At 46.6% G+C, this 130,058-nt stretch overlaps 1 protein-coding gene and 2 non-coding genes across 3 annotated transcripts; 2 read left to right on the top strand and 1 right to left on the bottom strand.

The window, feature by feature from the left end:
* Nucleotides 1–11,661: 11,661 nt before the first annotated feature.
* On the top strand, nt 11,662–80,859 carry LOC140721352 (NACHT, LRR and PYD domains-containing protein 3-like). The gene is made up of 14 exons (XM_073036192.1): nt 11,662–12,015; nt 24,792–24,960; nt 29,585–29,681; nt 32,382–32,741; nt 33,317–33,483; nt 41,523–41,694; nt 41,802–41,867; nt 47,930–49,667; nt 62,952–63,038; nt 67,554–67,724; nt 71,111–71,281; nt 74,430–74,488; nt 74,879–74,979; nt 80,506–80,859. Exons 2-14 carry the CDS (start codon nt 24,847–24,849, stop codon nt 80,857–80,859), a joined length of 3,657 nt encoding a protein of 1,218 aa, XP_072892293.1. The 5' UTR covers nt 11,662–12,015; nt 24,792–24,846.
* Nucleotides 80,860–83,363: 2,504 nt separating this feature from the next.
* On the bottom strand, nt 83,364–83,452 carry trnar-ucg (transfer RNA arginine (anticodon UCG)). Its single transcript is given in 2 exon segments — nt 83,364–83,399; nt 83,416–83,452. It is a non-coding gene; the product is annotated as a tRNA-Arg (tRNA).
* Nucleotides 83,453–85,727: 2,275 nt separating this feature from the next.
* On the top strand, nt 85,728–85,809 carry trnas-gcu (transfer RNA serine (anticodon GCU)). Its single transcript has one exon. It is a non-coding gene; the product is annotated as a tRNA-Ser (tRNA).
* Nucleotides 85,810–130,058: the final 44,249 nt, after the last annotated feature.

Here is a 130,058-nt window from a genome sequence, read left to right as displayed (position 1 = left end):
TAAATTTTAAAAATATTGACTGAGACAGCCATACTGCACAAAGTGCTTGATGGGATAGAGTTTGTCAAATGTGTTCAGTAAAGACCACTTGATCAGTACATTGAGAATGCAGCGAGAGAGCATGGGATACTATATCTCCTATCAGGGAATGAGACAGGGTAGCATCTACTGATCAGAATGCTACCAGATTCAACGGAAATATGGAACAGGGTATCTTTACTCCATGGGTTGAGATTCAAATTCAGAGAAAGGAAATCAGAAAGGTTATCAGAAATGGCCTGGCAAGTGTGGAATGGGATAGGCTGCTTACCAGCAAAGTTGTATGAGTAAACGGGAGGCATTCGCAAGTTAAGTTTTTAGAGCATAAATTACGTATGTGCCTGTCAGAGCAAAAGGCAAGGATAACTGGTTGAGGGAACCTTGTTTGTGAGAGATGTTGAGGCTCTGGTTAAGAGATAAAAGGAGTTCCATAGTAGTTATGGGCAGGTGGGGACAAATGAGGTACTTATTGAGCATAGGAAATGCGAGAGAACACTTCGGAAATCAGGACTGTTAAAGGAATGCATGAGATGAAGGCCAATGTTTACAGATTTCACAGATAAGAGCAAAAGGATTGCAAGGGATAACATTGGTCCTCTGGAAGATCACACAGTAATACCTGTGTGGAATCAAAAGAGATGAAGGGGTTCTGAAATGGATTTTCTGCGTCTGTATTTACTCAAGAGACACGTACAGAATATGTATAAGTAAAGAAGTCCTGGATGCTATATAGATTAGAGAAGGGGAGGTGGTTTCTGTCTTCAAACACATTAGGGAGGATAAATCCCCAGAACCTGCCAAGGTCCTTCCTCGGTCTGTGTGGAGGCAAGTGTAGAAATGTGCCAGGAATTTATAGGCAGGTAAGCCTGATATCAGTAGTAGGAAAATTAGTGGAAGCTATTCTAAGGACTGGATATATGAATATTTTGATAGACATTAAGGATAGGCAGCATGGCGTCGTGCGTGGTTGGTCATGTCTCAACAACCTTATAGATGGACGTCAGCCAGTTAGAACAGCGAGGAGAGTTTAAAAGCATAAGGTTTACAGAGCGGGCGACGGAGTAGAAGGAGACAAAGTAGGAAGGCTTTGGCTCAACGGGTCTCAGGTGATAACGGGTCAATGCGAGGTAGGTTGCCTGTGTAGAATTAGAGACAGGAAGTATGTGTGTGAGGCCGCTGGTCTGTGCTGGCTGTCAGAGGTGAGAAGTCCTGGGCAGTCCCAGCCTCCCGGCCAGCCACATCTGCACTAGGTGCGTCGAGCTGCAGCTCCTTAGGGACCGCGTTAGAGAAATGGAGATGCAGCTCGATGACCTTCATCTGGTCAAGGAGAGTGAGGAGCGATAGGCAGATAGTTACAGCGGGGCCTAGGGAAATAGACAATTGGGTAAGAGTCAGGAGTATGAAGGGCAAGAGTCAGAGACTAGACAGTACCCCAATGGCTGACCCTATTAACAATAAGAACACCTGTTTGAGTACTATTGAGGCAACAGTCTACCTGGGGGAAGCAACAGTGGCAGTGCCTCTGGCACAGAGTCTGGCCCTGTGGTGCAAAAGAGTAAGGCAAGGAAGAGGATGGCAGCAATGACAGAGGACTTTATAGATAAGGAGTCAGACAGGCTATTCCGTGGATGCAGGAAAGAAACACGGATGGTCGTTTGCCTGCCAGGAGCCAGGGTCTGGGATGTTTCTGATCGCATGCACGATATCCTGCAGTGGGAAGGAGAACAGCCAGAGGTTGCGGTACGATATAGGTAGGACAAGGGAGGAAGTCCTGAAAACATATTACAGGGAATTAGGAAGAAAGTTGAGAAGCAGGACCTCAAAGGCAGTAATGTAACAGTTAGTACAGGAATAGAGAGAGGTGGAGGATAAATGCCTGGCTGAGGGATTGGTGCAGGGGGCAGGGATTCAGATTTCTGGATCATCGGGACCTCTTTTGGGGCAGGTGTGACCTGTACAAAAAGGACGGGTTGCACTTGAATCTTGGGGGACCAATATCCTGGCGGGGAGGTTTGCTAAGGCTATTGGGGAGAGTTTAAATAGAATGGCTGAGGGTGGGAACCGAACTAAAGAGACTGAGGAAGAGGCGGCTTGTTCATGAATAGAGAAAGCTAGGAGACAGTGTATGGGGGAGGATAGGCAGGTGATAGAGAAGGGACGCACTCAGACCGAAGGTTTGAGATGTGTCTATTTTAACGCAATGAGTGTTGTGAGCAAAGCGGATGTGATTAGAGCGTTGATCAGTAATTGGAGGTATGATGTGGAGGCCATTACAGAGAATTGAATGGCTCAGGGACAGGAATGGTTACTTTTTCAGATGCTTCAGAAAGGACAGGGAGAGAGTCAAAAGAGGTGGGGGCGTGGCACTGTTGATCAGAGATATTGTCACGGCTGCAGAAAATGTGGACGCAATGGAGGGATTGTCTACGGACTCTCTGATGGTGGAGCTTAGGAACAGGAAGGAGTCAATAACTTTACTGGGTGTTTTGTATAGGCTGCCCAATAGTAACAGGAATATCGAGAAGCAGACAGGGAAAAAGATCCTGGAAAGGTGTAATAATAACAGAGTTGTCGTGATAGGAGATTTTAATTTCCCAGATATCAATTGGCATCTCCCTAGAGCAAGGGGTTTAGATGGGATCGAGTTTGTTAGGTGTGTTCAGGAAGGTTTCTTGACACAATATGTAGATAAGTCTACGTGAGGAGAGGCTGTACTTGATCTGATATTTGGAAATGAATCTGGTCAAGTGTCAGATATCTCAGTGGCAGGGCATTGTGGAGATAGTTATCACAATTCTATCTCCTTTGCCATAGCATTGGTGAGGGATAGTAACGGACAAGTTAGGAAAGCGTTTAATTGGAGTAAGGGAAAATCTGAGGCCATCAGGCAGGTACTTGGAAGCTTAAATTGGGAACAGATGTTCTCGCGGAAATGTACAGCAGAAATGTGGCAAATGTTCAGGGGATATTTGCGTGGAGTTCTGCATGGGTAAGTTCCAGTGAGACAGGGAAAGGATGGTCGGGTACAGGAACCGTGGTACACAAAGTCTGTTGTAAATCCAGTCAAGAAGAAAAGAAGAGCTTACGAAACGTTCAAAAAAACTAGGTAATGATAGAGATCTACAAGATAAGACTAGCAGGAAGTAGCTTGAGAAAGAAATTAGGAGAGCCAGAAGGGGCCTTGAGAAGGCCTTGGCGGAGAGGATTGAGGAGAACCCCAAGGCTTTCTACAAATATGTGAAGAGCAAGAGGATAAGAAGAGAGATAATAGGACCAATCAAGTATGACAGTGAGAAAGTGTGTATGGAACTGGAGGAGAAAGCAAAGGTACTTAATGAATACTTTGCTTCAGTATTCACTACGGAGAAGGATCTTGACGATTGTAAGGCTGACTTGCAGCAGGCTGAAAAGCTTGAGCATATAGATATTAAGAAAGAGGACTTGCTGGAGCTTTTGGAAAGCATCAAGTTGGATACGACATCGGGACCGAATGAAATGTACCCCAGGCTACTGTGGGAGGCGAGGGAGGAGTTTGCGGAGTCTCTGGCCATGACTTTTGCATCATCAATGGGGATAGGAGAATTTCCAGACTACTGAAGGGTTGCGAGTGTTGTTCCCCTTTTCAAGAAAGGTAGTGGAGGTAGCCCAGGAAATTATAGACCACTGAGGCTTACGTCAGTGGTTGGTAACTTGATGGAAAAGATCCTGGGAGGCAGGATTTATGAACATTTGGAGATGTATATTATTTTTAGAAATAGTCAGCATGGCTTTGTCAAAGGCAGGTCGTGCCTGACGAACCGGATTGATTTTTTGGAGGATGTGACCAAACAAATTGATGAAGGTAGAGCAGTAGAAGTAGTGTATATGGAGTTTAGAAAGGCATTTGGTAAGCTACCCCATGTAAGGCTTATTGAGTAAGTAAGGAGGCATGGGATCCAAGGGGACATTTGTTTGTGGTTCAAGTATTAGATTGCCCACAGAAGGCAAAGAGTGGTTGTAGCTGGGTCATATTCTGCGTGGAAGTCGTTGACCAGTGTCGTGCCTCAGGAATCTTTCTGGAAACTCCACTCTTCGTGATTTTTATAAATTAACTTGATGAGGAAGTGGAGGGATGGGTTAGTAAATTTGCTGATGACACAAAGGTTGGAGGTGTTGTGGATAGCATGGAGGGCTGACAGAGGTTACAGCGGAACATTGATAGAATGCAAAACTGGACTGAAAATGACAGATGGAGTTCAACCCAGTTTAGTGAGGTGGTTTATTTTGGTAGGTCAAATAGGATGGCAGAATATATTATTAATGATAAGACTCTTGGCAGTGTGGAGGATCAGAGGGACTTTGGGGCACGAGTCGATAGGACACTCGAAGCAGCTGCGCAGGTTGACTCTGTGATTAAGAAGGCGTACGGTGCATTGGCCTTCATCAATTGTGGGATTGAGTTTAAGTGCCGAGAGGTAATGTTGCAGCTATATAGGACCCTAGTCAGACCCTACTTGGAGTACTGTACTCAGTTCTGGTCACCTCACTTCAGGAAGAATGTGGAATCCATGGACAGGGTGTAGAGGAGATTTACAAGGATGTTGACTAGTTTGGAGCGCATTCATTATGAGAATAGGTTGAGTGAACTCTGCATTTTCTACTTGTACCAACGATGAGAGGTGGCCTGATAAGTTTGTTCAAGATGAGGAGAGGCATTGGTCGTGTGAATAGTCTGAGTCTTTTTCCAAGGGTTGAAGTAGCTAACATGAGAGGTCCCAGTTTTAAAGTGCTTGGAAGTAGGTACAGAGAATATGTCAGGGGTACGTGTTTTACGTAGAGAGAGGTGAGTGCATGGATTGGGCTGCCGACGACAATGGTGGAGGTGGATACAATAGGTTAGTTTAGGAGACTCCTAGATAGGTATATAGAACTAGAAAAATAGAGGGCTATGCTTAACCCCAGGTAAATTCTAAGGTAATGACATGTTCGGCACAGCGCAGTGGGCTGTACAGCCTGTATTGGGCTGTAGGTCTTCTATGCTTCTATGACGTTACCGGGAAAGTTGATGAAGACAAGACAGTGGATATAGTCTGCATTGAGTTTAACATGGTATTTGCCAAGGTCCCACGTGGGAGGTTCGTGAAGAAGTTTCAGTCGCTCGGGATCAATAAACTGTATAAGACACTGGTTTGGTGGGAGAAGCTGCGATGTGGTAGCAGATGGTCACCTCTCTGACTGGAGGCCTGTGAACAATGGAGTGCTTCAGGGTTCAGTGCTGGATCGGTTGTTCTTTGTCAACAATCTGGATGATAATGCGGTTAACTGGATCAGCAAATTTGCAGATATCGCCAAGATTGGGGGTGTACTGGACAGCGAGGAAGGTCATCATGATTTGAACGAGCTGTAAAAATGGGCTAAAAACGTCATACCCAATTTAACGCAGATAAATGCTAGGTGTTACAGTTCGGCAGGACCAGCCAGGATGGGACTTAAGCAGTGATTGATCGGGCATTGAGGAGTTTGGGAGAACGAACGCATTTGGGGTTACAGGTACATAATGCATTGAAATTAGCGTGACTGTTAGATAGAGTCGTACAGGAAACATTTTCCGACATTGGCATTCATAAATCTATGTATTGAGTTGAGGAGATGGAATGTTATATTGAAATTTTATAGGACATTGGTGAGGCGGACTTTGGAGTACAGTGTGCAGATTTGTTCACCTACCTGCATCAAAGATGTGAGTAAGGTTGTAGGAGTACTGAGTGATTTTACAAGGAAATTGCTGGGTCAGGAAGACCAGAGTTATAAGGACAGATTGAACAAATTGGAAGACTGAGAGATTTGACCCAGATATACAAAGTTATGGGGGGTATGGGCAGGGTAAGTGCAAGCATGTTTTTTTTTCACTGAAGGTGAGTGGGACTGCAACCAGAGGTTATGGGTGAAGGGTGAAAGATCAAAAGTTTGAGGAACGTGAGCGGAAACTTCTTCGCTCAGAGGGTCGTGGAATGAGAGGCCAGCAAAAGTAGTGCATGAGAACACGGTGTCACTGTTTAACTGATCGATTGGACGTTAGGGGTATGGTGGGCTCTGTCGCGGGGATTAATCAGTTGGATGGTCGATGTATGGTGGATATGTCCCCGGTGTAGGTAGATGAGATTAAACATTTGGATCATCGGGGTATGGTGGTATATGACCCCGGCGAAGGTCGATGGGATTAATTATTTGAACGATAGGAGCATACTGGGTAATGCCCCAGTGCAGGTCGATGGGATTAATTATTTGGATGGTAGGGGTATGGTGGCCTATGGCCCCAGTGCAGGTCGATGGGACTAATTATTTGAATGGTAGAGGCATAGTGGGCTATGACCCCGGTGCAGGTTGATGCATTAATCATTTGGATGGTAGGGGTGTGGTGGGCGATGTTCCCGGTCAGGCTGATGAGATTAGGCAGTTTAAGTTCCTCGGCCGAAGGACCTGTTTCTGTGCTGTACTTTTCTTTGACTCTATGTCTCCTTGATCTCCGATCCAGACAGCGATTGATTAAATAATGATCCAAAATAAATATCAGAAGTTGAATTATTCACACGTTTATTCCCCAAGAATATGCCAAAGGTGTAGATAAATTTAAAGTCGTTTCACTCTGACCCTACCCCAATGCCCCGTTCTCTTCCTCCTGCCGATCTTTCATAACCATGGAAACACACAAGGTTCTGGAGGAACTCAGAAGGTCGGGCAGCATCTATGGAACTGAATCATTAATCGATGTTTCAGGCCCTGACAGCTCAGTGGAATTGGAAATGAAGGGGGAAAAGATCAGATCATTGATTTGGAAGATGCGGGTTGTTGTTCTGTTTGACTCTGAGCTCAGGGTCTGTGTGTAAACAGCTGCCTGTCCGGGCGCATTCCTCAGAACAGGGAGCGGCCCTTCTGCTGAAATCAGATTTAATCGGTTTGACAATTCGCAGCTTGTCCGTACGCATTCCTCAGAACAGGGAGAGGCCTTTCTGCTGAAATCAGATCTAATCAGTTTGACAATTCGCTCTCCTTCCGGTGTGAACAAAGTCACTTTAATATTGCATTTAACCATTTCAGCTGCAGGGTAGAGTGATAGAATCCTTAACATGATTTAAAGAAAATTACCTTGGGTCTCGAAACTGCAACGCTGCCCTGTTTGCTGCAAGTTCCCAGGATCTTGTGTTTACCTCAGACACGTATCCTCTGCAGTTGGGTTAAAAATAATCTTCAAAGGTCTTTTAAATAAATCAGTCCCTGGCATTCCCAATTGTGACTTTCCTTAATATGAAGAACATTACCTCAGAACTGCAACCTGCAGCGCTCCCAGTTACAGATTCCTCGAATCGTTTAAATGCTGGTGAGGTGAGGGTGAGGGGCAGGAGCAGAGTGAGGGGTGAACAGGATCAACAGGAAGCTGAAGATGAAGATGAGTGTAAGGGGAGGCAGCAGAGAGAGATAAACAAAGAGGGTATGGGTTAGAGAGAAAGGGATAGGGTGAGGGATATAGAGCCTGAGAGGGGAGAGATAAAGGGAAAGAAATGGAGTGGGACGGTTGGTGAGTGGTTGAGTGAGAGGGGTAGAGAGGTTTGGAGATTGAAAGGAAGGGGAGAGAGGAGGAGATAGCGGGGATGGATGTGTGAGCTGAAGGGAGAGTGTGAGGGATAGGAGTAGAGATGGAGTGACGTTGTGTGAGTGAGGGAGAGGGGCTGAGGATTGTGGGATGAGAGAGGGAGTTGAGGGAGGACTATTGAGTATGTGAGGGTGTCGTTGTATTGGTAACGGACAGGGCAGTGAGCATGAGGGCTGAGTGATGGGGAGGCGAGGAGAGAGGGATGAGTAAAATGGGTGACAAGGGTGTGCGGTGTGGACTATGCAGTGAGGATGAAGGGTGACTGGGATTGGCAGCGAGGAAAAATGGGTGAGTGAGAATGCCGTCAATGAGAGGGGGTAAGGGAGGGCTTTGAGGCAGGAATGAAGGTGTGTGGTGCAGAGAGCAGGGTGAGTACGAGCGGGAGGTGAGAAAGGAGGGGTGAGGGTGAATGGTGGTGAGTTGGGAGGGAAGAGGGAGAGGAATACAGAAGAGACCAGAGTGAAAGAGACATGGATGAGTGAGGGAGGCACTGAGCCTGGTCAGAATTATTAGACAAACTATTTATTCATTCACTGAGGCAAGGATGTTAGTCATGGTTTATCACAAGTCACTGAACAGATGCACAGTGAGGTTACGGTTCCCTGTCTCGCGATTCCACACGGGGAGTTCTGCCGCAGACTGATCCCCGTCTCCAACTCAGAGCGGGAGTTTTACCATGCATGGATCCCAATCTCCACAACCCACATAGGGAGTATTACCGGTCACTATTCCCAGTCTCTGTATCTCATCAATCACCATATCCCATACCGGGAGTTTTACCGTGCATGATTCCCAATCACCATATCCAACACCGGGCCTTCTGCTCTGCACGGTTCCCAGTCTCCGTGTCGATCTGTTAACTTGCCAAGCCTCATTGACATGCTCTCCATCCCCTACCATCTGTTCACTTATCCAAATTTCTCAAACAGATATTGTTAGGACCGCAGACAAAGGCAAAGATTGCAGGCTAACCATGATGCGACTAATGTTCTGAGCTGCATATGTTTCAATGTACGAAGTATTGAAGGAAAGGCAGATGTGCTCAGGACATGGATCAGCACGTGGAATTATGACGTTCGTAGCCATTCGTGAGACTTGGTTGCAGGACGGGCGGGAATGACTGCTCTGGGTTTCCATTGTTTTAAATGCGACAGTCCATGTGGAATTAAATGGCGTAGGGGTGGCCCAGGAGGGCTAGTACTCCTGGAAAATGTCCCGGCAGTGCTCAGTCAGGAAAGACTGGAGAACTCGTCTAGTGAGGCTTTATGGGCAGAACTGAGGTATCAGAAAAATACGACCACGTTAATGGGGCTGTATTACAGATCACCAACAGTCTGTGGGATTTAGTGCAGCAGATTTGCTGAGAGATTGCAGACGGTTGTAGAAACATAATTTGTGATGGTAGGTGATTTTATCTTTTCTCATATGGACTGGGACGTCCAAACTGTAAAATGACTCGATGTAATAATGGACCCTATACAGATTAGAGAGGAGGAGTTATTTGCTGTCTCAAAGCACATTAGGGACAATGACTCTCCAGGACCTGACAAGGTTCTCCCTTGGATGGTGTGGAGGCAAGTGCAGAACTTGCAGGGCCCGAGCAGAGATCTTTAAATCATCCATAGCGACACGTGAGGTAGCGGAGGATTGGAAGATAGCTAATGTTGTTCCACTGCTTCAGAAAACCTCCAAAAATAAACCAGCAAATGAGAGGCTAGGAATCCTAATATAAGTAGTGGGAAAGTTATTGGAAGCTATTCTAAGGGACCAGATATATGACTATTTGGATAGACTTTGACTGATTCGGGATGACCAGCATGGCGTTGTGCGTGATAGGTTGTGTCTCAGCACTCTTATAAAAGACAAGACAGTGGATGTTGCCTACGTGGACTTTAACAAGGCATTTGCCAAGGTTCCACTTCGGAGCTAAGTCAAAAAGTTTCAGTTGCTCGACATTCAAAATAAGGCAGTAATTTGAATCAGACATTGGTTTGGTGGGAGAATCTGGAATGTGGTAGTACATGGTTACCTGACTGGAGACTGGAGGCCTGTGAAAGATGGAGTGCTGCAGCGATCAGTGCCGGCTCGGCTGTTCCTTGTAAACAATCTGGATGATAATGGGGTTAACTGCATCAGCAAATTTGAAGATAACGCCAAGTTTGGGAGTGCAGGGATCAGCATGTATGGAACTGAATAGTGTCGGTGCTTCAAGCAGAGACGCAACGGTGAAATTGGAAATGAAGGGGTAGAGGACAGATTATGGATTGAGTTGAAGGTTCTGGTTGTTGTTCTGTGAGACTCGGTGCTCAGCGTCTGTGTGTGAGCAGCTCCCTGTTCGCGCACATTCCGCAGAGCAGGGAGCGGCCCTTCTCCAGAAAACAAATCCAACCGGTTCTGAAAAAACACTCACATGCAGGCGCAAAGAAAGTCGCTTCAGTATTGTACTTAACCCTTTCTGCTGCAGGGAAGAGCGAGATAATCTCTAGCATGATTTAAAGAAAATTACCCAGGGTCTGGAACGCGCAGCATTGCCAGTTGCAGCTGTTGCCCTGTTGGCGTGAAAATAGGCTGCATGGATCTTCCAAATAAATCGGTCCATGAGACCTCCCCCGGCAAAACATCTGGCCATTTAGATAGATAGATAGATAGACAGATAGATACTTTATTCATCCCCATGGGGAAATTCAACATTTTTTTCCAATGTCCCATACACTTGTTGTAGCAAAAACTCATTACATACAATACTTAACTCAGTAATAATATGATATGCATCTAAATCACTAACTCAAAAAGCATTAATAATAGCTTTAAAAAAAGTTCTTAAGTCCTGGCAGTTGAATTGTAAAGCCTAATGGCATTGGGGAGTATTGACCTCTTCATCCTGTCTGAGGAGCATTGCATCGACAGTAACCTGTCGCTGAAACTGCTTCTCTGTCTCTGGATGGTGCTATGTAGAGGATGTTCAGGGTTTTCCATAATTGACCGTAGCCTACTCAGCGCCCTTCGCTCAGCTACCGATGATAAACTCTCCAGTACTTTGCCCACGACAGAGCCCGCCTTCCTTATCAGCTTATTAAGACGTGAGGCGTCCTTCTTCTTAATGCTTCCTCCCCAACACGCCACCACAAAGAAGAGGGCGCTCTCAACAACTGACCTATAGAACATCATCAGCATCTCACTGCAGACATTGAATGACGCCAACCTTCTAAGGAAGTACAGTCGACTCTGTGCCTTCCTGCACAAGGCATCTGTGTTGGCAGTCCAGTCTAGCTTCTCGTCCAACTGTACTCCCAGATACTTGTAGGTCTTAACCTGCTCCACACATTCTCCATTAATGATCACTGGCTCCATATGAGGCCTAGATCTCCTAAAGTCCACCACCATCTCCTTGGTCTTGGTGACATTGAGACGCAGGTAGTTTGAGTTGCACCATATCACAAAGTCCTGTATCAGTTTCCTATACTCCTCCTCCTGTCCATTCCTGACACACCCCACTATGGCCGTGTCATCAGCGAACTTCTGCACATGACAGGACATGGAATGGCTGGAAACAAATTCCACAAGTATTTCCGGCGGGGTGTGAATCAACAATCACTGCTTGCGAAAAGAAATCCGCTGTTAACCGTGGGCGAGGGGGTTCTTGTGACAACAGTTGTCCGGATGGAAATGCAATAAACTCTCAGTGATAGAGTTAATAAATGAATGTTAATAAATTCCCCTGAATCGAGAGGCCCTGAGAAAATCTTTGATCAGATTTATTACAGTTCATTGTGAATATATATAGTCGAAGGTGTTGGATTAATTTCAGCAGAAAGGCGGCTCCCTGAAAGACGTTTGAGCTGAAATTGTACCTACGCCGGGCAGTCCTGTTTCCACACAGGGGGCGGAGCTCAGATCCTCACAGAACCCGGACTGGATCAAATCCGCAGCCTGGGACTCGCTGAGTTAAACAGAGAAACTCCGCCTCACTGGTTGTGATGAAAGAAAAAGGAGAGATCCACACGGAAATCCGGACAGAAAGGTTAACGCAGCCTGTTTGTTTTCCTCTTTAGGGTTGCTAGAGTGATCCCACTCCGGCCTCCTCCCGCTGTCAGACCCGTCCTGAGCCGGTGAGAGTTAGTGTGACCGGGACTGCGGCAGTCCCGCTCTACCCCGGCTCACCCGGCCCTGTCCATCTGTAATGAGCGACGGACACATCACAGCCGAGTGGCCTCGGGAGCAGCAGCTCAGACTCAGCTCTCCGTACAGGGTGAGCACACCGGTGCAGGACCATTGGCGATCACCCGGGAAGTCAGACTGTGATTCCCTGGGACCACACTGAACGCCGTCCGGTTACAACATCAGAGGTAAGTGTTGTCTATGATTCTACACAACTATTCAGCGTTTACACCGAGAATCGGGGTTGTTCGGGATCGGGAGTGAATTTAGTGGGAGAAGGGAGTCCTGACATGTTCATGTTAACGAGTCAATTACTATCCAAATGGATCAAGAGAAACGTGAGTGCGAGCAGAAGAAATCTTTCACCCCGGTAGTGACATGTGAAATACCCCACGGGGCAGTGACTCGTCACCGATCTCTCTCAAACAAGAGGAAAATGCAAATGCTGGATATCCGAGCAACACACACAAAATGCTGGAGGAACTCTACAGATCAGGCAGCATCTATGGAAAAGAGTACAGTCGACATTCGAGATCCCAGTAATGTTCTTTACATTGTGCCTTTGGTTCTATTGCTCTTCCCTGTAGAAGAAGGGGTTAAATGCAATATTAAACTTTCTTCACGCTTGAATGACGGTGTTTTGTCGAACCGGTTTGGATTTGATTTCAGCGGAACGGCCGCTGCCTGTTCTGAGGAATGTGACGGACAGGCAGATGCTTGCTCGCAGACCCTGAGCACCGACTCTCACAGAACAACAAGCCGCACCTTCCAAATCAGTCAATCATCTGCCCGCTTCCCCTTTCCAGTCCAGTCCTGATGAAGGGACTCGGTCCACAGCATCGACTGCTTACACCCATCAGTAAATGCTGGCTAACCTGCTGAGTTCTCCCAGCACTCTTGTGTGTTGCCATGGTTACGTGTGGGGTTGTGGGCGGGATTATTTGTAAGAAACGGTACACAGTATTTATACTCTCAGAAAATCTTGTGGAATTGACTTAAGAATAATTCAGCTTCGGATATTTATTTCGGATCTTTATTTCCAAACAACAAGTTGTCTCTGCATTGAATCAGCGATCAAGGAGATACTTGTTTTTTGAGCCACTTCTGGCGGCTTTGCTTTTTCTGTTCCCAGTGTTAGAATTTTTTGAGGTTGTGACTAAACACATTTATGAAGGAAGAGCTGTAGATGTAGTGTATATGCATTTCTGCAAGGCATTTGATAAGGTACACCATGCAAGGGTTATTGAGAAAGTAAGGAGGCAGGGGATACAATGGGACATTGCTTTGTGGATCCAGAACTGGCTTTCCCACAGACGGCAAAGAGTGATTGTAGCCGGGTCATATTCTGCATGGAGGCCGGTGACCAGCGGTGTGTTTCAGGGATCTGTTCTGGGACCCTTACTCTTCGTGATTTTTATAATTGACCTGAACGAGGAAGTAGAGGAATGGGTTATTAAGTTTGCTGATGACACAAATGTTGGCGGTGTTATGAATACTGTGGAGGTCTGTCAGAGGTTGCAGCGGGACAGTGATAGGATGCAGAACTGGGCTGAAAAGTGGCAGATGGAGTTCAATCCAGATAAGCGTGAAGTAGTTCATTTTGGTAGGTCTAATATGATGGCAGAATATAGTATTAATGGTATGATTTTTGGCCCTGTGGAGGATCAGAGGGATCTTGGGGTCCGAGTCCATAGGACGCTCAAAGCTGCTGCGCAGGTTGACTCTGTGGTTAAGAAGGCATTTGGTGTGTATTGGCCTTCATCAATCGTGGAAATGAATTTACGAGCCAAGAAGTAATGTTGCAGCTATATAGGACCCTGTGCTCAGTTCTGGTCTCCTCACTACAGGAAGGATGTGAAAACCATAGAAAGGGTGAAGAGGAGATTTTCAAGGACGTTGCCTGGATTGGGGAGCATAACTTATCAAAACAGGTTGAGTGAACTCTGCCTTTTCTCCTTGGAGCGATAGAGGATGAGAGTTGACCTGATAGAGTTATATTCAATGGTGAGATGCAGTGATCATGCGGATAGTCAGAGGATTTTTCTCAGGGCTGAAATGGCTGCCACAGGAGGGTACATGTTTAAGGTGCTTAGGAGTAGGTAAGAAGAGATGTCAGGGGTAAGTTTTTTTTTACACAGAGAGTGATGAGTGGTGTAATGGGCTGCCGGCAACGGTGGTGGAGGTGGATAAGATAGGCTCTTTTAAGAGACATTTAGATAGGTACATGGAGCTTAGAAAAATCAAGGGTTATGGGTAACCCTAGTAATTTCTAAGGTAGGGTAAATGTTCGGCAAAACTTTGTGGGCCGAACAAAGTATTGTGCTGCAGGTTTTCTATGTTCCATGTTTTTCAATGTTACTTGTTCGCACGATTGACATTTTACAGGTTAAGTAAAGTTTAAGAACTGCTCTAGAACAATGGCACCTGTTTCATAGCAAGGATGCGGGATCTGTGCAGCAAACACCTGTTCCGTTTTCATAATTTCTAATTTCAGACGGATACATCTATTGTTCATGTGTTGATTGAGGGTGTTTTGAACTCCTCTCCTCAATGGCCAGTGGAAGCAAAGCCTTTGATTCTGTTGAAGGCCGAGATTCTTGATAAACAGTGGGTTACAGGGATGGAGATGGGCGAATACGGAATGTAATTTTAGATCAGATCATCTGTGCTTTCATTATCTGCAGCATCAGTTTTGAGGGATGTGTGGTCCAGTTATGCGTACGGTATTGGTATGTCGACTGGAAAAACTCTGAACATTCAAATAATGTAAGCTGGTATAATGACTGCATTCGAAGAGAGATATAATTTTATTTATATGGTGAGCTGAAAACAAGCATTAAATTGATGAACGATTTACCTCCAACTTTGTGCTTTAAGTATGTGCCCCAGCTATGTCAGGGGATTCAATTTATGACCAACTCGGTGAGTTGGACAACACGGTGTTGGACCAACAGGCAAGCTCCCAATTCCATGTTAATCCTCCTGCAGACTCCATGTGTCTTTCCACGACCCCAACACAGACCCCACAGTAGGATTAGAGGTTGGGGGACCTCGGATGGACATGACTGGCCATAGATCCCCACGGACACACCATTTGCCGGTAGCCGGACGGACAATGGAGAGGGTTCAGCTGTCCGGTCCTTTCTCTGTGACACTCCCGATCTCCACATCAACTCCATCTGTCTGTCTCTGGGAGAATTTTAACAATTAATAAACATAATTCCTCTCAGCGATCAGCTGTCTGAGTGATTCCCTGACTCTGAGAGGAAGGGGTATCTATGGTCCTCATTGTCAGGGTGTTGAGTTTACCAGGAGACAAAGACTGCAGGGACGAGAGGTTTTCTGGTGACTAATACACTGTGTGTGGACCCCGCTGGCAATTCTGGTTTACATTTGTAGAACAGATGTTTTTCCAAATACTGAACAGCGAAATACTGCACTGATTAATCTACTCGAAATCGGATCAGCCGAGATAGTTCTCCCAAATCAGTCGGAACTTTGTGACCAAACTCGAGACAAATAACACGCTGCCCACTCCAACAACGGCACAGCTGGATGAATCCCAGGATTGATTGAAAAAAGAATAAATGGCCATCCAGGTGTTTTAAAAAACAAGTCTCTCCCACACCAAGATCTGACGACACGAGTGTGGTACTTTACGTCACACACGTAGAAACATAGAAAGCCTACAGCACAATACAGGCCATTTGGCCCACAAAGCTCTGCAGAATATGTCCTTACCTTAGAGCTACCTAGGGTTGCCCATGGCCCTCTATTTTTCTGAGCTCCATGTACCTATCCAGGAATCTCTTAAGTAATCCTATCGTATCCGCCTCCACCACTGTCGTCGGAAACCCATTCCACGCACTCACCACTCTCTGCGTAAAAAAACTTACCCCTGACATCTTCTCTGTACTGACTTCCAAGCACCTTAAAACTATGCCCTCTCGTTGTAGCCATTTCAGGCCTGGGGGGAAAAAAAGCCTCTGACTGTCCACACGATCAATGCCTCTCATCATCTTATATGGCTCTATCAGGTCACCTCTCATCCTCCATCTCTCCAAGGAGAAAAGGCCGAGTTCACTCAACCGCACTGCCTGGCTGGCTTTGAGACGTGTTAACGGCTGAGGTAACAATCACGTCATTCCACCCCCACCGTCACTATCAACAGAGTATTTACAAACTACGTTATTTTCATTGATGCGAAGAGATGTCAATCACTGGTTACACCCAACTGCAGAGGCGGACCAGCCGTGAGGGTGGTACCACCTGGGAGACGGGTCTCCCGCTTCCGTTCTGAACTCCCTGTCAAAGTGGAACAAACTTCAAACTAAATGACCCCCTTTTTTATTTATCTCCATTTCCCTCTGAGGGAAGTTGGGGGCGTTTGTGAACCGTCTTCTGCAGCCAGTGTCTGATGTATGTTTGAGAAGCAGGAGGAGACCGCTTGTCCATCGGCTTGCTGCCGGACCCCGGAGTGGGAGAGATCCCGCCTGAAGAAGTAGGTTCAGTGATCTATTCTGATCATTCTGATCTTCCAGTGATACAGTTTTATCCGTTGCAATCCTTTTGCTCGGATCCTGTTTGTGGAATCCTCAATAATTCTCTTCACCTTGTCTATCAGAGGAACTTCATGCCTTCTTTTAGCCGCCCGGATTTCTTTTCTTGCATTTACTACACTCCATAAGAATCTCATTTGATCCAACTTGCCATTCTCTGCCATGCACCTCCTTTCTTCCTTTAACCGGCGCCTCAATAATTCTTGCATATCAAGGTTCCTATGCTTGTTATCCTTACCTTTCATTCTGCCAGGCACTTGCAAGCTGGTAGTCTCAAAATTCCGTTTTTGAAGGCATCACACCTTGCAAGTACACTTTTGCCACAAAGCAGCAGCCTGTCTCAATCCACACTTGCCAGATCCATTCTGACACCATCAAAATTGTGCTTTCTCCAATTCAGAATCCCAACCCACGGGTCAGGCCGAACCTTCTGTATATTTAGGTGCATATTACTGGCATCGTGGTCACTGGATGCAAAGTGTTGCTATGCACAAATTTCTGTCCCCTGCCCTGCCTTATTCCTTCATAGCAGATTCAGTATTGCAAGCTTACTGTTGGGACTTCTGCGTACTGATGAAGGAAAAGTACTTTGACACACTTGACAAACTCTATCCCACCTGGTCCATTTACAATATGAGATTCCCAGTCATTATGTGGAAAGTTAAAATCACCAAGTGTAACAACCTTAAGCTTCTTGCAGCAATATACGATCTTACAAATGTGTTCCTCTAAATCCCCGGGACTGTCGGGTTGTCTTTTGTATCGCCCCATTACCGTGGCCATAACTTACTTATTTCTCATTTCCACACAGAATGGCTCATTAGTCGGGTTCTACAATTTGTCCTGACGGAGCACTGCCGTGACATTTTCTCTGACTGGTAACGCCACCCCTTCATTAATCCTCCCCCCTCTGAAACGCCTTAAATAATTTGATCTCGAAATAGCTGTGCTGGGTGTGGAGTGTTTGAGCTGAAATTCGCCCCGCAGCGGACAGCCGCGTTGACAAAGAGGGTGGAGCCTCAACCTGTCTGGATCAAATCACAGCCTGGGATTGGCTGGCTAAACCGGAGAAGCTCCGCCCAGCGAGTTGGAAAAGTGCGATCGACACGGAAATCCAGACAGAAACTTCTTGCGACCGTGAGGGAGCGTTCACACAGCCTCTGTAATTCTGTCTGTTTTTGCTGTATTTGTCCTAGTCCCCTCTCCTCCCGCTGACAGACCTGTACTAGGCTGGTGAGGAGGTGAGGGATCAGAACTGCGGACGGCTTCATTTACCCCGGATCATCCGGACCTGCCTATCTGTAACGAGCGACTAACGCATTCTAACCGAATCGCCCCGGGAGCAGCAGCACCGACTGAATTCTCGGTGCATGATCGGCTATCCAGGACCGCGCTAAACTCTGTCCGGTATCAACATCAGAGGTAAATGTTGTCTCCGATTTTGCAGATCAGTGAGCGTTTACAGCGGGGCTCGGCTATTGTTCGGACTGTGAGCGAACAAGGGGAGAAGGGAGTTCTGACAAGTTCAATGAACTAGTTATTGACCAAATGCATTAAAAGAAACGACGTCGTCACCTTCAGTCATGCACATTTTCTATTGTACTGAGTCAGTGCAGATGAACCTTGCTCACGGATAATAATATCCAAAATGTCCCACAGGGTAGGGCCGGGTCCCTTCTCCGATTTCTTTCTCTCGCTCTCTCCTCCCCCCCCCCCCTCCACACACACACACACACACACACACACACACACACACACACACACACACACACACACACACACACACACACACACACACACACACACACACACACACACACACACACACACACACACAATAAAAACTCACCACTCAGAATAACAGACCGACCGTGAAATTTTACTGTTTTACTGTCCGGGACGTCGCAGTGGAGAATGCCACAGAGCAATTTATTTAATTAACTCACAAAATATGATATTAAAATTACAAATGATGGGAGTTTGGGGTAAAATTAAATGCTGTAATCTCACAACGTCTGGTAGCAATTGTAACAAGTAGTCATTCAGATTGCAGACACTGTGGGACTTCTTTTTTTCTCTACCATCTGGTGTTTGTTGCTTTATTTTCTGTAACAGAATTAAATACAATATTAAGGCAACTTGGTGCAGTTTAAGTGGAGTGTCGAACTGGTGTGTGTGGTTTCAGCAGAGAATCCGCGCTGCGGACAGGCAGCCGCTTGCACACAGAAACCCGCGCTGTGAGTCTCACAGAACAGCAACACCGGCCCCTCCCCCGCAGCTACTAACTGAAGTCCGTCTGATTGTCTGATATGAAATTGGAAGAGAACGACTTGAAAATATATCCTCATGGAGACTGAACATTCTTGGTGAATTAGGTGGGAATAATTCAGCTTCCGATATTTATTTCAAATCATTCTGTGTTTTGGATTCGTGATCAATAGCTCATTCGCTCCATTTTAACCCCCTTCTGTCAGCGATTGTATTTGTGATCCTGCAGTTTCCTGTCAGCGCCATTGAGATTTTCCACAGTTTATGTCAAGATTAAAAACAGATCTCTAACCAGGGTTTACGTTTTCAATGTAAGCGTTTGAAAAACCTGTTCGGACAACACGATTTCAATTTCCAATACTTGTCATTTCAGATGTTTGAGACTGTGTTTGTTGTGGGTGTTTCGAAATGATCACGCTGACATCCTGTAGCAGCAAAGATTTTGATTCCTTTCAAGGCCACGGCAGACAGTAAAAAGGTGGTGTGACCGGTTACAGAAAGAGGCAGGCGGCAGGCGGGATTGCGGAGCGAAAACCATGATTTTATCGCACGGGGTAGAAGGCTGGATGGGATGAGTGGCCGATTTATGTGTGGTATAGTTACAGTAAAGCTATGACTCCAGAGTTATTGTAAAACAATTTAAAAAGTACGGACTATCACTCATCCAAATTACCTGTCTCTGAACCAAAAACAAACATTGCAGTAATTAAATCAACCAGAGTGCTAACAGACCTTATAAGCAACAATGGACCCAGCACCGATCCCCGAGGAACCCCACTAATCACTGGTCTCCGGTCAGAGGACCAAAACATTTTCTACCGCTTACTGGCTTCTCCCAGGAAGCCGATGCCGAAGCTATGTTACCATCGCTTCCTTAACGTTAAGCCACTGAAGCTTCTTGACTAACCTCCGATGTGGGAATCTGCCGAATGACCTGGTATTTTTTTCTAAATTATACTAATTATTTTTTATTCGGTGAATTACCTCTTCCTTTTCCCCCCGGAACAGGAAGTGTCACGTTGTTCCAGTCTGATCATTTATGAACAACATTTTTGATTATTCGCTCATAGTTGCACTCAGACCCCATTCTCTGGTTTACAGTGTGTTTACAGAATTCACGTTTATATACCCTACTACTGCAGCCCTTTCGCCACGAGAATTTTGATATAAAGGTAGAAATGATGCAAAGTGGGTGTTATTGTAAATCAATGTTAGCAGGGAAATGATGCTACGAAAGGAGTGAACACCAGAGAGTCTGCAAGAGATGTTTGAGATTTGGAACAGTTCTCTAACCGGGTGTTACAATTGCAAAGCAAGCGTGCGAAGAACTGTTCAGGCAACATGATTTCCCTTTTATCAGTACTTGCCGTTTCCGATAAATGTTCGTTGTTCTCTCTTTGAGAGTGTGTTTATTCTGGGTGTTTCAGAGCTGATCTCCTGAAAGTCCTGTAGAAGCAAAGACTTTGTTTCTGTTCAAAGGCTCGATACACAGCAAACAGTGGGGGGGGGGGGGGGGGGGGAGTGTGACCACTTACAGAAAGCAACCGGCGGCATTGCGGAACGAAAGCCATGAGTTCACTACTTGGGGCAGAAGGCTCGGTGGGGTAGTGGCCAATTTACTCCTGCTATGTTTACAAGAAATGCTCTGACTACAGACTGATTGTAAACCAATTTAATGAGGTCGACCAAGCCTCAATAGTTTTCTTTACTATTCAAAAAGGGGAAAATAACTGTTTCGAGGATGATTGCACTGGCGTGGATGTTATGTAGCCTCTTCCCTGATGGACTGATGTGAGTGGGACAAACAGTCCCTGACCAGGGTGTGTGGGACCTTTAATGATATTATGGTACTTTTCCACCATTTTTCTGTGAATATGTGCTTGATGGCAGGTCGGACTTGCTTGGGAGTTTGGATTTGCAATCGTGTGAGCAGAGTGGACAGAAATGGTCTCAGCACAAGGCTGAGGGTCACAGAGGTTGACGACGATGGGAAGACAGAACCAGCTGTGCACCCTGACTGTCTGTCGTCTGTTGGTTAGAAAGTCCACCACCCAGTTGCACAGTGGTGGCTTTGGACGGAGGCATGGGAATTTGTTCACCAAGGTTTGTGGGACAACAGCGTCGAATGCCGAAATGAAATCCAGAAACAACATTTTGACCTAATTGTCTTTTTTTAGGCATGTCAGGCCAAGGAGAATGAGAGACGCAATGCCATCTGCCACTTAGCGATTCAGTCGGTAAGCATACTGGTGAGTGACCAGTGAACAAGGATTGGAATTTTTGATTTGTGCCACTATCAGCCGTTCAAAGCACTTAATGCTGATTGGCGACAACTCCACTGGGCAGTAGGTCACTTTGTTCCGAATATGTAGGGTTCCTTGGTACAGGGATAATGGTGGTTGATTTGAAGCACGTGGGAACAGCAGCCTGGATGAGTGAAGTGTTGACGATAGCTGTGAAGACATCAATGTGCACATGTACACTCTTTCTGCGAGCTCAGCCTGGACGCTTTCTGGCCAGAGTCCTCATTAACTTTGCTGTTACCGACATTGGATGCGCAGCTGTGAGGGTAGTGGCTTTCCTGGCTGGCTTGTGTTTGGAATGCCAGGGAGGGGGGCATCATTGGTACAGTCAAGCCTTACGTAGTCTATAAACCCTTGATGCCCAGCCACATACACCAGTGTTCGTTTCCCAGGTTTAGTGAGTCCGAACCGAAGGGCACAGATACAGTAGCGCAGAGAGATCAAATAGACCTGCGAGTTAATCTCAATTCATACGAAGGATGAATAACTCTGATGGGCAGAAGGGTGCAGAGTGGCCCCTCCCCCCCCCCCCCCTTTTGGAGAATCGCAAATCACTACTATTTCGATGCTGCTACCGAGGAAGTAAGAGAGACAAAAGGAAATCTGCCAGGGCAGTTGTTATTGATAACAGCTCATGAAAGAGAATGAGAGCGAGAGAGAGACAGCTAAGAGACACAGCTAAGGAGGAACGTCTCCTACTGACAAAAGAGGAGATTTAATGCTATTGTCTTTTGGAGAAGGATTGGTTACTTGGTACTGTTCTGTTCATTGAAGTCCCTCAGGGAACAGCCAGAGTGGGCTGGTTTGATGGGTTACGTCATTCAAACCTGATTGACACCTGAGACCCCGTGAGTGGGGATAAAAGTGAGGTCAGGGGTAACATCCCTCAGACGCACCAGGAGAAACGCTAGTGAGCATCAGAAACCCACGAGACAGGGTGGGACATCGGAGACCGAACGAAGGGTCGGTAAATTTTAACTCAGTGTTTTATAGCAAGGCCGGTGGGGGCTTGCGTAAGTGTCCACCCTTGCCTGGGTGACGAGTCCACCACGGAAGAACGGTCTAGCTAAAGGACGGAGGGGTCACATTTGAATGGCCACAACAATGACACATTGACGGATCGAAATCATAAAGGAAGGTTGGTAATGACCATAGCTGTTACTGTTTGAGCACTCTCTTTCTCTCGTCTCTCTCTCTCTCTCTCTCTCTCCAAGTGCAACACATCGACCGACAACTACCGCAGTCTGCATGAACAGAACTGAACTTTATATTTCCATCTGACAATTCATTATCCCCTAGACAACGATAGTGCTTGTTTTAGTATTGATTACTATTATATCCACACTTTTAGGTTTAGTATTGCTAACATATATTATCTGTATATTTGCATTGATATTGTTTTGTATATTTTTACTATTAAACACTGTTGAAAATAGTACCACCAGACACCAACGGACACTTCTATCTTTGCTGGTAAGACACCCAGTTACGGGGTTCATAACAAAATACACAGAGGCAGTGAGTACGTGGAGTGAGCTGTTCAGTGTTTGCATCGTTGGTTATCTACCGCGGGTTCAGTATCCTCACCATGTTTGGAAATACACACTCACCATCGCCTGTCTGTGAGCAGCTGTTTATTAAAAAAAAACACTGGATGCTGGAGACCTGAAATCAAATCAAAAAAATGTTCAAAGCCATTTTGATACAGGGTGTTGGACCTGAAAAATCATTTTTCCACAGATGATCTTTATCTGTTGAATATTCATTTCGTTTTTAGCTTTTTAGTACATTGCTTTGGAAGGGGTTAAGTCTCTTGGGAAGCGCAGTTGAGTGGAACTGGGAAATTTGGTTGAAAACTATCAGGTTGAATCTGTGTTGATGCCACCCAATGTGGAAAATGGGAAAGATGTGCTAAACTCTTGGTGTGGGCTGTGACCCAGTGAGGTTGGGTCCCGGGATAGATGCCACTATTTTTTTAACCAGATAAAATTAATTCGGGGATCAAGTTTCCCGGGTTTATGAAATGATCTGTTAGTATTTCTGTTCTGTGCTCAGATATTTGACTCTATAGTTCCTTTGGAAGAAAAGCAGGGAATTGAATTTCCATTCTGTCCCTCACAGGGTGAGCCTGTGATTAAACATGTTGTTTTGTGATTGCACCAGTAGAAATAGACCAGGGTTTCAGAATTCAATTCACATTTGGAAATTCCCCCTCACTCTCACCTGTCTATCTGCCAGTGGGAGTCAAAGTGAAACTCAAGATGCTGGAGATAGAACAGAACATGGAACAGTACATCACAGGAACCGTTCCTTCGGCCACAATGGTGTGCTAAACCAGCTAAAAAAGATATCAAGCCCCCCCCCAAAAAAAAACTAAACTGTCCGACTTACACAATATCCATATCCTCTCGATCTTCCTCACACCCATGTGCCTATCTAAATGTGTCTTCAAAGACTCCGATGTATTGTCTTCCACCACCATAACAGGCAGCTCATTCCATGCATTCACCACTCCCTCCCTGAGTAAAACATCTTACCCTCACATTCCCTTTGCATCTATTCCCTCACACCTTCAATGCATGTCCTCTGGTATTGGACATGTCTAACCAGCGAAGAGATACTCCCTGTCTACTCTATCAATGTCTTTCATAATCTTACAAACCTCTAACAGATTTCTCTTCAGTCTCCACCGCTCCAAGAAGAACAACCCAAGATTTCCAGTAAAAATTGGGTAATATTTGAATCCATTCTGACGAAAGGTTAGGAAACCGAATTGTTAACTTGGTCCTCTCCCCACGGAAATTCCTTACCTGCTGAGCATTTCTAGTGATTCCAGTTTCTCTTTATTACATTCACTCTGGAACATGTTAAATTTTCTGCGAATGGAGCAGTGCAGCTACACTCGTTTTGTGATTGTAGAACAGTAAAGAAATCAGAGCTTTTCCCTATAAATTATCCTGGTACCAGTTGTCTGTCCTTTTAATCTTGGACATGTGTTCAGTACAATTGTTGATAACAAGGTTCACAAAGTAAGTCGGAGAATGATGAGTATGCATGTGGAGCATGTGATAGCCCTCAGCCTGAGTTCGGTAGAGTTCAAAGGGATGGTGGTTGTGGGGGGTGGGGTGTGGGAGTGATTATTTACACCAACTAAATAACAACAAGCCTGGATACGTGGGAATGGAGAGGGTGTCTTAATTAGACGGAGTGTCTGGGATCTGAGAGTGCAGCCTCAGAATAAAGAAGCTTCACTTTAAAACTGAGACGAGAGAAATTACTTTAGCCAAATGTTGGTTGATCTGTGGAATTTGATGCCACAGTGGATGATAGAGGCTATTGTTGGGTATATTCATGTTCTGGATTGTGAGGTTGAGTGTTATAGCAGGGAAGCAAGAATACAGTGTTGGAAATAAAATCCTCCACAATTGATTATGGAGCAGACTAGAATGACCGAATCACCTAATTCTACTCCTATGTATTATGACTTGTATCTTATACCATGACTGAGCTCCGGTATGTGTATCCCATCACAAACAAGAGAGAATCTTCAGATGCTGCGAAGCAACACATACAAAATGCTGGAGGAATTCATCAGGCCAGGCAGCATCTATGGAAGAGAGTCGAGTCGACGTACAGATGCTGCCTGTTCTGATGAGTTCCTCCAGCATTTTTTATGTGTTCCTTTGTATCCCATGTCAGGTTTTGTAAAGTGTGAGGGACAGTTCCAGATTTCTTCACTCGGATCATTATTTATGCGTTCAAGATTTAAATTTCAGTTGAATGCTTAGTTCTCCTTTGTGTTGTTAACGTGCTTCATCATCTCTCTGGTTAAAGATAGACCTACAGTGAGAGATTTACTGGAAGAAAAGCCCACAAATGGAAGCAAACCATGACTGAGGACAAGGGAACAGCAACAAGTGAACCAGCCCGAGGACTGAGAGCATCAACTGGAGAGAACCATTCTGACTCAGAGTTTCCATTGATTCAGTCAGGAGAAAGTTTGGTGAGTCTCATTTACTCTAACACTGGTCCTTCAGACATTACATATCTGTAACAAGGAAGATAGGAAATAGCTGGAGCGGGACTGAATAAATGTAGAAGTGCCAGTTAAGTCAGTTGCAATCACTCCAGATTTGCTAATTGCTGTCAGCATCCCAGCTCTATGAAGCCACACACATTCCCTCACATAACTTGCTCATTTCAAACTCTTATCGGTTCTGCTGTTTCGTTGCTTGGCTGTGTTAGGTTGCGATCATCTCAAAATGCATTGAGAATTTTCTCCAGTACATTATCCTGGTATCAATTGTCCTGTTTTTTCCCCCCGGAAATGCATTCAGTACAGTTGTTGATAACAAGGTTCAGAGAATAGTCTGAGGAATGATAAGCATTATGCATGCGGAGCATTTGATGGCCCTGGGCCTGTGTTCAGTGGAGTTCAAATGGTGGGCGGGTTAGGACGGGGGTGATTATTTACACCGACTGAATGACAAGAAGTTTGGTTGTAGTGGAAATGGAGAGGGTGTCTTGATTAGACGGGGAGTCTGGGATCTGAGAGTGCCGCTTCAGAATAAAGAAGCTTCACTTTAAAACTGAGACGAGAGCAATTACTTTAGCCAAATGTTGGTTGATCTGTGGAATTTGGTGGAGGCTGTCGTTGGGTATATTCATGTTCTGGATTGCTAAATAGGTTGCGTGCTATAGCAGGGAAGCAAGAATACGGTGTTGGAAAAAAATCCTCCATGATTGATTTAGGAGCAGACTAGAATGACCGAATCACCTAATTCTACTCCTATGCATTATGATTTGTATCTTATACCATGACTGACTGATGACTTCTTTGTGTCCCATCACAAACAAGAGAAAATCTTCAGATGCTGCCAAGCAACACACACAAAATGCTGGAGGAATTCAGCAGGCCAGGCAGCATCTATGGAAGAGAGTAGAGTCGACATACAGATGCGGTCTGGCCTGATGAGTTCCTCCAGCAATTTTGTGTGTGTTTCTTTGTATCCCATGTCAGGCTTTGGAAAGTGTGAGGGGCAGTTACAGATTTCTTCACTCGCATCATTATATATGAGTTGAAGTTCCAATAAGTTTAATTCTTTGTTCTGCTTTGTATGAGTAACATGCTTCATTATCTCTCTGGTTAAAGAAAGACCTGACCTGTGAGATTTATTGGAAGAAAAGCCCACGACAGGAAGAAAATCACAACTGAAGATGAGTGAACAGCAACAATGAACCAGCCCGAAGACGAAGAGCAGCAAATCGAGATAACCCATCTGACTTGGCATCTCCATTGATTCAGTCAGGAGAACGTTTGGTGAGTCTTATTTACCCAAACACTGGTCCTTTAGACATTACATTTCTGTATCAAGGAAGGTAGGAAATAGCTGGACTGGGACTGAATAAGCCTCGGATTACCAGTATGCATCTGTCAGACCCATTTGCACTCACTGCAGATTTGCTAATTACTCTGGGAAGCCACGCACATTCTCTCATATTGTTTACTCATTTCAAACTCTTATCAGTTCTGCTGTTTCCTTGCTTGGCTGTGTTACGTCACAATAATCTCAAAATGCGTTGAGAATTTCCTCCCTTTATAAGAGGGCGCAGTTTTTTCCTGCTCTAGTGATTGCAGAAATGTGGAATTACCGTGAACTACAGCAACGTATCATTGACTCCTCTGTCTATTGCAATCTGCAACAATATACTTGCCCTCGAGTATATTGTCACACAAGCCTCCACAAACCCTCTTGAAGCCAAATGTCCAACACCACATTTCAGTCTTAACTAGCAAATGCCAACCAATAATTTACATTTGTATACCCTGTCGCCATCGATTACTTTTCTACTAATAAATTGTCAGAACCTACGAATCTGTGATTAAGCATATTTAGGATTTATAATGAAGTTATGTTACCATTTGGCCCTGTACCAAAGGCATGGGTTATATCTGTACTTGAGATGAATAGATGTCCCTGCAGCCAGGACTGCTGGAGCTGCCAGGGTTAGTTTAAACTCAGTCGTTGCGGGATGGGAACCAGAATGTTTGGTCAGATAATAGAAGAGTTGATATAAAGGTAGATGCGAAGTTCACAGAGACTGTGGAAGGATCGGTTGTGGACAGGGCATCATGTAGTCAGTCGGAAATGTCTTTAATTCAATACAATATGTATTAAGAATACGAGTAACTTAGAACATGGATGGTACATGTTATCACCATTACACAGACCAGACTGTTACAAGGGCAGGATTAGTGTTTGATGCTCCAAGTTTTAGTTGTTTCATAATACATATGGGGGGGGGGGGGGGTGAAAGGCGGAGAATTGTCTTTACTAATTAGGAATCATATGATAGTTACATAAACAGAGAACATCAATGTGGGTGGAAATCAGAAAAGGGAAGGGGGCTATCATTCTGGAAGTATTCTATAGGCCTCCCCCAAAGCCACTAGGATAATGAGAGCAGATAACTTGGCAGTTTTGGGAAAGGTGCAAAAACAACAAGGTTATTATCATTATTAATCTCAACTTTCCTGATGTTGATCCCACCTCCTTGTTCCAAAATGTGTCAATGGGGCAGAATGCATTGTGCTTCCAGGAAGGATTCTGACGTAGTATGTGGATGGGCTAACTGGAGGATTTGCCATACTGTATCTAGTATGAGGCAATGATGCTGGTCAGGTGACAGATGTCACGATGGGTGATCTTTTTGAGATAGAGACCATAACACCCCAACTTTTATCAATGTCATGGACAAGGATAGTAGCAGACGATACGAGGCAGTATTTAATCAGTGGATAGATAGTTACAATGGTATTCGAAGCATCTTGGGGGTGTAAATTGGGAAAACATTCTCAAAGGGAAATGCAAGATGGAACTGAGAAGTTTGTTTCAGGAACACTTGAATGTGGTTCAGGGTAGATTTGTTCCACACACAGTGAAAGAATGTTGATATAAACGAACCGTGGTTCACAAGGGATGAGAACATTTAATCAAGAGGGAAAAGGAAGCATTATTTAGGTACAGTAAGCAACATTCAAGCGAGGCTCTAGAGAATTATATGGTATCCTGGAAGGAACTTAAGAAGCGACTTAGAAGTCAAAGGGAACTTGAGAAGTCCTTGGGAAGTAGGATAAAGGAAAGCCCAAGGCGTTCTTCATGTGGGTGAAGAAGTGGAGGAGGAATAGCTTGAGGGTCGGATACTCAGGAGCAAAGATGGAAACATGCCTGGACGATGCAGTGATAGGTGAGCTGCTTAATGAATGCTTTGATTCAGAGTTACCAATGAGATGGACAGTGATTGTGATGATAGCATAATATTGCCATTCTGCTAAGAAAGTGATGTTGTTCAATCTACCAATAAACACCATGTTACTACAGAAAGTGAGGGGTGATTACAGGGCATTGACAATGAACATTGCATCCTCTCTGGCCACAGGGATAGTAACACATGATTGGAGGCTGTCAAATGTTGTTATGTAATTCAATAAACCCAATGGGTTTAAATCCTGGGGATGATAGACCAGTGAGTGTTACATCAGGGGTGGGCAAACCCTTGGAGTGGTTACTGAGGGATAAGAAATTTGAGCATCTGGAGAAGCATAATCTTACTACGGGTTGCCATTTTGGCTTTTTGATGGTGAGTGGAGAAAATGGAAGGGCAGGTGCGGGACATAATTTTCCACAGTATGGACCAGTCACACAACAGAATATCTACTAACATTTGTATCGACAGAGACTGAACAGGAATCACTACGGCATGGTGCATGGAAAGTTGTGTTCAACAATACTTTTTAAGGTTTTTCAAGATGATTATCAATGAGGGTGGGGGAGTGGATGTTGTACATTGAACTCCAGTAAAGCCTTTGGCAAGGTGCCTCATGACAGCTTGGTCTGGAAGATACGGTGCCATGCGGTACAGAGAGAGAAAGTTAGATGAATTCAAAAATTGCCTTAAAGGTAGCAAGCAAAGAGTGATGGTTGAAGGTTTCTCCTGAGAGCGAAGGCGGGTAACTAGTGGTGTACCACAAAGCTACAAGTAACATTTGATATTTGTTAGTTGATAGCAATGAAGTGAATGCAGGTGCACAAGGCTTGACTGGTCAGTTCATGGGCGACGCAAAATTAGTAGATGGTACTCACGGTGAAGACTTTCGTAGCTTATAGCGGATCTAAATGGGCAGAGGAGTGGTATATAGATTGCAAAACCAACACGAGCAGCAACGGTTTCATGCAGAGTTTAGTGATGATGTGGAGGGAGCAGCCAGAGGAAGTGGGTGAGGCAGGCACGATTGTATAATTCCAGAAGCAGTTGGGATGTGAATATGGAATGAAGAGGCCAGGAGGGAAATGGGCTCAACACAGGAAATTAGCACCATCTAAGTGTACACTGTGGTCAGCATAGTCTTGATGGGCTGAAGGGTCTGTATCTGTGCTCTGTTGCTCTGTGACTCTATCAGTAGGATGCGTCAGGTATCACCAGACCGACATGCAGACATGGTGTGGGAGTTGATGTTTGTTCCCTAAGCACACTGCTGCTCTGATACAGAGGCTGACAGTACTGTCACATTTGCAAAGTAAACCAATTCTCTCTGACTCACTATCTGCTTGTTTTGTGTAATTCAGAGCATCACCATCAGGTGGGGCTGTCCTGCATCACGACCAAAGTGTAAACAAGACAACGACAATCAACAATCGTCAGTCAGAATCAGAATGGCTACAGGTATGATCACTGGGATCTTTATAATTATACTTAAGCCCTGTTGATTAAGAAATTTACACAGGCACTAACAGGGCAGAGAAAAGTTTCATCAAGCAGTGTCACTGATCCCACTGGTAAAGCGGCTTTGTGTAGTCGGTCAATCAAACAGTTCTAGTTCAGGGACCTGACACCGGTAATGGTCGAATGACTCCGCTCACCAGGCAAAGCTTCACCTGAGTGAAAGGAGCCGGAGACCCTGAATCAGCAGGTTGAGAGTGAAACATTAACAGGAATGTGACAGCGGTGTTGTTTGTTATGTAAAAGTCCAGGTTCAGGGTTTGTTGCACATCAGGGCTGGTTTAGAGGTGAAAGACATCTCCAACTTTCATTTATAAAATTCAGACGCAGGTGATTGGAGCATTTCCGGGATTTCAGGAATTGTGTGATAATACAACATTTCACGTTTTGGCAGGGCAGCTATCAACTCCCCCCTCGCTGCGCAGAGTAGATGAGGGGAATTTTCCGAACTCTGTTTTCTGTAGCCGAGCCGAGAACATTGCCAGCCTTGGAAATGGCTGAGGATCAGGAGACACTTCATTTTAGATAGACTTGTGGTCTGCTTCGGTGCATCACTGTCTGGTATGGAGGGGCTACTGCACAGGACCGAAAGAAGTTGCAGAATGTTGTAAATCTAGTCAGGTCCATCTTGGGTACTCGCCTACAAATTTCCCAAGACATCTTTAGGAAACGGGGTCTCAGAAAGTTAGCGTCCATTATTAAGGACCTCCAGCACCCAGGGCATGCCCTTTTCTGACTGTTATCACCAGAAAGCAGGTACAAAAGCCTGAAGGTACACAACTCAGCGATTCAGGAGCAGCTCCTTCCCCTCTGCCATCCAATTCCTAAATGGACATCCAATCTTTGGACGCTACCTTACTTTATTTTTAATATACATTCTTTATGATTTTGCATGTTTTTTAAAATCTATTCAATATACGTAATTAGTTTACTTATTTGTTTATTATATTTTATTTTATCCATTATTATTTGTTACCTGCTAGATTATGTGTTGCATTGAACTGCTGTTAAGTTAACAAATTTCACGTCACATGCCGGTGATAATAAACCTGTTTCTGTTTTTCATCCCCCAATCCATGTCCGGTCTGTGGCCAAATGGTGAACGTGATTTCTCAATATTTCCCTCTTGAGATGATCTGCTACCTGAATTTAAATACCCAGTATCTCTGATGGGAGACCAGGTATAACCAATGACCAACTGTCTCTGTCTCCTGTAGGCACTGTGATTGTGCTCAACTCTGTGATTCCAGGTGGAATGAAAGAGAGATTACAGCCTGGAAACGGGTCCTTCGGCCCAACTAATTCATACTGTTCTAATTGTCTCTGAGCTTGCCCGATTTCCCAGCAGCTTTTCCCAAATTTCCCTTGCAAACTTCTTCTATTCTTTTTCCTGCCCACATCTTCTCAACTTTCTAATTTTATTTGTGTTACAGCCTCCTCTGGCTGCACGTAATTTATACTCATCACCCGCTCCGTGGAAAAAAACATGCTTCTTCAGTCCCTTTTGTACGAATGAACGCATGAAAGAATGAATGAAATTGTATTTCGGTCAGTACAAACATAACAGAAAACATCATTTTCAACGATGATTTGATAAGACAAAATTAAATAATAATAAAAAAACAAGAACATGTAGATATTCTTTAAAACTGACCAAAAGGGTGTCAGCTGAAGCTACAGCTTATTATGCCTTCCCCTCTTACTTATACAGAAAACATATTTGGCGTCAATCATCACATCAAAAATGTCATAATCTTTTAACAAAAATTCAGTTCCGAGTATCATTTATTTACATCACTGCCATTCATTTTAAATCATGCATTTTTATATTTGTTCATTAAATGTGTAAGGTTACCATTCAAGCTCCCATGATCCAGGGCAAACTGTCCCAGCGAAACCATTTAACACAAAAACCAAACAGCCCCATCCAGTAACGTACTTGTCAATCTCCCCGACACTTTTTCCATCTGAATCAGATCCATCCTATAGATTAGCAACTGCAAAAGCGAGACTTTAAGTTTAGCTGCTAGAAATGCACGCAAGACTCTCCCCTTGCCAATGACTTGTACAGTTGTTACCTGACAATCATCATCCAAGAGATGGGATGGGACCCTGGGACCAGGCATCATGGGCTTCAAGGTTATGGTCATTCTGTAACCCAGGGGACTGGACATTGTTCGTATCAAGGCAATGGACAGTCTGTGACCCAGGGGACAAGACAGTGTGTGACAAAGCAAACAAAGAACGTGTGATCTAGAGGATCGGACCATCAGTAATCCGGTGGCCTGTCTGTGAGTGACACAGGTGACTGGACAGTTTGTGATCCAGGGAGATTTATGTCTGTGGAGAGATAACCCCATTGATAATTCCCGCTCTCACCTGATGCCGTTCCATTAATAACCGCTGGTTATCAGTGTGTTCAACTAATGCGTAGTCGGTTATCAGTATTACTGTGTCTATCCAGTTCTTTTCTGAGAGTGGCTTATTGGGATGATCTCCTAGCAGGAAGTGTGGTTCACATTCAGCAGCACAGTCCCACTCCAAATCTGGTCAGCCGGAGTCTCAGCTCCATTGCAGACACCCATTGTGAATCTTTGTTCGAGTATAAATCACTCTAAACCTGCTATTCATCATTTACTTCAGGTGGGAAATTAAATCGGGCACGGAAAGTACTCAAGCGGTTTTTACCAGGCAAATCACTAAAGGAAGATGATCGGGACACGGGGAGCAGGGTGCCAAAGCAGGGTCAGATTGAGAGCAATGTCCCAATGGAATGTGGTCCGGCCGCAGCGGAAGTGAAGCAAATTCAGCCCAGAGGCAGTGACGTCAGAGACACCGATCAGGACCCTGGAACCAGCACAAGTGAGGCGGCTGCCTGTCAGCCCAGAGACAGTGACGTCAGAGACACCGATCAGGACCTTGGAACCAGCACAAGTGAGGCGACTGCCTGTCAGCTTGGAAGCTCATTGAACATGGAATTATCAACTCCCCCACAAGGAGCAGGTGAGTGAAATGTGAGGGTGATGTGTTCACAGAATGAGGTAGGAAGGCGGGTAAATGTATTTCTTTCTTGGAGGGTTGGTCAGAGAGGGGAAATGTGTGGGTGTGGTGCATGAGGTGTAGTGGGCACCCGTTACCCCACTACAGGAAATGTATTCCCTGCTCTGATGATGTCCAGGATGTGTATCGCAGGAAATGCAGCTATCCAGATAAGAGAGTATTTCCAGGATATGAGTTATGGGAAATGTATTCGCCAAGATGCAGAGAATATCTCTGGGAAGTGACTATCATTGACAGTCCCAACATTTATTGCTCATCTTAAACTGAAATTGGTGAGTGGGTGGGACGGTGGGAGAGATAGGTTTCTAGTGAATGTGGTTCTTCTGGTAATGACTGGCCCAGCGCATTGATGGGTCTGTTTTAAGGACAATGTTGGAGATTAGGGCAAAATATGTGTTTCCAGCTGAAAGCAGGTGAACACTGAGGTTCAAGACATGACTGGTTTGTTGAGTTGGGTGAGAGCGGTGGAGACAAGCGATATTTGAGTCTGTGACTACATTCTCTTTTTATATTCGCAGAGCCAGAGTTTACAATCTCTGACCTCCTGGCAGAGGGGGGCGAGTATCAACTGTACCAACTGACAAAGTTCTACAAGGACAGACTCAAACAAGCGATTGAAGAAAAGGTTGAAAGACTCGGTTGGATGTTGACAAAGGAGGGTCATTTCAGTCGAGAAGAAAATGAGGTGAGTGAGTGCAAATGAGGGGGGCGTTGAGACGGGACCCAAATGTTGACACTGAAGTACTAGGAACAGGGTGGGACAAAGCTAAGGGACTGGACATGGCGTTCCTGCAACTCGTGGGGTTGCTGGCCATCGTGGTGATCTTCGAGTTCGTGGAGATCCGGAGGCTTGGGGTTCTTGGAGGCTTGGGTAGAACGAGGCTACAGTCCTGGGTTCTTGGGAATCTTGGAGACTTGGGTTTCTGATGTCCATGGAGACTTGGAGACCTTGGGTACTTGGGTTCCTGGAGTTCATGGAGACAGACAGACAGACAGACATACTTTATTGATCCCGATGGAAATTGTGGTCCTGGAGGAATTGGAGTGTTTGGAGTCTTGGGTAGCTCCAGGCTAGAGCCTTGGGTTCTCTGGAGACTTGGAGTGCTTGGAGGCTTCCGTACTTGGGCTCCTGGAGTTCTTGGAGACTTGGGTTTCCTGGAGGACGGGGTGCTTGGCGGCTTGGGTTGCTCAACGCTAAAGTCCTGGGTTCTTGGAGCTAGCCTCCTGGGCAGGCCGCGGGACTCCTGAGCAGGACACGGGACACAACCCGACGGAGACAAGGAACGGGAAGGTACAGAACGGGCCAGAGTCTTGGCTTCTTGGAGCTAGCCTCCTGTGCGGGCCACGGGACTCCTGAGCAGGACGAGGGACACAACCCGACGGAGACAAGAAACATGAAGGTACAGAACGGGCCAGGGACTTGTGTTCTTGGAGCTAGCCTCCTGTGCGGGCCACGGGACTCCTGACTTACCTGACGGATGCAAGGGAAAGGAAGGAAGCTTGGTCTGAGGTGGTTTCAAGACTCGAGGTGGCCGGTAAACTCAGCGGGCTACAGAACAGTCAAATCCATAACTCACTGAAAGAACTCGCCTTCCACCAGTGGGTTACACCAAGCAGAGACTGACAGGACAACCCCCCAACTACCCTCAATCCCAGAGCCACTTTTATTCCCAGCCAACAAGATGAGCATCAGGTGCAAATGCTTGAGTCCAATCCGAAACGAGGGACAGTCAGAGGACCCGGAGTCCGGAGTCCGTGGACCGGAATGTGGATTTAGGACCGGACCATCACAGTGTGTGTGTCTAGTGTATTGTCACTGAACTGGTGCTATGAGAGGGAATAGTGATCAATATTAATCCCGGCACGTTCTAGGAGTTCGACATGGCAATGGAGACTTTGATCTCTGACTTGACTCCAGCAGATCTGGTTTCAGCTGTTAAGGTGGGGAGCACTGGGAACTACAGGTTCAGCGTCACCTTTTCCTCTCACACCTGCTGTATTTAGCAATGCGATATAAGAGCAGTGACTGCATATCTGGACTGTTGTACAGGCATTCAGTCCAAAACTAATTTTTTCATCTTATCAGGGCTGTCGGTCAATTCCTCTCAGGTCGTTAATTCAGGATGAATATTAAACTGTGAGATTGTAAATTGGGCCATCTGGGTTCACTGCTGTACTTGAGGGAGGGAAACCTGCTAACCACAGCTGGTCTGATCTCCACCTGAGCTCCCAAACAATAAGTGGCTGACTTGTCATAGTCATAGCAAAGTACAGCACAGAAACAGGCCTTTTGGTCCATCTATTCCATGCTGGGCTACTGAAACTGCCTATTCCCATTGACCTGCACCGGGCCATGGCGCTCTATACACTTATCATTCATGTATCTATCCAGACTTCTCTTAACCGCTTGTACCACTTGTGCTGCTAGCTCGTTCTACACTCTCACCACCCTCTGAGTGAAGGTGTTTCGGTAGGGAACGAAATAGGTCAAGTGATGGAGGTATGTGTTGGGGAGCACTTCGGGCTCAGTGATCAAAATGCCATTAGCTTCAATATAATTTGGAGAAGGATAGGACTGGACCCAGGGTAGAGATTTTTGATTGGAGAAAGGCTAATTTGAGGAGATGCAAAAGGATTTAGAAGGAGTGGATTTGGGACAATTTGTTTCATGGGAAGGATATCATAGAGAAATGGAAGTCATTTAAAGGTAAAATTCTGAGGGTACAGAATGTTTATGTTCCTGTTAGGTTGCAAGGAAAGGTTAAAACTGAGAGTGCCATGGTTTTTAAGGGATATTGGAAACTTGGTTAGAAAAAAGAGAGATATCTACAATAAATATAGGCAGCATGGAGTAAGTGAGGTGCTCGAGGAATATAAAGAATGTAAGAAGAATCTTAAGAAAGAAACTAGATTAGCTAAAAGAAGATACAAGGTTGCTTTAGCAAGTAAGGTGAACATAAATCCAAAGGGTTTCTACAGTTATATTAATAGCAAAAGGATAGTGAGGGATAAAATTGGTCCCTTAGAGAATCAGAGTGGACAGCTATGTGTGAAGCCGGAAGAGTTGGGGGAGATTTTGAACAACTTCTTTTCTTCGGTATTCACTAAGGAGAAGGATATTGAATTGTGTAAGTAAGGGAATCAAGCAGGGAAGTTATGGAAACTATGACTATTAAAAAGGAAGAAATACTGGATCTTTTAAAGAATATAAAAGTGGATAAATCTCCAGATCCAGACAGGATATTCCCTAGGACCTTGAGGGATCTTAGTGTAAAAATAGCAGGGGCTATGACAGAAATATTTCAAATGTCATTAGAAACGGGGATGGTGCTGGAGGATTGGCGTATTGCTCATGTGGTTCCATTATTTAAAAAGGGTTTTAAGAATAAACCTAGAAACTATCGGCCTGTTAGTTTGACGTCAATGGTGGGTAAATTAATGGAAAGTATTCTTAGAGATGGTATATATAATTACCTGGATAGACAGAGTCTGATTAGGAACAGTCAGCATGGATTTGTGCATGGAAAATCATGCTTGACAAATCTTATTGCATTTCCTGAAGAGGTTATGAGTAAAGTTGACAAGGGTAAAGCAGTGGATGTTGTCTATATGGACCTCAGTACGGCCTTTGACAAGGTTCCGCACGGAAGGTTAATTAGGAAGGTTCAATCGTTAGGTATTAATATTGAAGTAGTAAAATGGATTCAACAGTGGCTGGATGGGAGATGCCAGAGAGTAGTGGTGGGTAACTAAACACAAAGTATGCTGCAGATGCTGTGGTCAAATCAACAGTTTCGGTCCGGAACGTTGACTGTTCATTGCAGCGGATGCTGCCCGACCTGCCGAGTTCATCCAGCTTGTTTGTATGTGGTGGATAACTGTTTGTCAGGTTGGAGGCCGGTGACTAGTGGTGTGCCTCAGGGGTCTGTACGGGGTTCAGTGTTGTTTGTCATATACATTAATGATCTGGATGATGGGTTGGTAAGTTGGATTAATAGGTATGCAAATGATACTAAGGTAGGTGGCGTTGTGGATAATGAAGTAGGTTTTCAAAGCTTGCAGAGAGATTTAGGCCAGTTAGAACAGTGGGCTGAACGATGGCAGATGGAGTTTAATGCTGATGTGTGAGGTGCTACATTTTGGTAGGAATAATCCAAATAGGACATACATGGTAAATGGTAGGGCATTGAAGAATGCAGTATAAGGGAGTGATCTAGGAATAGTGGTGCATATTTCCCTGAAGGTGGGATCTCATATGGATAGGGTGGTAAAGAAAGCTTTTGGTATGCTGGCCTTTATATATCAGAGCACTGAGTATAGGTGTTGGAATGCAATGTTAAAATTATACAAGGCATTGGTAAGGCCAAATTTGGAGTATTGTGTACAGTTCTGGTCACCAAATTATAGGAAAGATGTCAACAAAATAGAGAGAGTACCGAGAAGATTTACTAGAATGTTACCTGGGTTTCAGCACCTAAGTTACAGGGAAAGGTTGAACAAGTTAAGTCTTTATTCTTTGGAGCGTAGAAGGTTGAGGGGGGACTTGATAGAGGTATTTAAAATTATGAGGGAGATAGATAGAGTTGACATGGATAGGCTTTTTTCATTGAGAGTAGGGGAGATTCAAACAAGAGGACATGAGTTGAGAGTTAGGGGGCAACAGTTTAAGGGTAACACAAGGGGGAATTTCTTTATTCAGAGAGTGGTAGCTGTGTGGAACGAGCTTCCAGTAGAAGTGGTAGAGTCAGGTTCGGTATTGTCATTTAAAGTAAAATTGGATCAGTATATGGACAGGAAAGGAATGGAGGGCTACGGACTGAGTGCGGGCCAGTGGGACTAGGTAAGAGTAAGCGTTCGGCACGGACTAGAAGGGCCGAAATGGCCTGTTTCCGTGCTGTAGTTGTTATAATGTTATATGGTTATATGCACATATCAGAATGGGAATGGGACATGGAATTGAAATGTGTGGCCACTGACAGGGTGTAGGTTTTTGCAAGGGGGGCGGGAAAGTAACTTCCGCCACCACCAACGGGTCCAACGTATAATTCTCCGTAACCTCTGCCACCTCCAATGGGATCCCACTACCAAGCACATCCTTCCTTCCCACCCCCTTCTGCTTTTCACAGAGATCACTCGCTACGCGACTCCCTTGTCCACTTGTCCCCCCCCCCCCCATCCTTTCCCACCGATCTCCCTCCTGGCACTTATCCTTGTAAGCGGAACAAGTGCTACACCTGCCCTTACACTTCCTCCCTCACCACCATTCAGGGCCCCAGACAGTCCTTCCAGATGAGGCGACACTTCACCTGTGAGTCAGCTGGTGTGGTAAACTGCGTCCGGTGCTCCCAGTGTGGCCTTTTATCTATTGGTGAGACCCGACGCAGACAGGGAGACCATTTTGCTGAACACCTATGCTCTGTCCGCCAGAGAAAGCAGGATCTCCCAGTGGCCACACATTTCAATTCCACGTCCCATTAACATTCTGATATGTCTATCCATGTCCTCTTCCATTGTCAAAATGAAGCCACACTCAGGTTGGAGGAACAACACCTTATATATCGGCTGTGGAGCCTCCAAACGGATGGCATAAACATTGACTTCTCTAACTTCCGTTAATGCCCCTCCTGCACTTTTTACCCCATCTCTGATATATTTATTTTTCTCCCCCTTCTTTTTTTTTAATCTCTTTCTGCCCATCACTCTGCCTGTTCTCCATCTTGATCTGGTGCTCCCCTCCCCTTTCTTTCTCCCTAGACCTCCCGTCCCATGACCCTTTCCCTTCTCCAGCTCTGTATCCCTTTTGCCTATCACCTTTCTGGCTCTCAGCTTCACCCCACCCCCTCCGGTCTTTTCCTATCATTTCACATTTTCACTCCCCCTCCTACTTTCAAATCTCTTACTATTTTTCCTTTCAGTTAGTTCGGACGAAGGGTCTCAGCCCAAAACGTCGACAGCGCTTCTCGTTATAGATGCTGCCTGGCCTGCTGCGTTCCACCAGCATTTTTTGTGTGTATTGTTACGTATCCCGTAACTGGATCACTTACCAGCAAAGATAGAGAGGTCCGCTGAAGTCTGATGGTACCATTTTCAAACGTTTTTATTTATAAAGGGTTAGAAACGTAAGGTTAATACAAACATTCAGATAGCATACGTCATCAATACTCAATCTAAAGCGCAGGGGTAGTACTACTCAATAAGAAATAAGCTCTATCGTTGTCTAGGGGTTAAACGATTGTCCGATCGAAATATAAAAGTCACGCCAGTTCATGGAGGCTTTTTGCCGCTTGAGGGACCGCTGGGTGTTCACGGGTTGGAGAGAGAAAATAAACTTGCCAGCCTTCTGGACTCAAAGCGTGAGATCGAGAACGGGAGTTCCTCGTTGTCAGTCCGAAATCCTTTTCGGGGTTATTAGCCACTCGATTCCCTAGCTAGGGAACCCAAATCACACGTGGCTTCCGAGCAGCTTCCCGTTATTACGAGAGGAATGAGCGATGGTCTCCGTCTGGTGCGTCGCTGGAGTACCGCCTCCAGCCATCTCCTTTTTATCATGACTGGCAGATTTGTAAATGTCAATCAAGGTAGGGTGATACCATCCCCACACCACATGGCCTGAGGGTGTCCATGTCCCTGATAGCTGGCACGTACTATAGAGTTGCAATTCACACAGGTGCCTCTAAGAACAATGGTCAACTCCGTGGCATTGTCTCTCATTTCCTGGGTCCAAGACCCGAATTAATAGCGATCTTGCGATTCTCTTGAAGGAGAGGGCTGGTCCCGCACCCTTCGGCCCCTCAGAGCTGTGGTACATTCATAACAGTATCTAACTTTGCTGCCACTTTGAAAGAATTATGGACCTGTATTCCAAGTTCACTTTGTTCTACCACAATCCTCAGTGCCCTACCGGTCACTGTCTAAGATTGACCCTGCTTCGTCCTTCCAAAGTGCAACACGTCACACTTGTCTGCATTAAATTGCATCGGTCATTTTTCAGCCCATTTCTCAGCTGGTTTAGACACCACTGCAAGCTTTGGTAGCCTTCCTCTCTCTCCACTACATGTCCCCACTCTTGGAGTCATCTACAAATTTGCTGATTCAATTGACCACATTTTCTCCAGGTCGTTGATATAGATGACAAACAACAACGGACCCAGCACCGATCCCTGTGGCACAGCACGAGTTACAAACTCCCAGTCAGAGATTCAACAGTATATAACCTCTCTGTCTTCTTTGAAAAATCCAATGTCAAATCCAATTTACCACTTTAACTTGCATGCTGAGCAACTGAACTTTCTTGCCCACCCTCCTGTGCTTTACCTTGTCAAATGCCGTGCATTCCTTCGACAACAGCCATTTCCTTCGATTCATCAACTTTCCCGTAACTCCCTGGAAAAACTTTAAAATTGGTTAGACATGAACTACCACTTGATGTCTTATGACCCCAAAAATCAATGGGTTGTCCGAAAAGAGCATATATATCAGACAAACCTTTTGGTGAGCTATTTTACATTAGCAGCTAACCTACTTCATATTTCGTATTTTCTCTACTTATGGCTTTTTAGTTGCTTTCGGCTGTTTAGTAAAAGCTTTCCTCCATATCTTTTTCTATATTCTGTGTCCTCTCTTTGCTTTTGTGCTGGCATTGACTTCCTCGTCAGCCACGGTTGATCATCCTCTCTCTGGTATAATGTTTCATCTTTGGGATTATCTACCTCTATCTGCGCCTTCCGAATCGCTCCCAGAATCCTCATCTATTCCTGCTTTGCTGTTGCCTCTGCTAGTGTCCTCTTCAAATTTATTTTCCCAGCTCCTTTCTCGTGTAATTCCTTTATTCCACTGTAATACGGATACATCTAACTTAAACCTTCTCCCTCTCAAACTGCAGTGTGGGTTCTGCTATTTTATGATCATTGCCTCTTACGGGTTTATTTAGCTGAAGCTCCCCAATCAAATCTGGTGCAATACACAACACCGAATCCAGATCCGCCTTTCCTAGAGTGGGTTCAACCATAGACTTTTCTCAAAAGCCATCTCATAGGCATTCTATAAATTCCCTCACTTGGGATTCAGCACTGACCTGATTTTCCAAAGCTACCTGCGTATTGAAATTCCCCATGACTATTTTAACACTGAGCTCTTTACATGCCTCTTCTCTCTCCCACTGGAATTTGCAGCCCACGCCCTGGTTACTGTTCCATCAGGATCATTTTTCCTAAGCAGTTTCTTAACATCTACATCGTCCATTCCGCTACCACCTCTTTATAAGAACATTTATCTTTCTATGAGAATGGAGTCAACCCAACCCTTTCACCTACCCGCCTATCCTTTCGATTAACTATTTATCCTTGGATGTTAGCACCCAAATATAATCATCTTTCAACGATGATTCAGTGATGCCTGCCATCCATTTTTGCTGTCTCGCTCTCCCCTCTCTTCGGTTCTTGTTGTCACATCTTTTTGATGTAATGTTGCACATTGATGGACAAGTAAGTTAATCACATTGAATATAATCTAGGGTATCTGAAAATCCTTATTCTTACACAATATTGATTTAGAATTTCCTTCAGTTACTGTTTCTCTGTTAATGACTGAACCCAGGGAGGATGAGGCAGCAGCCCAGTGACTGCATCTGTTCTGAAGCTACCGGGGCCATGAACAGATACTTTCCTGCACATTCTCCATGTCTGTCTGTCTGCTCCACAATAAATTCATTGTTTCCTTTTATAGAAAGTCACTGAACTGACAGAGAAGGGAAACCGGACAGAGAGTTCCAGACTCTTCCTCAGTTTGGTGAATGGCAAAGGCTCCCGGGCCCAGAGGGCAATGTGGGAATCCTTTGTGATGTGGAGGACTGAGTTACCGAAATTGGACAGAATACTGAGGGAAATACAGGATCTAGGTATGTTAAAACCACGCACTGAACACAAAGGAACATTGAAATAAACATTTTAGTTACATTGATTATTTTAGCTCTGTTTCCATGGATTTTGTTTTATATTTAAACAGGTCCTGATCCACAGGAATACATGAACATCAGCCAAGGGTTATCTGAGTTACCCACTCAATTGATAGGTGAGTGATGAAATGTACAGTTCAAATCACATCTCAAATGTTAATCTCTGACTTGGCAAAACCTCAGAATCAAAATTCGCCATTAATCATTCGCCGATCTCTGGATTCAGGTTACAATTCAGAGAATCTCTCCTTGCAGCCTGAATATTCGACATTGTATTTTTGTCTTAATCCAGCTGTTGGTACTGCTGAAGTCATCACTCCAGGTCCTCACACTCTGGGAATTCCCACACACCCCAGACAGGCTCCTGATACACTGTATGACCCAGTCCAGGTGTCTTTTCTATCTTCAGACCTTTCATATTCCAAGCCCCTTTTCCTTTGTAATAGCACTACACACACTTCTGTTTGCTGATATTCTTTACCTTTTGTAATTCTGCTAGTGACTTCCACAGAGTTTGTCTGGCATTTCCTTTTCGCCCGTTACTGCAACTACAACATCATTTTCCAGCGGTCATCTGGGAAAGAAAAAAAATACTTTAGATACTTTGAAATCCTTTCTTATATTATTGACCATATCCTTGCACTTCCTGCACATTCATGTATATCTAGCAGCATCTATAACATATTTGCCACTGACATGACCCGGACAGTAACTTCCATGCACCCACAACTCTGTGAAAAAACTTACCACAATTGCTGTAAATTTACACCATCTCACCTTAACCAAATGCCCTCTGGTATTAGACACCAGTCTTATGTAAAACAAATAACAATAGACAATAGGTGCAGAAGTAGACCATTCGGCCCTTCGAGTCTGCACCGCCATTCTGAGATCATGGCTGATCATCTACTATCAATACCCGGTTCCTGCCTTGTCCCCATGTCCCTTGATTCCCGTATCCATAAGATACCTATCTAGCTCCTTCCTGAAAGCATCCAGAGAATTGGCCTCCACTACCTTCCCAGGCAGTGCATTCCAGACTCCCACAACTCTCTGGGGGAAGAAGTTTTTCCTTAACTCTGTCCTAAATGACCTACCCCGTATTCTCAATCCATGCCCTCTGGTACTGGACTCTCCCAGCATCTGGAACATATTTCCTGCCTCTATCTTGTCCAATCCCTTAATAATCTTATATGATGCAATCAGATCCCTTCTCAATCCACTTAATTCCAGCGTGTACAAGCCCAGTCTCTCTGACCTCTCCGCGTAAGACAGTCCAGACATCCCAGGAATTAACCTTGTGAATCTATGCTGCACTTCCTCTATAGCCAGGATGTCCTTCCTTAACCCTGGAGAGCAAAACTGTACACAATACTCCAGGTGTGGTCTCACCAGGGCCCTGTACAAATGCAAAAGGATTTCCTTGCCCTTGTACTCAATTCCCTTTGTAATAAAGGCTAACATTCCATTAGCTTTCTTCACTGCCTGCTGCACTTGCTCATTCACCTTCAGTGACTGATGAACAAGTGCTCCTAGATCTCTTTGTATTTCTCCCTTACCCAACTCTACACCGTTCAAATTATAATCTGCCTTCCTGTTCTTACTCCCAAAGTGGATAACCTCACACTTATTCAAATTAAACGCCATCTGCCAAGTATCTGCCCACTCACCCAGCCTATCCAAGTCACCCTGAATTCTCCTAACATCCTCATCACATGTCACACTGCCACCCAGCTTAGTATCATCAGCAAACTTGCTGATGTTATTCTCAATGCCTTCATCTAAATTGTTGATGTAAATCGTAAACAGCTGTGGTCCCAATACCGAGCCCTGTGGTACCCCACAAGTCACCACCTGCCAAACAAACAAACTGCAAACTCTTATCTATCAAACTTGTACACCTCAGTCAGATCTCTATTCTAACTGCAGATTAAACAAACCAAGTTTATCAAACACCTCCTTGTAGTACATGTCACCGAATCCAGGCAACACCCTGATGAACCTGTTCTGCACCCTCTCCAATCCTTCCAAAAGCTGCAAATCAGAAGTGAATACAATACTCCAGATGCACCCTAAAACCATATGATCCAGGAGTAAAATTAAGCCAATCGGCTCAGTGAATTTGCTCCGCAAATCCTCACAACCCCATTATTCTGCCTTCTCCCAGTAAAAGCTAATGCTTTTCCAAATCAAGAACCTATCGACCGGCATTTTAAATATACCCAATGACTTGTCGTCTTCAGCTCTCTAAGACAATAATTTCACGGATTCACCACCCACCAGTGAAAGAAATTTCTCCCAGTTTGGGTCACCTCCAGCCAGGACAATTCACACAGTACTCAAACATGTTAATTTTCTGTATAAGGATTCCATGTGGGACCTTGTCAAACACCCGACTAATATCCAAGTAAAAGATCTCCATGTGTAACTTCATCCATCACCTTTGTCACCTCCTGGAAGAACTCCATCAAGTTGGCAAGACGCTAACCCCGCCCAAAGCCTTGCTGCTGAACCCCAAACCACCTCAAACAGGCTCTCTTTCATATTCCCAAGGGACAGAAGATATAAAAGGCTGAAGGTATGTACCACCAGCCTCAAGGACAGCTTTAATTCTGCATTTATAAGACTACTGAATGATTAACTTCTATGTTATTATTGGCTCTCAATAATAAGAAGACAATTTTATATATAAAATGTAACATCGAGCAGCTCGTAACTAATAACCACTCACTTAGATAACCACAATATACTTACAGAAGAACAGAAAGAATACACTCAGTGTATGAACAGATTTAAGGAGCAACTGATAATAGATTATGTATCTATCGAGCACTGGGGAGTGTAGAAATCTCTCAGTGTTATATTGACTATCAAAAACTATTTGATTCTGTCTCTCAGATGGTTAAGAGGTTTCAATATTATATAAGATGCATCCAATACTTGTGAAATTTCTACAACATCTAATGAAGTACAATAAATGCCCTATTAACAAGAACAACGGAACAACCACTGTTACCACAATAAATGGAGACATTTTCCAGAGTGACACACTAAGCCCACTATGGTTTTGTCTGGCGTTAAACCCACTCTTGAATTTCCTGAAACAGACAAAAATCAGGTATCAAATCAGAAAAAAAAACAAACGAATTATACCTTGACACAACTATGCAGGGATAATTGGAAATTATTTGCTCTTACATCAGTGGAGCTAAAACAGTTAATTCAAATAATGGAACTAATGTCCAAAGAAAGCATATACAGTATAGCTATGCATGTCTGTGTGAATCCGTAAATAAGTGTGCAGAAATATAAATATAAAAGAGATTAGTGAGTCACTATCGATGGGTTGTTTGTCCATTCAGAAACTACGGTAGATGGCAGAGGAGAAGTTTCTGAACTGTTGAATGTGTGCTTTACTCCGATCCTGTACAGTAGTCCCCATGAACCAGACGGTGATGCAGCCAGTTACAATACTCTCCAAGTTACACCTGTAGAAATATTCCAGTGATGTTGGAAACCCATGATGAAATATAGCCACTGTTGTAGTTTCTTTGTGGCTGCATCCATATATTGGGTCCAGGTTAGATACTCGGAGATATTGACAGCCAAGAATTTGAAATTGCCCACACTCTCCTCTTCAGATACCTCTGTGAGGATTGGTGTGTTGTGTTCCCTCATCTTACCCTTTCTGAAATCCACAATTAGCTCTAACGATATATTTTTATAAACGCAAGCAGGATTCCGCACTCCATCCAAGCATATGCAATTCTGATAAGGGATACACATCACTGAACGTAAATGAAAGCATAACCCATAAAAATGAAGAAACGATCATAATAGAAGAACGTTAACCTTGGAAGAGTGGAAGAGCCTGACTCCCCACGGAAGACATCCCCACGATCTGAGCGATGTCGACAAGGAAGCATTGAGTGCCTGGCTCAGAGTTGGAGACCTCTTCCCAGAAACAGAAGGGAGTATACAGGACCAGGTGGTTAACACATCTAGTTATCAATAATAAGGAATAAAGACCAACAGGTTCAAGGTGATAAATGCTGAAAATTACAAGAGAAGCCAGAAACTATTGAACACATTACAGGATCCTGCAGTAGTTTTACTCAATCTGAGCACTGCACTATCAAGTGGTAGACAACTTTCACCAACATCTTGCTTAAACTACAACTGACAAAAAACACCATCCCTCACTATAAATACAAGTCTACTCCACATTTAGAGTTAGAGTCCGACAAATCCACCGTAACCGATTCATTATTACAGATAGGAAAATTCATAATAACTGTCCGGCTATAATTGTACCGGACAAACTAGCAAAAACAACTTTTTAAATAGATATTGCCATTCCAAACACACATAAATTACAGATATCAATTAATAAAAAACTTTAGAAATATGCTGAATTAAAAGAGGAAATTGAAAGATTGTGGAACATGAACATGATACACATTGTCCCGATAATAATATCAACAACTGGTATCATCCAAAAAGCATTACACGATAGTAATAAAGAATTAGCTCCACACAGCAATGTTCATGTAAATTCATGTAAATCATCGAAAGCCACAATAGTATACACCACGAGAGTAATCTGAAATTACCTATCAATTTAAAATGAGTGTGCTTTGATTTGCCCGTACCTCAGGATTTGCCAGTATAAGTTAGAAAAAAATAAAAAAATAAGTTTATTTATAAAGCACTTTTCATCGGGACGATGTCGTTCAAACTGCATTACAATGGGATAAAGTTCAAACTAGAAAATAAAAGACAAAATAATTTCAATTACAAGCAAGGTTCAAATTCCTAAAAAAAAAGTTTTACGCTGGTGCTTAAAAGTGACTAACGGAGTCTACATCTCTTACGTAGTACTTGCAGAAGTCTTGGTCTCCCTAGTTATATATATCTGCCTCAGAATTTTGTGCAGTACTGCACCATTTTTCTGTGTTGAATTCTACAGTTTAGGAGAATAGTTCAAAAACTTAAAAAAAATCTGACCTGTCAATGATCCTTTGGCCTTGTACCTTATAGTCTGCCTGCACTGTATTTTCTCAGCAACTGAAACACTTTTTCCCTGCGCTATTCTGTTCCGTTTTTCCTTGTAGTACCTCATTGCACCGATGTGATGTAATGACCTATTTGGATCGCGTGCATAAGAGTTTTCATTATACCTTGGTACATGTGACTATAATAACCCAAATTGCCAAGTTATTGTTGTCAATATCACAGAGCTGCTTGGTTGCTTAAGGTTGTTATACCCAGGGGTGGTAGTGGGGAAACACTCCCACGACCTATTAAATGCTCCCAGTGGCGTGCGACTCAAACAGCCTCTGAAAATCAGGTACAGCTCCTGGCCTTCACGTGTGACTTTGCTACTAAGCTTGGCAGAGGCATTTTTTCTGATAGGAGAAAGGGCAAATGCGGGTTACTGCCACCTGACAACCAGTCGCTTCGGGCAATTGGGGCTCGTCGTTCGTGACTGGCAGCTCATCCAGAAGAAGGAAAACAGTGATCTCACGCTGTTACTTTGGGAGTAAACCCAATGGGAAAAGTATAACCATATAACAATTACAGCACGGAAACAGGCCATCTCGGCCCTTCTAGTCCGTGCCGAACGCTTACTCTCACCTAGTCCCACTGACCAGCCCTCAGCCCATAACCCTCCATTCCTTTCCTGTCCATATACCTATCCAATTTTGCTTTAATTGAGAATACCGAACCTGCCTCTACCACTTCTACTGCAGCTGGAGCCCCTAAGACACTTAGGTTGCATTCAACGCGGTCTGGCAACTCCTGTGACACTTCTGGTGCCAAGCTGTATCGGTCTCTGGAGTTCCTTTGTGTTCATCGTCTGCTAATGATGCAAACAATGCTTCAAATATACTCAAATGTTGTCCTAACGAAAGTGCAGTCAGGATTGCAATTGGATATCGGGAAAATTCTCTTCAAAATTAATCAATAACAGGATATGAGTTAGGACATTTTCTGGGACCTCTATCACTGTCAATTCTGGTGTCTGTGAACACAATTTTACTTTCTGTCTTAGTATCCATGGAAGCACTGAATTAATTCATGTAATCTCAAACACTGAATGTTGAAATGCAATTATGAAGTTCTTTGTCAGTTGAGCAATTTAACTTGGTGACCATGTTCTCTGTTCCCATGGAAGATGTTCAACAGAAACACAAGGAGACTCTGCGGGCACAAACTGAAACACTAAGAGTGAACACAATCCTGATGAGGGAGAAGGTGAAGGTTTTCCAGCTGGTTGATCGATACGCTGAGCTCACGGTCATTTCTGCTGTTCGAGATCGGAGACTGGTGGAACATGAGCTGCTGGCAAGAGGCAGAGACCACGAGGAGTGGAGACAGGAACATCTCCGCCGAGAGCTCGAAAAAATCCAGACTGAGCAGTTGTTCCAGAGCTGCTTTTCCCGGAGTAAATCCAACTCTGGGAATTCAGCAGCAGTGGCCGGGGTCCCGGGGATCGGGAAAACAACAATGGTACAGAAGATTGTTTATGACTGGGCCACGGGGAAAATATACCAACAGTTCCAGTTTGTCTTCAGCTTCAAATTCCGGGATTTAAACACAATTAACTGCAGAATAAACCTGAAAGAACTGATTCTGCATCAATATCCTTACTTTGGGAATATCCTGAGAGAGGTCTGGAAGAACCCAGAGGGATTGTTGTTTATATTCGATGGTTTGGACGAATTCAATGACGAAATTGATTTTGCTGACAGTCGGGGAGACACAGAACCTCAGTACACATGCACAGATCCTGAATTCAAGTGCAAGGTTTCTGACATTGTGTACCGTTTAATCCAGCACAAGCTGCTCCCAGGGTGTTCAGTGCTGGTGACCACCCGCCCCACTGCGTTACATTTATTGGAAAAGGCAGAAATCAGTGTCTGGGTGGAAATCCTGGGATTTGTTGGTGAGGAACGGAAGGAATATTTCATCAGACATTTTGAAGATCAGAAGGTGGCGGAAGCTGTTTTCAATTATGTGAAGGAGAACGAAATCCTATACACCATGAGCTACAACCCCTCCTACTGCTGGATCCTCGCTCTGACACTGGGCCCCTTCTTCACACAAAGAGTCAGGGACCCACAGCGAGTTCCCAAGACCATCACTCAACTGTACTCCTACTATATTTACAACATCCTAAAAAACCACAGCCGTGAGATTGAGAGCCCCCGTGATGTGTTACTCAGGGTTGGTCAGATGGCCTTCAGAGGAGTGTTCGAGAAGAAGATTGTGTTTACAGATGGAGATTTGATCAACTACAATCTGCAGCCTTCCCAGTTCCTGTCCGGGTTCCTGATGGAGCTTTTGGAGAGAGAGGATTCTGCCCGGAGTGTGGTGTACACATTCCCACACCTCACCATCCAAGAGTTTGTAGCTGCAGTCGCAAAATTCCTGAATCCACATCCCGGGGATATCATGAAATTCCTCACTGAAGCCCACAACACGACCGATGGGCGATTTGAGGTATTTCTCCGTTTTCTTGCTGGTCTCTCCTCCCCAATGACAACTCGGGGCCTGGAGGAGTTTCTGGGTCCATTTCCTCATCAAACAACCTGCCGGGTGATTGACTGGGTGAAGGAGGAGGTTAAACACCAGATTGGAAACACAAGGAGTGAAGCTGGTAAAAGGAGCCTCCTGAACACATTGCACTACCTGTTTGAGTCTCAGAATCGTGGACTGGCTCAGGCCGCACTGGGATCTGTGGAAATATTTTCATTCAGTGGAATGACAATGACTCCGATTGACTGCGCGGTCCTGTCTCATGTCATCGGACTCTGTGATACAATAAAACACCTCGACCTGGGGAACTGCCACATTCAGTGTGAAGGAATCCAGCGGCTGGGACCCAGGCTGCACAAGTGCCAGAAGTTGGGGTAACTTGATTTCTCTCTCACTCTGAACTGTGAAACTGTTCCATTGTGTTGTTTCATTGTAAAAGAATTCTGATAAATTTGTAGTGAATCTGATTGTGAAGAATTGTGACAAATGCCCACAGGGTCAGTCAGTAATTCCCCAAGGATGGGAGGGTTCTGTGGTTCCTTGTGAATGGATGTTGGAGACTTCATCAGATCAGTGAACAATGGCCATTGGTTTAATGGTAGTAAATTACAGGAATGACCGTGTTTCTCGCTGCCTGTGACACGTCCATTGACAATGTTCCTTCTCACTGTTACTGACACCCAGACCGACACTGACTGTAGCAGGTGGGTCAGAGCTTCACATCCCCTTCTCGGTGAGGGACAAGAGATCGTCAGCAGACTGTCCGAGTGAGAAGGAAAGAAATACCATTGTCAGATTGTCCTCCCCTGCCCTTCCCTGTGTGTGACTTTGCTCACTTCCAGATACGCAGAGAGCGAGGGCGCATCTCCTCTGGGCCTCTGTTCAGACCCAACACACACGTACAAAAAATTTCTGCATCCTCTCATCTTGTAGGATTATCATTTACCCTTGGAATGCTCCTGTGGGACCTCTCATACCAATCCCCCTCCCATTCTTTGGAATCTCGCCCCCATCCCCATTCCTCATGTGGGCTCTCTATTACTCTTTCCTCATTCTCCTGTGGGATGTCTTTTCCACACCCCCCCCCACCCTTCCTGTGAGATCTCTCCTCCCCATCCCCATCCTCCTGTGGGCTCTTTACTACTCTTTCCTCATCCACCTGTTAAATGTCTTTTCCACACACCCCCCTTCCTGTGAGATCGCTCTTCCCCAACCCCCTTCCTCCTGTGTGATTTCTCTTCCCAATTCCTCATCCTCCCATGGGAACTTTCTTCCACATCCCCCTTCTTCCTGTGGGATCTATTTTCCCCATGCCTCATCCTGCTGTGCAATCTCTCTTCCACACTCCCATGCCACCTGTGGGATCTCCCATCCCCATCCCCTTCTTCCTGTGGGATTCCTTCCTCCTGTGGGTTCTCTCTTCCCCATCCCCCTTCCTCCTTTGGGTTCTCTCTTGTCCATCCCCATCCCCCTTCCTCCTGTGGGTTCTCTCTTGCCCATCCCCATCCCCCTTTCGCCTGTGGGAACTCTCCTCCCCATAGAATCATAAAATCATAGAACACTACAGCACAGAAAACAAGCCATTCGGTCCTTCTAGTCTGTACCAAAACCTTATTCCGCTAGTCCCATTGACCTGCACCCAGTCCGTAACCCTCAAGTCCTCTCCCATCCATGTATCTATCCAATTTATTCTTAAAGCTTAAGAGTGAGTCCGCATTTTCTACATCAGATGGCAGCTCGTTCCACACTCTCACCATCTCTCAGTGAAGAATTTCCCCCTAAACCTCTTTCTCCCTTTCACCCTGAAGCCATCCTCCTGTAATTTATCTCTCCTAATCTATGTGGAAAGAGCCTATTCGCATTTACCCTGTCTATACCCCTCAGAGTTTTGTAAACCTCTTTGAAATCTTCCCCCATTCTTCAGCGCTCCAAGGAATAAAGTCCTAACCTGTTCAATCGTTCCCTGTAACTCAACTCCTGAAGAGCCGGCAACATCCTAGTAAATCTTCTCTGCACTTTTTCAACCTTACTGATATCCTTCCTATAGTTCAGTGACCAGAACTGCACACAATACTCCATATTTGGCTTCACCAATGTCTTATACAACCTCACCATAATATTCCAACTCCTAAACTCAACTTTGATTTATTAATGCCAGGGTGCCAAAAGCCTTCTTTACAACCCTGTCTACCTGTGACGCCACTTTCAGGGGCTTATGTATCTGAACCCCCAGATCCCTCTGTTCCTCCGCACTCCTCAGTGCCCTACCGTTTATTGTGTATGTCGTACCTTGATTTGTCCTTCCAAAATGGAACACCTCACACTTGTCTGCATTAAATTCCATCTGCCATTTTCTGGCCCATTCTTCCAGTTGGTCCAGATTCCTCTGCAAGCTTTGAAAGCCTTTCTCGCTGTCCACAACACCTCCATCTTAGTGTCATCCACAAACCTGCTGATCCAATTTATCACATTATCATCCAGATCATTGATATAGACAACAAACAACAATGGTCCCAGCACAGATCCCTGAGGTACAGCACTAGTCACAGGCCTCCAGTCTGAGAAGCAATCATCCACTACCACTCTCTGTCTTCTCCCACACAGCCAATTCGAATCCAGTTTACAACCTCTCCATGGATACCTAGTGTCTGGACCTTTAGAACTAACCTCTTATGTGGGACCTTGTCAAAGCCCTTACAAAAGTCCATGTAGACAACATCCACAGCCTTTCCTTCATATGCATTCTTGGTAACCTCCTCGAAAAACACTACAAGATTCATTAAACATGATCTACCACACACAAAGCCATGCTGACTATCTTTAAGCAGCCCTTGGCTGTCCAAATCCTTGTATATCTGATCTCTCAGAACACCTTCCGATAATTTACCTACTACTGATGTCAGGCTTACTGGCCTGTAATTACCTGGTGTACTTTTGGAACCTTTTTTCAAACAACAGAACAACATGAGCTACCCTCCAATCCTCCGGCATTTTAAATATTTCTGCCAGGGCCCCTGCAATTCCTACATTAGTCTCTCTCAAGGTCCAAGGAAACATCATGTCAGGCCCAGGGGATTTATCTACCTTTATTTGCTGTAAGGCAGCAAGCAGCTTCTCCTCTTTAATCTCTATATGTTCCATGACACTGCTGCTTGCTTCCCTGAATTCCATAAATGCTATGCCAGTTTCCTGGGTAAATATTGATGCAAAAAAACTGTTTAAGATCTCCCCCATCTCGTGAGGCTCCACACATAGACGACCACTCTGATCTTCTCGGGGACCAATTTTGTCCTTTACTATCCTTTTACCCTCAATATACTTGTAGAAACCCTTCGGGTTTACCTTCACATGATCTGCCAAAGCAACCTCATGTCTTCTCTTTGCCTTCCTGATTTCCTTCTTTAGTATTCCCTTATATTTTCTATACTCTTCAAGTATCTCATTTCTTCCCTGTTGCCTATACCTGCTAAACACCTACTTAACCAGATCACCAATATCCCTTGAAAACCAAGGTTCCCAATGCCTGTTAACTTTGCCTTTAATCCTGGCAGGAACATGCAAACTCTGCACTCTCAAAATTTCACCCTTGAAGGCGTTCCACTTACTGAACACATCCTTGCCAGAAAACAACTTATCCCAATCCAATCTTCCCAGATCCTTTCTCATTTCAACAAAATTGGCCCTTCTCCAATTCAGAACCTTAACTGGTGGACCAGTCCTATCCTTATCCATAATTATCTTGAAACTAATGACATTATGGTCACTGGACCCAAAATGTTCACCTACACATACTTCTGTCACCTGACCTGTCTGGTTCGCTAATAGGGGATCAGGTACTGCATCCTCTCTCGTTGGTACCTCAATATATTGATTTAGAAAACTTTCCTGAACACATTTGACAAACTCCACGCCATCTAACGCTTTCTCAGAGTGGGCATCCCCGTCAATATGCGGAAAGTTAAAATCCCCTACTATTACAACTTTCTGTTTCTTACATCGGTCTGCTTCCTCTCTACAGATTTGCTCCTCCAATTCTCTCTGACTATTGGGTGGTCTATAATACAACCCTATTCATGTGGTCGCACTTTTCCCGTTCCTCAGCTCCACCCATATGGCCTCAGTAGACAAGCCCTCCAGGCTGTCCCGTCTACGCACAGCTGTGATATTCTCCCTGACTGGTAATGCCACTTCTCCCCCTTTCATCCCTCCCCTCTATCACGTCTGAAACAATGGAAACCCGGAACATGAAGCTGCCAGTCCTGCCCCTCCTGCAACCAAGTCTTACTAATAGCAATAATGTCGATATCATTATGCCAATCCACGTCCTAAACTCATCTGCCTTACCTACCATACTCCTTGCATGGAAATAGATGCACCTGAGAACATTTCTATCATGTATAATCCTTTGATATCTGTCTGTACAAGCAGTCCTCGTATGACCCTTATCCTCCTCCACCTCACTATCTGCTCTAACACTCTGGTTCCCCTCCCCCTGCAATCTAGTTTAAAACCCCCGGAGCAGAACTTGCTAACCTACCAGCAAGGATGTTAGTTCCCCTCCAGTTCAGGTACAAACTGCCCAATTCGAACTAGTCCCACCTCCCCTGGAAGAAATCCCAATTGTCCAGAAACATGAACCCCACCCTCATGCACCATCCCCTCAGCCACGTATTTAGCTGCATTATTTCTAGCCTCACTAACATGTGGCACGGGTAGCAATCCACCTGTGAGATCTCGCTTTCCCATCCCCCTTTCATCCTCTGGCCTCTCTGTTCCCACTCCCCCTTCCTTCCAACTGTTGGATCACTCCTCAGCATCCACCTTCCTCCTGTGGGATCCCTCATCCCCATCCCTCTTCCTCCTGTGGGATCTCTTCACCATCCACCTGACCCCCGTGGGGGCTCTGTTTCCATCCCTCCACTTCCTATGGGATTTTGCTTCCCCATTTCCCTTCCTCCTGTACATCTCTCTTCCCCATCCCCCTTCCTGCCGTGGGATCTCTCTTCCCCATACCCCTTCCTCCTGTGGGCTGTCTGTTCCCTATACACCTTCCTCCTGTGGGATTTCTCATCACCAGCTCCCTTCCTCCTGATGAATCTCTCTTCCGCATCCCCATTCCTACAGTGGAATCTCCCTTCTCCACCCCGCATGCTCCTGTGGGATCTCTCTTCCGCATCCCCATTCACCCTCTGGGGCCTCTGTTCCCATCACACTTCCATCTGTGGGATCTCACTTCCCCCATCAACTTCCTGCTGTTGGATCTCTCTTCCGCATCCCCCTTCCCCCTGTGGCATTGAAGCTCCCCACCCCTTTCTTCCTGTGGAATCTCTCTTCCCCATTCCCCTTCCCCCTGTGGGATTTAAACTCCCCACCCCTTTCTTCCTGTGGGATCTCTCTTCCCTATCCCATTTCCTACTGTGGGATCTCTCTTCCCTATCCTCCTGAACCCTGTGGGGGCTCTGTTTCCATCCCTCCACTTCCTATGGGATCTTGTTTCCCCATTACCCTTCCTCCTGTACACTTCTCTTCCCCATTCCCCAACCTCCTGTATGATCTCGCTTCCCCACCCACTTCCCCCTGTCTCATCTCTCATCCCCATGCCCCATCATCCTATGGGACTTCTATTCCCCATCCCCCTTCCTTCTGTGGGATTTCTCTTCCCCATCCCCCTTCCTCCTGTGGGATCTCTCTTCCCCATCCCCCTTCCTCCTGTGGGATTGCTCTTTCCCATCCCACTTCCTCCTGTGGGATCTCTCTTCCCAATCCCCCTTCATCCTGTGGGATCTCTTCCCCATCCCACTTCCTCCTGTGGGATCTCTCTTCCACATCCCCCTTCCTCCTGTGGGATCTCTCTTCCACATCCCCCTTCCTCCTGTGGGATCTCTCTTCCCCATCCCCCTTCCTCCTATGGGATCTCTCTTCTCCATCCCCCTTCCTCCTGTGGGATATCTCCTCCCCATCCCCCTTCCTCCTGTGGGGACTCTCTTCCCCATCCCCCTTCCTCCGGTGGGATCGCTTTTCCCCCTCCCCTTTCCTCCTGTGGGAGCTCTCTTCCCCTTCCCACATCCTCCTGTGGGATATCCCTTCCCCATCTTCCCGCCTGAGTGAACTCTCCTCCCCACACCCCTTCATAGAATCATAAAATCATAAAACACCAGCGCACAGAAAACAAGCCATTCGGCCCTTCTGCTCTGTGCCGAAACTTTATTCCGCTTGTCCCATTGACCTGTACCCAGTCCATAACCCTCCAGACCTCTCCCATCAATGTATCTATCCAGTTTATTCCTAAAGCTTAAGAGTGAGTCCACATTTTCCACATCAAATGGCAGCTCGTTCCACACTCTCACCACCCTCTGAGTGAAGAATTTCCCCCTAAACATTTCCCCTTTCACCCTGAAGCCCAGTCCTCTAGTGATATCCTTCCTATAGTTCAGTGACCAGACAATACTCCTGATTTGACCTCACCAATGTCCTATACAATCTCACCGTAATATTCCAACTCCTATACTCAGTACTTTGATTTATGAATGCCAGGATGCCAAAAGCCGTCTTTACAACCCTGTCTACCTGTGATGCCACTTTCATGGACTTATGTATCTGAACTCCCAGATCCCTTTGTTTCTCCGCACTCCTCAGTGCCCTACCATTTACTGTGTATGTCCTACCTTGATATGTCCTTCCAAAATGCAACACCACACACATGTCTGCATTAAAGTTGTGACTAGTGGTGTGCCTCAGGGATCTGTACTGGGTCCAATGTTGTTTTGTCATATACATTAATGATCTGGATGATGGAATGGTAAATTGGATTAGTAAGTATGCAGATAATACTAAGATAGGTGACGTTGTGGATAATGAAGGTTTTCAAAGCATGCTGTTCAAAGATTTAGGCCAGTTAGAAGAGTGGGATGAAAGATGGCAGATGGAGTTTAATGTTGATATGTGTGAGGTGATACATTTTGGTAGGAATAATCCAAAAAGGACATATATGGTAAATGGTAGGGCATTGAAGAATGCAGAAGAACAGAGTGATCTAGGAATAATGGTACATAGTTCCCTGAAGGTGGAATCTCATGTGGATAGGGTGCTGAAGAAAGCTTTTGGTATACTGGCCTTTATAAATCAGAGCATTGAGTATAGGAGTTGGGATGTAATGTTAAAATTGTACAAGGCATTGTTAAGGCCAAATTTGGAGTATTGTGTACAGTTCTGGTCACCGAATTATAGGAAAGATGTCAACAAAATAGAGAGAGTACAGAGGAGATTTACTAGAATGTTACCTGGGTTTCAGCACCTAAGTTACAGAGAAAGATTGAACAAGTTAGGTCTTTATTCTTTGGAGCATAGAAGGTTGATGGGGGAATGATAGAGGTATTTAAACTTATGAGGGGGATAGATAGAGTTGACGTGGATAGGCTTTTTCCATTGAGAATAGGAGAGATTCAAACAAGAGGACATGAGTTGAGAGTTAGGGGGCAGACACTTAAGAGTAATATGAGGGGTAATTTATTTACTCAGAGAGTGGTAGCTGTGTGGAATGAGCTTGCAGTAGAAGTGGTGGATGCAGGTCCGGTATAGTCATTTAAAGTAAAATGGGATAGGTATATGGACAGGAAAGGAATAGAGGGTTATGGGCTGAGTGAGGGTCAGTGGGACTAGGTGAGTGTAAGCATTCGACACGGACTAGAAGGGCCAAAATGGCCTGTGACCTTTCTGTAATTGTTATATGGTTATATAGTTATTAGTCCTGCCTCTCCTGCAACCAAGTCTTACTAATAGCAATAATGTCGATATCATCATGTGCCAATCCACGACCTAAACTCATCTGCCTTACCTACAATACTCCTTGCATGGAAATAGATGTACCTGAGAACATTCCTCTCACGTACAAAACATTGATATCTGTTTATATCTGTCTATACAAGCAGTCCTCGCATGACCTTTATCCTCCCCCACTTCACTATCTGCTCTAACACTCTGCCCCCTCCCCCTGCAATCTGGTTTAAAACCCCCGGAGCAGAACTTGCTAACCTACCGGCAAGGATGTTAGTCCCCCTCCAGTTCAGGTGCAAACTGTCCAATTCAAACTGGTCCCACCTCCCCTGGAAGAAAACCCAATTGTCCAGAAACATGAACCCCACCATCATGCACCATCCCCTCAGCCACGTATTCAGCTGCATTATCTTCCTATTTCTAGCCTCACTAGCACGTGGCACGGGTAGCAATCCACCTGTGAGATCTCTCTTTCCCATGCTCCTTCCTCCTGTAGGATCACTCATCGATTCAGCTTCCTCCTGTGGGATCTCTCATCCCCATCCCCCTTTCTCCTGTGGGATCACTCATCCATCCGGCTTCCTCCTGTGGGATCTCTCTTCCCCATCCCCCTTCCTCCTGTGGGTCCTCTGTTCCCATGCCCCCTCAACCTGAGGGATCTCTCTTTCCCAAACCAATTCCTCCTGAGGTTTCTCTCCGACTCATCACCCATCCGCCTGTATGATCTCTCTTCCCCATCCCTCCTTTTCCTGTGGGATCTCTCTTCCCCGTCCCCCTTCCTCCTTTGAGATCACTCTTCCCCATCCCCCTTCCTCCTGTGAGATGGCTCTTCCCCATCATCCTTCCAGCTATATGACCTCTCTTCACCGTCCCTCCTCTTCCTGTCAGATCCCTCTTCCCCATCCTCCTTCATCCTGTGGGATCTCTCTTCCCCATCCCCCTTCCTCCTGAGGGATCTCTCTTCCCCATCCCTCTTCCTCATGTATGATCTCTCTTCACCATCTCTCCTCTTCCTGTGGGATCCCTCTTCCCCATCCCTCTTCCTCCTGTGGGGTCTCTCTTCAGAAGGAAAGGTAAAGGGGAAGGGAGATCCCACAGGAGGAAGCGGGATGGGGAAGAGAGAGCCCAGAGGAGGAAGAGGGATGGGAAGAGTGATCCCAGAGGAGGAAGTGGGATGGGGAAGAGAGATCACTAAGGAGAAAGGGACAAGAGAAAGACAGATTCCACATTAAGAGGGGAATGGGAACAGAGGCCCAAAAGCAGGAATGGGTACGGTGAAAAGTGTCCCCAGAGGAGGTCAGATGGAGAGATCCCACAAAAAAAGTGTGAATCCCTATCCCCCTTTCTCCTGTGCAGCCTCTGTTCCCATCGCCCCACTTCCTGTGGGATCCTTCCACATCCCCCTTCCTGCTTTTAGATCACTCGTCCTCCTCTGATCTCTCTTCGTAATTCCCCTTCTTGCTGTTCGGCCTCGGTTCCCATTCCCCTCTTCCTGTGGCATCTGTCTGTCTCATCTTCCTTCCTCCTGTGGGATCTCCCTTCCCCTTCCTCCTTCATGTTGTGAGCTCTCTCTCTCCCAAACCCCTTCCTCCCGTTGGATCTCTCTTCCCCATCCCACTTCCTGCTGTGGGATATCCCTTTCCCATCACCCTTCCTCTTTTGGGATCACTCGTCCATCTCATATTCTCCTGTGGGATCGCTCTTCCCCATCCCCATCCTCCTGTGGGATCTCTCTTCCCCATCACCCTTCCTCCTCTGGTTTATCTCTTCCCCATCACCCTTCCTCCTCTGGTTTATCTCTTCCCCATCCCCATTCCTTCTTTGGGATCGCACGTCCATCCGACATCCTTCTCTGGGATCTCTCATCCCCATCCCCCTTCCTCCGATGGGATTTATCCTCCCCACCCCCTTTCTTCCTGTGGGATCTCTCTTCCCGAACCCTGTTTTGGATCTCCCTTCCCCTTCCTCCTTCATGTTGTGAGCTCTCTCTCTCCCAAACCCCTTCCTCCCGTTGGATCTCTCTTCCCCATCCCACTTCCTGCTGTGGGATATCCCTTTCCCATCACCCTTCCTCTTTTGGGATCACTCGTCCATCTCATATTCTCCTGTGGGATTGCTCTTCCCCCTCCCCATCCTCCTGTGGGATCTCTCTTCCCCATCCCCCTTTCTCCTGTGGGATCTCTCTTCCCCATTCCTCCTGTGGGATCTCTCATTCCCATCCCCCTTCCTCCTGTGCGTTCTCTCTTCCCCATCTCCCTTCCACCTGTGGGATCTCACTTCCCCATCCACCTTCCTCCTGTGGGATTTCTCTTCCCTTTCCTCATTCCTCCTGTGGGATATCTCTTCCTCTTACCCCTTCCACCTGAGGGATCTATCTTCCCCATCCGCCTTTCTCCATTGGAATCACTTGTCAATCCGACTTCCTCCAATGTGAACTCTCTTCCACACCCCCTTCCTTCTGTGGGATCTCTCATCCCCACCCTCTTCATCCGATGGGATTTATCTTCCCCAACACCTTTCTTCCTGTGGGATCTCTCTTCCCCATCCCCTTTCCTCCTGTGTGATCTCTGTTCCCCATCCCCTTTCCTCCTGTGGGATCTCTCTTCCCCATCCCCCTTCCCGCTGTGGGAACTCTCTTCCCCATCCCCCTTCCCCCTGTGGGATCTCTGTTCCCCATCCCCCAATCTTCTTGTGGGATCTCCCTTCCATATCTTCCTTCCTCTTCAGGGATCAAACTCTTCCCCATTCCCCTTCCATCTGTGGGATCTCTCCGCACCATCCCCCTTCCTGCTGTTAGGCCTCTGTTCCCATTCCCCTCTTCCTGTGACATCCGTATTTCTCGTGTCCCTTCCTCCTGTGGGATCACTCTTCCCCATCCCACATCCTCCTGTGGGATATCCCTTCCCCAACCCTGCTCTTGGATCTCCCTTCTCCTTCCCCCTGATCCCCACCCCCTTCATCCGATGGGATTTATCTTTCCCACCACCTTTCTTCCTGTGCGATCTCTCTTCCCCAACCCTGCTGTTGGATCTCCGTTCCATTTCCCCCTTCATGCTGTGGGCTCATTCTTTCCTAACCCTCTTCCTCCCGTGTGATCTCTCTTCCCCATCCCCATCCTCCTGTGGGATCTCTATTCACCATCACCCTTTCTCGTGTGGGGCCTCTGTTCCCATCCCCCACTCTTCTATTGGGATCTCTCTTCCACATCTTCCTTCCTCTTGAGGGATCGCTCTCTTCCCCACCCCTTTCCACCTGTGGGATCTCTCTTGCACATTCCCATTCCTCCTGTGGTATCTCTTTTCCCCATCCCCCTTCTTCCTGTGGGATCTCTCTTCCCCAACCCCCTTCCATCTGTGGGCTCTCTCTTCACCATCCCCCTTCCTGCTGTTGGGCCTCTGTTCCGATTCCCCTCTTCCTGTGGCCTCTGTCTTTCTCATCTCCCTTCCTCCGGTGGGATATCTCTTCCCCATCCCACATCCTCCTGTGGGATCTCTCTTCCCCATCCCCCTTCCTGCTGTGGGATATCCCTTTCCCATCACCCTTCCTCTTTTGGGATCACTCGTCCATCTCATATTCTCCTGTGGGATCGCTCTTCCCCATCCCCATCCTCCTGTGGGATCTCTCTTCCCCATCCCCCTTCCTCCTGTGGGATCTCTCTTCCCCATCCCCCTTCCTCCTGTGGGATCTCTCTTCCCCAACCCCCTTCTTCCTGTTTGATCTCTCTTCCCCAAACCCCTTCCTCCTGTGGGATCTCTCCTCCCCGTCCCCCATCCTCCTGTGAGTTCTCTATTCACCATCACCCTGTCTCGGGTGGGGCCTCTGTTCCAAACCCCCACTCTTCTTTTGGGATCTCTCTTCCATATCTTCCTTCCTCTTCAGGGATCTATCTCTTCCCCACCCCCTTCTTCCTGTGGGCTCTCACTTCCACATCCCACTTTCTGCTTTTGGGCCTCTGTACCAATTCCCCTCTTCCTGTGGCATCTGTCTTTTCCACCTCCCTTCCTCCAGTGGCATCTCTCTTCCCCATCCCCCTTCCTCCAGAGGGATCACTCTGCCTCATCTCCCTTCCTCCTGTGGGATCCCTCTTCCCCATCCCCCTTCATCCTGTGGAATCTCTGTTCATTATCACCCTTTAGGATCTCTCTTCCCCATCCCTCTTTCTCCTCTGGGATCTATCTTCCCCTTTCCTTTCCTCCTGTGGGATCTCTCTTCCCCCGGTGGGATCTCTCTTTCCCATCGGCATTCCTCCTTTGGGATCACTTGTCCGTCCGACTTCCTTCTGTGGAATCTCTCTTCCCCATCTCCTTACTCCTGTGGGGTTAAACTTCCTCACCCCCTTTCTTCTTGTGGGATCTCACTTTCCCATCCCGCTTCCTCCTGTGGGATCTCACTTCCCCATCCCCCTTTTGCCTGTGGGATCTCACTTACACATCCCGCTTCTGCCTGTGGGATCTCCCTTCCTCATCCCCCTTCCTCCTGTGGGTCCTCTGTTCCATGTCCTCTCTTTCTGTGGAATCTCTCTTTCCCATCCCCATTCCTCTTGAGGTAACTCTCCTACTCTTCCCCCTTCCACCTGTATGATCTCTCTTCCCCATCCCTCCTCTTCCCGTGGGGTCGCTCTTCCCCATCCCTCTTCTTTCTGTGGGATGTCTCTCCCATATCCCTTTCCTCCTGTGGCATTTATCTTCCCCACTCCCTTTCATCCTGTGGGAATCTTTCTTCCCCATCCCAGTTCCTCCAGTGGGATCATTCTTCCCCATCTGCCTTCTTCCTCTGGGATCTCTTTCGCCATCCACCTTCGCCTATGGTGCCTCTGTTCCCATCCCCCGATTCTTCTTGTGGGATCTCCCTTCCACATACCCCTTCCTGCTTTTAGATCACTCGTCCATCCGACCTCCTCCTGTGGGCTCTCTCTTCGCAATCCCCCTTCCTGTTGTTGGGCCTCTATTCCCATTCCCCTCTTCCTGTGGCATCTGTCTTACCCATCCCCCTTCCTCCCGTGGGATCTCTCTTTACCATCCACCTTCCTCCTGTGGGATATCTCTTCCCCATCCGGCTTTCTTCCTGTGGGATCTCTCTTACCCATCCCACATATTCCTGTGGGATATCTGTTCCCCATCCTCCAATCTTCTTTTGGGATCTCTCTTCCACATCTTCCTTCCTCTTCAGGGATCTATCTCCTCCCCTTCTCCCTTCCATCTATGGGATCTCTCTTCCCAATCCCCCTTCCATCTGTGGGCTCTCTCTTCACCATCCCCCTTCCTGCTGTTGGGCCTCTGTTCCCATTCCCCTCTTCCTGTAGCATCTGTCTTTCTTATCTCCCTTCCTCCAGTGGGATCTCTCTTCCCCATCCGCCTTCCTCCTCTGGGATCTCTTTTCCCCATCCACCTTCTGCCTGTGGGGTCTGTTCCCATCCCCCCACTTCCTGTGGGATCTCTCTTCCCCATCCCCTTCCTCCTGTGGGATCTCTCATCCCCATCCCCTTCCTCCTGTGGGATCTCTATTCACCATCACCCTTTCTCGTGTGGGGCCTCTGTTCCCATCCCCGACTCTTCTTGTTGGATCTCTCTTCCCCATCCCTTTACCTCGGGTGGGTCTATTTCACTGTGTCCAATTGACATTTCTGCATTTCTGACAGGAACATTTCGTTTAGCCATCTGGAAATGAGAGAGAATATGTGGAGTTTACAGGGTCACACCGACAGACTAAATTACCGACATTTGGTGAATACGCTGGAGCTGGGCAGTGAGGGACATTGACAGTGATGGGAACTCCGACCAGTATTTACTGAAGAGTTTAATGTTTCCTGAAATATCCGAGTGAGAGAAAATCCCCCAGACCCACGGTTTGAATCACTTTATTCATCAATTTCTGTTTGTGTTTAGACTTGGGGGGAACCAGCTGGGAGATTCAGGAGTGAAACTGATGTCTGCGTCTCTGAGGAACTCGGAGTGTAAAATACAGAAACTGTGGTAAGTACCAGACTGTGGGAGATTGTGTTTACAGTCACTGGGTGTCTGACACTGAACATTAATGTGATCAGTAGAAACAAAGAAACATAGAAAACATACAGGGCAATACAGGCCCTTCGGCCCACAAAGCTGTGCTGAACATGTCACTACCTTAGAATTACATCGGTTTTACCCATAGCCCTCCATATTTCTAAGCTCCATGTAGCCATCCAGGAGTTTAAAGATCCGATCATTTCCGCCTCCACCACCGCCGCCAGCAGCCCATTCCACGCACTCACCACTCTCTGTGTAAAAAAACTTACCCCTGACCTCTCCTCTGTACCTACTTCCAAGCACCTTAAAACTATGCCCTCTCATGTTAGCCATTTCAGCCCTGGGGAAAAGCCTCTGAATATCCACATTATCAATGCCTCTCATTATCTTGTACACCTCTATCAAATCACCTCTCATCCTCTGTCACTCCAAGAGAAAAGGCCGAGCTCACTCAACCTATTTTCATAAGGCATGCTCCCCAATCCAGGCAACATCCTTGGAAATCTCCTCTGCACCCTTTCTATGGTTTCCATGTCCTTCCTATAGTGAGACAACCAGAATTGAGCACAGTACTCCAAGTGGGTTCTGATCAGGGTCCTATATAGCTGCAACATATAACCATAACAGCATGGAAACAGGTCATCTTGGCCCTTGTAGTCCGTGCCGAACGCTTACAATCACCTAGTCCCACTGGCCCGCACTCAGCCCATAACCCTCCATTCCTTTCCTGTCCATATTCCTATGCAATTTTACTTTAAATGACAATACCGAACCTGCCTCTACCACTTCTACTGGAAGCTCATTCCACACAGCCACCACTCTCTGAGTAAAGAAATACTCCCTCGTGTTACCCTTAAACTTTTGCCCCCTTACTCTCAAATCATGTCCTGTTGTTTGAATCTCCCCTACTCTCAATGGACAAAGCCTTTCCACGTCAACTCGATCTATCCCCCTCATAACCTCTCAACTCTTAAACATTACCTCTCGACTCTTAAACTCAATCCCATGACTGATGAAGCCCAATACACCGTGTGCCTTTTTAACTACAGAGTCAACCTGCATAGCAGCTTTGAGTGTCCTATGTACTCGGACCCCAAGATTCCTCTGATCCTCCACACTGCCAAGACTCTTACCATTAATACTATATTCTACCAGCATATTTGACCTACCAAAATGAACCACTTCACACTTATCTGGGTTGAACTCCATTTGCAGCTTCTCAGCCCAGTTTTGCATCCTTTCGGTGTCCCGTTGTGAACTCTGACAGCCGTCCACTCTATCCACAACACCCCCAACCTTTGTGTCATCAGCAAACTTACTAACACTACCCTCCACTTCCTCATCCAGGTAATTTATAAAAATCACAAAGACTCGGGGTCCCAGAACAGATCCCTGAGGCACTCCACTGTTCACCAACTTCCATGCAGAATATGACCCATCTACAACCACTCTTTGCCTTCTGTGGGCAAGCCAGTTCTGGATCCACAAAGCAATGTCCCCTTGGATCCCATGCCTCCTCACTTTCTCAATAAGCCTTGCATGGGATACCTTATCAAATGCCTTGCTGAAATCCATATACATTACATCTACTGCTCTACCTTCATCAATTTGTTTAGTCACATCCTCAAAAAAATCATTCAGGCCTTTGACAAAGTCATGCTGAATATTCCTAATCATATTTTGCCTCTCCAGATGTTCATAAATCCTACCTCTTAGGATTTTCTCCATCAACTTAACAACCGCTGAAGTAAGACTCCCTAGCCTATAATTTCCTGGGCTATCCCTACTCCCCTTCTTGAATAAGTGAACGACATTCGCATCCCTCCAATCCTCCAGAACCACTCACGTCCTCATTGATGATGCAAAGATCATTGCCAGAGGCTCAGCAATCCCCTCCCTCACTTCCAGCAGTAGCCTGGTGCACATCTCTTCCGGTCCCGGTGACTTATCCAACGTGATGCTTTCCAAAAGCTCCACCACATCCTCTTTCTGAATATCTATATTCTCAAGCTTTTCAGTCCACTGCAATTCATCCCTACAATTGCCAAGATCCTTTTCCGTTATGAATACCGAAGCAAATGGTTTATTAAATACGTCTGCTATTTCCTCCGGTTCCATACACACTTTTCCATTGACACACCAGTTTGGTCCTATTCTCTCACATCTTATCCTCTTGCTCTTCACATACTTGCAGAATGCTTTGAGGTTTTCCTTAATCCTGTCCGCCAAGGCCTTCTCATGGCCCCTTCTAGCTCTCCTGATTTCATTTTTAAGCTCCTTCCTGCTAGCCATAATCTTCCAGATTCATATCATTACCTCATTTTTTGAACCTTTCGTAAGCTCTTCTTTTCTTCTTGACTAGATTTACAACGGCTTTTGTACACCATGCATCTTGTACCCTACCATCCTTTCCATGTCTCATTGGAACGTACCTACTCAGAACCCCACACAAATATTCCCTGAACATTTTCTACATTTCTTCGGTATGTTTCCCTGAGAACGTCTGTTTCCAATTTATGCTTACAAGTTCCAGCCTGAAAGCCTTATAGTTCTCCTTACTCCAATTAACTGTTTCCCTAACTTGCCTGTTCCTATCCCTCTCTAATGCCATGGTAAAAGAGATAGAATTGTGATCACTATCTCCAAAATGTTCTCCCACTGAGAGACTTGACCCCTGACCAGGTTCATTTCCCAATACCAGATCAAGTACAGCCTCCCCTCTTGTAGGCTTATCTACATATTGCGTCAAGAATCCTTCCTGAACAAACCTAACAAATTCCACCCCATCTAAACCCCTCACTCTAGAGAGCTGTCGATCAATATTTGGGAAGTTAAAATCTCACACCTCAACAACCCTGTTATTGTTACTTCTTTCCAGAATCTGTCTCCCTATCTGCTCCTCCATGTCCCTGTTACCATTGGGTGGTCTATGCAAAACACACAGTAGAGTTATTGACCCCTTCCTGTTCCTAACTTCCACCCACTGAGACGCCGTAGACAACCCCTCCATGACGTCCTCCTTTTCTGTAGCCATGACACAGCCTGATCAACAGTGCCAGGTCCCCACCTCTTTTGCCTCCCTCCCTGTCCTTTCTGAAACAATTAAATCCTGACACTTGAAGTAGCCATTCCTGCCCCTGCACCATCCAAGACTCTGTAATGGCTTCCACATCATAGCTCCGAGAGCTGATCCATGCTCTAAGCTCATCCGTTTTATTCATCATACTCCTTGCATTAAAATAGACACATCTCAAACCATCGGACTGAGTGCCTCCCTTCTCTATCACCTGCGTATCCTCCCTTTCACACTGTCCCCAAATTCTCTCTAATTGTGAGCCAACCTCCCTCTCCACCATCACATCAATTTAGTTCCATCCCCCCCAGCAATTCTAGTTTAAACTCTCCCCAGTAGCCTTGCTGCCAGGATATTGGTCCCCCTGGGATTCAACTGCAACCCATCACTTTTGTACAGGTCACACCTGCTCCAAAAGAGGACCCAATGATCTAGAAATCTGAATCCGAGATCACTACCTTTTGAGGACCTGCTTCTCAAATTACTTCTGAACACCCTGTACTCTGTTTTCAGGACCTCTTCCCTATTCCTACCTATGTCACTGGTACCAATATTTACCACGACCTCTGGTTATTCTCCCTCACACTGCAGGATAACTTGGACGTGAACAGAAAATCCTGGACCCTGGCACCTGGGAGGCAAACTACCATCCGAGTTTCTTTCCTGCCACCACAGAATCATCTGTCTGACCCCCTGACTATAGTCCCCTATCTCTGCTGCCTCCCTCTTCCTTTCCCTGCCCTCCTGAGCCACAGGGCCAGACTCAGTGCCAGAGGTTTAGCTGTTGTTGCTCCCTCCAGCAGTACTCGAACAGGAGCACTTATTGTCAAGGGGTACAGCCACAGGGGTACTCTCTAGTACCTGACTCTTGCCCTTCCCTCTCCTGACTGTGACCCACTTCTTCAGTCTCCCGTGGCCCCAGTGTGACCACCTGCCTGTGACTCCTCTCTATCACCTCCTCGCTCTCCCTGACCAGACGAAGGCCATCGAGCTGCATCTCCAGTTCCCTAACTCGATCCCTAAGGAGCTGCAGCTCGACACATCGGGTGTAGATGTTGCCGTCCAGGAGGCTGGGAGTCTCCAAGATCTCCAACATCTGACACCGAGCACAGAAAACCAGCCTCACACACATACTCTCTGTCTGTATTGTAAACAGATAACCTACCTCGCCTCGACCCTTTATCGCCGAAGCCCCGTTGAGCCAAAGCCTTCCTACTCTGTCTCCCGCTCCTCTGACACTCGCTCTGTAAATCTGTCTTCCTTTTAAACTCTTCTCGCTGTTCTCACTGGCCAACTTGCGCAGTCGTGCTTAAGAAAATAATCAGTAATTGTGTTACTGATAATCACTGGGGATTTGTACCGTCTCCTGTCTCTCTGTGTCCTTCACCCTCACTCTCTCTCATCTCCAGGCTGAAACGTGTCGGTCTCACAGATTCTGGTGCCGAGGATATCGCCTCCACTGTCAATGCAAACGCATCACTGACAGAGCTGGACCTGAGTGGTAATAAACTGGGAGATTCAGGAGTGAAACTGGTGTCTGTGGCTCTGAGGAACCCAGAGTGTAAAATACAGAAACTGTGGTAAGTACCAGACAGTGGGAGAATGTGTTTACAGTCACTGGGTGTCTGACACTGAACATGAAAATGATCAGTAATTGTGTAACTGATAAACACTGGGGATTTGTACCATCTCCTGTCTCTCTGTGTCCTTCACCCTCACTCATCTCCCAGTTGTGGGGTGTCGGTCTCACAGATTTTGGTGCCGAGGATCTTATCTCCGCTGTCAGTACAAACCCATCACTGACCCATCTGAACATGGGTGAGAATAAGCTGAGTGATTCAGGAGTGAAACGGGTGTCTGCTGCTCTGAGGAATGCGGGGTGTAAAATATAGAAACTGGAGTAAATACCAGACTATACGAGATTGTGTTTTCAGTCACTGGATGTCTGACACTGAATATTACTGTGATCAGTAGAAACAAAGAAATATAGAAAATATAGAGCACAATACTGGCCCTTCAGGCTCGTAAGGCACGACCTACCTTTGACAAAGCCATACTGTCTATTCCTAATCATATTTTGCATCTCCAGATGTTCATAATTCCTGCCTCTCAGGATCTTCTCCATCAACTTACCAACCACTGAAGTAAGACTCCCTAGGCTGTAATATCCTAAGCTATCCCTACTCCCTTTCTTGAATAAGGGAACAACATCCGCAACACTCCAATCCTCCGGAACCTCTCCCATCCTCAGTGATGATATAAAGATCATTTCCAGAGGCTCAGCAATCTCCTCCTGCACTTCCCACAGTAGCCTGGGGTACATCCCGCCATCTCCCGGTGACTTATCCAACTTGATGCTTTCCAAAAGCTCCAGCACATCCTCTTTCTTAATATCTACATTCTCAAGCTTTGCAGTCCGCTACAAGTCATCCATACGATCCCCAAGATCCTTTTCCATCGTGAATACTGAAGTGAATGATTCATTAAATACCTCCGCTATTTCTTCCGGTTCCATACACACTTTTCCATTGTTACACCAGTTTGGTCCTATTCTCTCACATCTTATCCTCTTGCTCTTCACATACTTGCAGAATGATTTGGGGTTTTCCTTAATCCTGTCCACCAAGGCCTTCTCATGGCCCCTTCTAGCTCTCCTGATTTCATTCTTAAGCTCCTTCCTGCTAGCATAATCTTCCAAGATTCATATCATTACCTCATTTTTTGAACCTTTCATAAGCTCTTCTTGTCTTCTGGACTAGATTTACAACGGCCTTTGTACACCACGGATCTTGTACCCTACCGTCCTTTCCATGTCTCATTGGAACGTACCTACTCAGAACCCCACGGAAATATCCCCTGAACATTTTCTCCATTTCTTCTGTCCGTTTCCCTGAGGACATCAGTTTCCAATTTATGCTTACAAGTTCCAGCCTGATAGCCTCATAGTTCCTCTTACTCCTATTAAAGGTTTCCCTAACTTGCATGATCCTATCCCTCTCTAAAGGCTATGGTAAAACAAATAGAATTGTGATCACTATCTCCAAAATGCTGTCCCACTGAGAGACCTGACCCCTGACCAGGTTCATTTCCCAATACCAGATCAAGTACAGCCTCTCCTCTTGTAGGCTTATCTACATATTGCGTCAAGAAACCTTCCTGAACAGACCTAACAAACTCCACCCCATCTAACCCCCTCACTCTAGGGAGATGCCAATCAATATTTGGGAGATTAAAATCTCACAATTCAACAACCCTGTTATTATTACTCCTTTCCAGAATTTGTCTCCCTATCTGTTCCTTGATGTCCCTGTTACTGTTGGGTGGTCTATACAAAACACCCAGTAGAGTTATTGGCCCCTTCCTGTTCCTAACTTCCACCCACAGAGACTCCATAGATAACCGCTCCATGACTTCCTCCTTTTCTGGAGCCGTGACACTATCCCTGATCAGCAGTGCCACACCCCCACCTCTTTTGCCTCCCTCGCTGTCCTTTCTGAAACATCTAAAGCCTGGCACTCGAAGTAACCATTCCTGCCCCTGCACCATCCTAGTCTCTGTAATGGCCACAACATCATAGCTCCAAGAGCTGATCCACACTCGAAGCTCATCCGCTTTATTCATCATACTCCTTGTATTAAAATAGACACATCTCAAATGATTGGACAGAATGTGTCCCTTCTCTATCTCCTGCCTATCCTCCCTTTCGCATTCTCTCCAAATTTTCTCTATTTGTGAGCCAACCTTCCTCTCCTCCGTCACATCAGTTCATTTCCCACCCCCAGCAATTCTAGTTTAAACTCTCCCCTGTAGGCTTAGGAAACCTTGCTGCCAGGATATTGGTCCCCTGGGATTCAAGTGCAACCCGTCATTTTTGTGCAGGTCACACCTGCTCCAAAAGAGGTTCCAATGATCCATTAATCTGAATCCCTCCCTCCTGCTCCAATCCCTCAGCCACACGTTTATCCTTAACCTCATCCTATTCCTATTCTCACTGTCTTGTTGCACAGGCAGTAATCCCGAGGTTACTACCTGTGCTTTCCTTTTTCTGAACTTACATCCTAACGCCCTGTAGTCTGTTTTCAGGACCTCTTCCCTTTTCCTGCCGATGTCATTTGTACCAATATGTACCACGACCTTTGGCTGTTCTCCCGCCCACTGCAGGATATCTTGCACGTGATCAGAAAATCCCGGACCCTGGCACCTGGGAGGCAAACTACCGTCTTCATGTGTTTCATTCCTGCAGCCAAAGAATCGCCGGTCTGACCTGCTAACTACAGAATCCCCTATCACTACTGCCATCCTCTTCCTTCTGAACCACAGGGCCAGAGACATGGCCACTGTTGCTTCTCCCCCCCCCCCCCCCCCCTTAGGCCGTCCTTCCCTCGAGCAGCACATGATCAGGAGTACTTATTGATAAGGGGTACAGCCACTGGGGTACTCTCTAGTATCTCCTTCTTGCTCTCTAGTGCCTGCTTCTTGCCCTTCCCTCTCCTCACTGTGACCCACTACTTCAGACTCCCGTGGCCCCGGTGTGACCACCTGCCTGTAACTCCTCTCTATCACCTCCTCGCTCTCCCTGACCAGACGAATGTCATCGAGCTGCAGCTCCAGTTCCCTAACTCGATCCCTAAGGAGCTGCAGCTCGACACATCGGGTGTAGATGTTGCCGTCCAGGAGGCTGGGAGTCTCCAGGATCTCCCACATCTGACACCCAGCACAGAAAACCAGCCTCACACACATACTCTCTGTCTGTATTGTAAACAGATAACCTACCTCGCCTCGACCCTTTATCGCCGAAGCCCCATTGAGCCAAAGCCTTCCTACTCTGTCTCCCGCTCCTCTGACACTCGCTCTGTAAATCTGTCTTCCTTTTAAACTCTTCTCGCTCTTCTCACTGGCCGACTTGCACAGTTGTACCGTCTCCTGTCTCTCTGTGTCCTTCACCCTCACTCTCTCTCATCTCCAGGCTGGAGAGTGTCGGTCTCACAGATTCTGGTGCCGAGGATCTCGTCTCCACTCTTCGTACAAACCCATCACTGACAGAGCTGGACCTGAGTGGTAATAAACTGGGAGATCCAGGAGTGAAACTGGTGTCTGTGGCTCTGCGGAACCCGGAGTGTAAAATACGGAAAGTGCGGTAAGTACCAGACTGTGGGAGATTGTGTTTACAGTCACTGGGTGTCTGACACTGAACATTAATGTGATCAATAATTGTGTTACTGATAAACACTGGGGATTTCTACCATCTCCTGTCTCTCTGTGTCCTTCACCCTCACTCTCTCTCTCATCTCCAGGCTGGAGAGTGTCGGTCTCACAGATTCTGGTGCCGAGGATCTCGTCTCCGCTCTCAGTACAAAACCATCACTGACGGAGCTGAACCTGAGTGATAATAAACTGGGAGATTCAGGAGTGAAACTGGTGTCTGCGGCTCTGAGGAACCTGGAGTTTAAAATACGGAAACTGGGGTAAGTACCAGACTGTGGGAGATTGTGTTAACAGTCACTGGGTGTCTGACACTGAACATTAATGTGATCAGTAATTGTGTTACTGATAAACACTGGGGATTTGTACCGTCTCCTGTCTCTCTGTGTCCTTCACCCTCACTCTCTCTCATCTCCAGGCTGAAACGTGTCGGTCTCACAGATTCTGGTGCCGAGGATCTCGTCTCCGCTCTCAGTACAAGCCCATCACTGACGGAACTGGACCTGAATGAAAACTCTCTGACAGACCGATCTGTCCCTGCTCTCCGCCACCTCATACTGACCCTCCCGAGTCTGGAGCTGATCCTGTGAGTGTTTGTGTTAATGTTCAAACTGATAAATTATCAGCGGATCCGCGGGTTTTCTGGTGATATTTGTCTGTGAGTGTTGTTGAAACATTATTCCCAATCCCCTGTTACTGACACTGTTGTGTAATCTGTTTATTTCATCTTTATTCTCCCATCTGTTTCAGGCTGCGGAGGAATCAGTTCAGTGAGACCGGGAGGAAGGAACTGAGATCTCTACAGGGAGTCAGACCCGGACTGAGAGTGTTCCTGTGAACATCTGTATGTGTGAACATCCCCTCCCGCGGGATGTGGAAATTTTTGCTGATTTCCCGCCCTCCCCTTTAACTCCCGCCCTTACCTTTAATGGCCGCGCGCCGGGGGTGATTCCCAATGGTTTTAACAGAACCGGCTCGGGTCTCGCTCTGTGTGTCGCTCGGAGCGTTCCAGCAGTGACGTGTTTCCGCCTGTTGTCCGGCGGGGCAGCTTCCGCCGGATGTGCGTGATCGAGACTACCACGTGACACCCGGAGAATGACCCAGACAGGAAATGCCCGGTGTCCGGGGCTCAGTCTGGGACACCGGTGTCCCGGGGTGGGATTATCCCGGGAGAGAATCCTTTTGCTCCCTTTGCTGAGGACGGTGCATTCGGTAGTCTGGCCGATATAATGATGTTAAATTGACAAATCCCTCGGCAGTGACCCTGGATCTGCAGTGATCCCGGACACGGCCCTGAAGTGTGATTTTATAATCAACGGTTCCCCGATGCAGCGTGACGGTGAGAAACGGGACTGATTATTCAAACTGTCACTCGTTGTCGCCGGTCAGTTAATTGTGTGTGACTGTGACTGAGTCGATTTACATTTGTCATGATGATATCAATAAACCGCTGTAACTTAATGTCTTGGTGTCTGACTTTGGTCTCATTAGAGGAGAAACAGTGACCTGGGGTTACTGCTGCCCCCTGCACCCGGTGAACTGAAATAATACATGGTAAATGGTAGGGCATTGGGGAATGCAGTAGAACAGAGTGATCTAGGAATAATGGTGCATAGTTCCCTGAATGTGGAATCTCATGTGGATAGGGTGGTGAAGAAAGCTTATGGTATGCTAGCCTTTATAAATCAGAGCATTGAGTCTAGGAGCTGAAATGTAATGTTAAAATCGTACAAGGCATTGGTGAGGCCAAATTTGGAGTATAGTGTAAAGTTCTGGTCATCGAATTATAGGAAAGATGTCATCAAAACAGAGAGTACAGAGAAGGTTTACTGGAATTTTACCTGGGTCTCAGCACCTAAATTACAGAGAAAGTTTGAACAAGTAGGGTTTTATTCATTGGAGCGAAGAAGGTTGAGGGGGGATTTGATAGAGGTACTTAAAATTATGAGGGGGATAGACAGAGTTGACGTGGATAGGCTTTTTGCATTGAGAGTAGGGGAGATTCAAACAAGAGGACATGAGCTGAGATTTAGGTGGCAAAAGTTTAGGGGTAACATGAGGGGTAACTTCTTTACTCAGAGAGTGGTAACTGTGTGAAACGAGCTTCCAGTAGAAGTGGAAGAGGCAGGTTCAATATTGTCATTAAAAAAAATTGCATAGGAATATGGACAGGAAAGGAATGGAGGTTTATGGGCTGAGTGCGGGTCGGTGGGACTCGGTGAGAGTAAGCATTCGGCACGGACTAGAAGGGCTGAGATGGCCTGTTTCCGTGCTGTAATTGTTATATGGTTATAATGGCTCTGATCTCCTCACATTGGTACAGCAGCGTCTCAGCTTGAGGCTGAGCGATGTCGAACTTGCAGAGTCTGGGTGCCCAGGATCTCATCTCCACCAACCTCCATCGTAACTAACTGCCCCCGATTTCACTGAGGTCCTGAGTAAAAAAGCGATGGGGGATAGATTACCGGCGTTGAGCACTGGGGTGAAGCTCAATCTACATCATCCTATCACACACTCCCGGGTCAGACACAGAGTGAATCTCGTCCACACCAACCCATTACACACTCCCCGGGTCAGACACAGAGTGAAGCTCCCTCCATACCGTCACATCACACACTCCTGGGATCAGTTACAGATTGATCCTCCCTCCACACCGTCCCATCACAAATTCCCGGGGTCAGACACTGAGCTGATCTCCCTCCATCCCATCCCATCACAGACTCCCGGGATCAGACACAGCGTTGAGTTGTTCTGAATGTGCTGAGAGAAATCGAGGGAAAACTGCTGTATTAAGTTCGTGAGATACTTCGGTGGTTCGATACGTCTGTGAGCGGCTGGTTTAGCGTGGAAGCTTCGTTTGGAGTTTTACTGCCAGTTTGGACGGGGTTCGTTGACGGCTGCGAACTGTGTAGCACCCAGCCGCCGCTGGCAACTCGCCAGGAATCCGACTAGCTCGAAAAACCAGAGACAAACGCCGTTGTTCCCCCCTTAACATCGGGACAACCTCCTTCTAACTTTACCGTCGTGACGCACGTTCGGTGTAGGAGCGGAAGCATCGTTTGAGATGTCTCGACCTCTCACAGTTCTGCAGGACTAACGGAACCTTTCCTGGCGTTGGAATTTCTGGCACTGAGCCAGCAAGGTACTGCCGAGTACAAACTTTTCCGGCCAGTCACTCAACTCGCTCCAGGACTTTATAAGCAGCACCACCACTGTATCATTCTCGATTCGGACACAGAGGTAACATGCCGGACTGGTCTACAGTGAGTCGCAGGCCTTCGGGGAGTTATGCAAAGGCGGCTGCCTCTCCAGCCTCGGACAACGTCCTGTTTCGGTCGGAGAAAGTGGAATGTATTTTGCCTCCTGGAACTACCCTGGAAAAGTGCGCGGAGGCTATGGAGGACTTGTTGGGGAGAATGGTGTTTTGGCCACTGAGAAAGAGTTCGGGAAGGCGGTGTTTTACCTGAGGAATGATGAGTTGGTGCATCGGGCCCTCAGTAGGGGGATCACGGGGGAAAACATCTTTTTACAGATGAGCTGGTGACAGCTCCCACGCAACGCATCGTCCTCGGTAACGTAAGGCCTTTCATCCCCAGTGAGGACCTGCTTCCCGCACTGGCCCGCTTGGGGCAAGTACGGTCAGAAATAACTGCCATCAGGCACAAATTCAGGAGGCGCACCCTCCATACCGTAATCTCTTTCCAGCGACAGGTATTCATGCAGCTGGAAAAGGGGGACGAAGTTGAGGGCCGGTTTACTGTCCGGCACGAGGGGGTAGATTATCAGGTGTATTGGAGCTCTGAGCACCCACAGTGCCATGCGTGCGGGGAGGTGGGGCACTTTCGGAGGGACTGTCCTAGTACCCGAAAACCCAGGGAGTCCACTTCGGGAACTAGTGCCCCTGCTAGCTCTGCCCCGATCCCATTCCTGCTCCTACACCTGTGCCGGCCCCTGACCCTGTCTCTACCCCTGTCCCTATTCCTACCCCTGTGCCGGCCCCTGACCCTGTCTCTACCCCTGTCCCTATTCCTACACCTGTGCCGGCCCCTGACCCTGTCTCTACCCCTGCCCCTATTCCTACACCTGTGCCGGCCCCTGACCCTGTCTCTATCCCTGTCCCTATTCCTACACCTGTGCCGGCCCCTGACCCTGTCTCTACCCCTGTCCCTATTCCTACACCTGTGCCGGCCCCTGACCCTGTCTCTACCCCTGTCCCCATTCCTACACCTGTGCTGGCCCCTGACCCTGTCTCTACCCCTGTCCCTATTCCTACACCTGTGCCGGCCCCTGACCCTGTCTCTACCCCTGTCCCCATTCCTACCCCTGTGCTGGCCCCTGACCCTGTCTCTACCCCTGTCCCCATTCCTACCCCTGTGCCGGCCCCTGACCCTGTCTCTACCCCGTCCCCATTCCTACACCTGTGCTGGCCCCTGACCCTGTCTCTACCCCTGTCCCTATTCCTACACCTGTGCCGGCCCCTGACCCTGTCTCTACCCCTGTCCCCATTCCTACCCCTGTGCTGGCCCCTGACCCTGTCTCTACCCCTGTCCCCATTCCTACACCTGTGCCGGCCCCTGACCCTGTCTCTATCCCTGTCCCCATTCCTACCCCTGTGCCGGCCCCTGACCCTGTCTCTACCGCTGTCCATATTTCTACACCTGTGCCGGCCCCTGACCCTGTCTCTATCCCTGTCCCTATTCCTACACCTGTGCCGGCCCCTGACCCTGTCTCTATCCCTGTCCCTATTCCTACCCCTGTGCCGGCCCCTGACCCTGTCTCTACCCCTGTCCCCATTCCTACCCCTGTGCCGGCCCCTGACCCTGTCTCTATCCCTGTCCCTATTCCTACCCCTGTGCCGGCCCCTGACCCTGTCTCTACCCCTGTCCCCATTCCTACAACTGTGCCGGCCCCTGACCCTGCCTCTACCCCTGTCCCTATTCCTACCCCTGTGCCGGCCCCTGACCCTGTCTCTACCCCTGTCCCTGTTCCTACCCCTGTGCCGGCCCCTGACCCTGTCTCTATCCCTGTCCCCATTCCTACACCTGTGCCGGCCCCTGACCCTGTCTCTACCCCTGTCCCCATTCCTACACCTGTGCCGGCCCCTGACCCTGTCTCTACCCCTGTCCCCATTCCTACACCTGTGCCGGCCCCTGCTCCTGCCCCTGCCCCGTCTCTACCCTGTCCCTATTCCTACGTCTGTTCCAGTCTCTGCTCCTACCCCTGACCCTGTCTCTACCCCTGTCCGTATTCCCACGTCTGTTCCAGTCTCTGCTCCTACCCCTGTGGATCAGGCGGGTGATCCTGAGGCTACGTGCAGGGAGGTTCAGGCGAGGGACGGGGCGGAGCCTGTGCGGGGAAGGAAAGTGAGGAAGAAATCCAAACACTTTAAGAAGTCAGCCCCCGAGACCGTAGAGCTCACGCCCATTTGCCCGAAGTGGAGCGGGAGGCTCGGGAATGTGCACAGTCGGACGGGGTGATGGAAGCGGAGAGTACCGCTCCGTCGGTGAATCCCGCACCTGTGTGGTCCTCCGGCTTGAAGAGGAGAAGGGAATGTTCCCCCAAGCGGGCAGAGAATGTGGATGCGGGGGTGTCCCAGGAAGAGGTGGGAATCTGGGTGGATGTTGGTTCTAACCCCGAATCCCCAGATGTGGCTTCCCAATCTGTGTCGTATTTGGCTGAGGGACGAAATTCAACATTTCCAATTCTGTTATTGACGCTAAATGTATATTAACATATTGATCATGACACAAATATATTTATATATTGATTACGACATGGATGTATATTCATCTATTGTAAATTATGTAAAACGTATGTTCCCATATTGTTACTGACATGTGTTACCGCTCATCCCCTGTTGTTCTGCTCCTAAAACATATTTCAATATTGTCACTGACAGAGAATTGTATAATTTATGTTCCGTGTGTTATCTGAATGTACTTGGCTGTGATGCTGCCATAAGTCAGTGTTTCTCTGTCCCTGTACCTTCCCGTACTTGTGCACTTGGCAATAAATTCAAGAGGACCTGAGAAAACTCAGTGAGATTTGATTATTGATGATCATAAGACCATCAGACAGAGGAGCAGAATTAGGCCACCCGGCCATCAAGTCTGCTCCACCATTCAAAATGGTTAATCCTTTCTTTCTCCTCCTCAACCCCAGTTCCCAGCCTTCTCCCCGTAACCTTTGATGCCATGTCCGATCAAGAAGCGATCAACCTCTGCCTTAAATACACCCAACGACCTGTCTTGCACAGCTGCCCGTGGCAAGAAATTCCCCAAATTCACCACCCTTTGGCTAAAGACATTTTCCGAATCTCTGTTTTGAAAGTTCTCCCCTCTATCCTGAGTCTGTGCCCTTTTGTGCTGGACTCTCCCTCCATGGGAAACATCTTTTCCACATCTACTCGCTCTAGTCCTTTCAGCATCCGACTAGTGTCAAGTCAAGTCACCTTTTATGGTCATTTCGATCATAACTGCTGGTACAGTACACAGGAAAAACGAGACAACACTTTTCAGGTGCAACATGAAACAATACAAAAACTACACTGAACTACGTTAAACAACGCAAAAAAAAAATAAATACACCAGATTGCAGATCTACCCTGGACTGCATAAAGTGCACAAAACTGTGCAGGCTTTACAATAAATAATGAACAAGACAATAGGCACAGTAGAGGGCAGTACGTTGCTATCAGTTCAGTCAATGAGATCTCCCTCATCTTTCTGAATTTCAGTGAGTACAGACGCTAAGCCATCAAACGTTCATCGTATGATAACCCTTTCATTCCTGGAATCATCCTTGTTTACCTCCTCTGGACGCTCTCCTCGGCACCTCGGTGGGTCAAATGTAAAGAGACAGTACACTGTCTAATGCAAGACCCTGAACTGTGTTGATGAGCAGAAGGATATTGATTTACAAGTTCGCAGCTCCCTGAATATACCTACAGAGATTGATAAGGTGGTTAAGGATGCGAATGGCATGGTTGCCTTTGTTAGTCGAGGCACTGAATTAAAAAGCCAGGAAGTTACGTTGCAACTTTATAAAACTCTATAGCAGTATGTACAAATAATTCAGTGTCTGTGTATTGTCGCAGTGGCCACAGTCTGAGTGGAACGAGTGAGAGTGGTGATCTTCAGGCTTTAGATTTTTGGGGCTTCAACGAAGAGAGACTTCAGAGAAAGAAAGAAAGAAATAGATAGATAAATAAATAAACAAACAAACAAACAAACAGACAGACAGACAGATAGATAGATAGATAGATAGATAGATAGATAGATAGATAGATAGATAGATAGATAGATAGATAGATAGATAGATAGATAGATAGATAGATAGATAGATAGAAAGTAAATAAAATCTCGAGGTAAGCTACATCTGATCAGTTAGGACAACTGAGAGTCCAGGCAGGATAGTTGAATACTCCTCTTCACCAATGTCGGGAGGCAGGGAGACCTCCAGTGTTCCTGATGACTACAACTGCCAGAGGTGCATCCGGCTGCTGCTTCTAACAAACCGCGTTACGGAGCTGGAACTGGAACTGGATTAACTCCGGATAAATCGGGAGGCTGAGGGGAGGCAGCTAGCACAAACAAAGTGTTAGTTACACCCAAGGTGCAGGACACATGAAACTGGGTGACCATCAGGAAGAGGAAAGGGGTTAACGAGCCAGTGCAGAGTATCCCTGTGGCCAGACCCTTCACCACTTTGGACACTGTTGTGGGGCGGTGATCTAACAGAGAAAAGCCACAGTGGCCGGGTCTGTGGCACTGTGTCTGCCTCTCTGACATGTTATCGGTTATGCAGATTCCTGCATATCAACCACTGATGAAACTAGTCAAACGAGTTCAGAGGGAGATACAAACCTGACCAGAGGGAGGAACCCCGGCATTTCGGGGCGGTTTTGTAACCACGGACTGGATCATGTTCAGAGAGGCGGCTACCTACGACGGACAGATCAACATCGATGAATATGCGAGATCTCTGAAGGGTATTGATGACGTCACCGTTATTAACAATATCTACCTGAGAACAAATCATGGCTAATGGCTGGCAATAGTCAGACAGACAGCCAGACAGCCAGACAGTCATTATTGATCCCGAGGGAAATTGGGTTTCGTTACAGCCGCACCTACCAAGAGTAGTGAAGATTATAGCAATGTAAATCCATAAATAATTAAATAATAATAATGTTAATCATGCCAAGTGGAAAAATAAGTCCAGGACCAGCCTATTAGCTCAGGATGTCTGAAACTCCGACGGAGGAGTTGTAAAGTTTGATGGCCACAGGCAGGAATGACTTCCTTTGACGCTCAGAGTTGCATATCGGTGGAATGAGTCTCTGGCTAACAGTACATAATAGAATGGATGTGAGATCGGGATTCTGCCGTCATGTCGCGGGAATATGGCAGCTCTCAGGTCTTTTCTGCTCAGTTTGATACACGGAACGACGTTCCGGGACCGAATGCACCCCGCCCCCCTCCATACACCCAAGGAAAAGGCACTCCGTCTTGCCTGTTGATATGAACTGGGGTGAAGAGCAATGGCGGCGGCGGGTGTGCGTGAGGGAATGGGGAATGCGGGTCACGATCATATCAACCGGGTCCTTACTGAATAGCTGCTGCTGCGTGTTCATATATTTTTATTCAGATGTCCCCATGAACTATTTCGATTGGTGTCGTTCAGTACAGACAAGGTGGGACAAAGGGCATTTTTCTGTGTGTAATCTTCCATGTTCAGTGGTACTGACGAATTAAGTTATTATTTGCCTTCCTCTTTGTTTATAATGAAGTTTTAAATAGTCGAGCAGAAAAAGTGAATCATGTTACATTCATGTAAATGTATTTACAAATTTCTAAATTTACCAACTTAGAAAGGGGCCAACGAATGGCAGGGGGAATTTAACTTGACAAGATGCTGGGCTTTGTAAAGTTAAGGCAAGGCAATTCTTGCATAGTAAATGGCAGGGTGCTGGCGAATTCGTAGTATTGGATGAACCAAGCCTGTGGAAGCATATTCGTTGTAACCGGTTATACACGTAGACAAGGCATTAGACTGGAAAGCATACCGGGAACGTTTCATAAGAATGTTACCTGGAACACCCGGTTTGAGTTATAAGGCGAGGTTGCGTAAACTGACAGATGTCTCCCTGCTGCACAGGACGCTGAGGGGTGGATTAACGAGATGTTTTATATCATGAGGGTCTGCAGCAGTGAGAGTGATGAGAAGGACTCTGCAGAGAGCAAAACCACAAAAACACAAAGTCTTACAGGTCGGCCTCCCTACCGAATATCTCAAGGAAATGCGATGCACGCTTCGAGGGATGCAACAGAACACTTCCCTGCTGAACAGCCGCTCTCTGTAGCAGCAGCAGAGACGAGAACAAATCTGCAGAGAGCCAGTCCCCGTCAACATAACACTTTCCAGCTGAGCAGCCGCTATCTGCAGCAGCGGCAGAGACGAGAGCAAATCTGCAGAGAGCCAGTCCCCGTCAACATAACACTTCCCAGCTGAGCAGCCGCTATCTGCAGCAGCGGCAGAGACGAGAGCAAATCTGCAGAGAGCCAGTCCCCGTCGAGATAACGCCTTACAGGTGAGCAGACGCTGTCGGTAGCAGTGGTACCGAACGTGAGATGGATTCCGCAGAGAGCAAACTCACATGAACATGGAGTCTAACAGATTGGCAGCCGCTGTCTGCAGCACCGGTAGACATAGGAACGACTCTGCACGCAGCCGGTCCCCATAAAGCTGCCGGGTCAGTCAAAATCCCAGGCCGACTGCTCAGGCAGTGTGCACGCCAGAGTACTGACGTCATCATGAACATCTTCAAAATCTTACAGGCTGCCGTCCCCATATACATCAAATCAGCCGGTGTGCTATGTGAGCAAACAAGAACACACACAAAATGTTCGTGGAACACAACGGGCCAGGCAGCATCGATAAGGAGAAGCACTGTCGACATTTCGGGCCGAGACCCTTCGTCCTGACGTCCACCAGCATTTTGTGTGTTGTTCTCCAGCTTTTTACCTCTTTCCCCAATCAGATCTTCCCTTCTCCAGACAACAACACACACAAAATGCCGGTGGGACACAGCGGGCCGGGCAGTATCGATAAGGAGAAGCACTGTCGACACTTCGGGCCGAGACCCTTCGTCCTGACGTCCACCAGCATTTTGTGTGTTGTTCTTCAGCTTTTTACCTCTTTCCCCAATCAGATCTTCCCTTCTCCAGACAACAACACACACAAAATGCCGGTGGGACACAGCGGGCCAGCCAGCATCAATAAGCAGAAGCACTGTCGACACTTCGGGCCGAGACCCTTCGTCCTGACGTCCATTCTCCAGATAACAACACACACAAAATGTCGGTGGAACACAGCGGGCCGGGCAGCATCGATAAGGAGAAGCGCTGTCAACATTTCGGGCCGAGACCCTTCGTCAGTTTGAATTTCCAGCATCTGCAGATTTCCTCGTGTATGAGACGTCAGCATTCATTTTGTATGGACTACAAAATTAAATGCTGAGGCTTAATATAATCAGACAGCACATCGGGGATAATGAGCAATTTCGATCACCTTATCTAAGGAAGGATGCACGGCCATTGGAAAGGTGCCCGGGAAAGCACACGGCAATTATCCCGAAATTAAAGGGTTAACGTGCGGGAAGCGTTTGATAAATGTTGGGTGATATCACTAAAAATTACAGAATATTGAGAGACTTTGAGAGTGTGGATGTGGTGGAAATAATTCACATAGTGGGGAAAGTCTAGGATCAGACGGCACTGCCTCAGAATACAAGGGCTTCCCTTTAGAAGAAAGATGAGGAGAAATTTCTGCCATCTCAGTGGTGAGTCTGTGGAACCCATTGCTATGGACGGCTGCAGAGGCGGAGTCATTGGCTGTTTATAAAGCTAAAGTTGGTAGTTTTCTGATCAGTCAGGGTGTCAAAGGTTACGGCAGAAGGCAGGAAAATGGGGGTTGAGGGAAATAATAAAGCAGAGCATGCAACAGTAAGCACCCCCCCCCCCCGCCACGTTTCAGGAAAAAGCATCAGCGCCCACCACCCACCAAATAAGCAATAGCAAAGTCCCCAAAGAGAGATGTGCCCAAAGGTGAGAGAGCTTTACCGGATATGTACTGGGCCGAACCCACCACAGACTGTAGGAACTCACATTCAAAGGCATTGAATGAAGCCATGCCGAATTTCCGCAAACTCCTAAGAAAACAGAGGCGCCGTCGTGCTTTCTTAACAATTGCACGTGATGGGTCCAGGACAGATCCCTGAAATAGTTGCACCCACAAATTTAAAGTTGCTGACCCTCTCTCGTCCTCCGAAGAGGACTGGCTCATGGACCTCTGGTTTCTCCTTCCTTTTGACTTACTTGCATGGAGTGAGACGTGGGGCAGGGTGGAAGTTGCAGACAAAGCTGATGCAATTGTCAAGCTCAGCACGACTGCAGGAAGCGGCAGCAATGCATTGGTCGACGTAGCGGTGGGAGCGTTGGGGTGCATTACCGGGGAAGGTTTGGTACATGGACTGTTTTACGAAAATGCAGACGTATCTGGGTCCTATGCGAGTTCCATGGATACCCATTGAACTTAGAGTAAGTGGGAGGAGCTGGAGGACAAACTGTTGAGGTGAGGACCGGTTCTGCCAGACGGAGGATGGTGGTGACGAGGGGAATTGTTTTTTTTTTATATTTTGTGAAATAAGTGGAGAGCTTTAAGGCCCTTTTGATGGGGGGAACTGGACATCCATAGAGAAAATGAGACGGTCACGGCCAGAGAATATTAGTCAGTTGATGGAGAGCACTGAGAAGCCCCAAGGAATTGTTTATGAAAGTGCTTTCAGAAATACTGCAAAGACTAGACACATACTATTATAGGTTGCTTACAACGAAGACGAGGCATTACCTTTTCCCCGAGGGTGGTGTACCCGATTAATCCCCACGCGGAATTGAGACAACCATGTTGCAGGGAGTGACAGACAGAATGGAACCGAATCCGCCAGTTTGGCAAAACGACCGTGACAGGACTCGAACCTGTAATCTTCTGATGACTTCCAATCAAGCACCGAAGTCAGACGCCTTATCCATTAGGCCACACGGTCCTATTGCAGGAGAAATGTCAGGGGGGAAATGGGGAACTTGCTGACTGCTGCAAGTAGTTTCCCACGTGTAGACTGATTTCCCAACCGAGCTAAAAGTACTGGCAGGCAGTGTTTTCATCCCAGGTGAACATTCAGCCATTGTTTTCAATATCTCTACATTCATTCTGGCTTTGGGCTCTTCATTTAAATTCAATTATCTCTTTCTGTCACACAGAAAGGAATTCTCAAAAGCACACGTCACTGACTTTAGCGGCGGCGTTATACTCTGGGATTGGAATCCCAATTAGGATTGCATAAGCAGGGCCAGGAGTGAGTGGACGATCAGGGTCGATGCCATTCATTTGACAATTTCTGGGGAGCGGTTGTCAATGGTACCCAGCACAAAAAGTCTACCAGCCAGAAGGGGAACGGAAGAGGAAGGGAGAAACGGAGAGAGATGGAGAGATACAGGGGTGGTGGGAGGGGGGAGAGAGAGAGAGAGAGAGAGGAGAGAGAGAGAGAGAGAGAGAGAGAGAGAGAGAGAGAGAGAGAGAGAGAGAGAGAGAGAGGCAGACAGACAGACAGAGATGACCTCGGATGAGTTAGGGAAACGAAATCGCAGGTTAGCTCTCTGGGGTTTACAGAAGATCCCGTTTGAGTTGGTCTGTCGGTCTGTCATTCTCCAGCTATCCCTTCCCATTGATGTATCTCCCTCTCCGTGTAGGTGGAGGTGTCTGAAAGCTACTGCCTGGTCTCTACAAGATAGGCGATAGTCCGCCACATTAAAACAGCAACCCCTTTGCTTGCTGTTCGATGGTACATTGAGAGTGTGGAAGGTGGAAAGTGCGTTCGGAGAGAATCAAATTCGACGAGGAGTAAGTGATGTAACGTAGAGCCGGATAATGTCTCGTCGGCAAGTAGAGATGAAAACGTCCGGGGAGGCAGAGAATTAGATCGGGTTGTCCAAGAATTAGAGGAGGATTTCGAGACGGGAGAAGTGATTATCAGTGCGGGGTTGAAAATTCGTTCAGAAAAGGTAGGGTCGGAAATGGAGGTCAATGTGAAGTACATATCACCTCCCAAACATCAGCTCGTCCCGAAAGTTTGAGAAGCTTCAACGCGTTGTGTATGTAAGTTTTTGTAGAAGTACATCACAGACGCGACACATAACATTATATGTTGCGTATAATGAAGACGTGATATTTCGCTCCGTTTCCCAGCAGGGCGGAGTAATCTGGTTAATCCCCGTGCGTGCAGTTGTTTCACATGAGGCAAATGTGCTGCAGAGAGTGGGTGACAGAATGGAACCAAAACAGTCAGGTTGGTAAAACGACCGTGATCGGACTCGAACCTGCAATCTTCTGATGACTTCGAATTCAGACGCCTTACCCATTAGGCCACACGATCGTCTTCTGCAAGAAATGCGAAACGTGCGAATTGCCGTCAGGCATTTCCGCGCGATGACTCATCTGCTGACCGATCTAAACGTAATTTTAAAACGCAGTGTTTTCATCCCAGATGAACATTCGACTACGGTTGTTAATATCACTAAATTTTGCAACTTTCGTTTAAATGTAATATTCTGTTTCACTGTTTCTCTTACCAAAAAAAGCCATCCGTAAAGACGCACGCCACAGACTTTTGAGGCGGTCTTATATTCTGGGATTGGAATAAACGAAAATGGTCCAATAAAATGAATTCGTCATTGATAGAGAGGCGTGCTATCTTCTTCTATATTTCAGCCAGCACTTGCAGACGCCAGAACCGACCGGCCTGCGTTTGTGTCGGTGAAGGTTAGGACATTGGGATCTGCTGCCTCAGGCAGTGCTGGGTGCGCTTCAGTGTTTCTCTAGTTTAGTAGCTATCGGATTCTTACAATTGCCAATACACGAAAAGCCGTTTATTTTGGAGCCGGATGAGAATTAACTATAATATCCGTTTTCTTGAAGTCAGACAACATGATAAATAAGCCACTAGACGTATATTTACTTCGATACAGTGCTATCTCACCGTACAGCTCGAAACACGCTGTTTCTCAGAGTTACAGAGCACTGAATCGATCAATCTGGCATAGCACGGCGGTAGCGGCTGAAATGCCAGTAATAGCTAGTTCTGTTTTTGCTGTGGTTAGCATCTATCTCCGTAAGCCTTCCTTCCCCATGTCCATGAATTCCAATAAGCATTACAGGCAAACTAAATAGAGGTGGAATCTGAAAACAAATGTGTAGAACATAAGCGGAGATTTTACGTGCTGTGAAGAAGTTCATAACTTTGGAACAGAAGAGATAGAAGAACAGACGATGTGGCCTACAGGTTAAGGCGATGGACTGCTAATCCATTGTGCTCTGCGCGCGTGGGTTCGAATCCCACCCTCGTCGCGACCTCTGTATCTGAGGAGCCATCGGTTGGAAAACATCCAGATCTACAGTGTTTACCAGATAGTTTGTTTTGTGAGTCATGAAAAATAATGTTCACAATTAGAAGTTGTCTCCAAATTTGCCCATAAAACAATAGCATTAGGAAAGGAATTAGACCGTTGAGACCATCGGGAATGGCTGATACATTATCCCTCTCAACCCCAATCTCCTACCTTCTCCTCGTCACACGTGACCCTCTTACTGATTATGGAACTGTCAATCACCTCTTTTAATACATCGATTGACGGCCTCCACGGCTATCTGTGGCAATAAATTCCACAAATTCCTAGCCATTTGGCTACTGAAGTCCTTCCTTATCTCTGTTCTAAATGGGCGTCCTTATATTCTGGGGTTGCTTCCTCTCTTCTTATACTTCTCCACGACCAGCAGCATCCTCTCTATGTCCACTATACCCAGGCCTTTCAATAATCGACAAGTTTCAATGGCATCAGCGCGTAATTCTTCGAAACTACAGAGAGTACAAACTCATTAAACGCTTTTCATATTTCACCTTGAAATTCCCGGGATCATTCTCGCGAACGTCCTCTGGACCGCTTCCAATGCCAACATATTCGCTTTTGCATCAGGGAGCCAAACTGTTCACTATATTCCAACTGCGGTCTGACCAATGCCTTATAAAGATTCAGAATTACATCCTTCCTCCAAGGAGGAATACATTGGATGAGTGTAAATTGCATTGAGCGATGGGCGGAATTAAGCTGAAAGTCATCACTGTTGTTGAAATGGGCACTCGGGAGGCAGTCACGCACGCAGTTAAGATGGCCGGGGTCACTTACTTTAAAGAAGCTGGCAAGGAGGTACAAGGAAGGAGTGATACAAGGGTGGGAGTGACAACCCGAGTTAAAATGGCCGACAGGGTGGGTATGATTAATTGAAAATGATCACCATGGAGCCAGTTGCTTGTTGATTAAAATAGGAGCCAGGGATGGATTAAAGCCAGAATATAAAATTATCAGTGGGGAGGGAGTGACTCGCCGACATAACATTGTCACCAGGGAGGGAATGACTCGCGGACCCGGGAGGGAGGGATACACTATCAGCAAAGTGGAGGCCAGGAACGGAGTGTAAAACTGACAAGTCAGAAGTAATGGCGGGCCGACCGGAAATAGTCCCTGTCTCCTTTGTTATAATGGCCGACACGGAAGAAGAGACGGGCAGTCTGAAAGCAGCCAACAGGTAGGGAGAGACCCACCGGTATAAAATGGCCAAAACGGATGGAGTGGCACATTAATGGGCCGATTTAAATTGTTGACTGGGAGAGAGTGACGGACTGAACTAAAATGGCCGCTGATTCGCTTACATTTGTTGACGGGGCGAAAGTTCCTGTCAGAAAATGGAGACCAACGTGGATAATCCAATGGCAGAACGGGGAGGAGTGAAAGGACGGTTAGGTAGTGGAATTATAGGACAGTGAGGAGAGCGATAGTGGTGAGTAACTTATTCAATAGTTGAAGATGGGTGGGTGGTGAGAGTGCCTGCTTCCCAGATCAGCCGCTGGCTAGCATAAGATGGACGGGAGCAAATGGGAGAGGGAGGGAACGAGGGGATAATGGAGAGTGAGGAGTCGGTGACGCGGTCAGGGTGGATGGGACGGAGAGCTGAGCACCTGATCCCCTCCATGTTATTATTCCCTTTCCCCCTTTCTTCAGTGAATCACTGCCCCACCCTCACTGTCCCGTCACTCCTCACTCCGTCCCTTTACTCCTGAAACACTCGGCTCTCTGACCATTCCCTATCCTCTCTATCGCCGCCAAATTGTCCTGGCTGGTGCCCAGCGAGTTGCTCAAAGACGGAGGGAGGTTGCGAGTGGGGGAGCGAAAGTTCCCATCACAAAATATTCCCTATCCAGGATGAGGTACCGCCAGAGAGAGGGCGAGCGGCTGGGGAGGAAAATGACGGGACTGATGGAACGACTAGGACAGTGGATGATAGAGGGAAGTAGAGTTGGGAGAGAGGTGTGAAAGTTGGCAACACGCAATATCAGTCAACCAGCGAAAGATGTACAACATCGAAGTGGTGCGTGGATCGAGGGGCGTGGGAGGGTGGAGTTTTGCAAGTGACTGGCGCGGAGGAAAGTGACGACAGTGAACGTGAGGGAGTGACTCACCTATTGGTGGAGAGGTGGTTGAGAGGGTCGGCACTTCTTGTCACAAAATGGCTGCTTGCAAAAGTTTAGGCGGACAGCTGTGAGAGAGGAGGGCTATGGAAAGGGGAGTGGGGATGGGCTAGTTGGGATTGAATCAACAGGGAGAGGAATGTGCGGACGGTGAAAGTCTTTCTAAGATAGTAGGAGAATCCAGCCCAAATTGGCCGTCAGCCAGGATGAGATGGAAAGTGATAGAGAGCTTAGCGAGTGGACAGAGAGTGGACAGAGTGGACAGAGAGTGGAATTCTTCAGGAGTAACGGGACGCAGTGATGAGTGACAGGACAGTGAACGTGGGCAAGTGTCTCACTCAAAGGAGGACAAAGGCAATAATGGGGTGGAGGGAATCAGGAGTGACGGGACGGTGAGGTGGGGCAGTGACTAAGTAAGGGGGAATGGCAGTGGGGTGAAGCTAAGGTCAGATTTCCATCACAAAATGACCGCTGGGTGAGAATACGATGCACGACGAGTAAAGCCGAGCCGATGGTGACGGGATGGCGAGGGCGGAGTGGTCAACTCACAGCATGGTTGGATCTGGGGTGCGCAAGGGGAGGAAGGTGGTTACGAGGAGAGACCAGAATCCTTAACCGGTCTCCGAACCCCGCCCTACTATTTGGCTGCCCTTCTCACGCCGTTTGCCTCAACTGCATCAGACTGTACGGTGGAGTGGGAGGGGATCGTCAGAGACTTCCGTCGAAGGCACGAGTGAAGGCGTGTATTCTGGAGAAGATGGAGACGAGGTCTGTAGTTCCGGACTGGTTGGCATGGGTGACGACAATCCACGGCAGGGAGACGCGGAACGGTCAGAGATTGCAGAGCAGAGTGGTGAAAAGGAAGGGGTGGAGAGAGGGGACAAGATGAGTACAACCATCATCACCCGGTGTCAGCCATCACCCCACCTCTCTCCCCCTTTCTCGCTTCCTCTCCACCGTCTCCTCCCCACACCCCTTTCTTCACCACACCTCTCAGTTTTTTCTCTCCCTTTCTATCATCCCCTCTCTCTTCCATCTCTCTCCACATCACTCATTTGCATCTCTGCCCTCTTTCTCTCATCTCTCCCCACACACACCTCGTACACTGAAAAATCCTACTCACCACAGAAGCCTCTTCCGTGAATCATTCGATGTTCTTGCAATTGACGGTGCAGATGAGGACGGACATCATCAGCTCCTCGAAACAGCTTATCATAAAAGTCACCGTGACCACACTCACGGTCCCGTGAGAGAGAGAAAGAGGTCGGGAGAGGTTGGTGTGGGAGGGACTCGCCGTGGTGAATGGAGAAATGGATAGAATGAGACGCAGAGAGGGGCGGAATAGAGAGAGGTCGAGAGATACAGTAGGTGGGGAGCGAGCTGGGAGAGAGGAAGTTGGGAAAGGAGGGGGAGAGAGAGTGTGAGAAGGGTGAAAGTGAATGCTGAGACAGAGGTAGAGGAAGAGGGATAACAAGACAAAGGGAGAATGGGGTTACAAGTGAGGAAGTGAGGGTTATATAGGTGAGAGTGGAGTATCCCATCTACCGTGTGGGCGTTGTCAGACTGTCATGTGACTTCACCGGATGGGTCGATGTCGCCGGCTTCTCAATCTATCAATTCACGTTTGGCCTACAAATTCTGTGCGTGTGAGGGTGCTAATTTTTTTTCTGCGTGATTACGAGTCAAGCAGACCTGTTCGGCTGCACTGGATACGATTAATATTTTTACGTAAAACAATGGTGACGAGGATGCGATCTGTGACACTCGCTCTTTTAGAATCTATGTTCACATTTGAACAGTGGCCATAATTGGACAAGTTCAGTAACACTGTGTTTCACAGGCAACGAGGTTTGCGTTGAAAAATTTGACTAGTTCTTCGCGGCAAACAATATCACTGAGCCAATCAAAAGGTTACTATCTTGCTCGGTTTATGCAGACTGGAAACAAACAACATCGTCCGAAGTTTGATGAATCTCGATTTGCTTTCTTTGAAATTTTCTGAGGAACTTCTGAGATTAATTGTATCTCATTACAATCCTAAACCATTAGACTGTTGCGACGCACTTCCCAGCGCACTCGAACCGGCTTACAAAGTGGCGCGCGCCGGAATAGAGGCTGGTCCCAAAAAGGGCGCCAAGCCTGCTTCACCAGCAAGGGGAAAAACCCGCGCGCGGGACGGGACTGTGAATACGTGCCCCCTACAGCATTCCCGCCCGGGGAGAGCGGGATCAGGAAGACTTTAAAGCGAGTCCGCGAAGTTTGAATAAATCTCTTTTGCAACTGCAGCTCACCGACTGCGTGTCGTTATTTCAGCGCTGCATGTAGCACACCGCGAAAAGATATTGTGCATCGCGTTAGATTCAGCTCTCGTTTTCAGCTAGAAGATGAATCGTTAGCAACGTTTTTTGCTGAATTAAGAAAACTGACTGAACTTTGTGCTTACGTTGCTGTTCAAGGAGTTATGATATAAGATAGCTCACTCGTCAGCGTGATGTTCGCATTCAGCGTCGCTTATCGGCAGAATCAGAGCTCTCACTTCAATCAGCCTTTGATATCACAAATGGCATCGAAGCGGCGGATAAAAATGCAGTTTTGTTGCCAGAGTGCCAAGTACAAAGAGCAGTGACATCATCTACAAGGGCGGCAGATGGTACTGACGTTAACAATGTGTCCTTAGCTAAGAATCACAGGAATTATACTCCGGGATTTCCGATGTTACGGTTGCGCTGAATTTCACCAGAAGCCTACTGACTGTTGACACCAAGACTCATTAAGTTCTACTTGCCAAAAGAAAGGGCACTTGGCCAGTGTTTGCCGAACTCGGCCTCCATCCAAACCAAAACGTTCCACAGTATCCGATCTCTTCCTATTGATCAGGATGTGGCTGGCCAAGCTACGTTCTGGTCAGTGGTCACCAACTTCCACTTTCCACGAGTGTTGATAGTAGGACGCTCATCAATCCAATGCAAAACAGAGGTGTTGAAATTCACCGATGATGTAAGTCACCATTCCATAAATAAACAGCCCAAATATTATATTTTTATAATTTTTTCCTGGTAAACGATTGCTGCAAACAAAAGGCTCTATCTTTCCATTCGGAGCTGAGCTTCGGAACGCCTGTATGAACCGGCATTTCTGCGTGTGAACTGAAAGCTCAAAAGCGCTGGACGGTGCTTCTTTGAAGGCCGAATCTAGCCGTCGGGGTCCAGGTCGGTGATCCGAGAAAGAGCCAATGTGCAGCCATTGCTGGAGCGGACTTAGAGGCGATTCGATGTGGCAGTACAAAGGCGAGGCGGAGTCCGACCCCGTGTTCGAGACCGAGGACAGATCCGAGATTAGATCGTTTTTGAAGTGGGGCCGAATTGGAAATTTCGGAACAAGCAGAACCGAGGCGGTGAGGCCAGGCCCGAGAGATTTTTGAAGCACAAGGGCCCGGGACCGAAAACAGGAACGACGCAATGTTTGGACGTTTTAAACGACGGACCAGATTGGATGAGGGACGGGTCGCTTCGGCTCGGTGCTCCGCGACGTTTACTCGGTGCTGCACTGAACTGAGGCAGGGACATATCCCTGAAACGGTTTTTGCAATGTCTGGCTACCTGCCTGTCAAGGGATTCACTTTCCTGAACTTCAGTCCTGAACGTTATTTGGTGAGGTTTATCGTTTGCAGCATTGGCCATTCCGGATTGTTTTCTCTGTACATTGGGGGTTTGACCGTCATCTTTCTTAACCGGTTCCATTGGCTTTCTTTGTTTTGTGGTTATTTGTAAGGAGCCGGATATAAATGTTGAAAAAAGTATACCTTGATAATAAATGCACTTCCGAGTTTGAACTGTAAACATGTACGTCTTCATCGATGGGTCAGCAGTGGAAAGGCCGAGAGGTTTCCATTTCCATTTCCCGTCCACTGCTCTGCAGATGATGAGCTGGAGAAGAGGCAATTACGAAAAAGTATAAGATGATTAATGATGTCAAAGTCTGTGAAGATATGTGATGTGCAAAAGACTCCAGAAAATTTCTAGAGATATACACTGGACAGTATGCGGGCTGTTCAATCCCGTCAGGTGTGGAGGCACTGATACAGAACATCGGAAAAAGTCAAAAAGTGTTGTAAAGTCAGTCAGCTCCAGCAATGGCATCAGGCTCCCCCCATATTCAAAGAGCAACGTCTGAGGAAGACGGCATCCATCATTAAGGACCCTCAGGATCCAGAGCACTTTGCATTGCTGGCACCAATAAGGAGGTACCTGGTCACAAGACACTCCCTGAACGTTTCATTAACACATGATCGCATAAAGCTTACAACAATATGGCATCGCAGGAACTCGGTTGTGCCCATATTTTAGTCTGTTCCATTATCAATCTGACCCTTTCCTACTACATGGCCCTCATCTTTCTCCTTCAGCTACCTGCCTATTTGAGAGTCTGTGGAATGTCACTAACGGATACGACACTACGTCACTGAGTACAGAGCGCTACACCTACACACCACTCAGTGTGTAAAAGAAATGCCTCTGCCATCACCACAATACTTTCCGCCCAACTCCATCAAGTTATGCCTCCATGTATTCGCCATTTCTGCCTGGGAAACATACAGTATCTCTTGCTGTACAATCGGTCTCTGCCTCTTATAATTTTCTACACCTTTCCAACGTCACAGCTTATTTTCTGAACTCCTAAAACAAACCTCTAGCTCGCTCAACCTCTCTTCATAATCCTGGCGTCATCACAGTAAATCTCCTCTGCTCCATCTCTAATGATTCGACATCCTTCCTATAATATGACGATCAGAACGGAACAGAAAACTGAAAGTGAGGATTCAACAGGGTTTTATAGGGTTACAAAATTATCTCACGGCTCATACACTCATTCCCCTATCTAATGAAGACCAGCACAGCTTCTGCCTTCTGCGGCCAATCCAATTCTGAATGCGCACAGGTAATTTCCCATGGAACTCATGCCTCCTACCCTCCTCAATGAGCTTATCGTTGGGCGAATAGGCCATTATAAAATCCATATTCACAATCTCCAGTCCTCGGTTTTAATCAATATGTCTTGGCAATTCCTCACGGCATTCAATTATGCTCGTGAGACATGTTCTGCTCTTCTGTACGTCCTGTCGACTATCCCTAATCAGTCTGTGCTTCGGCAAATCAATAGAATACAATTGAACTTTATTGTCACGGCTGAAGACAACAAAATTGCGGCGCTGCTCCAGCCTGGGCAAAACAGATATTTGCAATGCGTGCGGTATGGATTCATTAAAACAAGACAAATACTTTATTTATATAAACAAATGATTTCGGTAGCACTCACGGGCCATTGGCCAGGCAGGGCGCAGCATTATACAGCAGAAAAACGGCCCTCGGGATGAAATTTCCATCTAAGGCCATGGTGAAGATGTTTCCCTATCTCCTACCAGATGGCAGGAAATTAAACAAACAGTGTCAGGATCGAGTGGGTCTTTACTGTTGCCGTAGGCATCGAGAGTTCGATTTTCTCCCATCCGGGAGTTGAGCCGCAGAGATGTTTGGAGCCGTCCTAAACCACCGTTTGAATGGTTTTCAATCTGTCTCGTTGGATTTAGAGTACAGCACTGCCATTCCGTGTGTCAGTATGCTCTCTATCGCACATAAAATGTTGACCTGCTATTTTTGAGACAGATTAGCTCTCACTAATCACCTCATATAGTAGAGTCACTGTTGTGCTTCTGTTGCTAACGAGCTTTTTGCTGATGGACCGAGAGAGCTCCTCGGTGATATTCATCCCCAAAAACCTGAACCTCTGACCACTCCCCATTACGTCACCATTTAGGGATAGCGGGGCTTGTTCGAGACTTCTTGCATGTTTAAAGTCGATTACCATTTCTATTGTCACCTTAATGCTGGTCGAAGTTTGAGGTTCATCCTCTTTATATGCAGATTCATTAGTCTTTGTGATTAGGCCAGTCACTGTTGTGTCCTCTGCGACTATGATGACGGAGTTTGTAGCAAGAGCGGGAGTGCAGTGATGGGCGAAGAGAGAGAGAGTAGAGACGTGGGCTCCGTACACACCACTGCGGGCACCTGTGTTGAAGTTTTAGGGATTTGATGCGCAGTTGCTTCGTTACAACGTTTCGTTATGAATAGTGAGGACATCTAATTTCCAATTACAGGTCGATGTGCCGAGACTTGTGGAGCTCCTAAACGTCTCTCCAGAAATTCTCCCCAATTTTGCCCGTCACTGAAGTAAGAGTAATTGGTCTATTATCCCCAGGGTTAATCCTGGAACCTTTCTTGAACAAAATAGTGATATTTGTCAGAACCTCCCACCATCTAATGCTTCGCACCTATTCCAGTGGGGACGCACAGATAATCACCAAACCCGAAGCAATCTCTTCCCACACATCCATTAGTAACATGTGCTATATTCCTTTCCCTACCGGGGACTTATCTACCCTCATGCTCCTCAAAATCTCCAATGCATCTTCCTTCGAAACCTTGACATATTCCAGCATATCAGCCTGTTCACGCTGCCCCCACATTCATCAAATTCCCTCTGGGATTCCTACTCTGTGCTCTACGGAGTATTTGTTTAATAGTACTGGTCCACGGGATAAAATCTGTTGGGAACCTCTGCACTGGTGAAGACTGAAGCACATCATTCATTGACGACCTCGACTACTGCCTCCGACTGCAGGCACATGTTTCTTTCCTCTTGTATCCTTCATCGCTTCTGCGCTCTCGTCCTCCTGTTCTCCTCCTCGCCAATGTACACTCCTAACACTTATGTCCATTGTTTGGCTCCTTCTTGGGGACCTTGTAACTCTCCAGAAACCTCTCTGATGATCTCCACTTCTTAAGCCTTAAGCATGCTTCATTCTTCCTCAGGAATGGATATTCCACATCTCGGTACAGCCATGACCCCTTCGAGTTAGCATACTTTCCCTACCTCAGTGGGACTTACCTACCCAGAACGCCAAGCAAGGACACACTAACGTTGGGCATTTCCGTGAACACATCCGGTCCTAGCTTACATCCCCAGGTTCCTGCCTCATAGCATCATGATGGGTTCTCCTCCAAAATTAAACACTTACCAATATATTCTGCTCATATCCTTGTCCATGGCTGTGCAACAGTTCAGGCAGTTGTCGTCAGTATCACCAAAATATTCGCTAAGCCTCGTATATCCGGACATGTGTTGAGAGTTAGGGTGCAAAAGTTTAAGGGTAACACGAGGGGGAATTTCTTTACTCAGAGAGTGGTGGCTGTGTGGAATGAGCTTCTAGTAGAAGTGGTAGAGGCAGGTTCGGTATTGTCATTTAAAGTAAAATTGGATAGGTATATGGACAGGAAAGGAATCGGGGGTTATGGGCTGAGTGCGGGTCAGTGGGACAAGGTGAGAGTAAGCGTTCGGCACAGACTAGAAGGGCCGAGATGGCCTGTTTCCGTGCTGTAATTGTTATATCGTTATATGGTTATCTTAGTTGAGCTTATTCTCTTCAAGCACCGGCTTTCTAAATTATTTCTAAGCTTTACTAAATTAAAAAAAAAACTACGTCACTGTTTGCATTATTTTTGCGCTACCTCTCTTACTTATTTATTTCTTCTTGTTTATTTTAGCGCTTTTGGTCGTATTGCGCCATACAGACATCTCACGACGTTTACTGGAGATAGTAAACGTGATGCTGGTTCCGATTCTGATGATGGAAATGAGGAGCCAATGATGATCCATAATATGCACCGTCATTTATTGAGACCTTATTCGGAACTACAAAAGCCGATGCCCATTCGGTATTGGTAATATTTGCCCCAAGGGTTATAGTGGAGATTTTAAGCCTTTAACGTTAGCAGTCAAGGGATACTTCGATACATTTCGTACTGTCAGTGTCAATCATGCCTGCACAATGGGCTGCTGAGCTCATTGTGACTGAAGAAGCATGGACAAAGTTGGAATGAGGTGATGAAATCTGTATTGTCTACAATTACATTGGGCAACTAATGCAGAATGTGCAAGCTCCCTCTAATGTTCATATGACGTGGGGTTGGTTTCAGGATAAATCGTGAGCTGACTCAAAGCTAACATTTGCTTTGAGAGATATGGAGGGAGATGTCATTCAATTAATATCAAATAAAATGAATGTGAAGGCAGCAATAAAGTAGGTGACAGGTCATGACTGGCATTTCAATACTGATTGCGTGGAACAGCTTTAAAAACTTTCTGATTGTATACTTTACCAGAAGGCGTTATGGACTGAGCTTTCAATATTCCCTGTGGTGCCGAGAAAGCACAAAAGTAGAGACGGTACCTTGTTTGTTAACTGACTGTAACCAGCTGGAGTTATGGTGCAATCTTTGCTGCTGTTGTTTTTTTTTAAACGGGACATAGATTAAGGTATAAAAGGGCAGAGAGCTCAGAGCACAGGCGAGTGGCGCTTAGGGAAGGGGTGCGGCACATTTTGTACAACACCCGATAATGGCTCTACCAACAATCCGGCATGTAAGGATTGTTTTTTACTCTATTCTCGCAGCTTTCGGTGTTCCGGGTAAGTCGACACATCCTCTGTCTGAAATGTTATGGACGGTCCTCCATTAATAGACATTTCACTGGGTGTTGTTTATCGGCGAAACCAACCCAGCGCGGAGACACGGCAGACTACTGCTGCTGAACGGGTCGTCTCCGCTCTCCACGCTGATCCAGGATCAAGTTCACTGCCACCCCTGCCTCCAAAGTTCATCGCAGACGATGCTGCTGAAATTCAGAGAGATCAATCCTCTCCGCTGTTGAACATTGCCAGCGGAAATTTGATACCGCAGATTGAAATAAATTTTGTGACCGAAATTTTGGTGAATGAGCAGTGGAACAGAACGAATTGTGGAACGCTGTGGATTGTACAAACTGCCGCCGTAGCTGAACTATTTGTCTCTGTCTCTGTCTCTCTCTGTCTCTCTCTCTCCCTCTCTCTGTCTCTCTCTCCGCCTCCCTCCCTCCCTCTCTCCCGTTCTGTCGTTCTGTGTCTCTGTCTCTCTCCCACCCCCTCTCTCTCTCTCTCTCTCTCTCTCTCTCTCTCTCTCTCTCTCTCTCTCTCTCTCTCTCTCTCTCTCTCTCTCTCTCTCTCTCTCTCTCTCTCTCTCTCTCTCTCTCTCTCTCTCTCGCTCACTCGCTCTTTCGCTGTCACTCCCTCCCCCCTTTGGGGAATTCCATTCAAACCTTTGATTATATGTCTTACCCGTACCAGTTGGGAATTATAGAAAATATAGCTAACACAAGAATGGGGTGTCCAGCTAGAGATTTGAATTAATCTCTCCCTATCGCACCTTTAAGCTGACAATGAATGGGATCCAAATGGCAGATATATCTAAGTGGAAGAGCTTATTTATTGGTAGACGCTTCTGAAACTCTTCTAGTTTAAGCTAGATTGTGTAGAAGCGACAATAGGCGAGTCAGTGAATTCCGATCCTGTTCACTGGGTCCTGTCCTCATTCATTGATTAAACCGAGGGAACGAGTGCATCGGTTTCACCCTGGGACTGGTGACCGACAGCGAGCGCGACCCCACTTACTCCGGGCCAGTACTGGCTCAATAGTAATGAGTGGAATCTGTCGGCTGCACATCAGCCGACCCTCCTGCAGCTACTGGGTTCAGCTCTATCACGGCTCTCATTCCCTACAGCTGGTGTCTGAATGGGGCTTAGAGGGTAGGAGTCATCGAAATGACTATCGCACGGGTAGCGAATGTAGGGCGCAAGGGAGGTATGGGGGAAGCTGGTGATCTCTCCTATTTTTCTGAGTTGTGATGGCGAATGAGCAGCAGTGTTGCCCCCTCTCGGTTACATCGCCAAGGGAAATCGAGAGCATTTCACCAGCAACTGAACCCAGAGCAAATGTACGTTCAGCTCCTATCAATTTTAGTTCTCTGAATTGGGAGATTTTCTTCTGTCTTGGAACATATTGCGGCGGTAATTTTGCCGATCACTGTCGGAATAGTATTTTCACATTGGATTCTGAGAACAATTCTCCTCTCCCTGTTTGTAACTCACAATTTCTGACTCTTTCCCTAGCTAACCTACTGACGATGGTGGTCCTCTCCCGAGGGAATTGCGGCCTTTCCAAATGTATGTCCCACTACATGGTCGCCATGGCAACGGCAGATCTCCTGGTCACGATGGTCTGTGTAATTGCGTATCATATCGTCATGTACCAGTTTCCATTCTCCTTCCTGTCCTACACATCTGCCTGTAAGGTCGTCCTGTACTTCACGTCGACCAGCCTGCAAACCTCGGTCTGGTAGACTGTCCTGTTCACAGCCGATCGGTTTGTAGCGATCTGTTGTCAGAAGCTTAAAGCGAAATATTGCACAGCGAGAACAGCTGTTGCTGGCATTATAACCGTGCCGCTCCTGGTGCATTTACAGAGGGTCCCGTTTCTATTTGAGTCTAAACCTGTGCGTATAGTTAACGGTATTCAATGGGGCTGTCAGACGAGCTCGTGGTTCAGGTCGTCAGTTGCGGGAGTCGCATTCTCCTTTCTGCAGAGTATGTTAACGGTTATATTACCTTTCGTTCTGATAGCCCTGTTTAACTGTCTGATAGTGAGATGCATTTTATTAGCCAGTAAAGTACGGCGCGGACTGCGCGGTCACAGCAGTCAAGCGCAGAAGGATCCCGAGATGGAAGGCCGCCGGAAATCCATCATTTTACTCTTTAGTGTATCTGGCAGTTTCATTCTGTTGTGGCTGACGGTCGCCGTGAGCTTTCTGACCACCCGACTCGCAGGGACCGCGCATTATGACGGCGATTACACCGACTCTGCCTATGTCGCCACTGAAGCCGGCTATATGCTCATGTACCTGAGTTCCTGCACGAACACCTGCATTTATACAGCGACCCAAGCAAAGTTTAGAGAAGACATGCGGCTGGTGTTAAAATCCCCTTGGAATTTGTTTTTAATATTGGTTAAAAAATACAAATAAAGCAAAGCACATGCTCCTAAATGTCGAAAGTTCATTAACCACTAATTCTCCGCATCGGGCATCCGTCATTGGGTCGCGATGTATATTTGGGTTTTATGTATAATGGGTCGCGTCATTCAATTGACTTGGAATAAAATAACACTCCATTTCCGTGCAGGTGCGTCCTTCATAACCGTGACGTCATCAACAGTCCAGGCACCTGATCGCTCATTCACTCGTTGCGCTTCAAAGCTGCGTTGACGCTCAGGGCTCATTTGGCCGCAGCGTAACTCGGGTAAAGGTGGAGCAACCGCAGTGACCTTTATACTGGTACCGGAGATACGCCGCGGTCACGGCTGTGACAGAGCCACCTTCTTGTAGGTTGCAGCGGGGAGTCATTATTACATAGATTCTACCCCAGCTCAATTATGGCGACCAATGTCAATCCCCAGAGCCATAATACAGCCCGTATCCCTCTCTACCTCTGTTAATCCAGACACGTTTCCATTATTTTATTATCACCTGCATCCAGCACGTCTGCTGTAGACATAAACACACAGCACCGGGTGAAAAGAGAATATCTTCCGATCTGTGTATGCATGTGTCTGTAGTTTTAGCCACTGCTGACGAGGGAAAGACAAAGTTGTTGGCTATACACCTCCTCCTAATTGTATAAACTTCTACAAGGACCCTTCACTTTATTTTCTACTTGAAACAATCAAACTTCTCCTTATAGCTTATCCCCTTCCCCACAGACCAGGAAACAATCTGGTAAATTTTGATCCACCATCACTCAGTCCTTACAACATCCTTCCCATGGCGTGGCACACGTTGCTCTCAGTCTGTTTTAACCAGTGCTCCGTACAGCTGTAAGACCGAGTCGGAATTCTTCCACTCAAAGCCTCGGTGAACAATGCACGTATAACAAACAACCCTTGTATTGTCCACTTATCCCACTGCATTCAGAAAGGTATGACCTAGCATTGCAAGGTTACAGCTAAAAGTGACCCTGCGAAGGTCTGTATGTCGTCCCAGAATTTTATTTCACCAAGTACATTAAGTTTACATTTTGGTTCACATACTGTTTTGCAAACAATAAAGGACCCAGCAGCAAATCTACACTCGCCGCTTATTGCCGGCGTCCGGGAAGAGAGAGGCACGCACATAGTACCATTTGCATCCACTTACCGAGATAATATTGTGACTAGTTTGCCAATTCATCTCGGCGTCCTTGTCTCTGCCATGGGAGCCTTCTTAGAAATATTACTGAAGTCCATCCAAACTCCACCTACCTTCCTGCTTCGTTAAATCATCGAGATTATTCCTTTAAAATCTCAGTTATATTTGTAAGATATGACGTCCCCGGCACAAGACCACCCTGACTCCTTATTCGCTTAGATGAACTGCCTTCTGAGCTGTATATACATAAAATTTCATAACCAGATTTTTTCCCATGACATTCCCACACTGATACACAGAGCTGTGATCTCAATATTCAAGAAATGAAGTGATAAGGGGAGCAATGTGGAATTGCTGATGAAGCTACGTTCTGGTAACCAACTTCCACTTTCCTCGAGTGTTGACAGTAGGGCACTCATCATATCCAATGCAAAAAAGATGCGCTGAATTTCACTGATGATGTAGGTCGCCATTCCATAAATACACAACCCAAATATTATTTGCCGAGCAGTTGCAAGAAGGTAAAATGGATTCCCAGACACTAACGTATTTTGATATTGATAAAGGAGTTGAAGTCTAAGAAAGCACGCTGAAATGGCAAATCATAAGACGTATGAAGGCTTTGGCCCGGAATTACGTTTGATGGCCGAAAATTGATGAAGGCTTCGAGCACATTGCTCGTGCATGCGACCTATAAACGCTCCCATTTGCCAACCAGTTGGCAAATTTGCATCTCCCATTTGCATTTGCCAACCAGTCCCTGGAGACGTTTACACGTTCACTACGCGGATTCCCTGGTCATCGCCGATGGGAATTTTAAATAGATTGAGGACAAAGCGGTTAAAACAGGGGTGTCAAACTCATTTTAGGTCACGGGCCGGATTGAGAAAAATGCAGCTTCATGCGGGCCGGATCAGTCGGACGCGTGCGAACGCAGCTTTCGTTGCCTCCGTTTTTTCAGCCTGCTCTCATGTGTCTCAGTCTCTGCTATAACTACAAAGTGTTTCACTTTACAAATTCCGTTTCTTATGAAGAAGACTGGCGAGCAAGACTGCCGAATAAACACTAAAAACTCTGAAAACATGGTGCCTGAATAAACTCAGCATTAGCCATATCATACGCCATAGGCGCTTCGATTACTGGGGCCAGCTTTAATAGTGATTAGATATTATCTCGCTGGCCAAAGATAATTCCACCGCGGGCCGGATTTGGCCCGCGGGCCTTGAGTTTGACATATATGGGTTAAAACTTCGACCGGCCTTTCGACGATAAACATTTTACGTACACTATTTTGTACGCATGGTATCCCCGATACTGTGATAATTGTCCCGCGTTTACAAGTAAGGGATTTTAACTATTTTACAAGGCAGTGGAGTTTGATCGCAACATACGCCCGTTTATCACCCATCTTCAAACGGTATGGCTGAATAAGCTGTTCAGACTGTCGAACAAGGGACACAAAAGTTGAATGGGGACATACTCCACTGGATCCACTGGCTTCTTTTCCGGATGCAGGAAAACCTCACAAACCACCTCACAGGGATTTACGGACAGCAAGCTCCATTCCAGATTAGATTTATTGCGACAGAACCGGAAGACCGGGTAAGAGAGACAATGAAACGGCGGTCCGATTGAAATGCCGTACATCGGAACTTTGAAGTGGGAGATCCGGTTTATGTTCGCTGGAACCCTGGATGAAAGGAGAAGTCGTGGTGAAAGAGGACAGGCAAGAAACTTCGGCACGTGAGGATGATAGTGCATGCCGCCGACTTCTGGACCACAACGGGAGAAGGTCAAGTGAATCCCTCGTTCCACAGCGATCTAGTAAACAAGCCAGTTTAGCCCGGCAACCTAACGAAGCGAATCCCCAGTTGAAATCACGGGATTCGGTGAATCTCTCGAACCTGGGTTTATTGGATTGCGCCGATCAGAACGAACCAGTAAACCGGAGGAATATTATCAAGCTTGTTTCGCCTAAAAACATATAGAACGGAGAGATGTCCAATCCACGGGGCGACTGTTTATTGGTGTGTCATGTGACATGACGGGATTGGTCGATTGATCAGTTAACGTTTGGCCTATAATTCCGTCCGTGTGATCGTGTTCATCGTGTCGTTCAGCGTTCATCACTTAGCTTATCCACCACAGACCATTTAAATGCGAGGAACACCAACTTGTTTGTAGGGTAGTTTCGCTCGGAGAGTGGCGGAATCCGGATGACAGAAGTAACAGGTCTTAACCCAATGCCCTGAACCTGAAACAGACGGCCCACTAACACCTCTCGGCTGGCGTCTGTATGTAATACATACTGCAGCCGAGGCTTTGCAAAACACAACACAGACGCTTACATCAGCGGCTTTTTCAGCAGCAAAACCTGCTCAACTTTCTCAAAATATATCCGGAAGGCTGAGATAAACTTCATCAGCATCTTCTTACGTTCTTCTATCGCAAAGGAGAGTAAACGGACAGAAGCTGATTCAAAGGTCGACTTTCTTGCAGTCGTCCTTCATGAAGCATTTTTGGTACCCACAGAATTGAAGGAACGAGCGCAGGGCGCTCACAGTCTGAGGCCTTGTCCACTTGGTCACCGCCTGTGTCTTTGACTAATCCGCAACTACTCCATCCCGTGAGAATATGTACTCAACATAACTGACGGACAACTTGCAGAACTGGTACTTGTCTAGTGGCAGTTTTAACCCTCGAGCTTTCAGGTGGCCAAACACCTTCAATAGCTTCGCCTCGTGTTCTTCCAGGGTGGAACCGAAGACAATGAGATCATTCAGGTACACCAGGACCTCAAGCAATTTCATATCTCCCACAGTTTTCCCCATGGCATGCAGGAATGTAGCAGGGGCTCCTGATATGCCCTGGGGAATTATTGCAGACTGAGGTAATCCACGTGGACGTATGAATGCGGTCTTCTCCTAGTCAGCCTCACTCATGAGCATCTGATAATACCCACTCCTGAGGTCCAGTATACTGAACAGTATCGCTCCACACAGTCAGGCCAGCGCTTCCTTGAGTCTCCGACCAGTACACTGGTCTGCGACTGTGCGTCGGTTCACAGTTCGATAGTCATCAGATATTCGGACCTTCTCATTCTTCTTCCTCATTACCACTATCGGGGTCGCATAGGGACTGCTGGACGTTGTGATAATCTCAGCCTCCTTCAGCTTCGCATGTACAGCGAACGTCCTCCATTTCGGCGGGTGCGAGTGGCCGAGACCTTTCTCTGAATGCGGGCCCTCTGTCACTCGGACGGTGTGGCGAGTGCTCATGGAACAACCTACATCAAACTTGTCAGTGGAAAAGACATCTTGGAACTTCAACATGTTCTCTGTCAAACTCCGGGTTCCAGAGAGTCACCAAAGTTGGATGACTTGGCTGTGAACCTACCATCTCCTGGAGATATTTTCTCTCCTGCTTGTCCCATGGGGAAACTAGAAATTACAGTCACAGGAAAAAGCTGTACCATCCGCATTCCCCACCTTCCTCTCCGAGGTGTTCCTGACAATCACTGTCTATCTGTACAACCCACGGACTTTGCCGTTCGGGACTCACCAGTACCCCAGCAGGTAAGCGAAACTCCTCCATGGTCTTCCGGGGCATCCAGCAATCAGCCATTCCGGGATATTTGCGATTTCTAATCACTCGAGCGACTTCTCCAGGCCTAGCACGACGTGTCAGGTCCGGGTGTACCCCACAGTTCCTCGTTTGTGCTCAACATCCAGGCTGGGGTTTTTGTTGCCGTTCCTCAAAAGCGGCTCTGAAAACTGGGTGAATCGGCAAGGTTTTCAGAAAGCTGTCGCCAACTTTCACCTTCAGGTTCCCACTAGCCTCCGCACAATCGGAGTATCTGTTCCCACAGGAATTGAAGCTTCGCTCATCGCAATCGGGTCCGGACCTGCCAACAGCAAGTTATCATGGACCTCACCTACTCCCAGATTTGCCTCCGAAATCTCCAGCTTCAATGACAGGTAACCAGCATACGGGTAGTCATCAGTACCAAAGTCCCCGAGCTCTAGGCACTGAGCGGTGTCAATGGTAAATGCGTCAAATGCCAGTTGCAGAAGGGTCTGTATAGCAGAAAAGCTGAGAACCTGTGTCGTATGTCTCCAGCATAAATCCCTCGATCCGTAGGGATACACTGGAGCTTGGCGCCACTAAGCCTGCAGGAATAGTGTTTTTCGCTTCAGTGTTTCCCTTGATAGATTGATAGGAACGTGTTCCGAACGAGAAGCCAGGATGTTCCCTCACTGGATCTCTCCGAATTTCCCCGACTTACCCGCACTTCGCAGAAACGAGAGCAACTTGTCTTTAAATTCTCCGCTCTCAGCTACAGGAAACTCGGCTTCTAACTCGGCACTTCTCATACACTTCTCTCTTCTCTGAAAGCATGGACGGCCCATGGCCCCGCCTCTCCGGATACTATCATGGTACCAGGCAGATCCACTCCCACTACGTCTGCGCCAGTCTGAAATAAAACGAAATATTTGCCTGCTGTTTGGTCTAACTTCCCTTCCATGATTGTACACTTTCCTAATGCTCCAACGGTACTTAAAACCCTAAGTAACAACTCATCTGGGCTGCGTATATCCAGCCCGGTCAGAGCACACGCATCCATTTGAATCGCTCCAACACTCAATCCCTGCGGCGTCCATACCCACGTGTCTGAATCACCTTTCCGGACCTTAGTTCAACACAGGTTTATACACAAACTCACTCAATCAACTCTTAGAGCAATGGCACAGCGTTCAACCAATATAATCCCAGAACGTAACGCTAGATGCTAGACAGAGTGATACAGCATGCAATTTGGAATGCCGCAGCATAACAACAACTTGATAAAACATCTAGAATATTGTGTAGATTTTGATGCTACCATATAAAAGAATTGCTTTGGAGAAAGTGTGAAATCCACGATAAATCTGCCTCAGATATGAAGAGAGCCCGTATGAGCTGAGTTTATTTTCCTTTAGCCAGATCTGATAGTGATGTATAAACCCATAGAAGTGTGACCTATAATAAGAGGGCACGAGTTAAGGTAAGGAGTAAGAGGTTCAGGGAGAATATTAAGAAGAATTGTTTTCACCCAGTGACAGATTGATAACGATACTCCCAGAATGAGACCGCCTTCACTGAGCATCTCTGGAAATGAAGCTCGTTCGCCTCTCGCTAACAGCCACTCGATTCCGCGACAAAATACGACTTTTCTCAGCCTTCCTACCCCTAGGGTGTATAGGAGTTTGTTTCGCCAAATCGCTGGGGTTGCGACGTCCCGCCCACCCGATTCCCTGCTTGTCTGAACGCAGCATTGTCTACTGCACCAGCATTGGAGGGCCGGCAGGAAGTAACAGATCGCACACTGCATACCGTTACAAACAATGATATCTATGAACGTCAACTTAACCAGAGGGTTAGTGAAAAAAAGAAAACATAAATAAAAGGGCCTGTTATAATTCAACAGTCAAATGTGCACAGGTTGGAAATCCAATCTTGCAAAACAGCCATGGTCACCGATCGTTGGTAGACTTCCGCAATTTGTCTCCATCGAAACGCGTTTTCGCCACTGGATCACATCCTACGACCGATTCTCTCCACCGTCCTGCATCCTCTCTCCAGAGGAACGAGGAAGAAGACAAACCTTCGTGTGGCTCACAAACTGCACCAGTCCCCGTCCCCAGCGTTATCTAGAACCTTCTCCCAGTCCCACCATCCTAATTAGACCAGACACGTTCCTCAACGTCTATCTTCAACGATAACCCGAAAAACGGCTGAAAACAGAGCAAACTGCTCCTGAGATAAGCTGCTAAAGCGAGATACCTACAGCACAGCAGTGAACATGTGAACCGGGGCGTTCCGTAATGATCGTCGAGGAGGGGAGCTCTGCGCAAAATCAAACATTTTATTCTCAGCACGTACAAAGGGTTTCGACAATTAGTGCCAGAATGCTCCCTGATTTACCTATTGTAATCTGAGGTTCTATGAACTGTCAAAGAACCCCTGCTCCCTGCTTCTGCATGTTTCACTATCTGAACCCGAGAACAGCGTGCTTCAGATACAGCTCACTTTATCCTGATGCTTTACTGTGCCCGTGTACTGATGCCCCATTACGCAGTTCATCTCTGTTTAGCAGCTTGATAAGCACTTTATCTTTTCACTGAATTATGTTCTGAAGTCCAACTTTCAACATCATCTGATTACTCGGTAACATTTTTAATATCTTTGCTAGGACTTATTTGCATTAAATCCTATGTTGACACAATGGTTTCCCTTTTCTCTGTCTCTGGGACTAAAAGCGACGGCAACGGTAGAGGATCGGGTTTGTAATGCAGGGGGTCGTTGTTTTGTATTTCGCGCTGCATTCTTGCCAATATCTGTGTTTGCTGTGACTACGGTAACAGTAACAACATCAATGGTCTGCGCCAATAACGTCAATGTTAATGTATCACAAACAAACACAAATCACCTGAACAAAGTAACTGTGAAACGTATAAAAAGATGCGTCATCGCGGAAAAGCAACAAGGCAGTTTATTGTTTAATTAGATTTACTATCATTGGCATTTGAGCAAAGACTCCACTCGCAATGTGAGAGTGGAATCAGCGCTGATGAGGTGGACTCACCCACAGGATTACAGACACCTGTCGTCACCAGCGATGCGCAGATAATGTCCTGTCATTACACGCAGTAGTTTGACAACATCGCATCTGGTGTTGCGATCCTAGCATCGGCCGTCTCTTGAGGCTTCATGATGCTGAGCGTTCGGTTCCATGAACTCAGAGGCGTGTTATTTCCCCATCGGCATTACGGTTCGCTAAAGTAGAGATATCATTGCTAATTAGCGGTAATTAACACCAATCACTGTACAAGCTGTTTTCATTGTCGGTAACTGATTATTCTATAAAAGAATGCCAGTTCGTGACTCAGATACAGTTAGAACAGAAACACGCAGATGCGGTGGACTCTCAACAACGTCTGAGCCGTGAATATTTCACCCGATAAACGCTAAAGAAATTCCTTCCTGGAAATTGTTTTTGAGTTTATTTCCTGGCGCTGTCTTTCATGGAAAGTAGAAATTGGTAACATTCCGAGCAGAACTGCAAATTCTAACAGCCTACGATTAACGATGCTACAAGACAGGACTGTTTGTTACACAGTGATTGTGATTGTCGGTATTCCCGGTAAGTACTTGTCAGTTACTTATACGGAAGCGGACCTCACCCCGCTCTCAGCTACTCCTGGTGTTATTTTAATCCGTGTTTATTAAAACAAAAAGCCCATGCCATATTTTTATTTACGGGGTGACTTTCTGTTTCTCACTCTCATTCCATGTCAGAATTGTTGTGTAGGCGGGCCGCATTCATATGGGGTTGCTCCAAAATATCCCGATCGCTTGAAACAATTTGTAGAGCCAGAGCTGTTCACTGATCACCTCATCTGTCAGCACTCCCTTTCAGATCTTCAACTCGTCCCCGTCAGTCCCGAAAATGCTGTCTCGTTCCTCTCAGTCTCCTGCTCTGTAGCTATTTTAACCTGTGTCATGCGGACTTGTCAGTGGAACTGCCTGTTGTCTTCTCATTGGTGACGTGAGACTTCGATCTGTACAGACACAACACTCACAATCCATGTCAATAAAAATCTCTTGTCATTAGCGGACCATACTCCTTAGAACCCGTTCACCTGAGCGATCGATTGAGGTTTAAGCTCACAGTAAATAGCTTCGATTTCAACTCGCTGAGACCGTCTGCCATCGCTTACTTGTGTTGAGTTGTAGTTCATGTTTGATGAGCATAAATGCATGCGTTGCAGTAAAACTAAAAGAAAACAAAGAAAGCATAGGTACTTTGAGCTCAGTAAAACAGGGAGCTATGGGTAAGCCTAGATAATTTCCAAGGGAAGGACATGATCGGTACAGCTTTGTGGACCGAAGGGACTGTATTGTTCTGCACGTTTTCTGTGTTCTGTGTTCTAAAACGGGGGAACGTTGCTGACGTGCAAGACCGTGGTTTTGGAATATGGCCTGGCAATCGTATTACAACCGGGGCTTCCCTGGCTCTTCTTCTGAAGAATCTCTGGCGCTTCCCTTGCTGATGTCACCTTTGTATAATTCTCCGTCCGCACATTAGTTACACGACCTTTCTCCTTGGAGATGCCGTGCTTGGAGGTTTGGTGACAGTTCCGGCGTCGTCTTATAGGGCAGGCCAAAATACACTAAAGGAGGGCAGGCAGGACGTTCAAAGATGCAGAATGGCCGGAGTTGTAGGGACAGTTTCGGCCGTGTGTCATTTTATTCCCTCAGGCAGGTGATTGGCAGATGAGCGTAAAACACTGATAATGTATAGGTACAGTCACTGTGTCCAATCAGCTTCGCTCCATGGGCTTGGGGAGCCACGAGCTCTAGGTTGAAGGTCAGAAGGCAGAGATGTAGTTGTATTTCGAGGGGTATTTTATCACACAGAAGATGGTCTCTGTAGGAAGCAGTCTGGCAAACGAAATGGCTGATACAGGGTCATTAACAATATTAGACACCTGGACAAATTCATCAGTGTGAAAGGTTTATGGAGATGCGATCCAAGCGTGGACAAAGGGGACAGGCTTAAATGGGCGGAATGGAGATACTGGGCCGAGGTTCCTGTGCTCGACTATTCTCGGACTCTACTTATAGCTGCTACAATCATGAATGTGAAGAGATAATGTGAACATCCTCGACTGTAAAGTGCTTTATGCTGCGGACAGCTGGTGAAAGAAGCCATATGAACACATTTTATTTACTTCCAGTGACACAGCCCAGTAGAGACGAACTATGGATTTTATTGCAAGCAAACAAAAGATGTTGGTATGACTACACAAAATGTGGTTTGACTTTTAATTCTTGTCTTTTGTCCTTTTTGTTTTACTGCAGTTAACCTTATGGCAATCATCGTTCTCTGCCGAGGAAAATGTGGTCTCTCCAAATGTGTGACGCGGTACCTGGTGGCGATGGCTGCGGTGGATCTAATGGTGGTGATTATCGAAGTCCTGTTCTACCAGATGGGTTAAGTATACAGACTATACAGATTCCTGGGCAACGCTCCGTTCTGCTTTGTCCACTACGTCCTGTGTCACGTGGCCGTTGACTGTTTCGTGTGGTTTACTGTCGCTTTCACTTTCGATAGCTTTGTGGCCATTTGCTCCGCTAAATTTGAAACAAAATACTGCACCCCCAGAATTGCAGGCTTGGTGATCGGTCCATTATCTATCGCTTTCTGTTTAAAAAACATCCCATTGTATTTTCTGTATATAGAAACAATAGCGTTGATGGTGACGGGTAACTGGGTCTATTTCGGTAGACCCCGGCTTCTTTTCTCGGGATCGTTTGAGGGGTTTTATTGGGTGGACCGTCTGTTTAATCCGCTACTTCCTTTCTTCTTCATTTTGACCCTCAATGCTCTGACCGTCAGACAGATACTGACGGCAAGCAGAGTCCGCAGGGGACTAAAGGGACGGGGAAATTGCGGGGAACCGCGAGACCCGGAGATGGAGAGTCGGAGACAATCCATCATTCTGCTCTTCAGCCTGTCGGCGGGTTTCCTTCTCTGTTGGGCGACAACCACTCTGGTCTTCATTCTCATGCGATGCCTCTACACAGACCTGGAAATGTCCATTCGGCTTTTTCAGGCACAATTTGCGGGTTCTGTGATTCAGAATTTCAGTAGCTGCACGAATACATTTATCTACGGAGTGACCCAGACCAGATTCAGAGAGCAGGTGAAAGTTCTTTTGATCTCCCCCGCTATTTTAGTTTTGAAACATTTCAGATGTCTATACCGCTCAGTTGAAAGGGTCAAGTAGTTCTCCCATTTCGAAAATAAATCCACACCTGCTGTACAAGCGGATTAATAAATTGAACTTCCTGAAAACGTCGCTGTTTCCAACAGTTCTGCCTTTCAATTATTTCAGGAAATGAAGCATCGTTTTTAATATGTATATATAGATTAGAAGGCTTAGATATTTCCGTTCTGTAAAATGTATTTTACCTTGCACATCAATCCCTCTAACATCCGGAATCGAAAACAAAGAGATTTACTCTCGGAGTTGCCATTATCTAAACCTTTGGAATGACCCGGCCGTGTTTGGCATCCTGGCATCCCGGCATCCATTCTCTTTCCCTTCTTGTTCGGATTTTTCATTTTATTTACTGTTCCAGTTTGCCTCCTTTACCAGCATGTCACCGGGAGATTTATTGATCTTTTCTTTGTCTGGCTGAAACTTAAAAGATTGACTGAACGACTAATTCTGCCTCCTGTAGTCTTAATCTATACTGGAAATTATTTTGATTCCACGTCACATCACGCCAGTTTCTCAAGTCTTCAACACCTACACTTAGATTTTAAACTGTAAACCTAGAATCAAAACAGGCATTCCCAGATCTTTTTTTTCTCAACCGAATTTTCCTTAACAATTATATGGTTATATTAGGAATATGGACAGGAAAGGAATAGAGGGATATGGGCTGAGTGCAGGTCAGTGGGACTAGGTGAGAGTAAGCTTTCGGCACGGACCAGAAAGGCAGAGGTAGCCTGTTCCTGTGCTTTAATTGTTATATGGTTATATGGCTAAGTTATTGAAATATTTTTGTGTGCTCGTGAGTGACAGGAAGCTCGATGCCTCTTTCCCATCCGATCACATTCACTCCGGTCTCTCTCTGTCACGCTGCATGTGTTATCAGGCTGTGGTGAAAAGAGGTTGACATGTCTGGAAATCCAGACGTCTGTCCTTGTTCCGGTCAGACACTGACTGCCGAAAATATCAAGAACAGTACAAATTGTCTAAAAGTAGTACTAAACACAACTTATTATAAATGAATGTAATTGCACATTGCACATTTAGACGTTAAAAAACGTAGAGATTTTTGATCCTCATTATACGAAGGATGTCAGAAATATATTCAATTCAATTCAGTTAACTTTATTTTAAGGCTATCTACCCAGTATTAAATCAAAATTAAAGTGACGCGCTGACAGTCAACTGTGCCCACTTAAACGGACAATTTAATGCCATTCCAAATCACTTTACACACACATCCCAATCAGTAGAGCAACATATTATGATCGAGCCCCGACGGTAAAATTGCCCCTGTGTGTAATTCGGAAATTCTGGAAACATACTGTGCAACACAGAGTTGCTATCTCACTTCAAAAACATTGAGCTAGTAACAAGTCGTTAGCAATTTCCTGAATAGCAAACTTATCTCGAAATTCCTCAATATCTCGTGCCGATTTGCTTCACGTTTCCCTCTCCAAAAACAAAGTTTCATAAAAGTTAGGTGAGCTGTAGTTTCAGTTTAGTTATCGCTATTAGAATGTTTATAACTTAAGGTGTAGTGAAATCAGGAATTCACCACTACTTTTAGGTGCAATCAGTGCTTGATTATTGCTCTAAAGTCCAGAAAGGTTAATTTGCGCTCAGACAGAACTACCTTCTGGAGGCCCAGCGTCAGCTCTCAGACATCTTCTGCTAATAACTTCTCGAAAAGGAACCCACCACGGAGCACCAGGCCTTTGTCCCCAACTCTATTACCAACCTTACTAGCTCTGGGGATCAAATTGCACTGTAGCACCCTCATAGTTCCCGTAACCGGCGTCTCCCGTTTCTACCTCATACCCAATACCCACAATCGACCCTGTTCAGGTAAACACTTTGTTACAGATTGTTCTGCCCCACTGAAATCATATCTGTATTCCTTGACTCAGTTTCATTCCCCATGGTTCATTCCCTTCTTATACACATCCATGACAGGTCACAAGTTTTGGATCTTTTCAATGTTCTCTCGTGCACTGATACATATCATATTATATATACCATCGACCCCCAGTTCCTATATAACCCTATCCATCAGTAGAAAGTTCCCAAAGCTCCCCATTTCTATCTTTCATTCCACGCAATGACTTTCATTCCACCATCTCATTCCACCATTGTCCTCACTCTCAATAATTTCTCCTTTAGATCCTCCCACTTCCTCAACCAAAAGGTGTAGCCATGACGGGGTGTAAGGGCACATGTTGTGCTTGTTCCAGTTGTAATGATAAGTGTCAGGAGGAAGATCAGTGAGGAGGAACAAGGGAGTCACACAGGGAGTCATCCCTGCAGAAAGCAGAAATGGTCGGGGGTTGTACAAGGATGGAAAGATGCTCGGTGGTGGAAGTTACGTACAATTATGCGCAGAGTGTGCGTTATGGTGTGGTAAGGGAGAAAAAGAGGAACTCTATCCGTAATGGGGCGGCGGGAGGATGGTGTAAGGGCAGATGTGTGTGAAATGGAAGAAATCCGGGTGAGGCAGTGTTGATGTTGGAGGAGAGGAAGCCCCTTTCTTTGAAGAAGGCGGACAGCTCAGTTGCTCTGGAATGAAAAGCCTCAGCCTGAGAGCAGATACAGAGGGGACGGAGGAGCTGAAAGAAGGGGTGGCTTTGTTTACAAATGACAGGGTGGAAAGAGGTACCGTCTTGACTGCTGTGAGTCTGTAGGTTTATTAAATATACCAGTGGATAGATTGTCTCGGGAGATGGAGATAGAGCTGGAGAAAGAGAACGGAGGTGCCGGAAGTGGACCGGGTAAATTTGAGGGCAGGGTGAAGTTGGAGGCAAAGTTGAATAAATGGACGAGCTCAGCACGAGTGCGGGAAGCAGCAACTATGCAATCGTCGATGTAGCGTTGGAAGATTTGGGGAACGTTGCTGCTGTAGGCTTTCAACTATTCCCGGTGATCTATCCAACTTGATGTTTTCCAAAAGATCCAGCAGATCCCCTTCCTTAAAATCTACCTGCTCAGGCTTTTCAGTCTGCTGTAAGTTATCCCTATGTGGGACTCTCAGTACCAGTAACTGTGATGTTAACTGTTCAGGCTAACAAAATGGCTTCTCCGTAATGTTACAGTGCTGTAACGGGTTTCTGTATCTGGAATGTTTGGATTATAACTGTGGATAAGAGGTTGAACTAACCAATGGAGAATTGTCATGCTATCTCGTATGTGTGAGCTGAGAGGGAGTTCGCGGTCTTTTCCGGGAGGCGAGCGAGGAGGACGGACGTGTGAGGAGCGGACAGCGGTTCCAGGGCGGCGGATACCGGACGTCGGCGGTTCGCTTCGTGGCCGAACGTCTTTGTGGATGGAACCGGAGGCGTGAGCACCAACGTATTAAAATATTAGATGCACAATCTGATAAATTTACTGATTTGGCGCCATTCGGTTATCTTTTTTCACTAACTCTTCACTAAGAAGTATAACGTTGCAATTATCTACTCGCCTTTGGTGTATTGTCTGGCATTTATTTTGCGAGCGTGTACTTTTTAAAAATAGGCTCATCAGGCCGGTGCTAATGCCGGTTTCTGTGGCGTGAGACTCCCCCCACTCTGGACAGGGCGCCAGCGTACCAAGAGGTTAGCCCCCAGCAGTTTGCCAGTACCCACTTTCTGCTGGGTGGACTGAATAAGTCCTTTGCTCAAGGACACAACACATTACCTCGGATGGGGCTCGAACTCAGGACCTTCAGATCGCTAGTCGAACGCCTTAATCGCTTGGCCACGCAGTACACCGGGGAGGGGGAAGAAAATTACACCCTATTTACACTGACGTTTTGCACTGTTGGCGGGGCGACGACGGTTTACTTTAGGCGAACTGGGTTAAATTGGGGGCACGGATACCCCCACTATCGCCAAGATCATTTTTCCGTAGTGAATACTGAAGCAAAATACTCAGTAAGTACCTCCGTTGTCTCCCCCGGTTCCATGCACTTTTTTTCCACTGTCACACTTGATTGATCCTATTCTCTCACTTCTTATCCTCTTAACTTACTTCTAGAATGTCTTGGGGTTTTCCTTAATCTTGTTCGACAAGGCCTTCTCATGGCCCCTTCTGGCTCTCCTAACTTGTTTCCTGAGCTCCTCCTGCTAGCCTTATAATCTTCCAGCTCTCTATCATTACCGAGCTTTTTGAAACTTTCGTCAGCTCTTCTTTTCTTCTTGACTAGATTTACCACAGCCTTTGTACAGTTCTTCGGCCTCTCTGCTGCAGGACGAGTAATAACAGCCTTTCCGGTCTAACCTGGGTCTGAGCTTCCTTACCGGTGGAAATATTCAAGGGAATATTCTCGGCCTCATGACGGAGACGTACACATCCATCCTAAATTGACGGGACCTGAATTGGGAGCCTCAGTCCAGCTGTGCCCAACCCTGCTCCAACATCTTCCTGCTTCTGCCTCTGGGCTTCGAAGTGCCCGATGTCCCTCACTCCCCACTCTCTTAACGAAGCAGTGAAGCTGTCCAACGCATCACAATCACATCGCTTCTCGGAGTGAGCAGTATCTACAGGAGGCGCCTTCTCAAGAAAGTGACGTCGTCATCAAAGGTCCCGTTACTCAGGTCATTCCGTCTGTCACAGCTGCAGTCAGACAGGACCCGGATGCGTGTCACGTGCTTTTGTCGTCATGCGGTAACCGTGAATTCCATTACAGAATAACACAGCTATAAATTACAATAACTACAGTATGTACAGAAATAAATTAAATATATGGTGCAGAACGAAAGAGAAAAATACAGAGGAAGATTTCATCAGCGGATCGATCTCTGTTCTGAAATCTGATTGCGGATGGAGGAAGCTGCTCCTGAAACACTGAGTGTGTGTGGTCGGGCCTCTGTACCCTCTGGGCGAGGGAAGGGAGTGGGGAGAGCTCTTTACTGATGTATACAGCATTTTGAGGCATCGTTTTTTGAAGGTGTCTTGGGTGCGTGGGAGGCTAGCGCCTATGATGCAGCCTTCCGAGAAAACATCTTCCAGCAGACTGTTCTTATCCTGTGCAGTGGCCCCTCCATGGCGGACGGTGATGCTTTCAATTAGAATGCTCTCCACGGTACATCTGTCGAAATGTGCGAGAGTCCTCCGTGACAGACCGATTCCTCTCAAACTCTGAATAAACTATAGCCGCCGTCGTGCTCTCTTTGAGACTGCATCAATATATTGGGCCGGGATGGATCCTCAAAGAGGTTAACACCAATGAAATTGAAACTGCTCACTCCTTCCACTTCCGGTCCGTCAAAGAGAGGACTGTCGGATGGTCCCTCGACCTCGCCTTCCTGGGCACAGAGGCTGGGGCGGGGGGAGATCTGGCAGAACCTGATAGAGTTATGAGAGGCCCAGAAGGTGAACTGTTGTGGCAAAGTGTTGCGGACAAATCTCAGGAGCAGCAGACAGATAAAATCCGGCCAACCCGAGAATTGTTGCAGACTGAAGGACTTTATTGCATGATATCATGGAGAGCTCGGACACCTAAAAGCGGTGCTCAGGGGCTCTGCTTATATTGCAGACCCAATTCATTATATAGACATAGCGTAGGTGACTAAAAACACTGACTTTGAACTTCGGACTAATGTTCAACAAACAAGAGCATGACATAAATATGGCGCCATAGCATTCTTGTTTACACTTTAGCAAGGACTGGGTTCTAAGACTTGCAACTCAGAGCTCAGCTAAATTTTAAGAGCATTCATAAGCGATTAGGTTAACCTCTGCATATCCAAAGAGTCTTAAATTCTTCCACACCAGGCTGGAAATATCAGGTGGGCGATGGTCTGCATTTAACGCGAGAGGACAGTAGCTCAGAGGAGATGCGGGGCAAGTTTATTTTTTTTCACAGTTAATGGTGGGTGCCTGAAAAATCTGTCAAGTGTGGCAGTCGGTAATACATTGCTGTTTACGACGTTGTTGACGTAACACATGAACATGCAGTGGATGAATGGAGATGGGTCATGTACAGTCAACAGAGATTAGTCTCAATTGGTATCTTGTTCAGCACAGGAGCAGTAGTCACAGGGCTTGTTCATGTGATCTGCTGTTCCATGATCCCAATATGTCCAGGTGATGTGTTCACATTGTAATATCAGTCTGTTCATCATCTTCTGTCCATTCACTCCCATTCGTCTAGTTCTTCTCCACTGATGGGTGTAACATAGAACACTGTATCCTGCAACACAGGAGCAACTCTTCCGCGCATCATGTCCCTGACGAGGGGAACCTTCCCGGCTATGCAGTGACGTAATCAGTGACGCCAATTTCTCAGGATTCTTCCATCAACCGCTTGCTGCAGTGTGTATCTTTGGATGATTACAAATGTGAAACTGAGCTCCCCTCGCATCCCCACACACAAACTCTCTCAGTGCTGCACGGAACAAGGCTGTCACAATTTTATCAATGAAAAATACATGGCATATTGCAGAGCAGTCTGAGGCTGTCATAAGAAAATCGAAATGAATATTATATTATTTGTGAGTGGGAAATAACTCTAGTTAATTAATGGTCTGGTGCACATTGAGGAATAAGTGACCGAATCGGCAAACATAAGAGTGCGGAATACACGGCGAAGGCAGCAATTTAGAACTGTGAGAGAAATTCATGTAAATGCTGCTCGAACATGAAACTCGCTACCTCTGTGGCTTTTATTTCAATCAATTTATGAATTTAGGTATGTACTTACTTAATTAAATTAATGCAATATTTATTTTTCTCATTTTTATTCGACATTTTAGAGATTATTTTACCAAACCATAGAAATATTCGGATCAGGTGCTGGTCGTTTGGCTCTATGTGGTTCAGCAATGAATCACGAATCGGATATAGACAGATGCCGGGCCGAACGGTCTGTTTGCCATGTGACCCTATCACACAGGATGTACTGCTCCATAAAACTGTCATCATTCGTCAGTGCGCTGTCTCTCTCACAATTTTAACATAAACCAACTGCAGGAGACTGATCTTCTAAAAATAGCTCAGGGAATACAGAATAGACCCGCTCACACTGAATCAGAAGCTCACTGGTACAGGACTGATATGGATCACGAAATGCTCGAGAAGAGACTGACAGATAAAGACTGACCCCCAATATCTCACACTGTAGCAGAGACTGACAGATAAGAAAGCCGAAATGAATATCATATTATTTGTGAGTGGGAAATAACTCTAGTTAATTCATGGACTGGTGCACATTGAGGAATATGTGACAGAATCGACAAACATAAGAGTGCGGAATACACGGTGAAGGGCGCAATTTAGAACTGTTCAAGTCAAGTCAAGTCAAGTCATTTTTTATTGTCAGTTCGACCACAACTACTGGCATTGTACACAGTAAAAACGAGACAAAGTTTTTTCAGGAGAAAGATGTTACATGAAACAGTACAAAAACTACACTGAACTACGTAAGAAAAAAAAACAACACAGAATAAAACTACACTAGACTACAGACCTACCCAGGACAGCATAAAGTGAACAAAACAGTGCAGGCATTACAATACATAATAAACAAGACAATAGGCACTGTAGAGAGCAGTAAGTTGGTGTCAGTCCATGCTCTGGGTATTGAGGAGTCTGATAGCTTGGGGGAAGAAACTGTGACATATTCTGGTCGTGAGAGCCCGAATGCTTCAGTGCCTTTTCTCAGATGGCAGGAGGGAGAGGAGTTTGTATGAGGGGTGTGGGGTCCTTCATAATGCTTTCCTTTGAGGATGCAGCGTGTAGTGTCCGAAATGGCGGGAAGAGAGACCCCGATGATCTTCTCAGCTGACCTCACTATCCGCTGCAGGGTCTTGCGATCTGAGACGGTGAAATTTCCGAACCAGGCAGTGATGCAGATGCTCGGGATGCTCTCAATACAACCCCTGTAGAATGTGATGAGAGAAATGCAGATAAATGCTGCTCCAACAGGAAACTCGCAGCGTCTGTGGGCTTTATTTCAATCAATTCATTAATTTAGTTCTGCAATTATTTAATTAACATATTTAAAAATATTTATTTTCCTTATTTTATTTCAGCATTTCAGAGATTGTTTTAACAAACCATAGAAAAATACGGATCAGGTGCTGTTCGTTTGGCTCCATGTAGTTTAAGAACGAATCGCATGCAGAATGATGCCGGGCCGAACGGTCTGTTTGCCATAAGACTCCATTACACAGAATGTACTGCTCCATACAACCATCATCATTCATCAGTGCACTGTCTCTCTCACAATTTTAACATAAACCAACTGCAGGAGGCTCTTGTTCTAAAAATAGCTCAGGGAATACAGAATATATTTTCAGAGTACTTACTGAATTTGAGGAACAGCGGGAAAGACGGAGGAAAAATAGACCCACTCACACTGAATCAGAGTCTCACAGGTACAGGACTGAGACGACACACGTAATACTCGAGCAGAGACAGGCAGATACAGACAGGACCCTACACTCCCACACTGTAACTGAGACCGACAGATACAGACAGGACCCTACACTCTCACACTGTAACAGAGACTGACAGATACAGAATGAAACCCACACTCTCACACTGTAACAGAGACTGACAGATACAGAATGAAACCCATACTCGCACACTATAACAGGGACTGACAGATACAGAATGAAACCCACACTCTCACACTGTAGCAGAGACTGGCAGATACAGAATGAAACCCACACTCTCATACTGTAACAGAGACTGACAGGTACAGAATGAAACCCACACTCTCACACCATAGCAGAGACTGACAGATACAGAATGAAACCCACACTCTCACACTGTAACAGAGACGGACAGATACAGAATGAAACCCACACTCTCACACCGTAGCAGAGACTGACAGATACAGAATGAAACCCACACTCTCACACCGTAGCAGAGACTGACAGATACAGAATGAAACCCACACTCTCACACTGTAACTGAGACTGACAGATACAGAATGAAACCCACGCTCTCACAGTGTAACAGAGACTGACAGATACAGAATGAAACCCACACTCTCACACCGTAGCAGAGACTGACAGATACAGAATGAAACCCACACTCTCACACCGTAGCAGAGACTGACAGATACAGAATGAAACCCACACTCTCACACTGTAGCAGAGACTGACAGATACAGAATGAAACCCACACTGTCACACTGTAGCAGAGACTGGCAGATACAGAATGAAACCCACACTCTCATACTGTAACAGAGACTGACAGATACAGAATGAAACCCACACTCTCACACTGTCGCAGAGACTGATAGATACAGAGTGAAATGCATTTTCTCATACTGAACCAGAGAGTTGCACATGCAGAAGGCCACGCTCTCAATCTGTACCAGGGTTCTGATATCTACAAAATGAACCCCGCACTCTCACATTGCCCCGGAGACAGGTGGGTATAAAATGAACCACACTTGAACGTTATACCTGTGACAATCAAGTCGAGATTTAAACCAACACTCTCTTATTATCCGACTGAAAGTCTCCCGTTAGTTGCTTGTCTCTGCATTGTTGCCGTTCTCTCTCACTAGTTCTTTATTGCATCTGAAATGCATATGAACTCTCTCTTCATTTTCAGCTTGCAGCCTCCTGCGTAATAAATACTTTGCTCTCCGGCAGACTGAGAAATTACGCTATATTCTCCCAACTCACTATTCATTTTCTTTCTCTAGGTTTTGCAATTATGGTACTGCGGCTGTTTAAATATCTCTTCTGTTTCCTCTATCCTTTTATCAATGATACGATTGGTCGTAAAATACCCTGGTTAACGGGTTCAGTAGGAGAAGAGAAGGGAATGGACAGGGAAATAGGCAAATAATTTAACAGAGGACCTACCGTTTATTTGTGTGTGTGTGTGTGTGTGTGTGTGTGTGTGTGTGTGTGTGTGTGTGTGTGTGTGTGTGTGTGTGTGTGTGTGTGTGTGTGTGTGTGTGTGTGTGTGTGTGTGTGTGTGTGCGTACGTGATTACAACGGTTTCTAATATGAACTTATCTGATTAGGTGACCTTATCTGGCGATCCTGCATTTATTTCTACAAGGGCACCTCGGAGAGAATGACAAGGACACGTGTATTTTTATCTTAAATCAGCAGATGAAGACCTCTGTGTACCGAGTGGAATCTATGCATGACAGAGAATATTCTGTTCAATGATGCCTGTATTTTCACCAGAGACAAACCTGTTGATGGTTTCGTTCTTAACCCACAGTCAATGGACATATCAGCCCATTATATTCCTACAGCTAATAGAACGCCACAGTATTTGAGCATCTAACTGTTCCTCAGTCAGATTCAACAGAGAAGAGAGTTTAAGAGATGGGGGGTGGGGGGGGGGGTGGGGTGTATATGGACAGATCTGGACTTCAAGATAACGGAAATAATCATAATCATGGAGAAACTCATCACAATGACTAGAACATTGATGTCCCACAAGTCTGATGGGGAACTGGACAGGGTGTCTCTGTACACAGCGGGTATGTTTTATATCTGATGACACATAGTGGGACGGGGCGGGGTGGGTTTGGTGTCTAATGGAGAACTGGACAGGGTGTCTCTGTACACAGCGGGTATGTTTTATATCTGATCCTACATCGTGGAACGGGTTGGGGTGGGTTTGATGTCTGATGGGGAACTGGAAAGGGTGTCTCTGTACACAGCGGGTATGTTTCATAGCTGATGGCACATAGTGGGACGGGGTGAGGTGGGTTTGGTGTCTGATGGAGAACTGGACAGTGTGTCTCTGTACACAGCGGGTATGTTTTATATCTGATCCTACATCGTGGGACGGGTTGGGGTGGGTTTGGTGTCTGATGGAGAACTGGACAGGGTATCTCTGTACACAGCGGGAATGTTTTATATCTGATGGCACATAGTGGGACGGGGTGGGGTGGGTTTGGTGTCTGATGGGGAACTGGGCAGGGTGTCTCTGTACATAGCGGGTATGTTTTATATCTGATGGCACATACTGGGACGGGGTGGGGTGGGTTTGGTGTCTGATGGGGAACTGGACAGGGTGTCTCTGTACACAGCGGGTATGTTTTATATCTGATGGCGCATAGTGGGACGGGGTGGGAAGTGTTTGGTGTCTGATGGGGAACTGGACAGGGTGTCTCTGTACACAGCGGGTATGTTTTATATCTGATGGCACATAGTGGGACGGGGTGGGAAGTGTTTGGTGTCTGATGGGGAACTGGACAGGGTGTCTCTGTACACAGCGGGTATGTTTTATATCTGATGGCACATAGTGGGACGGGGTGGGGAGTGTTTGGTGTCTGATGGGGAACTGGTCAGGGTGTCTCTGTACACAGCGGGTATGTTTTATATCTGATGGCACATAGTGGGACGGGTTGGGGAGGGTTTGGTGTCTGATGGGGAACTGGACTGTATGTCTCTGTACACAGCGGGTATGTTTTATATCTGATGGCACATAGTGGGACGGGGTGAGGTGGGTTTGGTGTCTGATGGAGAACTGGACAGGGTGTCTCTGTACACAGCGGGTATGTTTTATATCTGATGGCCCATCGTGGGACGGGGTGGGTTGGGTTTGGTGTCTGATGGGGAACTGGACAGGGTGTCTCTGTACACAGCGGGTATGTTTTATATCCGGTGGCACATAGTGGGACGGGGAGGGGTGGGTTTGGTGTCTGATGTGAAACTGGACAGGGTGTCTCTGTACACAGCGGGTATGTTTTATATCTGATGGCCCATCGTGGGACGGGGTGGGTTGGGTTTGGTGTCTGATGGGGAACTGGACAGGGTGTCTCTGTACACAGCGGGTATGTTTTATATCCGGTGGCACATAGTGGGACGGGGAGGGGTGGGTTTGGTGTCTGATGTGAAACTGGACAGGGTGTCTCTGTACACAGCGGGTATGTTTTATATCTGATCCTACATCGTGGGACGGGTTGGCGTGGGTTTGGTGTCTGATGGGGAACTGGACAGGGTGTCTCTGTACACAGCGGGTATGTTTTATATCTGATGACACATAGTGGGACGGGGTGGGGAGGGTTTGGTCTCTGATGGGGAGCTGGACAGGGTGTCTCTGTACACAGCGGGTATGTTTTATATCTGATGGCACATAGTGGGACGGGGTGGGGTGGGTTTGGTGTCTGATGTGAAACTGGACAGGGTGTCTCTGTACACAGCGGGTATGTTTTATATCTGATGGCACATAGTGGGATGGGTTGGGGTGGGTTTGGTGTCTGATGGAGAACTGGACAGTGTGTCTCTGTACACAGCGGGTATGTTTTATATCTGATGGCACATAGTGGGACGGGGTGGGAAGGGTTTGGTGTCTGATGGGGAACTGGACAGGGTGTCTCTGTACACAGCGGGTATGTTTTATATCTGATGGCACATAGTGGGACGGGGTGGGAAGGGTTTGGTGTCTGATGGGGAACTGGACAGGGTGTCTCTGTACACAGCGGGTATGTTTTATATCTGATGGCACATAGTGGGACGGGGTGGGGTGGTTTTGGTGTCTGAGCGGCCAAAGTGAAGCTGCTGTGTAAATATAAAATGAATGTCTGCAGGAGGAGACTGGGAGGGATTTTCATGTGTCCCTGGATCCTGAACACACTGAGGGGAAACCGGATCTATTTGTAGATGAAACAGCAGGCGTTGCAGTGAAAAGTGCAGTAAAAGATGGTATCCTCGATTCCGGAAAGCTTGTGGAAAGAGAAACACAGTGAAAGTTTCAAGTTGGAAATGGGAACAGTCGTGACCGCTGTCATTATAAGTGTGGAAAGTTGTAAGCAGAGTCCCTCATTGTTCACTTATTGGCCTCATTACACATTTTGGTCGAATTACATAGAGGGATCTGACTGAGGTAATGTCAATGATACTGACGTGTTTGTGTTACATGCCAACAGTATTTACGCCTGAGACTTTGCCGGTGATGTAATTTGTTTGTTCAATAACAATGGTCAGAGGCGGGACCTTGTCACTTGAGATCGATCCCCTGTATAAATCAGAGCCTGTTGCAGTACGTCATCCCAGAGTGCCTTGCCGAGCTGTGGAATTCAGAGCAATCGCGTTCACTGCGTCAATCAAATGGGATATCCAGTAATCTGGCGGATAGAAGAGATTTACTACCCTGTTATTTCAGCCATTGGAATTCCCGGTAAGCCGCTGTCACTCCTGCAAACGGCAGAAACTGAGAGTTAATTCTGATGTTCTGAACTGTTTCTCTCGCTACTTGTTTCCACAGCCACTTGTCCAGTCCCCGCATTTCAGTCATGGGCGGAAGGCGCTGGCAATATTAATCATTTTGTTTTCGTCGCAGGCAGCGTTCCATATTGGAGCCGAGAAGCTGCCTTTGACTGAAACCCTCTCCGCTGCCTCGATGTCATGGAATAATTGTGAATCGAAATGTCTGCACGGGAGGACACCGGGCTGTGCTGCATCTGTGGGAACCAGCCGTCCTTCTGTTCTGCCCGTAGGAATTGCGTAACTGGGTGATGTAACAACGCGAATAGCTCATTTATTTCAGGAATATGAGCAGAGGAATTTAAAGATGTGGATTTAATTTCATTCCTGTGCAGCTCAGAGCCTGTGATGCTGATATTTAATGTCCATCTCTCACTGCGGCCGTGGAAATGTTGAAACAGCTGTCCTCTGGTCGGTTTGAGAATTCACCCAGATTTAACTCATTTACAACATTTTCGGCAAGTTCTCTGACACTCCGATAATGCGCACTGCCAGTCGCTTCATATGTTCTGCGTCCGGTATTCACTCTTTGCGGCAAAAAAAGGACAATATCTAATCTGATTAAATCACACTGCGGCTCGATTTCCCTGACTAGTCGGTAATTTCTCTGTTTCCCTCCCTGTCTCTTGCAGTTAACCTGGTGGCGATTGTTATCCTGTCCCGAGGAAAGTGCGGTCTCTCCAAATGCATCACTCGCTACCTGCTGGGAATGGCAGCGGCCGATCTCCTGGTCGTTATCTCTGACCCTCTGCTGAGGGGGACTGTTGACATATACTTTATGTATTCTTTCCTCAATCGGACACCCGTTTGCAGGGTCTCCCGTTGCCTGCTTTTAGCAAGCACCGGGGTCTCTGTCTGGTTGACAGTCGCGTTCACCTGTGACAGAGTTGTGGCCATTTGTTGTGAAAAGCTGAAAACAAAATATTGTACCGAAAGAACGGCGGTTGTGGTTATCGGGACGGTGAGTGTTCTGGGCTGTTTAGAAAGTATCCCTTTCTACTTTACATTAGAGTCTGGGATGATAATTAATGGAGTTTCCTATGGCTGTGTGTCCAAAAAGAGCTTCCATACGTCTCCCTCCTGGGCCGCATTTGAGATGATACGTCGTATTTTCATGCCTTGTCTCCCGTTTGTTCTGATTTTATTGTTAAATGCTCTGACAGTCAGACGGATTTTTTCTGCAAATAAAGTCCGGATGGGGCTCCGGGGCCGCAGCAACGGAAAGAATGACAAGGACCCGGAGATGGAGAACCGAAGGAAATCGGTGGTTTTACTATTCAGTATAACCGGTAGTTTATATTTCTGTGGTTAACACGGGTGGGTTTTGATATCTGCCGACGGGCTGCAAACATCACTTTCTACTTGGCCACGGATCCGATTTATATCGCAGACTCCACGGCGGCGATGCTGCAGATCCTCAGCTCCTGCACCAACACATGTATTTACGCCGTGACTCACAGCAAGTTCAGAGAGGAGCTGAAAAATGCAGTGAAATACCCGCTGAAACTGTTAAACAAATTCCTTAAATCATAGAGCGACCAGCTAGTTTCAGCAGTAGAATTAAATCAATCGCCACTTCCCTCCTTAAGCTGTCAGCTTTCCGATATGTAGAACCACGGCTAACAGCTGAGCTCTCTGACATACGCATGTATTTACTGGTGATATATTTCACTCGTTGTCTACTCTGTGCAGGTGAATTTTTCTCTTCATCAGATTCTTCTCAAATATGCTTCTCCAGCTTTAATTCACTCAGACGAACGCTCTGTCGAACTCGGGAACTGTCGGGGACAATCCACTGATGTCCCGTCCGTTTTTTTTTCCATTCCCTCCGTTACGCCTCGTTTTTCAATTTCGTGATGGAAGGATCGTTTTACTCTGGTTTGTCCAGTCAGGATGGATCCAACCCCATTTCTCCACCCTGCGCCCTCTCCGCTGTTAATCAGTCTTCCATATAGTGATATTCACGGTGTTTCACTCCCAATGTCCCTCACAATGCCCTCGATTCCATTATAAATGCCCCGCTTATATCTTCTGCCACGCCGGTACCACAGATTCGATTTCTGAGTTTCACCGTGAGGGGAACATGATCGGACTGGAACATGGCGGAGTCGTGTGTGTTTTATGTTTCTTTTTCAACTCAGTCTCCAACACCGGACCGCTCCCTCTTTGTCCCTGCATATCTGCATCTTTATCCCTGTTCACCTCCCGAGTATGTGTATGTGTGTGTGGTGTGTCTGTGTCTGTTTCTGTATCTGTTTTCGTTATGTGGTTTACCCTGACTGCGTTTGTCCTTTTTGATTGTTCGTGTGTGTCGGTGTCTGCGTCTCTTTGCATGTGCGTTTGCCTGTTTGTGTCTGTCTATGTGTGTACCCGTGTGTTTCTGTGGCTGTATTTCTGCACGCCTGTGCCTGGCTGTGTCGTGCTTTTAGTGTGAAGATCTGCGCGTCAGTATCTGTCAGTTGTGTAACTCGATATGTGCGCGCGCGAACGAGCAAGTGTGTGCTTCCGTGTGAGGTAGTGTATTGTGTGGCTGTGAGCGCATTCTTGTCTATGTGTTTGTCTGTGTCGTAGCCCGCGTGTATATGTGTGCCCCTGTATGTGTGAGTTTTTCGCGTTTTGCCGTGCCTGTGTGTGTTCTTGTGTTTGTGTCGCTGTCTGTTGATATATGTGTATGTGTGTGCGTCTGGTGTGTGTGCGAGTCTGTGCTTCTGTGTGGGTTTGGATGTTTGTGCGTACGTGTGTGTACCTCTGCATTCGCATGTGTGTCTTTGCAGGTCTTTGCGTGTTTGCTTCTGTAGTTGTGTGTGCGCGCCTGTGTATGTGAGTGTGTCCCTGTGTCTGTCTGAGTGTGTATGTTGTTTGTCTCCTGTATGCGTTTGCGTGTGTGTGCGCGTGCGTGCGTGTTGCCATGTTTCTGCGTGCATGTCTGATTCATTCTCCTGCAGGCACTCTCAGTAAAACAGATAAATACAACGGAATCAACAACTAAAAAAAAAACTACACACAAAGCCCGACAAACTCATGAAGTTGAAAACACGAGTTGTATAGTCCTGGAAAGCGGGTCCATAGATGGCGGATTCAGTATAGAGTCGAGGTGAGTGAAGACATCCAACATGTTTACGGAGCCTGATGTTGGAAGGGTAGATGCTGTTCCCGAACCTGCTGGGGTGGGATCAAAAGCTCCTGTACCTACGTCCGGATGGCAGCAGCGAGAAGGGTGAATGTTCAGTATGATGGGGATCGATGTCGTCATTGACGACGACTGCTGCTTTCTTGTGGCAGCGCCCCTTGTAGATGTGTTCAATTTGCCCTCGATGGGCCGGGGTGTGTCCAGCGCTCCCCCCTACTCGGTCACTGGTGTTTCCATCAAGACGGTGATGCAACCAGTAAGGACATTGTACATCCACAGAAGCTTGTCAACATTTCAAACTGGCACACGGAATCTGTGCAAACTTCTAAAGCAGCGGAATTTTTTGTGCTTCCTTTGTGGTGCTTCCTACGTATTGGTCCCATGCCAGATCCTCAGAATTTATAACTCCAAGACACTTAATGTTATTGGCCATCTCCGACTCCGACTCCTTATTGAGAGTTCCGATTCCCTAAAGTGTGTGTGTGTGTGTGTGTGTGTGTGTGTGTGTGTGTGTGTGTGTGTGTGTGTGTTTTCATATAAGTAGTGCATTGATTGTAAGAGTGCATCTGACTGTGTAAGTGGAAAAACTTCAGAATCAAGCCCCAGGTGGGACAATAGATTAGGAATATTTTACGTTTAACATGAACGTTGCGACAATATCTTGAGCTTAATTGTGCAGAGGGTCGAACTTACAGAATACATATCTAGCAAACGTGATAAGGTTGAAGAAAAGCCTCGTGTGGTCAAACCTGGAGCCTGAAGGGGCTTTGGCTGTGTTGAAAATGCCAATCACACAGGAAGGGAGAAATATAAGCAACCATTCTGTGTCAAAAGCACAAGGATCCACAAAGCTGACTGTTCGGATTGGCCCATTGTCTCCTCTTGCTCGTGTCCGTATACCTCAACTTCATCCCCCTTGGTAGAGCCCCTTCCCATCTACATCCACGGAGCATCACCTGATCTCGTTTTCATCAAAACTTTTCAAGTTGCTGGCTCTGATCGGCTCATTTTGACCATGTATTTCCCGTACCAATACACTTACACCCATCAAGAATGTCTTGAAAAATATGCATCCATCTCGATAACAGACTCAGCCAGCTCCCCTCCAACTAGAACAGACGCTTTTGCCCATTTAATCCATACATAATTGTTATTCTGCCGAGCTCCAGGACCGCACGAGGACCATAACACTCAAGAACCTTCCCATTCATGCACTTATCCAAACTTCTCTTCAGTGAAATCAAACACATACACAACTTCCGATGGCAGCGCGTCCATCATCGCGACATCCGCCAAGTGAAGAATTTGTCGCTCAGATCCCCTTAAATATTTCGCCTTTTACCCTTAATCTATGACCTCCAGTTCTAGTCTCACCCAACCTCAGTGGAAAAAGCCTGCATCTAATTACACTAGCTGTAGCACTAACAATTCTGTATGCCTCTATGAAATCTCCCATCATTTTCCCACATTCCAGGAGATAAAGTCCTAATGTATTAACTCTTGCCCTACAACTCCGGTCCGGAAGTCACCACTACGTTCTTGTAAACTTCCGCTGCACTTGTCGATATATTTCCTGCAGGTAGGTAACAAAAGCTGCACACAGTATTCCAAATTAGCCCTCACGAATGTCTTATACATCTTCTACATCGCAACCCATCTCCGTGTACTCAGTACCTAGATGTATGAAAGCCAATGTGCGAAAAACTGTCCATACGACCTTATCTACTCTCCCGGTACATTCCAGGTATCATGAATATCTATTCCCAGGTCCCACGGTTCTACCGGATTCCTCGGTGCGCTCTTGCTCACTGTGTTACTTCGACCGTCATGAGAAGACCAAGGAGATGCCTGAGCTGTTTGTACAATTTGCCGCTAAGCTGAAGGAATCTAATAAGCAGTTCTTAAGAAAGGGAAATACACATTTACGCCGATTCCTGAAAACTATTCCCGAAGCGGGATCAATAGGCTCCGTAATGTCCGACTGCAACGCTTCACTGCCGTTGCCTGAGGATAGAGACAGGGAATGAGGCTCTGATTTGTCCATTCTTTCGAAGACTGAACCTTGTGAGCTTGGTGAGAGGACAGGAACCAGAAGTCAGATGGCGTGTCCCGTCAGCTTGTCAAAGCGTGACGGGAGGAGCAGTCTACCATCACTTTGCGGGCAACCGAGTTCGTAGCGTCAATGTACTGGGGAATCGATGCTTTTTCACAAGCTCCAAGCTCCTAACAAAGTCCCTCTGGGTCGGCGTTACGTCACAAATGCTGCCAGGTCCCAGATACTCCGATGGGGACTTCTGTCGAGAATGACCGCACACCCAGTGGTTGCAGGGAGCCTCGGATTTTTCAGGAGGAGATATTGTTGGCTGGAAATGATGAAAGGCTTACTGCAGTATGTGCAAGCATGGGAACAGTACATCCGGTTCACTGAGCACTGTACCAGCCCCCTAAGGGCTCCTCCACCCCCTACCTGTCTGGGAAAGGCCTTGGATCCATGGACTATGTCACTGGGTCTCCAGCCATCCAAGCGGAAGCCGATCATCGTGGTAACTGTCAGAAAACTGTCGATCTGTTTTCGAAAGCACGCACGTTCATCGCAGTGGAGAAGCTGTCATCTGCGGCGGAGACGGCCGAAATTGCCCTGGATCTGGTCTTCAAGATACATGGATTTCGGGTGGACATTGTCTAGGATGGCAGTCCACATTTAACATTATATTTTTGGGGTTCTCTAAACTTATAGGGGCAACACAAGCCATTCCTCAGGGCCACGGCCAGACGAAATGGACCAACCAAGATTTAGTGCGTACCCTGAGAAGCCTGGCCTCGGAAAGACCTGATGGCTGGTATGACCATTTGCAGTGGCCAGAGGCACAACATCTTACAACATTCGACGCAGGGGCAAGTCACCGCTCAAGTGCCAATTTCGTTATCCCCCGCCTCTGTTTCTACAGCAAGAAGCCGAGTTTCTGATACCTACAGCCGGAGATCTCATCCAACGCTGGAAGCCAAATGGATTAGGGCAAGAGAGTTTTTTTTGGCCTCTACCCGGAGAGCGGAGACCAAGGTGAACCAAGGAGAAGTCAGCGTCCCGGTTGACAGGACTGTGACTAGTGGTGCGCTTTAGCTCGGTGGTGGGTCCTTTGTTGTATATCAACGATCTGGATGACACTGCTGTTAATTGGATCAGCAAAACTGCGGATGACAGCTTGTTTGGGTTGGGGTCACCTATAATGGCTTACAGAGGGATCTGCATCAGCTGGAAAATGGCAGCTAGAATTCAATGCAGAAAAGTGAATTTCCGTAGGACAATCCAGGGTAGGTGTTCACGGTGAACAGTATTGCACTAAGGATTGTGATAAAACTAAGGGATATTGGAACACAGGTACAGAATTCCTTGAAAGTGGCCTCACATATAGATACGGTCGAAAAGACAGCTTTTGGCACATTGACCTTCATAAATCAATGTACCCAGTACAGAAGATGGGATGTTATGTCGCAGTTGCATAGGACGTGTATGAGCTATAATTTGGTGTATTGCACGCAGTTTGGGTCACCTACCTACGAAAAGGATGTAAACAAGTTTGGAAGAGTGCAGCGAAAATTCGGAAGGATGTTGCTGGGTCCGGAAACCCTGAGTTCCAGGGAGAATTTGAATAAGATAGGATTGTATTCGTTACAACGTAGAAGATTGAGAGGAGATTTGATGGAGTTGTACACAATTATTTGCGCAACACAAACAAAATGCTGGTGGAACGCAGCAGGCCAGGCAGAATCTATAGGGAGAGGTACAGTCGACGTTTCGGGCCGAAAGCTTGGTGTCCAGCAGGAAATCATCAGAGCCC

Source organism: Hemitrygon akajei, unplaced genomic scaffold (assembly GCF_048418815.1).
Source record: "Hemitrygon akajei unplaced genomic scaffold, sHemAka1.3 Scf000054, whole genome shotgun sequence".
NCBI classification, from domain to species: Eukaryota; Metazoa; Chordata; class Chondrichthyes; order Myliobatiformes; family Dasyatidae; genus Hemitrygon; species Hemitrygon akajei.
Note: the sequence above shows the minus strand (reverse complement) of the source record. Positions and strands in the feature narration are given on the sequence as shown.

Bases quoted from the DNA above. Each gene is read 5' to 3' on its own strand.
- LOC140721352 (XM_073036192.1), top strand. From the start codon at position 24,847: ATGACTGAGGACAAGGGAACAGCAACAAGTGAACCAGCCCGAGGACTG. The intron at 41,695-41,801 runs GTATGTTAAAAC...ATATTTAAACAG, and splicing joins GAGGGAAATACAGGATCTAG to GTCCTGATCCACAGGAATAC. The intron at 49,668-62,951 runs GTAACTTGATTT...GTTTGTGTTTAG, and splicing joins CACAAGTGCCAGAAGTTGGG to ACTTGGGGGGAACCAGCTGG.